The sequence below is a fragment of the Pagrus major genome, chromosome 21 (genome assembly GCF_040436345.1).
Source record: "Pagrus major chromosome 21, Pma_NU_1.0".
NCBI classification, from domain to species: Eukaryota; Metazoa; Chordata; class Actinopteri; order Spariformes; family Sparidae; genus Pagrus; species Pagrus major.
Genome location: NC_133235.1, coordinates 19366556 through 19509477, shown reverse-complemented (window position 1 = coordinate 19509477; position 142922 = coordinate 19366556). Strand labels below are relative to the sequence as shown.

The 142922-nt window shown below is 44.6% G+C and overlaps 3 protein-coding genes across 4 annotated transcripts; 2 read left to right on the top strand and 1 right to left on the bottom strand.

Moving 5' to 3' along the window:
- Window positions 1-1449: 1449 nt before the first annotated feature.
- mmp16b (matrix metallopeptidase 16b (membrane-inserted)) lies at window positions 1450-25231 on the top strand. Of its 2 annotated transcripts, XM_073492133.1 has the most exons (10): window positions 1450-1578; window positions 4002-4150; window positions 4817-4933; window positions 6009-6313; window positions 20628-20789; window positions 20872-21089; window positions 21210-21348; window positions 22464-22614; window positions 24457-24572; window positions 24870-25231. In XM_073492133.1, exons 1-10 carry the CDS (start codon window positions 1450-1452, stop codon window positions 25229-25231), a joined length of 1848 nt encoding a protein of 615 aa, XP_073348234.1. The 2 variants fall into 2 exon arrangements, with proteins under 2 accessions (XP_073348234.1, XP_073348235.1); XM_073492134.1 differs by lacking the exon at window positions 1450-1578 and having other exon boundaries at window positions 3999-4150; window positions 20628-20811; window positions 20975-21089.
- Window positions 25232-68866: 43635 nt separating this feature from the next.
- pter (phosphotriesterase related) lies at window positions 68867-140565 on the top strand. Its single transcript, XM_073490910.1, has 5 exons — window positions 68867-68927; window positions 134431-134888; window positions 135285-135550; window positions 138726-138866; window positions 139343-140565. Exons 2-5 carry the CDS (start codon window positions 134457-134459, stop codon window positions 139551-139553), a joined length of 1050 nt encoding a protein of 349 aa, XP_073347011.1. The 5' UTR covers window positions 68867-68927; window positions 134431-134456; the 3' UTR covers window positions 139554-140565.
- Window positions 140566-140831: 266 nt separating this feature from the next.
- On the bottom strand, window positions 140832-142150 carry c1ql3b (complement component 1, q subcomponent-like 3b). Its single transcript, XM_073490911.1, has 2 exons — window positions 141530-142150; window positions 140832-141188 (listed from the first exon to the last, which is right to left on the bottom strand). The coding sequence occupies exons 1-2, from the start codon at window positions 142148-142150 to the stop codon at window positions 141009-141011; spliced, it is 801 nt and encodes a 266-aa protein (XP_073347012.1). The 3' UTR covers window positions 140832-141008.
- Between the last annotated feature and the right edge of the window lie 772 nt (window positions 142151-142922).

Sequence of the window (142922 nt, the reverse complement as noted above, 5' to 3'; positions counted from 1 at the left end):
ATGAATTAGAGCTGTCACAATATCAGATTTGTACTGGTTAAGTAGTTATGGTTTAAAAGTTAGAGTGATACAGGGTGTCGAGTTTGAAATTGGACCAGGCTTGATTGAATTAAAGGGGACTATTGGGTCTTGGCGGAGGTATGCACTCTACTGAGCCATTCTGAAATATTGGCACAATATCAATATCGAGGTATTTGATCAAAACTATTGTGATATTTGTTTCTGTTGCCCAGTCTGAGTCTGTCAAACTATCAGTTATATATAGTTTAAAGTTTCTTTATCATTTTAAGGCCTGATAATTCCTGTTTCTTTTGGCATTAATGCCCCAAATTACCCACTCAAATAAATCACCCAGTCTCCTCAATGCAAACATAAAAATAACCCACAGCTAATCTTAAATGTGACAAAGATTCAGTCTTCCTCTTCCTCACTCCTCTCCATATGTCCTTTTCTGCCCGTCATACAAAATCAATGTCAGATCAATTTTTCGCCTCATTAGTTCATGTGGGGTGGATTCAGGTTCCAGTCTGTCCTCGGAGGGTTTGGAGGGAAAACAGCTGGCGGACACGTTGCTCAATGAAACACCGCCATCATGTGGCGTGTTTGCTTGTTGTTGTCGGAGCTTATCTGGGCTATCGAGGGCTGTAGGTGCTATAAATGTCTTGGGAAGATGTCAGGTCGAGATCATCACAGGGGTGGTGAACACACATTATTTAAAGATAAAGTGAGGAAAAGTGGGCTAATGAGCAGCTTCTGTCCTGATGTTTAATGTGCATATGCAGGTTGATGATGATGAAGATCAGGTGATTTATTCATTTACCCTTTATTGGTAAGGTGCAGGCTACATTTAGTTTATTACAGGATGCACATACATATAATTTTGTTTAGGATTATCCAGGCATGACCAGAGGAATGTAGGCTGCATCCTTAATGTGGACCAAGGCCTTTGTTTACTCTGAGGAATTTAACATCAAACCATGCATGTGCTCTTCAAATCACACAGTTAAGTGGCCTTTGCGATGTGAAAGCCAAAGGCACAGGCAGTTCAGAGGAATGGTGTTTCATTGCTGTGCACTCTGTAGGGCAGCTCTCATGATGCTGCCAAGCAGCGCTGCGCTGTGTGAGAAATCAAAGCGCAGGCGTCGAGTCGGGAGGGAGCCTATCTTGCGCAGACTGGGTACTGTACATGGCCATTGATGCTGCTGGATAGATGTAGCCCCTGATGTAAATAAGAATGGCGAGGCCAGCGGGTGTAACATGCCGCGTTATCTCTGCTTGACATCGGAGCATTTTTACGCCACCATCGGGATTTTACAACACGCGTGGCCCTTTTCTCTCGTCTTCATCCGAGTTCTGCCTTGACAGCTCGCCCGATGATTTCCATTTGACACGAGAGCCACAGCAGACGGGCGGCTTCTTCTAATAAACACTCGGGAAAAACAGGTCATTATGACCTTAGTATCCTCCAGTAAAAGAAAACCATCGGATTGCTTTTACGCGGCAGCATTCTGCTTGCATTTTTTGCTTTGGATTTCGTGTGCCGTGTCCGGAGAGAAGTATCATCATTTCAACGTTGAGGTAAGATGAATGGCCTTCTTCCCATCCCCTGCTTATCACAAATGACCGTGTGTCTCTCCTCCACATCATCTGCCCCGGCGTGAAAAACAAACATATATAGAGAGAGGCTCCCCACGCTATCCGTGGGCACAATTACCATAACGCATAACATGGATACATTGTAAGCCTATCAGGGCAGCTCACGCACTTTAACGGGGAAAATATCGAGCATTCCTCATTTGTGGAGTGCAATGAAACAGAGGGATGCTCATTTTTATTACACTGCGGTCCGTGAGCTGAGCCGATACAGCCCACTGATGCCAAATGTGCAGCCTAGATATGATTGCAGTCACATAGAGGGGTCTATTTTAACAGAGATGCCCTCCAGCATCACGTTTTTCCATCGCTGGGTATAGTTTTGTGACAGGCCAGCGTGCAGGCAGACATGCTTTGGCAGCATCACAGTGTTGGAGGAGATGAAACGTTTACAGACACAAGTTGCATAAAAAAGGATTTGCTTTTTTGTACCCAATTAATTGATGTCACTTTCATCCTCATCTCAGGCTCCCCTCCCACCTCTCTGAAGAAATAAAATGCTGAGGCTGACAGTCACACACACACACAGAAAGAGAGAGACACTCATACATCATTATTCAATTTTATGGCTTGCTGAAATCTGCCCGATATCTCTCTGAAAATCTGTGCCTTTCAACAAACACAACACACACAGGAAACACACCCACAGGAGAGAGGAGGGAAAAAAAGGGATAAACAAGGCGTTTAGCTCAGCAGAAAGAGGGATAGAGGCAGAAGGGGGAGGGATGGACAGAGGAGACAGCTAGTCAGATTAGCTAGCTGGAGCATATCTCATAGGCTGTGTATGTGGTGATGGGGAGGCAGCTGGATGGCGTGTGGACAGCTGTGGATAGCGTGGGCGACCCCGTGGACCTCTGCAACAGGATTGAGTGTGGCAGTGACCCCTGGATGGTGCTCGGCCTCACCTCACTCCCCTCTGTATCAAGCCGCACTCTCGCTTTGTAGGGCAAGAGGAGGCAGGGCCACAGTCCTGCACATGTACACTGACCGGCAGCCGCAAGACACAAACACTGACTAAGGTCACTGGAAGGGATTCAAATGCAAACAGTTGCACTGATGTCCAGAGAGCCCCTGAGCAAATATACACAGGCAAATTTAAGCCTGAACCAGCGACTTACATTCAAACTCCACCTCATTAAAGCTTCTGAACATTTCATTCACACTGTTATGCTGGATTTAAATGTTAACACGGCAGCTCTTTCTCAGCACAGTTTGTTTTCTTGCAGTAATAGAAAAGCATTGTAGCCACGGTTAGTCACCTTGCAGCCTTTTGTAAGATGCAGAATGAATGACGCACAGCCATATTCGTATTGATTTTTATGATGGGATTGGCCACTTACTGGGAAGAACTGGGTGAGGTAACTGAACAAACAACACTTTGTTCCCATTAAACAGCTGCTGTTGTGGTGCCCTTGAGCAAGGTACCCCCAACCACTGCGGTGGAGGAATGTGTGTGTTTGCACTAGACGGCCTCCCGGCATTAAAGGTGCACTATGTAAGAATTGGCCACCTGTCAAATTCATTATCAAAACAAATAGGGGGACAGCTTATCACCTGAGAAACAGCTAACTTTTGCTAATAGTAGCTGCCGTTAGGTATATAGCTCAGTCAGCTGTGCAGCTAGCAGTTTGGACTGAGATCTTGGGGACCAGCTTAGTACGCCGCTATAAAAACTGCTATTTCTTCACATTTTATTGATGATTTAAGTTCTTTTTTTAAAAAAACAAAAAACATTTTCAACTAAAATACGTTGTTTTCTAGTTTAAAGCATTAAAAAAAATTATCATGTCAAAGATGTCTTGTACTACTAAAATTAGCATGCTAACCAGCTAGCCCTGGGCCTGAAAAAAACCTCTTACTCACAGCGGTCCACAGCTCCTGTGCCAGCGGTGTAAACACCAACACCGCCCTGGTAGTCTGGCTATCTGCACGGCTAACTGAGCTAACATGGCAACAGTAGCTACAGTCATGGATTAAAAGAATACAGTTAGCAGCAGTTAGCAGTACCTGTGGTGATATGCTGCCCCTATTTGTTGGGGTTAATTCAAGGTGGCCAGTTCTTACTCCAGTTCAGAGCTGCAGCCACTGAGAAACAAAGAGAATGGATTCTCTTTCAATGTATTTCTTGCTTGGTTAATACACGTACATTGTAGTAGATGATACTCATTTATAATGGGAACAAACTTGCAAAATGTGTATACACAACATCCTGGATCCTTTCAATCTCCTACTCCATCCCCGTGTTTTGTCTCTTCTCTGAGTTTTCTAACAAAAGCACAGAGTGTGAAACAAGTCTTAAAATATCCACAACATGAAGGCCCAAGTCTTTCTCCCTCTTCCTCTCACAGGGATGGCTACAGAGGTATGGATACCTTCCCCGCACAGAACCGGGAATGTCTGTCCTGCGCTCGGCCCGTACCATGCACTCAGCCATCGCTGCCATGCAGCACGTCTATGGTCTCAATGTCACAGGGACACTGGATGAGAAAACCAAGGAGTGAGTATGCACACATGCCGTTGACGTGCTCATGCTGAGGTGCACATGCACTTTCACCGAGATCGCTTGATGTGACATTAATGCAAAATGCTCCGCTCATTCATTTAAAATGCAGAGGGAACTGCTTTCAATATTTCAATGAATTAGTGAAGGACAGAAATAGACGTGTTCATTTCACCCTCCCCTCCCCCCGCTTCACCTCGCCTGAAACAACCCTCAGGTGAAGGTTTTAACACTTCTCCTTCTTCTCATTTTGCATGATGGTGCAGTGATATCACGCTGAGGTGAGAATTAATGTTTTGTTTCTGTATCATGTTTGTTCTGTACTTGTGATAATCTGATGTGGTATGAATGAGTAAAGATGAAAGTCTTGATTTCCTCTCAGCCCTCATTGAGATTTTGATCTGACACTTGTATAAATGGCTGTAGTTTGGAGTAGTTTAGTCGTATTTTTGCACCTTTGTTTTTGCTGCTGTGATTATTTGGCACCTGTCAGGAAGAGAACTACTGAGTTCACTTCAAGCTTCATGTTGTCTCGTGATGCTGTTTACCTCCCAATTTCTGTTTAGAAACCTTGAGTCACCTTTTTCTCTTCTCTTCTCTTCTCTTCTCTTCTCTTCTCTTCTCTTCTCTTCACCTCTCCGCTCCTCTCTTCTCTTCTCTTAGTTGGATGCAAAAGCCTCGCTGTGGTGTTCCGGACAAGATTAAAAGTGCTTCGAGGTCACGGAAGCGGAGATACGCGCTGACGGGACAGAAGTGGCAGCGTCCACACATCACCTACAGGTGAGAGATAGTGGAGGCAGTTGTCATGGCCACCATTGACTTCAGCAGAGCTTATTCTAGGGTTCAGATGTGCCACTGTTAATTTTCGCAGCTCTCCTCCGTCTCTCGTCTTCTCCTCCCTAACCACCTGGAATCACATGCTCTGTGTTGTCATAGAGACTGCGCAAATACGTCACATATGTGGGAGCACATGCTCAAAAATATAGTCATCATCACACATCCAGATCAACACATACATTTGCCCATGTGTGCTGTGAGTATGTTTACTTTCCAGTTTATAAATAGCTCGCTGGCGAAATGAAAAACTGGATTTCTTTTTTTTTCCTTTTCATAAAACAAAACAAACAATATTAACTGAGTAGCATGGAAATTGAATGCTTCCTCATACAGAAATGTTTGGAAATCTCTCAGTGTAAATTGTCCGTAATCTCAGCAAAAATATTCAAACTCTCATCTTATCTTGCCTGATTAAGCTCCGGCTTTTAATAGGTTCTGAGGAGGACTGATAAACGGGTCTCTGGCGCAACTGCAAATTGACAGGTTACAGCAGTAATAGACGATAACACTGTCAATTTATTCAAATCCTTCCTTCCTCCACGAATTTGAATTGATGAGCCACCTCTCCTAATGGAATGTCAATCAGTGCTGAGCCAGTGCTGCTGCCGACTGCACTTTATTCATGAAAATGAGTGGAGAGAGAGGGAGAAGATTTCCCATTCCTCTCTGCCTGCCAGGGACTGATAACGACTGCTGTGTTAAAAGTTCAGTAAAAGCTGCTGGGCTTGAAAGAGTTGTGTCAAGTGCAACTTTTCTTTTTAGTGTCTCCTCATTTTGAAAAGTAAAAATGTTCACTCGAAATTAATGGGATAACGAGGCACGGGGTTGATGCAGTATGTATTTTATTTCCACACTTGTACTCAGTGTTTAGTGCCTGTAGTTTCAAATGACGTATGCTGCACCATTTACTATGACCACAGTATGTGTACGACAACCTACAGAGCCTTTTCTCAGCCTTGTAGCCTTTATCTCTCAGCAGCCTTTTTAATCAGTTTGCTTTTTCCCCTCCTTTCCACAGCATTAAAAATGTCACGCCAAAGGTGGGCGCCAGGGAGACTCATGATGCTATCCGGCGGGCGTTTGATGTCTGGCAGGGTGTGACTCCTCTCCGCTTTGAGGCCGTTCCATACAGCGCCCTGGAGACTGGCAGGCGTGACGTGGACATCACCATCATCTTCGCTTCGGGTTTTCACGGCGACAGTTCACCCTTTGACGGGGAGGGAGGATTCCTCGCCCACGCCTATTTCCCGGGCCCTGGCATAGGAGGGGACACTCACTTTGACTCAGACGAACCCTGGACCCTAGGGAACCCCAACCATGATGGTGAGTAAAAGACAGAGTGGGTATAAATCTGGAGAAAGAGAAAGTGGTGGTCGTAAGGAGTGAGACAAGATTACAAAGAGCACTAATAAAGGGTTGAGGGAGGCAAAAGCAAAAGGAGGTTACAGCAGCAGAGCGGAAAGGAAATTATTAAAGGAAGATTAGGGAAGAAACAAAATAAAGGTTGTTAAATGCGGAATGTTGGTAGGTAAGTAAACAAGTAAGGTGTGTGGGACGAGAGAGGAAAGCAGTGAGAAAAAGAAAATAGAGCAGTCATCAGGAGATACAGATAAGGACTGATGGAAAGCAAATAACTGGAAATACAGATGGCTAGGCAGGAGGGCAATATGACAGAGATGTTATCACAGGGCAGGGTATGAGGAATGCTTAAACAAAAACAAAGAATGCAGCGATGTCTTTGATCGGGCTCTGCTCTGTAAAGACGCATCACCCCATCTGTCAGGATTTTGATGTTTTTTTCTGCATAATAAGCTCTTCAGATGATAGGATAGAAAACTCTGCTATTTTAAGACATTCGTTGCTGGCACATGATTATGGCTATTCTGTTTTCAGTGAATTTGATGTAGCTCAGTGGAATGCTTCAAGAGAGGTAAAACAGAAAACAGAAGAGCGCTAGCAATATATGTGATGTCCCATTGTGTAGTTTTATGCTTTATTGTTATGTTATGTCATGTTATGTCATGTTATATTATGTCATGTTGTATTGTCTTTTGTTATGTAATGTTTTGTTGTATTACGTTATGTTATGTTATGTTATGTTATGTTATGTTATAGCATGTTGCGTTATGCTTTACTGTGTTGTCATGTTATATAATGTTATGATTTTATGGGTATATTAGTTTAAGTTAGGTTATAGTAGTGTTTTCCGGGTTATATTGTATTCTGCTCTGTTATGTTATGTTATGTTATGTTATGTTATGTTATGTTATGTTATGTTATCTTGTGTTATGTTATGTTATGTTATGTTGTGTTATCTTGTGTTATGTTATGTTATGTTATGTTATGTTATCTTGTGTTATGTTGTTATGTTGTGTTATCTTGTGTTATGTTATGTTATATTGTGTTATGTTATGTTATGTTATGTTATGTCATGTTATGTCATGTTATATTATGTCATGTTGTATTGTCTTTCGTTATGTTATGTTTTGTTGTATTACGTTATGTTATGTTATCTTGTGTTATGTTATGTTATGTCATGTTATGTCATGTTATATTATGTCATGTTGTATTGTCTCTTGTTATGTTATGTTTTGTTGTATTACGTTATGTTATGTTATGTTATATCATGTTGCGTTATGCTTTACTGTGTTGTCATGTTATATAATGTTATGATTTTATGGGTATATTAGTTTAAGTTAGGTTATAGTAGTGTTTTCCGGGTTATATTGTATTCTGCTCTGTTATGTTATGTTATGTTATGTTATCTTGTGTTATGTTATGTTATGTTATCTTATGTTATGTTATGTTATGTTATCTTGTGTTATGTTATGTTATGTTGTGTTATCTTGTGTTATGTTATGTCATGTTGTATTGTCTTTTGTTATGTTATGTTTTTTTGTATTACGTTATGTTATGTTATCTTGTGTTATGTTATGTTATGTTATCTTGTGTTATGTTATGTTATGTCATGTTATGTCATGTTATATTATGTCATGTTGTATTGTCTTTTGTTATGTTATGTTTTGTTGTATTACGTTATGTTATGTTATGTTATGTTATATCATGTTGCGTTATGCTTTACTGTGTTGTCATGTTATATAATGTTATGATTTTATGGGTATATTAGTTTAAGTTAGGTTATAGTAGTGTTTTCCAGGTTATATTGTATTCTGCTCTGTTATGTTATGTTATGTTATGTTATCTTGTGTTATGTTATGTTATGTTATGTTGTGTTATCTTGTGTTATGTTATGTTATGTTATGTTATCTTGTGTTATGTTATGTTATGTTATCTTGTGTTATGTTATGTTACGTTATGTTGTGTTATCTTGTGTTATGTTATGTTATGTTATATTGTGTTATGTTATGTTATGTTATGTTATGTCATGTTATGTCATGTTATATTATGTCATGTTGTATTGTCTTTTGTTATGTTGTGTTTTGTTGTATTACGTTATGTTATGTTATGTTATCTTGTGTTATGTTATGTTATGTTATCTTGTGTTATGTTATGTTATGTCATGTTATGTCATGTTATATTATGTCATGTTGTATTGTCTTTTGTTATGTAATGTTTTGTTGTATTACGTTATGTTATGTTATGTTATGTTATAGCATGTTGCGTTATGCTTTACTGTGTTGTCATGTTATATAATGTTATGATTTTATGGGTATATTAGTTTAAGTTAGGTTATAGTAGTGTTTTCCGGGTTATATTGTATTCTGCTCTGTTATGTTATGTTATGTTATGTTATGTTATGTTATGTTATGTTATCTTGTGTTATGTTATGTTATGTTATGTTGTGTTATCTTGTGTTATGTTATGTTATGTTATGTTATGTTATCTTGTGTTATGTTGTTATGTTGTGTTATCTTGTGTTATGTTATGTTATATTGTGTTATGTTATGTTATGTTATGTCATGTTATGTCATGTTATATTATGTCATGTTGTATTGTCTTTCGTTATGTTATGTTTTGTTGTATTACGTTATGTTATGTTATCTTGTGTTATGTTATGTTATGTCATGTTATGTCATGTTATATTATGTCATGTTGTATTGTCTCTTGTTATGTTATGTTTTGTTGTATTACGTTATGTTATGTTATGTTATATCATGTTGCGTTATGCTTTACTGTGTTGTCATGTTATATAATGTTATGATTTTATGGGTATATTAGTTTAAGTTAGGTTATAGTAGTGTTTTCCGGGTTATATTGTATTCTGCTCTGTTATGTTATGTTATGTTATGTTATCTTGTGTTATGTTATGTTATGTTATCTTATGTTATGTTATGTTATGTTATCTTGTGTTATGTTATGTTATGTTATGTTGTGTTATCTTGTGTTATGTTATGTCATGTTGTATTGTCTTTTGTTATGTTATGTTTTTTTGTATTACGTTATGTTATGTTATCTTGTGTTATGTTATGTTATGTTATCTTGTGTTATGTTATGTTATGTCATGTTATGTCATGTTATATTATGTCATGTTGTATTGTCTTTTGTTATGTTATGTTTTGTTGTATTACGTTATGTTATGTTATGTTATATCATGTTGCGTTATGCTTTACTGTGTTGTCATGTTATATAATGTTATGATTTTATGGGTATATTAGTTTAAGTTAGGTTATAGTAGTGTTTTCCAGGTTATATTGTATTCTGCTCTGTTATGTTATGTTATGTTATCTTGTGTTATGTTATGTTATGTTATGTTGTGTTATCTTGTGTTATGTTATGTTATGTTATGTTATCTTGTGTTATGTTATGTTATGTTATCTTGTGTTATGTTATGTTACGTTATGTTGTGTTATCTTGTGTTATGTTATGTTATGTTATATTGTGTTATGTTATGTTATGTTATGTTATGTCATGTTATGTCATGTTATATTATGTCATGTTGTATTGTCTTTTGTTATGTTGTGTTTTGTTGTATTACGTTATGTTATGTTATGTTATCTTGTGTTATGTTATGTTATGTTATCTTGTGTTATGTTATGTTATGTCATGTTATGTCATGTTATATTATGTCATGTTGTATTGTCTTTTGTTATGTTATGTTTTGTTGTATTACGTTATGTTATTGTGGTGACTATTCAAAAAGCAAAACTTGTCACCTGTGGTGGTTTGGGATGGTTCGTTCTTGACTCGACTCCAGAGCGAATAAAAAAGAAAAGTTGTAAAAGTAATATCTTTGGGTGAGGTTCCCGTTTATTTGAACAAAAAGGATAAGGTAAATTGACAGAACAAAAAGAGATTCTACTGTTTTTCTGGCTGCCGTGTAAAAACTGTGTGTGTCTTCCACCACCACTCCACTCAAACTAATCAGCACTTCTAATCAACAACAGCTGGGGCAAGGTTTGGGGTAAAAGAAAGTAACTGAAATATACTTCCCCTAGTGGAAAAACAAATACCTGCACAACATAAAAAATGGCTCCTACACACCGGCCCCATAATTGTGTTGGTGTGCACTTACAATTATATAAACATATTTCAAAAAGGAGCCAAAAAGGATGTGTATGTGTGTGCAAATCTTCTTCTTCTTTCTTTAGAAGTAAATGTCCATAAATCAAATCTTCTTTCTTTAGAAGTCAATCCATATTTCAGTCTTTAATAACAATCTTTATGTCTCCAACAGCATGCAGAGTTTTGTGACAGGTCTCTCCAGAAAGCCTGTCTTGGTCTTCAGCTGAACTGACCGGACAACACCTCTCCTGTCTGGAAAGGTTTTGGTCACTTTACCCATTAGCCATGAACTTCTTGGAGCAGAAGGGTCCATGATAATAACAATGTCGTCCACAGAAAAATTCCTTCGTGGCTTTGTCCACTTTTGTCTTTCTTGGAGCAGTGGAAGGTACTCTCTTACCCACCGCTTCCAAAAGAAGTCTGACAGGTACTGTACCTGTCTCCATCTTCGTTTGATGTATACATCACTATCATCAAACAGTCCAGGAGGAAGAAGAGGTTTGGCCTTCAGCAGAAGAATGTGGTTGGGTGTAAGTGTTTCCAGGTCATTAGGGTCATCGGATAGTTTGGTTATTGGGCGACTGTTGAGAATGGCTTCAATTTCACAAAGGATAGTGCAAAAGCTTTCATCATCCATAGTTTGCTGTTTGACAATGGAATACAGCACCTTTCTTATGAGGCGAATAATCCGCTCCCATGTTCCGCCATAGTGAGATGCAGCAGGAGGGTTGAATGTCCATGCTATTCCTCTTTTTGCCAAAGCACTTTGAATTTTGTTGTGATCCAGGGCTTTAAGAGCTTCCCTTAACTCTCTTTCAGCTCCAACAAAATTGGTGCCGTTGTCTGACCTGAGGTTGTAGACTTGCCCACGTCGACACATGAACCGTCGGATGGCATTTATGCATGAATCTGTTGTTAGTGAGTGGGCTGCTTCAAGGTGTACTGCCCGACTAGTCATGCATGTGAAGATTACACCATACCTTTTGACCATGCTGCGACCTCTTTTGATGTCAATAGGGCCGAAATAATCCACACCTGCATTAGTAAATGGTGGTAAATCTGGCAGGAGTCTTTCAGCTGGAAGGTCAGACATTTTTTGTTCTCCAACTCTGCCTTGAAGACGACGACAGGTAACACAATCAGCAATGATTTTTCTGCAGGCTGAGTTTGCATTTGTTATCCAGTAGGTTTTTCGAAGTGTAGATATCATGTGATTGCGTCCAGCGTGACCCACTTGCTTGTGAATGTGTTGTAAGATAAGTTTGGATATGTGTTGATCTTTAGACAGAATTATTGGATGTTTTACTGTCTCAGGCATGGATGCTTTTCTCAGACGACCTCCTACTCTCAACAGCCCATCTTGGAGTATGGGATCCAACCTGTAGATGTCATTGTTGGTTGGCACAGATGATGCGCCTTTCTCCAAGAGAGAGATTTCCCTGTGAAATCTTTGCTGTTGGCAGAGGCGTGCAATTTCCAGTTCTGCAGTATGTAAGTCATCCCGTGTCAATGATTGAACATTCATATTTGCTTTGTGTTGCTGATGTCCTTTATTGCATGCTTTACCGTTTTTCCTTAGCTGTTGAAGCAGATCTTTAAACTTCAAAAACCAGGCGACTGAAGTTTTGAGTTTTTCCCAGTCTGAAAAGTAGGTCAGAAGCTTGTTCATGGTATTGGATGCATCATCAACAACACAAGCATTAACTGTGAGGTCTTGTTTAACCTCAGGGTCATCCAAGGTGACGGCAGGTTTGTTTACCTCCTGTTTTGGCCATGTTCTTTCCTCAGTCAGCAGAAACTCTGGTCCTTTGAGCCATCGTTCACATTTCAGAAAATCATCAGCTGACAGTCCTCTTGAAGCCTCATCAGCGGGGTTCTGCTTAGAGCCAATGTACCTCCACTGGGCCACCTCTGTGGCTTCTCTTATGACAGCCACTCTGTTCGCCACAAATGTGTGGAATCTCTTTGTTTCACTTGAAATGTAATTAAGCACAGTCGTGCTATCGGTCCAGAACACTGACTGGTCCAATTCCAGTTGCAGCTCCTTTGTAATCATCTTATCCAGTCTGACAGCTAATACAGCAGCAGTGAGTTCAAGCCTTGGTATTGTGGTTTGTTTCATGGGAGTGACTCTGGATTTTCCAATCATGAAAGCAGTGTTAACTTCATCAGAGATGCCTTTCAATCTCAGATAAGAAACAGCGCCATATCCGTGTTCACTAGCATCTGAGAAGTGATGCAGCTGTGCATTGCTTACCTTTCCAAAGTTCTTTGGCTTGATGCACCGTTCCACCTTTAACAGTGACAATTTGTGCAGATTTATCAGCCACTGTGTCCACTTCTGCAGAAAGGTTGGTGGTATTGTGTCATCCCAACCAATTTTTCTTTTGCACAGCTCTTGCAGCATCAGCTTGGGAGGCAGTGTGAACGGTGACAAGAAACCAAGAGGGTCATAGATAGAATTAACCACTGACAAGATTCCACGGCGGGTACATGGACGACTTTCCAGTGCAATCTTGAACATGAACATGTCTGATTCCGCACACCAGTGCAATCCAAGAGCTCTTTCAACAGGTAAATTGTCTTTATCCAAATTGAGTTCTTTGGTTGCTTTGGAACGATTTTCTTCAGGGATGCTTGCAATAACTGCTCGACTGTTGCTCATCCACTTTGAGAGCCGAAAGCCTCCTTTGGCACATGCAGCAGTGAGATCTTGTACCATTTGCAAAGCTTCCTCTTCTGATGACACAGACTTTAAACAATCGTCCACGTAAAAGTTTTGCTTGATGGTCTTTAATACTTCGTCACTGTACTGAGCCGTGTTGTCATCAGCAACTCTTTTCAAGGCATAATTGGCGCAGCTCGGTGATGAAGTTGCTCCAAAAATATGAACCTTCATTCTGAAGTCCACCACAGGTTGTGTCACATCTCCATTATGCCACCACAAAAATCGAAGGAAATCAACGTGTTTCTGAGACACATGAACCTGGTGAAACATAGCCTGCACATCGGTCATGATGGCAACTGCTTCTTGTCTAAATCTGAGAAGAACGCCAAAAAGGGAATTTGTGAGATCAGGACCTTGCAACAGCTGGCTGTTCAAAGATGTGCCCTTGAAACTTGCTCCACAGTCAAATACAACTCTCAATGTTTTCTTTTTGGGATGATAAACCCCATGATGTGGTATGTACCAGATTTTACCTTCAGTTCCATTCAGTTGCTGTTGAGGCACCTGCTCCGCATAACCATTTTTGATGACATCATTTAGGAAGTGCACATACTCCTGATGATATTCTGTGTTCCTCTGAAACTTTCTTTTCAAACTCATGACTCGCTGTTCAGCAATGCATCGATTGTTTGGCATTATGACATTATCAACTTTAAAGGGTAAATCAACACAATAGTGGTTGTTTTCAAGGCGAATTGTTTTTTCCATTATGTGAAGAAATCTCATGTCTTCTCTTGATATTAAAGTGTCATCACATGACCTTTCATTGAAGTCCTGGTTGTATTGCGTGATTAACAACTGTTCCACTTTATCAATGGAGATCTTATTGACAGTGACAGTAGGGCAGCCATTCTTCCCTGCATCACTTCCACTTCCTTTAAGTGGGCCGTTCACCACCCACCCCAATAGGGTCCGAACAGCATAGGGTCCGTCATTACAGCTGTTAATAATTTCCCACGGTTCCAAAAGCTTTGAGGCATTTGTGCCAATCAACAAATCCACTCCAACTTCAAGCTCGGGAACTTTAATCTTTTCCAGGTAAGGCCATTTTCTCAGATCCTTTTCTGTTACAATATTGTGTCTTGTAACCGGCATGGTTTGCTGAGTGTAAACCTCAGGTAGGTCTAGAAACCTGTTCTCATCATAACCAGCTACTTCCAGTCCAGTCAGAACATGAGTCTTTACAGTATGTGCTTGTCCCATTGTTCGCAGGAAGATGTGTGTTTGGATGCTGTCCATGTTCAGCTGTCTCATCAGGCGTTCTGTACAAAAGGTAGCTGAGCTTCCTGGGTCAAGAAAAGCGTAAGTGGTCAAAATTTTGTCTCCATTCTTAGCCTTTACTTGTACAGGTACAATTGAGAGAACACATTTCTGCGTACCGGCCCCAGTGCGAGCACAGGTCTGCTGAGGGACAACCGTGTTGCTTGATTGCTCAAATGCTCTGAATTTAGCTGGGTTGTGAAGCATTGTGGGATGTCTGAAGTTACATACATCACACGTTAGACGTTTCTTGCAGCTTTTGCTGATATGACCTGGTTTTAGACAACCAAAACAAACACCACTTTGCCTTAAAAGATCAAGTTTCTCACGATGCACTTTGTTCTTAAGATGTACACAATCTTCTATTGCGTGATCCTCTTTACATATGCAACATGATGTGGTCTTGCTTTTTGATAGAGACAAGGCATGGATGAGCGGTGTTTGTGCAGACTTTATACCTGCTGAAGTGCTTACAGCTGCCACAGTTGCTGGATTTTTATTCCTGGGTGAAAATCTTGTGGGAGCTTTTCCTTTAAATGTAGCAGTTTGTGTGTCTTGCAAGTTACCAAAGACAGGATCAGAGAGAATTTTGATCTGATGTTCCAGAAAGTTGACCAAATCAGAGAACAAAACTCTACTTCCACGTCTCTCCTGTAGGTCACAAACAGCTGCTCTCCATCTTTCTCTTAATTTGTAGGGCAGTTTCATCACAAGCTGTTTCAGGTTTGATGGTACATTCATTTCTGCCATATACTGTAGACTTTCCATCATGTTACAACATCCTCTCAAAAACAACATGTATGTTTGAAGAGAACCAACATCTTCAGCTTTTATTGGTGGCCAACTTAAAGCCTTTTCCATGTAAGCAGCCCCAATCTTCATTTCATTGCCAAAGTGTTCCTTTAACAAGTATTTGGCTCTGTGATAGCCTTGATCATTTGACATGTGATAGCAGCTTCTGATCAATTCTCTAGGTTGCCCCCTGGTGTGTTGTTCCAGGTAGTACAAGCAGTCCTGGAGATTATTGACTTTTCTTTCAACTCCCTGTTCAAATGCCATGATAAAAGATCCATACTGTAGAGGGTCACCATCAAATATGGGTATTGCTCGAGGTGGAAGAGATGCTGAGTGTTGTTGTTGAACCAGCTGAGCAGTGATTTCTGTTTGTCGCTGCATAATGTTGCCAATGTCCTGTATTTTATTTTCATTTGTGTTCATTTGTGGCGTGGTACAAACATTGCTTGACCTGTGACCTTGCAGTGAGTTGAAGACAGTTGTGTTGCCTCCTGGTGCTCTTGGTAGGAATTGCATAGGTTGTATTGAAGTGAAGGTTTCTGTAGGCTGTGTTTGTACATACTTTCTTTCTTTAGGGCGTGCATCCTGAAGGTGTGAAGGTGGTTGCTGTGAGAGTGGTTGTTGCACTGTTTCAAACTTTGACCTCTGTGACATTTCCATTTTTGATTTTGTGGCTTTATCGAAATATGAATTCATTCCATCAGATGGTGTAGAGCCACTTCCCACCATACTGCTTTCCAGTATGGCTATTTTAGCTGTAGCAGCAGCTAGTTGGGTTTCCATTTCCAGTTGTTCCTTTTGTCTTTTTAATCGTTCCTGTTCTGCATGCAGTTTCTCCTCCTGAGCCTCCAGTGCATGTTTTTTCTCCAAAGCAGCCATGTGTTGGATCAATGCTGCCTTTTCAGCCTTTGCTCGTAAGCATGCAGAACTTGTGATGGAAGATTTGGATGAAGATTTAGACTTAGATGAGACCCGTGTTTTTCCAGGGGGGAGAACATTTGAAATACTGTCATTGGGTTGAATCTCATCCTCCTGGTCAGCATTTAATTGAATCTCATCCTCCTGTATTACAGACTGTTTGTCACAATGTTCTGGTGCATCCTTCAACCATTTATACACATCACACATGAATTTCTCATTTGCTTTAAACTTCTGTTCAAACCATGTTTGCTGCCTTTTGTATTCTTCTTCAGGCAGTGGCATTTCCATCAATGCACCATGAGTTTCAGCAGCAGCTTCACACAGTTTGTTAAACTCATTTAAAAGGGTTTCAACACTGCACAAAGTATCACTTGTTATTTTGTCACATAACAGATTATTGATCTGCAACTTGATTTTGGATGCTTGATTCAAGGTTAACTTCCGGTTCCTTTGCAGGTTTTCAATTAGCAGTGAAACACCTTTTGCAGTTAATTTTCTTTCTCTTTTTTCAACATCACTTTTTACAGCACGCTCCTCAATTTTTGCAACATCACCTTTAGCAGTTGGAACATCACCTTTTGCAACACGCTCCTCAAGAACATTTTCAACATCAGCATTTTCATCCATTTCCACACTGTAAATATGTCAACTTGTGACGTCCAGCAGAACAATTGCAGTCATTCACAGGTGCTGATTATTTCCTCCTTTTTCCAATTAACTTTCATTTCATCAACATCCATGACATCCAGTTCCACAATCCAATGCATCAAGACTGTCCAGTTCCATTAAATCACTCAAACAGGCTCAGTTTCTTCAATCATGCAGTTTTATTGTCTGCTGCGTCCTTTACCTTTCTCCTCTGGCTCTGTCTGATGAACAGGAGGGAGGGGTTGCAAGCTCCATGGCCTCCTCTTGATCCAAGCAGCAGCAGCCTCTTTCCAACAATGCTGTTTCCTTCATCCAGGGCAAAGCTCTTTACTTGTCCTCCATCCAGGGCAAACAGTTTTTACTTGTGTGGTGACTATTCAAAAAGCAAAACTTGTCACCTGTGGTGGTTTGGGATGGTTCGTTCTTGACTCGACTCCAGAGCGAATAAAAAAGAAAAGTTGTAAAAGTAATATCTTTGGGTGAGGTTCCCGTTTATTTGAACAAAAAGGATAAGGTAAATTGACAGAACAAAAAGAGATTCTACTGTTTTTCTGGCTGCCGTGTAAAAACTGTGTGTGTCTTCCACCACCACTCCACTCAAACTAATCAGCACTTCTAATCAACAACAGCTGGGGCAAGGTTTGGGGTAAAAGAAAGTAACTGAAATATACTTCCCCTAGTGGAAAAACAAATACCTGCACAACATAAAAAATGGCTCCTACAGTTATGTTATGTTATATCATGTGGCGTTATGCTTTACTGTGTTGTCATGTTATATAATGTTATGATTTTATGGGTATATTAGTTTAAGTTAGGTTATAGTAGTGTTTTCCGGGTTATATTGTATTCTGCTCTGTTATGTTATGTTATGTTATGTTATGTTATCTTGTGTTATGTTATGTTATGTTATGTTATCTTGTGTTATGTTATGTTATGTTATGTTATGTTATCTTGTGTTATGTTATGTTATGTTATGTTATGTTATGTTATGTTATCTTGTGTTATGTTGTTCTGTGATGTGTAGTATTGTCTTGTGTTATTACGGGTATAATAGGTTATGTGAAGTTTTTATGAGTTATGTCATGTCATTATGTTGTGTTATTTCATGCTATATTAGGTTATGTTAGCTTATCATTAGTTACGTCATGTCAAGTTGTGTTATGTCATGTTTTGTTATTATGGCTATATTAGGTTCAGTCAGGTTATGTTGTTACGTTATGTTATGCTATAATAGATATTAGGGGAAGTCAGAGTATGTATGCGTTATGTCGCTATGTGATTTTATATCGTGTGTTGTGTCACTGATTTGTGCTTCGCTGCATAGTGTTGTCTTGTATTGTGTTAGTATGGGTATATTAGGTTATGTGAGGTTATGAGTTATGTTATGTCATGTCATGTAATGTTATGTCTTGTTATGTTATTGGGTAATGTTATATGGGTATATTAGGTTGAGTTAGGTTAGGTTATTATGAGGTATGTCATGTGATATTGTTTAATCCAATGGTATATTATGTTATGCTATGAGGGGTGTAGTTAGGGAAGTAAGATTAGTTGTTACAATGTTTTATCATGTTATATTATGTTATGTATTAAGTTAAGGCTGTATTAAGTTAAGCATGGTTATGACATAACATGTCATGTTATGTCCTGTTGAGTTGTGTTGTGTTGTGTCATGTTATGTTATTATGGGCGTATTAGGTTAAGTAATGATCTAATAGGAACAACACATGTTAGGTTACGTTAGTTTGTGTTATCATTGGTTATGTCATGTCATGTTATCTCAACCCAACTTAAAATATGTTTATGATGTTTATGATATTTATATATATATTATTATAGAAATATTAGGTGAAGTTAGGTTATTTTGAGTTATGTTATGTGATAATGTTTTATCTTATGTGACTGATGTTATGTTACGGCATGTCAGGTCATGTTCTGTTGTGTTCTATCATATTATGGGTGTCTTAGGTTATGTTTTGCTGTTATAGGTACAATGTATATTGGGTTTCATTAGGTTGGGTGATTTCATGTTTTGAATGTTGAAATGACATATAATGTTTATTATAGGATAAGATACGTTTTTATGTTTTTATGGGTTATGTGCAAACAAATAACAATGATCCAAATAACATGGTGGCCACTCTGTCAAGGTGGAGATAGTGGCAAGGCCCAGCAGCCCAGAGAGGGAGATAAAATGCCCTTCTTAGCCATGTATCCACACAGAATTTAATTACCCTACCTACATGGCGCCAGGCTTGTCAGCACTCTACCAGGCTACTTTGCTAATACCCCTATTTGCCATACACTTTTATTCTCCCATTAGTGGAAGAGGAGGGTAACAGCTCACGCGTGTTTGCTCTCGGAAACTGCTTGCCACCCATCAGCTCCCCTCCCTCTTTCTCTTTTGTTCTCATACTCCATAATTGTCTCAGATTCCCAAGTCAAATTCATGTTCACCCTTGCGCTGTGTCCTATGGTTATCTACATGGAGTGCTGGGGCTGATTCTGAAAAGCTCCTGTCTTAGCTTGTATGTCTGGAAAGCTGTGCAACCTTTAATGGGCTTTCACAGCAGTGTAATTGTAAATGTTGCATGTTGACATGTGCGCTAATGGTAGCTCTGGCCTGTCTCCTGGGAGTCCTTGTGAGACATTTTTGGTTCGGTGGAAGAGGCTGGTTGTGTCAGATAAATGGGGGATGGGGAGGTGTAACCTTTTAGCTGCTGGCTGAGGGTCAGTGGTTGTTCTGTGCAGAGCTGTTGGCAGCAGTGGATATCATGTTTTAAAGGGCGACAATCTCCTGGGGACAGCTTCAGTCGCAAGCTGTACATAAATGGTGTACTTCTTTCTAAATCAGGTTGACACTGTGAGCTGAGTGCTGACCATAGACACTGAGCATGACATTTTTCATTTTACATTTATCTGTGTGTATGAACGTGATATGATCTAGACCCGCAGAGTTTACTTGTGCTACGCCGACATTTGTATGTGTTCAGGTGCATTATACGAACATGTATTTTCACTGTTCTCTGCTGCCCTGGGCAGCAACGTGAGCCTGTGTGTCTCTGCTCTCTGTGAGCTGCGGCTCACATGTGGCTTATCTTCTCTTATGGAGTAAAAGAGGAAAAGTGCTCATGCTTTGCAATTTACCTCCAGTAATCTTCCCTTGCACTACATTGCACCGCATTAGCTCAGTGGAAGATGCGTCTGGACCACAGGGCTGCAAGTAATGATTATTTCCTTTGTTGAGTATCTAAACGGTTATTTGCCAATTATGTGTTTAATGGTTTGTCTATAAAATGTAAAAAAATAATTACAACACAAGTTCGGACAGCGCAGTGTCTTAAAATTGCTCAAAAACCAGAAGGTGGGCCATTCGAAATGACATAAAACTGAGAAAAGATGCAAATTCTCATATGTAAGACCCTAGATCAAGCATATATTTGGTGTCCTCTTCTTGAAAAAATCCCAAGATCTAAAAGAAGGTTGATTGTAATGTGCCTACATATGATCCCACGTGACTTAGTGTTTAATCCCTCCGTGAAGTGTTCATGTAATAAGTTTTAACCATGAGCGTAGCTTCCCTGGCAACTTACTATGCTGAACACTAGCTGCTTGTAGGAAGCTATATGATTGTACTGCCTATATTATTAATCTTTCTTGGTGTTTATTTCAATGTGTTTCTGTGCTCATCACTGTCTTGTCTCTAGTGTTAATCAGTGTGTCTGTGCATGGGTTTTTGTTGTCTTCTTCTGTAGCATCATGGCACACATGTAGTCACATTCATTCCTCTTTTATAAGTACTTTGTACTATTGCCTCTCCAGGTAACGACCTGTTCCTGGTTGCGGTGCACGAGCTGGGCCACGCCCTCGGTCTGGAACACTCCAACGACCCCACTGCTATCATGGCTCCTTTCTACCAGTACATGGACACAGAGAACTTCAAACTACCTCACGACGACCTACAGGGCATCCAGAAAATCTATGGTAACGCTCTACTTCATACTCTGTCTTGCCTGTATAACAGAGATGATGCAGAAGGAGGATGTAATATTCTTTGTCTTTTTAGGTCCACCAGATAGAGCACCGCAGCCGACCCGGCCCCCACCGACGGTCCCTCCCCCTCGCTTTCACCCTCCCTCAGACCCCCGTAAGCATGACCGCCACGCCAGACCCCATCGCCCTCCACAGGGGGCCAAGCCCTCCAATCCCAACTCCAAGCCCAACATCTGTGATGGAGGCTTCAACACCCTGGCCATCCTCCGACAGGAGCTTTTTGTGTTCAAGGTAGAGTAGATCATCAGCCTGAGTGAACATGGCTGCTGTTTTAAAGCGCTTTGGGAAGATGATGCTCATGATGATGATGATGATGATGATTCTACCTTATCACCCTATTCATTCTTATAGGACCAGTGGTTTTGGAGGGTACGGGACAACTCTGTAGTCCCTGGCTACCCCATGCAGATCAACTACTTCTGGAAAGGCTTGCCTGCCAAAATTGATGCCGTGTATGAAAACAGCGAGGGGAAGTTCGTCTTTTTCAAAGGTAATGAAAGAGAGATTATTTTTCAGTTCTCTAAATTCGTAAAGGTAACCTTTGGAGTTTTTGACCACTGGTGGGTCCCAATTATGTTAGGATTGTGCAAGAGCATTAGGTGGCACATGCACACATGAGAATGCATGGAGAACATGTTACATTTAATGAATTATACATTTGAAAAAAAAAAAGATTGTTGGTGAAAACACTAAATGTAAACAAATCTTTTGTTTGTTTCATGAAAATGTTACAGCGCAGCTTTAATTTGTTTACATTAAATTATTCTTCCCAGATCCACAACAATGACAATATGTCTCTGAAAAACTAAAAGTAGATTACACAAATGTACCTTTAACCTATTACCTTAGTTATATTATATACCATAAATGATATTGTTCCACTAAACCACAATAAACTAATAAATGGCAGAAAAAACAAACTTTTGAAAATGCAGTAATCTTCTCTTTATCAATTTAAAGTAATATTTTATTGCATACCAGTTCATGTGTATGTGTGAGCTGTCTGAACACACAGTAATCTTCCATTATTATCAACCGATCGGGTGACTTTGAGGTTGTTTTGCGTTCTGTACGGTAACAGAACGGGTGCAGGTCCAGTACAGCCGTCTCTCCATCAGGCAGATTAACATGACATCTGTCACCCAGTGGGATCAGAGTGCCTCATGCTTTATTTATTCTCTCAGGGGGACTTAACTGCATGTGTGTGTATGTGAGCGTCTAGCTACTTACTGCTAGCACACCACCACAGCAGCTCTCCTCACTCTGCCTCAGGCACTTATGATCAAACTGAATTAAATGCAACAATAGCTTCAATAACACTGAAAACAATGAGTCTCGGTGGAGCTGCCTTCAGAGCATCATCTTGCTGTTTATTGTATCACAGATAACACTGCATAGATTTTCTGCTGTGCAGATATTTTGTAAATGAGGTTATTCATCTGACCTTTGAAATCACGTTAAGAGAAATAAATAGACTCACTGGAAAAACGCAGAAGGCTTGAATGAGCCGAGAGCCGGCAGTGTTTTGTGTAGCGGGATTTTTGAGGTCATCTTTATGATAATGTCTTTGTCCCAGAGGCTCCTAACTTTGTGTTTGTATTTTAGGAAACCGTTACTGGGTCTTCAAGGACACAACTCTCCAGCCTTCGTACCCTAAGGACATCTCGCTGTTCGGAAGCGGCATGCCCACTCAGAGCATCGAGACAGCTGTCTGGTGGGAAGATGTCGCCAAAACCTACTTCTTCAAAGGAGACAGGTCTGTGTGGAACTATTTTCATACTGTTATGAAGTTAAGCAGTCGGACAGAACTGGAATCTCTCAGTACTGTGAGGACCATCGATGGCTGAAATCTCTATTAACATCTTCTGTTCATGTCAATAAATTGACTGTGTGTTATCAAAGGGTATTAACAATCATTACATTAAGTTGTATAAGTATACTCTCTGAGGAGTGGATCCTACCATATTTGTCAGCTCCTTCCACTCTGTTCCCCTCATCAGTGCAGTTTGTCCGTGTTTGGAACATTAATGATTTTTGGGACTTTTCCCTCCTGAGATAGTTAATAATTTTGCAGGTTTGTTGATCATTGCCTCTTCAGTTTTGGCATAGATTAGCTGGCATCCTTGAAGCTCTGTCAGCTGTCACATGTTGCTTTGAAAACACTGATTGCCTATTTAACAGCTGACAAATGCTGCTCATTGGCTTTCAACTGATTATCACCCAGTGTCAGAGGATTTGTAATGGTGATTACGTAACTCCAGAGTTTAAAGGTGCAATATGTAATATCTCTGGAAGAATGTTAGTTGAAAACATTCACAAAAATAACTAAAACTATCAGCAGAATGTGAAGAAATGTCAATTTAGACGTGTATTTAATGTGCTGCAGAGATGCCTTCTCGAGGCTTGAGCTAACGACAGCTAGTAGCTTCAGCCATAGATAGCTAGCAAAAAGCACAGTTAGCGGTTTCTCTTCTGATATTCTGCAACTTATTTTTGTTTGGAAGTGGCCAATTCTTACATATTACACCTTATATTGACCCATATTGTTTGTCAACTTGCACACATACATTATTTGATTGATTCATGGTTGTAGTTATTTACCTGTTGGTGGATGTGAGTTTTTCCACAACAACCAAATCAGAGAATCTGTTGTTGATCTGTGCGCTTTGCAAGCATCTTAAAGTCTTAGAGTATGCCAGCGTGACTCACATGTTTGTTCAGCTGTTATGATACAAGAGGTCAGTGGACCTCGTGGTAAAAGCTGACAAAATGCTTTGTCATGATACTGTCATCCCTCAACCTGCTGCTGTATATCATGACAAACAGGATGCTCTGTCCATCCTCACACACATGATTCTCTCTCTCTCTCTCTGTGACAAGATGGTGTTTGTTCTAATTTAAAGAAATGACACTGGATAGCGTGATTAATGTGTGTGAGCGCTGGTGTATGAGAAGCAGATCAATCACAACAACCCCAAAAAACAAATTTGCCTGGCCAACAAACACAGTATGGATGAGTGATCGAATGCTTTCTCCGGTCATGTGAAGTAAGTCAGTTGGTGAGCGTTAAAAATAGTCTGCTCTGAAGACTGTTTTTTAGGTCTGTGTGCAAGCTAAAGACAGCAGACTGTCACTGTAAACACCGAGTGCAGAAGTCTAGCACTGTGCCAAGATACAACTGTGATATTTTATTCTTCCTCATTGCAAAAGTTGTAATATAAGTCTGAATTCAGTACTGTCGCTAAAATATCATTATGTTGTCCTTGTCTATGTAATGGTTGGTAATATGTGATACTTTATTTTGATTTTGGGTGAAAGCCTATTTAAGGGACAAGCTGCACACGTTATAAATGTGTCCTTTTTGCATCTGAAGAGACTTTTCTGCTTTTTTTGTCAGTGTTTTTCCTTTGCGATAGGACTGATTATCTGGATTCAAGAGCGCAAAATCCTTTTAACTTTGCTTGTCTTGACTTTATTTGATTTTGTCCTTTTTGAGGATTTCGATGATGGTGATGTCTAACAGGCGTATAGGTCACTGACGGATTGTGTTCATAAACATCTGTTTTGACTGGAGTGTTTTCTGTCTGTCCTGTTGTAGATACTGGAGGTACAATGAGGAAATGAGGACCATGGATCCAGGCTATCCCAAACCCATCAACATCTGGAAGGGCATCCCTGACTCTCCACAGGGGGCTTTTGTGGATAAAGCCAACGGTATGCCAGCTGTATGGACGTTTATAAGATGCCAAGTGCAACGCCTTCAGATGTTGTAGAGAGACCTTGTTTGATTATGAGACAAATTATGTGTTTTTTGAACATTAACGCATGTAAACATTTTCTAGTAGACAGCAAAAATAAATATATGAGCCTTAAAATGAGCATAAATTAGGACCTTTAACACGTACTGTAAACACTGATGTAATCCTCTACTGCAGGAATGCACAATATGCAGCCTTTGTATAGTTAATGTATAAAAGTTAATATGTTGTGTCCTACAATCCCTCCCTGCAGGCTTTACCTACTTTTACAAGGGTAAAGAGTACTGGAAGTTCAACAACCAGCTGCTTCGCGTGGAGCCTGGCTACCCGAGGTCCATCCTGCGGGACTTCATGGGCTGCGACGGTCTACCTGCAGACCCCGACTGGGACTGGAGCCCCGCGGTGGCGGAGGAACGGCACTACGACAACGGCGATGTGGACGTTGTTATCAAACTGGACAGCGCAGGGGGGACTGAGAAAGCAGTTGCCATCGCTATCCCCTGCGTCCTGGCGCTGTGCATGATGGTCCTCCTCTACACCGTTTTCCAGTTCAGGAGGAAGAGCACACAGCGCCACATACTGTACTGCAAGCGCTCCATGCAGGAGTGGGTCTGAGGGACTGTTACTGTATAGAGAGGGGTGTGAAGCTCTGATAAAGGTCTAGTTATTACTTGAAGCCCTGAGTACAGTAATTGGGAGCACTGTAAAGGGTACAGTACATAAGGATTGCCATGTTGGCAGATTTAAAAAACTGCTTCTCTTAACGTGCAAGCTGCAAGGAAGCGTAATGATCAGCAGAACTCGACTGAAGACAGTGTGGGAGCCACATCTCCTATGTCCAACTAATATGTATGTATCTGCTTCGACTTTTTTCTGTATCTTGGAATGAACTCAATTAAGTGAGACAGAGTTAAGCTACTGTAAGTGGGACCTTTGTCTATCCTCGTCTCTGCACGCCGCTTAAAAAGCCCCTAGCACCAACTTCAGTGGACAAATTAGATATAGGCTTCAACTTTACTTTCATTTCTTAATTAAATCGCTCTGAGCTGTGCTTTTTTTATTTATTTATTTTTTTTATTTAGGGTCCCTGTAAAAGATTATTCATTGTGTGGAGGACTGATACACAAACCAAATATGACCTTTTCTTCCAAAGAGGATTACTGCTCGATGTTGTTTTTGATGGGATATTTTTCCTCCATGGATCGAACATTGTGGCATCATATTCCGATTTTCTTTTTCCGCCATTGGTATTCACAACCACCCGTCTGCTCTGTAATCGGTGGGGATGGGAAGCAGCCGTTAGTAGAAGTTGGGAACTCAAGACTGTGGTGGCAGTCTATCTCCAAAACAGGGGCCAAAAACCTCTCTGCAATATTTATGAGACTGCCTTAATCACAGATTGCTTAAACTCCCTTCTCTTTCTCTCTGTTTCTCTGGTGTGGAAGCTGGATAGTGAGTGACACAGTATGAATATAAACAACGTGCGAAAGCATTAATTACTGCCCATAATGCAATTTCAAAACCAGTAATTAAGGACAGTTTGATCCACAAAAGGGTTCACTGCTCTTGGAAATGTGCTAAGTTGTGCTAAATACCTGATGGCAAGCAGGCTATCAGCTTTCATTTACTGCCTCACCGGAGGGTATGAGAGAGAAAGGGAAGGTAAGTTGTGTATGCATGAAAGAGACAGTAATTACCCACACTATATATGTGCTGTACTGTACTGTAGTGTCAGTTATTGAACAGCTAACATCCTGCTTCCCTTTGTTTTCCTGCCAAGTTTGGACACTAATACTCCAAACAGTGTCAGTCCATACATTTTAAGCAGCTTTACTAATCCATATTTTGTTTTTTTGGAACTTTTCTACAAGGTTTGTAAGTTTACATAATATCTCACGTAGCACAGAGAAGGAGGGGAGAAAAGAGAGAGGAGGAAAAACAAACTGCATTTTTTTTTTTTTTTTAATGAGACACATGCAGTGTTTCTAAAAGAAAAAAAGTCATCACTGCATCTCAAGCTACCACAGGCACACCGACCTTGTATCAGATGCCAGTGCTTTTGCCCAGATGGCTCCATCTTCTCACTAAGTTAATGCAAATAGTTTTCAAGTAAATGCAAAGTGACTCCTTTGTTTCAAAGAAGAAAAACATGTCTAATCAATAATAGAAATTAAGTCTGAATTCTGGATTTTAGAAAAAAATGTTAAACCTGTGTGTCCAATAATGGAGCAAGGTTGTTTTACGCACTGTAATTGTAATTATCCATTATTCTAAAAATACTTACACAATATTAACAAATTACTAATACATGTTTATAGATCTACTCTAACGTTTTTCAAATTAACAGGCATATCGGGAAACCAGAACCAGCTAAACTAAGTCTGGTGACAAATATTTCGATTACACTTTCTATGAAGCCCACGTCTATAATGCATTATAGCACATTATGAACACCTGATTATGAAATACCTTTAATGTGTCATAATGCACCTGTAGCACTGAATAATCACATTTATAAGCACTCTTGAAAAATCACAGAACTTTATAACAACAATTAAAACAATCGACAAAACAAGAATGTTTTATAACAATAATCACATCACATTACTAAGTGTTTTTTAATTACTTATAAGGTCACATGTCAGTAATAATTATATAATTATACAAATATAATTGCTGGTCACTCGCTATTTTTGGATCATAGTGTATTAAAATGATCATAGTTGTAGTACAGCATAATCAATTTAAACACGTTATATATATAACCATTATAATGCATCATAATGTCATTAGTTTTCTTTTTATAATGTATTTTAAATATAATGATAGAATTTTTTGATAAAATTGATACATGCAAGAACAAATAAACACATGATGAAATGATGAAATACAATATATCCTTACAAAAGGACAAGAAAGCAGTCGGACAGGAAAAAAGTAAGGAAACAATTACATTTAAAACCATTAATTACCATTGAATAAAACATTTTGTTAGATCCCTTCAGTAGACAGTAGTAATAGGACAATTGTGAAACAAATTACATTTTTTGTCCAGTCCCGCTCTTCACTAGAGAATACTTCCTCCCATTTGATGTTGTGTTGTGCTACTTTGGAAAGGTCTGTAACATTATCTCTTCTAAAAGAAATTGGCTTTCAGTAGGGAGGGAAACAGATCTGGGAATACAGGTGAACAGGAAGTATAAAGTGACAACAAGACACAAGAGGATATATAACTAAAAAATAAAACAGAAAATCAACAAAACTAAAAACTGACACCATGACAGTCAGTGCTTTAACATACGATTATGTGGCGCTACATGTTCATGGGCTTCATAGAAAGTGTTACCAGTGATCTACTGTATGATGTTACATATATATGACATCATATATAAAGCATAATATGTTTCAATCAGTTTAATCAGCTAATTATGAGAAACAATTAAAAGATATAAAGCATAAAAAAGGTGATTCTCTCCGAGGTGAGATGGAGCCAAATTGAGCAGGAGCTTTTTTTTCTATCCCCCATGTATTGCATTATATATGTGATACACACAGCCTGGACCCTAATGAAATATATCTCGTCGCAATTGCCTTTGGCTGCTGCCATACATGTAACCGTGTGGTTGTGTGGTGTGGCGTTTCTCAGAGTTTGCCAGATGACCTGTCTGTGAGCGTTCATGATGTTATTTTTTTTTTTTTTATATATATATAGATATTTGTGCTCCTTGATTTTGTTACTCTTACTCTTACTTGAAAAATGCTCATCAACATCAACTTGTACAGGATATCTATCATAATCTTCTGTTTATATCAAGGCAATGCCTTTTTTTAACATACCGCAGAGGGAATTAGAGATTTTAAAATGTAAACTTCTTCTCAAATCTATGAACTATCTAAAGAGGAGTGAGTGGGTTTACGAGGGGTAATAACTTAAAACCTACATGAGGGCAATGCATGTTTAGCTAAGATGTCTCATTCTGCTGGATCATTCGGACGCTCTTGTACCATTCAGTTGTATACATTGACAAATCAACTCTCTCGTGTGAAATTACTAGCTTCCAGTCTGTCCTCCTTGTTCCAATCTCCAGGCGATTGTCAGAATGATGAAAGAAAATGTTTTCAAGAAGGAAACATCTGTGCTGAATTGCACATCTGTCCATGTTGATCCACTGTAATATAAGGTGGAAGCAAAAACCTTTGGCTCAGTGTCGTGTGTGCTGTCTATCTCGGTTTGTGTGTTCGTGGTGAGGGTCCAGCGAGCGTGAATTAAAGACAGTCAGCGAGGCGAGTCGGTTCTATATTTATTGCCGTATTAATTCCTCTGTGCCCAGCGCCTCAGCTCGTGCGTTGCACTGTACTGAGGGCAAGAAGCTGTCAATAAAGTGGGTTTGAAATGCAATGTTTGTTTTCGAGGTAATCCTCCCCCTTCTGTTGCTGCCTCAGCAGCAAACCAATCATCTGGTGTGAATGTTTTTCCATCCTTGAGAGGTAAACTTGGAAACGTCACATAATTACACTGGCTGTTTTGACTCTTAAATCATCTGACAAATGACCTGACATTTTAGATGTGGAGTGAGAGCAGGAAGTCTCAATGCCCTGACCTGTCCCTGTTTATCTCTCTCAGTGCTTTTATTGTCTGCCTTGCAACACGCTGCTAAGCATTAGTCATTAAAAGGAAGTAGATGGGGCAGATTAGGCAGCAGTCGATACACCAGAGAGGCAAGGGTGCGGAAGAGACGAGGAGCATTTGCAATAATTGCAATCGAGATCTTATACACAGATACATGCAGTATGTGCTCGAAGGCTTCGTGTATGAGACGTAAACATATTGCGTAATATGTACATAAAGACAGAGTGTATACTGTCTGCTTGGGAGGATTTTGTTTTTAATCCATCCATTCCGTGGGTAAAGAAAATGTGTGTTGTAAATAAACATGTGCATAAAGAGTGTCTCCTTGTATCATGCTCTCACACACAAACACTAAAATCAGGCACTGGACAAAATGCAACATATGTATGGAGGAAGGAAAGAACAATGGAGAACACCACACTGTTATGTTAAAGTTTTGTCGCCGCTGTCCCAAATTCAGAATTAGCTCAGCGTATATTTTCTAAAATCAATGAAGTTGATGTGGTGAAACATTGATGGTTCGATATGTAAGAATTTCAGTTTAAAACACTTAAAAAATGAACTAAAATTACTAACAAAAACAGTTTTTACCACATGTCAAAGATATTTACATGTTGCAGAGATATCTATTGAAGTTAGCATGCTAACCAGCTAGCCCACTAGCCACTCTGTACCTGAAGAGGTGACAGTCCGATAGTAAACAAAACAGTCTCCTGGTGCTCCAAGATCCAAGTTTGGGCAAAGACAGCTCACAGGAGCGCCAGCTGCACAGCTAGCTGCACTAATTAGCTATTGGCAGCTATAGTTAGCAGCAGTTAGTGGTTACTCTGGTGATATGCTTACATTTACATTCACATTTACGTTTACATTTAGATTTACATTTAGGGCATTTAGCAGACGCTTTTGTCCAAAGCAACTTACAATAACCACCACATATCACCATCGATAAAGTAAGAATGAAAAAAATAGAAACAATTTTCAAGCCCTTGTCTGAGCATATTAGCTGCTATTTTTTTGGAATATTAATTCAATTCATACATATTACGCCTTTAAGTATATTGTCTTTGTACTGTTTTTAATAGAGTGTGTGTCCAAAAAACATTCTGTTTATGCATTCATTTATGTTTTACTCAACATCCAAACTTTTTTGACTCTGGGTTTTACATTAGAGAGAGACAAATTTCTGTGAGCATTGGCATGCAAACGAAACAGCACAAACAATGAAGTTCAGTATTTTTTTTTTAAGACAGGACACATCACATGATGTGTGTGAAGTGAGGAAACATGCTGTATGCATACACTTGTTGTTTTGCTGCAATCTGGAACACAGTTTTTGGTGGTCCTGCCCCAACAGTAATAAGTCAAAGAAAAACCTTTATGATGCAATAACATTTATTTTTGGAAACACAAAGTTATACAAGTTAATTTACACAATTCACACACATATTTGGCTAGATCTTCTCTTCACAAGGAAAAACATATTCTTTTAAGTTTCTGACATTTCTTTATTTAAATTTCTTTATGCACGACATGACATTGGGCGGTGAGATATGATATTCTAGCAGCTCAGAAGTCATAAAGCCGAAAAGACGATTGGACTTCTTGCATAAAACAAAACAAAATGAGTAAAAACACATACATTTAAATGACAATGTTATAATTAACATTTCCATTCGCCTGCAGTTAATATGGGTCGTCAAAATGAGAACCAGGAGCTGTTTTTCAGGGTGGTAAGTGGTGTATGTTTTAAAGTTACACATTGCACAATAAAGAACAGCTACTATACATTTAAATTCAGCACTGTGCCAGTAATCTCATGAGTAGTCTCACAAAAATCAAGCGACACAGAAGAGTTAATATTTGTAGGGTTTTATCTCAGTGAACAGGAAATACAGCATCTCATGTGTTCATACAGTGAGAACATCAGAGATATGTCTTTTTAATTAAGATGAATAAACAACACGATTCAGTGTGAGGGACTCATCCCTCAGTGTTGCATGGTGCTGCTTCCTTTGCGGGGCACATTACGTCATTGCAGATCTCCTTGTAGCCTTGTGCTTCAGTCAGTCCGCTTCCTGTTTGTTTACACATGCAAATTAAAAATCTGTAGAATTACTTCTGAAACACTGCAGTGAGTACGTAACAGAAATTACTCTCTTACCATCGATCAGATTGTAGAGCAGGCAGTAGTCGTTTGGACCGGTGGCATTCTTAGACTTTGAGGTGGAAAAGCCCTGCCCAGATTATACAACAGTGATGTTAAAAGAATTTTAAAGGAATATCTGAATGTAAGATGCAACAAAAATTTAATTAAATAATAAAAAAAAAAAAATACAAACCTACCCTTATTTTGCAGAAGCTGGGGACTGCAGGAGGGTTTAAGTAAAAAGTGATGTCAGTGGTTTTGTGGGTGCTGGGGGATGTATGCTTGATTTCAAGGGATGTGGGAGACTCCTTAATCACCTAAAGAAAACAAAAGAAAAACAAGCTGTTCTCAGAGGAAACAGAACACTGTTTGAAGCTAGAAAGGTGACAGGGTCCGCCACATATAAACAAAGTTCAACAGTATGAAATTGTGTTCTCCTTTAAGGTCGGTTTGTTTATTCAGGTTATTCAGTCATGTTCTTCAAAAACATCTAAAAAGCAAATCTTCTAATACTTTTACTTGACAGAAAAAGTTGTAGATAGTACTGAAGGACATAGATTTAAAGGTACACATTTTTAGTACCATTTTAGCTGGTTACAGAAAAAAGATGTAAAGATGTTGCAGTTACCTCATACATACACTTCTCTTGGCTGTCAGAACAATTCTTTTGGCTCCAAGCCTTCACCTGGTTGACAATAGCACCAGCAGGTTCAGTGCAGGGCAACCTAAAAAGCCTACGAGGAAGGAGAAAATATTTAAAAAACATATTCTCACTATTATTTTACCAAAACCAACATTTAAAAAACATCAAAAACATATCATATCTGTATGATATGTATTATTTACCATATGACTTTGCATCCCGACTGGTCCACAGGTGACGAGGTGGCAGCTGGCAGAAGCTGCAGCAGTAAAGCTGCGGTGTTGAGCAGAGCACTGGCCTTCATCCTGGTTGTCTTCCGGAGCGTTCAGGCCCTCGCTGTAAAGCCTTTTAAAGATCCCATGACAAGAAACAAGCATCTTTAGCGGTTACTTCGTACCTCACTAGTGGGTGTAACTAAGAACTGTAACCAATAAAGGCTTTGTGTCTTTTCAGCACGGGAGAGTCCGCCCTGGGGCACCCTGGTGGACTGACGGTGACGACCATGTCAATGCATCTCCCCCACTGGTTTGTAACTGTTGATATTTGTTGGATTTTATTTCTCATCTCTGATGTTGCCCTAAAATATTTCATAAGAGAAGTTATAATATCTTTACATGTAGTTAAACCTGTAGTTTTACCACATTTGTCAGTATTTAATTTAAGTATATTTTCAGTACTCAATATTTTCATAGCGAATTAAGAGTTACATTACTTTTTTTGCCTTTTTTGTTTTGTCTACTGAAACTACAAACCATTTTAGCCAATTACAGAAAATAAATTATTTTTTGTTATTTTTATTTCAACATTGCTTCTCTCCGTGTATTTTAACCCCCTTCGACCAGCCCCACCATTTATAATTTCTTATGTACATTGTCAATTTGGTTATGTCTGGCAATAAATGTACTTATGTATAAAAACTACAGTAGATTATAGTTATATTTACATGTATATAAATACTGTATGCTGCTGTATGGTTGAAATGATTGTCTTCCTGGCCAATTATCTGATCAGACATTCAGCATTTTCCTGATTATCGGAATCAGTGTTTTTTTTTTATTTTTATTTGATTGCTGATAAAAATGAATTAATTTTTTTAAAAAACGGCCCCTTGGCTCGAATGTTCAAATGTAGTCTTCAAAGTAACTAAGTAATTAAATAAAAGTAGTTGAGATAAAGTACAATATTTGCCTCCAATATGTAGCAGAGTGGAAGTATAAAGTAGCAGGAAATGGAAATACTCAAGTCAGGTACAAATACATCTAAATTATACCTAACTACAGTACTTGACAGAGTGTACTTAGTTACATTCAGTCACTGTTTGCAAAGTAGCTCCCCAGCACAGGGAGAGGTCACCTGAGTGAAAATGAACAGGCTGTGGTGCTGAAAAACACTGATTTGATTTAATGACAATCACAACAAAAGGAGAAAAGCTGAATGTGAGTAGCACAATGAGATAGCCTACAGCAAGAGATGCATTCATGGGGTCTTCATGAGATCTCCCAGCAAAAAACATAGATAAGCCTGAAGAATTGACTGCCAGAAAACAAGGGCATGCAAGACATGTGAAATTGATTATTCATTTTCTTTGGGTTAACCTGACTGACGGCTCACATTTTAAACAGCCATGAAGAGACATGATGGAGGCATGATCTCACTGATGAGCCACCATGTCGTTGTTTTTCCTTCTCTCGCTTCCTCCACCTTCTGCACAGCTGAACTATATGATATATGATCGTTCCACCTACAGTACCAGCTGATAACACTTTCAAAAACCAATTAAAAATACAGATAAATCAGCCAGTGGCTCCTCTTTCATCTGCCATCTGGCTATCTCTTCTTCAGACTCACTTTGATCTAATTGCATTTTCTTAACTGATGGTATTTGTTGTGATTATCTAAATTACTTTATCTTGTTTTGTATTTTATTTATTATAATATATTTCGTATTATTTGCAATACGCTTTGAAACTTGGTTTTGAAAGGTGTATTATTATTATTTTTATGAATTGCCCCTAACAACACACAGCTCCGAGAGTTCATTCTCTTATTCTCTTATTTTCTGTATGTCATTGTTAGAGCAGACATGACAATTGCAGAGTCTCTTTAAGGTGGGGAATGTTGTAAATGTTTAACGTGTAATGTTTTTTTCATATGATTAACTGTGTCTGTGTATCACTAATGTCCCTGCTGCTGCTGATGATATTGCGTCTGCCCCAAAAGATACAGAGCTGATGTCTTTGTGTGCAATCTCTTACATGTGTGTCTGTCCATGTGAGGGTGTCTCTCTGTGTGTGTGCTTGTTGTTCCAGTGACCATGTCTGATTACAACTGTCCTGATCAAATCACATGACTCTTCAATTACACAGTAATCTTTCAGAAATCATCGTCCTTTTGTTGGCTTCACATTGTACAGTATTCACAGTGACCACATGAAGAACAAATGACGATGTGCATGAAATCATCTAATTCTTCTTTTACATTTTGAGTGCCTGATGGTCATCCACTGACCTACTAAGCTTTGTTTTTTTCAGCTCAGGTTTACAGATATATTTTCTGTGGACACCCCAATATAATCTTGATAAATGCAGATTTAATTAAAAGATATCAACAACCATGTTTCTTTCTTTTCAGACACGGCATCCTGTTACTTTGAGTAATCCTGTGTACAGTTTTAATTTGAATTACTCTCTACCAAATAAAATACACATTGTTAACAATGCTCTTCTGGATTAACCAGCACTGCTCCCAGTAGACTGTTTTAAATGCTCTCTATCTTTGCTATCCCCTTTGCTGCTGTTATAATGCAAATTTCCCCATTGTGGGACTAATAAAGGATTATCTTATCTAAAAAATTCTGAAAATATTGACCAATATCGTCTCAATTACCGAGTGACACCTTCGCAGTGCTTTTGTTGTCCAACCAACAGTCCAAACCTCAGAATTGTTGAAGAAACATTAGAATGATTAAATAAGGGGCCTTTAGGTCAGGGGACCAAGCAGAGCTCAAGCGTGTTCAGAGAGAACTCCAACACAGCATCAGGGAGAGCAAGGACAACAACAGGAGAAAACTGGAGTACAAACTGGAGAACAACAACACCAGGGACGTATGGAGTGGGATGAGAGAGATAACCGGCTTCCAGAGGAAAGGTGGAGGAGCAGCTGAGGGAAATGAACAACAAGCAAATGAGTTCAACCACTTTTTCAACAGGTTTGACTCCAGCTCCCCCACACCCAGCAGCCCCCCTGCTGCTCCTCTGAACAACGACTCCAGGACACAATCCACACAGCCCCCACAGCCCAACACCAACCCCTGCAGCAGACACCAGCTATCACCAACCTGAACCTCCACCTTCAGAGAGTGCCAGTGCTTTGGAAAACATCCTGCCTCGTTCCAGTGCCAAAAAAAGGACATCCTGTGGCACTGGTTGACTACAGGCCGATTGCACTGACCTCTCACATTATGAAGGTCATGGAGAGACTAGATCTAGCACACCTCAGACCCCTAGTGTGCCCATCACAAGACCCCCTACAGTTTGCATATCAGCCCCATGTTGGGGTCGACGATGCAATCATCTACCTGCTGCAGGAAGCCTACTCCTCCCTGGATAGACCCAACACCACTGTCCGTGTCATCTTCTTCAACACCATCCAGCCCAGGCTGCTGAAGGCCAAACTAGAGAACATGCAGGTGGATTCTCACCTTGTCACATGGGTCGATGGCTATCTGACGGGCAGACTGCAGTTTGTGAGATTACAGAACTGTGTGTCTGACCGTCTGATCAGCAACATTGGCGCCCCCCAGGGAACCATGCCTTCCTCTTCACCACCTACACTGCAGAGTTGTGTCATCTGCAGAAATTCTCTGAAGACACAGCCATTGTGGGGCGTGTAGAGGGCGGGAGGGAGGACGAGTACAGGGATCTGTTGTTGGCTCTAAGCTTATCACCCTGGAGGAGGTGGCGGAGGACAGGATGCTGGCAAAACTGCTGGCAGTCATGGACAATGCCTCTCACCCCCCTCGACAAAACTCTGGACAAGCTTAAGAGCACATTCAATACACACAAAGCGTCTCTGTGACAGTGGATGATCCAGAGCACACTGAAAATACTGTGGATTTCTTTGGTAGAGAGTTGATCCAATGAAAACTGTTCATGGGATTATTCAGAGTAACCAGAATATTGTGTTTGAAAAGAACGAAATAAAGTTGTTGATATTTTTTTATCTCATTTTTTTTTAATCCTTTGAGCACAACTTTACCTCTGTTATATTGGGGCGGCCACAGACAAGATGGAGAATGACATCTTTAAACTTGAGCAGAAAAAAAACAACAACGATCAGCATAGCTTCATGTGCTGTAGCCTGATATGAAGAGTAAATTTAGAGTGTAAATGTTCACTTGCCTCTAGTCAAACCAGATACTTATGTATTAGCAGTGTGTGTGGCGTGAAAACCCTGCGATATTACAGCTGTAGATGTACATGTCCTCCGGATCAAAATAGGTCACAAGTGATTACCACATTGTGGTGAAAATGAAAGCACACATGCAGAGAGTGTGATAAAATTGCAACTTTTTATTAGTATTTTTCTCAAGCACACATAAATTAGTTACCAAAGTTGAAAAAAACTACATTTCCAATTTAAATGTAACAAATTCATGACATTATTTGATCAAGTTCAGCAGCTTTGGCTTTAATAATTCAAGCATCTCTAAGGAATGACGCTGTTTCTACAAAATCATGACTTGACTTGGTGAAGAAATTTCCATCTTCAAGCTTTTTAGGCTTTACAGGTGGCGAGTCCGTAGCCCAGGCAAGCCCACTCATTGGTCAGCTCCATGTAGCCTGGTGCTGAGGTGAGTCCGCTGGCTAGAATCAAAACAAAAACAAACAGTTAATGCTCAGTACTCCTTGTCTTGCATAAATTCATGTTGTCAGGTGATCCCGGCTCCTGAACTCACCTGACAGCAGGTTGAAGAGGTTGCAGTAGTTGAGGCCGCCATCAAGAAGGGTGGTGAATCCAACAGAAGAGGACAGGCCCTGGTGAGGAAGCAAGAAGATCCATTTAAACTGGGGTTTGTACACTGACACCAATGACTTTACTGGTGGTTTTCAACACAGTTACAAAGTAATACTGATAATAAATAGATGCCAACTTGTGAGTCCATATTTAATTGAAGGTTTTCTTTGGTTATTACCGCCGCCGAGGACATTATGTTTTCACCAGCATCCATTTGTTGGTTAGTTGGTTTGTCAGCAGGATTACACAAAAACATACAGAACATCCACAAAGCTTGGATGGAGGATGGGTCTCGGCCCAGAATAGACCTCATTAAGGGTCGAATCCAAATAAGGGGACCTATCAAGGAATTTTTTCTCATTAGGGTCTTTTATGACATTATTGTAAATTTTCAGGGAATAAAATTGGATCTTGATGAAAATAATCAGCCATGTTTAGGTGGCTGTATCTATGGGTGACTACAATTTGATGTGGATAAAGGGACTGTCACGACGGAGGTATGCACATGTATTATAATATCCTCTGTCAACCTGTTTCTTTGGCAGCAGTTCATCGCTGGAAAAAAGCCACTTCAAAATGAAGTAGAGAACAATGAATAAAAGTTGTTTCTTTCTTGTAACAAGTTAAATAAAATCTGCCTATGGTGAAGTGAATTTTTTCCTGAAAAACAGGTCTATCTCACTGAAATGTTATTTTCTTCTGACTAGAAAAAAGACAAATATACTTGGTGAGATTTTGAGTTTTTGCTGTAGAAACTTGGCTGTGAGCCCAGAGAAGTGGACTTTAAAATAAGCCATCAAGCCTGCAGTCATTTTAAACTCAGAAAACAGAACATATCTGTAAGTATTTATAAATGAGAAGGAAAGTGAATGACAATGGCTGTTTTGTTTCAATTTTAAAACAGTTCATCTTCTTATAAAGCTATGACTTCAATTTTATAAAAGCATCTGACTGCTGTATCACTTTGCTTTCTATACAGTGGAAGTCGCTGTTAAAGAAGAAGCATCATTTATACTTACAGACACACGGCAGCCACCGGCCAGTATGGTGGGTCTGAATTTGAAGACGATGGTCTCCGTCTGAAGGCCATCAGGAGAAGTGTGGTTGGCTAAGATAGATAGAGGGAGGGCTGCCACAAGCTGGAACAGAAAACCACACATCATCTCACTAAATATAATAAATTCTCTGACATTTAAATCTAAAACATCATTAAGTGTTTCTTACCGTGTACTGACATTCAGCACAGCCAACCAGAGGGTCGAAGGCTGTAATCTGTTGCATTAACGTGGTGCTGATTTCAGCACAAGGTGTTGCAAAGAGCCTAGAAAAAGTAAAGAAACACAGTTTGGACACATTCATGCTTGAAACAGAAGGAGCAGCAACAATTCAGAGTTGTGTCAAGCTCTCATTGAAGATTCCTGAGACAGAGACATGAAACAACTCCATCAGAGCCAGATCAGCAATACTCACCACAGGGACCTGCAGAAGGCATGGTAAGGAGCAGGGGCAGGAGCAGGAGCAGGGGCGGCAGCTAAAGAGCCAAACAGTCCTGCGAAGAGAGCGGAGGCCAGCAGCAGAGTCATCATGGTTGAATAATGAAGCAGGTTTCTTTCTCCTGTAGAGCAGAGCTGGAGTGTGAGAGAGTGCTGAGAGGATTGGTTGACTGACTGCTTCTCCAGCGAGCCAATTTATACTAAATATCAGGCTCGTCATGAGGCCCAGGAATGATCCCTGTAATTGATTTGGTGAAGGATGTGACTTGTGTGTCTTGTGGCCATTGTCTGACCTGGTTGTCTTGTGCTGATTGTCTTTCATTACACAAAAAAACACCTCTACAAGTACTCAAGCACATCACATGTTTATTATTTTATAATGCCTCTAAAATGACAATTTAAGATGACTTGATAAAATCAGGATGTCAGAGGAACACGGAAACAAACATCAATGTTTAGAAGTCAGTTTTTTGATTAGACAATCTCTTTAATATTAAGGGGTCAATTACTAGCTTCCAGTCCGTCCTCCTTGTTCCAATCTCCAGGCGATTGTCAGAATGATGAAAGAAAATGTTTTCAAGAAGGAAACATCTGTGCTGAATTGCACATCTGTCCATGTTGATCCACTGTAATATAAGGTGGAAGCAAAAACCTTTGGCTCAGTGTCGTGTGTGCTGTCTATCTCGGTTTGTGTGTTCGTGGTGAGGGTCCAGCGAGCGTGAATTAAAGACAGTCAGCGAGGCGAGTCGGTTCTATATTTATTGCCGTATTAATTCCTCTGTGCCCAGCGCCTCAGCTCGTGCGTTGCACTGTACTGAGGGCAAGAAGCTGTCAATAAAGTGGGTTTGAAATGCAATGTTTGTTTTCGAGGTAATCCTCCCCCTTCTGTTGCTGCCTCAGCAGCAAACCAATCATCTGGTGTGAATGTTTTTCCATCCTTGAGAGGTAAACTTGGAAACGTCACATAATTACACTGGCTGTTTTGACTCTTAAATCATCTGACGAATGACCTGACATTTTAGATGTGGAGTGAGAGCAGGAAGTCTCAATGCCCTGACCTGTCCCTGTTTATCTCTCTCAGTGCTTTTATTGTCTGCCTTGCAACACGCTGCTAAGCATTAGTCATTAAAAGGAAGTAGATGGGGCAGATTAGGCAGCAGTCGATACACCAGAGAGGCAAGGGTGCGGAAGAGACGAGGAGCATTTGCAATAATTGCAATCGAGATCTTATACACAGATACATGCAGTATGTGCTCGAAGGCTTCGTGTATGAGACGTAAACATATTGCGTAATATGTACATAAAGACAGAGTGTATACTGTCTGCTTGGGAGGATTTTGTTTTTAATCCATCCATTCCGTGGGTAAAGAAAATGTGTGTTGTAAATAAACATGTGCATAAAGAGTGTCTCCTTGTATCATGCTCTCACACACAAACACTAAAATCAGGCACTGGTAAAGAAAGATTTTTGTTCGTCACAGATGAAAAAGCTTGTTAAGATGCAACATATGTATGGAGGAAGGAAAGAACAATGGAGAACACCACACTGTTATGTTAAAGTTTTGTCGCCGCTGTCCCAAATTCAGAGCTCAGCTTATATTTTCTAAAATCAATGAAGTTGATGTGGTGAAACATTGAAGGATCGATATGTAAGAATTTCAGTTTAAAACACTTAAAAAATGAACTAAAATTACTAACAAAAACAGTTTTGACCACATGTCAAAGATATTTATATGTTGCAGAGATATCTATTGAAGTTAGCATGCTAACCAGCTAGCCCACTAGCCACTCTGTACCTGAAGAGGTGACAGTCCGATAGTGAACAAAACAGTATCCTGGTGCTCCAAGATCCAAGCTTGGGCAAAGACAGCTCACAGGAGCGCCAGCTGCACAGCTAGCTGAGCTAACTAGCTATTGGCAGCTATAGTTAGCAGCAGTTAGTAGTTACTCTGGTGATATGCTTACATTTACATTCACATTCACATTTACATTTAGATTTACATTTAGGGCATTTAGCAGACGCTTTTGTCCAAAGCAACTTACAATAACCACAACATATCACCATCGATAAAGTAAGAATGAAAAAAATAGAAACAATTTTCAAGCCCTTGTCTGAGCATATTAGCTGCTATTTTTTTGGAATATTAATTCAATACGCAGCCAATTCTTACATATTACGCCTTTAAGTATATCGTCTTTGTACTGTTTTTAATAGAGTGTGTGTCCAAAAAACATTCTGTTTTGTTTATGCATTCATTTATGTTTTACTCAACATCCAAACTTTTTTGACTCTGGGTTTTACATTAGAGAGAGACAAATTTCTGTGAGCATTGGCATGCAAACGAAACAGCACAAACAATGAAGTTCAGTATTTTTTTTTTAAGACAGGACACATCACATGATGTGTGTGAAGTGAGGAAACATGCTGTATGCATACACTTGTTGTTTTGCTGCAATCTGGAACACAGTTTTTGGTGGTCCTGCCCCAACAGTAATAAGTCAAAGAAAAACCTTTATGATGCAATAACATTTATTTTTGGAAACACAAAGTTATACAAGTTAATTTACACAATTCACACACATATTTGGCTAGATCTTCTCTTCACAAGGAAAAACATATTCTTTTAAGTTTCTGACATTTCTTTATTTAAATTTCTTTATGCACGACATGACATTGGGCGGTGAGATATGATATTCTAGCAGCTCAGAAGTCATAAAGCCGAAAAGACGATTGGACTTCTTGCATAAAACAAAACAAAATGAGTAAAAACACATACATTTAAATGACAATGTTATAATTAACATTTCCATTCGCCTGCAGTTAATATGGGTCGTCAAAATGAGAACCAGGAGCTGTTTTTCAGGGTGGTAAGTGGTGTATGTTTTAAAGTTACACATTGCACAATAAAGAACAGCTACTATACATTTAAATTCAGCACTGTGCCAGTAATCTCATGAGTAGTCTCACAAAAATCAAGCGACACAGAAGAGTTAATATTTGTAGGGTTTTATCTCAGTGAACAGGAAATACAGCATCTCATGTGTTCATACAGTGAGAACATCAGAGATATGTCTTTTTAATTAAGATGAATAAACAACACGATTCAGTGTGAGGGACTCATCCCTCAGTGTTGCATGGTGCTGCTTCCTTTGCGGGGCACATTACGTCATTGCAGATCTCCTTGTAGCCTTGTGCTTCAGTCAGTCCGCTTCCTGTTTGTTTACACATGCAAATTAAAAATCTGTAGAATTACTTCTGAAACACTGCAGTGAGTACGTAACAGAAATTACTCTCTTACCATCGATCAGATTGTAGAGCAGGCAGTAGTCGTTTGGACCGGTGGCATTCTTAGACTTTGAGGTGGAAAAGCCCTGCGCAGATTATACAACAGTGATGTTAAAAGAATTTTAAAGGAATATCTGAATGTAAGATGCAACAAAAATGTAATTAAATAAAAAAAAAATAAAAATACAAACCTACCCTTATTTTGCAGAAGCTGGGGACTGCAGGAGGGTTTAAGTAAAAAGTGATGTCAGTGGTTTTGTGGGTGCTGGGGGATGTATGCTTGATTTCAAGGGATGTGGGAGACTCCTTAATCACCTAAAGAAAACAAAAGAAAAACAAGCTGTTCTCAGAGGAAACAGAACACTGTTTGAAGCTAGAAAGGTGACAGGGTCCGCCACATATAAACAAAGTTCAACAGTATGAAATTGTGTTCTCCTTTAAGGTCGGTTTGTTTATTCAGGTTATTCAGTCATGTTCTTCAAAAACATCTAAAAAGCAAATCTTCTAATACTTTTACTTGACAGAAAAAGTTGTAGATAGTACTGAAGGACATAGATTTAAAGGTACACATTTTTAGTACCATTTTAGCTGGTTACAGAAAAAAGATGTAAAGATGTTGCAGTTACCTCATACATACACTTCTCTTGGCTGTCAGAACAATTCTTTTGGCTCCAAGCCTTCACCTGGTTGACAATAGCACCAGCAGGTTCAGTGCAGGGCAACCTAAAAAGCCTACGAGGAAGGAGAAAATATTTAAAAAACATATTCTCACTATTATTTTACCAAAACCAACATTTAAAAAACATCAAAAACATATCATATCTGTATGATATGTATTATTTACCATATGACTTTGCATCCCGACTGGTCCACAGGTGACGAGGTGGCAGCTGGCAGAAGCTGCAGCAGTAAAGCTGCGGTGTTGAGCAGAGCACTGGCCTTCATCCTGGTTGTCTTCCGGAGCGTTCAGGCCCTCGCTGTAAAGCCTTTTAAAGATCCCATGACAAGAAACAAGCATCTTTAGCGGTTACTTCGTACCTCACTAGTGGGTGTAACTAAGAACTGTAACCAATAAAGGCTTTGTGTCTTTTCAGCACGGGAGAGTCCGCCCTGGGGCACCCTGGTGGACTGACGGTGACGACCATGTCAATGCATCTCCCCCACTGGTTTGTAACTGTTGATATTTGTTGGATTTTATTTCTCATCTCTGATGTTGCCCTAAAATATTTCATAAGAGAAGTTATAATATCTTTACATGTAGTTAAACCTGTAGTTTTACCACATTTGTCAGTATTTAATTTAAGTATATTTTCAGTACTCAATATTTTCATAGCGAATTAAGAGTTACATTACTTTTTTTGCCTTTTTTGTTTTGTCTACTGAAACTACAAACCATTTTAGCCAATTACAGAAAATAAATTATTTTTTGTTATTTTTATTTCAACATTGCTTCTCTCCGTGTATTTTAACCCCCTTCGACCAGCCCCACCATTTATAATTTCTTATGTACATTGTCAATTTGGTTATGTCTGGCAATAAATGTACTTATGTATAAAAACTACAGTAGATTATAGTTATATTTACATGTATATAAATACTGTATGCTGCTGTATGGTTGAAATGATTGTCTTCCTGGCCAATTATCTGATCAGACATTCAGCATTTTCCTGATTATCGGAATCAGTGTTTTTTTTATTTTTATTTGATTGCTGATAAAAATGAATTAATTTTTAAAAAAAACGGCCCCTTGGCTCGAATGTTCAAATGTAGTCTTCAAAGTAACTAAGTAATTAAATAAAAGTAGTTGAGATAAAGTACAATATTTGCCTCCAATATGTAGCAGAGTGGAAGTATAAAGTAGCAGGAAATGGAAATACTCAAGTCAGGTACAAATACATCTAAATTATACCTAACTACAGTACTTGACAGAGTGTACTTAGTTACATTCAGTCACTGTTTGCAAAGTAGCTCCCCAGCACAGGGAGAGGTCACCTGAGTGAAAATGAACAGGCTGTGGTGCTGAAAAACACTGATTTGATTTAATGACAATCACAACAAAAGGAGAAAAGCTGAATGTGAGTAGCACAATGAGATAGCCTACAGCAAGAGATGCATTCATGGGGTCTTCATGAGATCTCCCAGCAAAAAACATAGATAAGCCTGAAGAATTGACTGCCAGAAAACAAGGGCATGCAAGACATGTGAAATTGATTATTCATTTTCTTTGGGTTAACCTGACTGACGGATCAAATTTTAAACAGCCATGAAGAGACATGATGGAGGCATGATCTCACTGATGAGCCACCATGTCGTTGTTTTTCCTTCTCTCGCTTCCTCCACCTTCTGCACAGCTGAACTATATGATATATGATCGTTCCACCTACAGTACCAGCTGATAACACTTTCAAAAACCAATTAAAAATACAGATAAATCAGCCAGTGGCTCCTCTTTCATCTGCCATCTGGCTATCTCTTCTTCAGACTCACTTTGATCTAATTGCATTTTCTTAACTGATGGTATTAGTTGTGATTATCTAAATTACTTTATCTTGTTTTGTATTTTATTTACTATGATATATTTTGTATTATTTGCAATACGCTTTGAAACTTGGTATTGAAAGGTGTATTATTATTATTTTTATTAATTGCCCCTAACAACACAGAGCTCTGAGAGTTCATTCTCTTATTCTCTTATTTTCTGTATGTCATTGTTAGAGCAGACATGACAATTGCAGAGTCTCTTTAAGGTGGGGAATGTTGTAAATGTTTAACATGTAATGTTTTTTTTATATGATTAACTGTGTCTGTGTATCACTAATGTCCCTGCTGCTGCTGATGATGTTGCCCCTGCTCCAAAAGATACTCCTACAGAGCTGATGTCTTTGTGTGCAATCTCTTACGTGTGTGTCTGTCCATGTGAGGGTGTCTCTCTGTGTGTGTGTGCTTGTTGTTTCAATGACCATGTCTGATTACAACTGTCCTGATCAAATCACATGACTCTTCAATTACACAGTAATCTTTCACAAATCATCGTCCTTTTGTTGGCTTCACATTGTACAGTATTCATGGTGACCACATGAAGAACAAATGACGTTGTGCATGAAATCATCTAATTCTTCTTTTACATTTTGAGTGCCTGATGGTCATCCACTGCCCTACTAAGCTTTGTTTTTTTCAGCTCAGGTTTACAGATATATTTTCTGTGGACACCCCAATATAATCTTGATAAATGCAGATTTAATTATAAGATATCAACAACCATGTTTTTTTCTTTTCAGACACGGCATCCTGTTACTTTGAGTAATCCTGTGTACAGTTTTAATTTGAATTACTCTCTACCAAATAAAATACACATTGTTAACAATGCTCTTCTGGATTAACCAGCACAGCTCCCAGTAGACACGCACACACACACACACACACACACACACACACACACACACACACACACACACACACACACACACATCAAAACTGACTTCTAACAGCAATCTCAATATCCCGAAGAATATCCCGATCTCAATGTGCAATGGAGTTTTGTTTCTTATTTATGTTGTCTGTATTGTCCTTACTGCTTGTTTACTTATATTTTTTACTTGTTTATTATTACTGTTTTAAATGCTCTCTATCTTTGCTATCCCCTTTGCTGCTGTTATAATGCAAATTTCCCCATTGTGGGACTAATAAAGGATTATCTTATCTCAAAAATTCTGAAAATATTGACCAATATTGTCTCAATTACCGAGTGACACCTTCGCAGTGCTTTTTTTGTCCAACCAACAGTCCAAACCTCAGAATTGTTGAAGGAACATTAGAATGATTAAATAAGGGGCCTTCAGGTCAGGGGACCAAGCAGAGCTCAAGCATGTTCAGAGAGAACTCCAACACAGCATCAGGGAGAGCAAGGACAACAACAGGAGAAAACTGGAGAACAAACTGGAGAACAACAACACCAGGGACGTATGGAGTGGGATGAGAGAGATAACCGGCTTCCAGAGGAAAGGTGGAGGAGCAGCTGAGGGAAATGAACAACAAGCAAATGAGTTCAACCACTTTCTCAACAGGTTTGACTCCAGCTCCCCCACACCCAGCAGCCCCCCTGCTGCTCCTCTGAACAACGACTCCAGGACACCCACACAGCCCCCACAGCCCAACACCAACCCCTGCAGCAGAAACCAGCTATCACCAACCTGAACCTCCACCTTCAGAGAGTGACAGTGCTTTGGAAAACATCCTGCCTCGTTCCAGTGCCAAAAAAAGGACATCCTGTGGCACTGGTTGACTACAGGCCGATTGCACTGACCTCTCACATCATGAAGGTCATGGAGAGACTAGTTCTAGCACATCTCAGACCCCTAGTGTGCCCATCACAAGACCCCCTTCAGTTTGCATATCAGCCCCATGTTGGGGTCGACAATACAATCATCTACCTGCTGCAGGAAGCCTACTCCTCCCTGGATAGACCCAAAGCCACTGTCCACGTCATCTTCTTCAACACCATCCAGCCCAGGCTGCTGAAGGCCAAACTGGAGAACATGCAGGTGGATTCTCACCTTGTCACATGGGTCAATGACTATCTGACGGGCAGACTGCAGTTTGTGAGATTACAGATTTGTGTGTCTGACCGTCTGATCAGCAACATTGGCGCCCCCCAGGGAACCGTGCCTTCCTCTTCACCACCTACACTGCAGAGTCGTGTCATCTGCAGAAATTCTCTGAAGACACAGCCATTGTGGGGCGTGTAGAGGGCGGGAGGGAGGACGAGTACAGGGATCTGTTGTTGGCTCTAAGCTTATCACCCTGGAGGAGGTGGCGGAGGACAGGATGCTGGCAAAACTGCTGGCAATCATGGACAATGCCTCTCACCCCCCTCCACAAAACTCTGGACAAGCTTAAGAGCACATTCAATACACACAAAGCGTCTCTGTGACAGTGGATGATCCAGAGCACACTGAAAATACTGTGGATTTCTTTGGTAGAGAGTTGATCCAATGAAAACTGTTCATGGGATTATTCAGAGTAACCAGAATATTGTGTTTGAAAAGAACGAAATAAAGTTGTTGATATTTTTTTATCTCATTTTTTTTTAATCCTTTGAGCACAACTTTACCTCTGTTATATTGGGGCGGCCACAGACAAGATGGAGAATGACATCTTTAAACTTGAGCAGAAAAAAAACAACAACGATCAGCATAGCTTCATGTGCTGTAGCCTGATATGAAGAGTAAATTTAGAGTGTAAATGTTCACTTGCCTCTAGTCAAACCAGATACTTATGTATTAGCAGTGTGTGTGGCATGAAAACCCTGCGATATTACAGCTGTAGATGTACATGTCCTCCGGATCAAAATAGGTCACAAGTGATTACCACATTGTGGTGAAAATGAAAGCACACATGCAGAGAGTGTGATAAAATTGCAACTTTTTATTAGTATTTTTCTCAAGCACACATAAATTAGTTACCAAAGTTGAAAAAAACTACATTTCCAATTTAAATGTAACAAATTCATGACATTATTTGATCAAGTTCAGCAGCTTTGGCTTTAATAATTCAAGCATCTCTAAGGAATGACGCTGTTTCTACAAAATCATGACTTGACTTGGTGAAGAAATTTCCATCTTCAAGCTTTTTAGGCTTTACAGGTGGCGAGTCCGTAGCCCAGGCAAGCCCACTCATTGGTCAGCTCCATGTAGCCTGGTGCTGAGGTGAGTCCGCTGGCTAGAATCAAAACAAAAACAAACAGTTAATGCTCAGTAATCCTTGTCTTGCATAAATTCATGTTGTCAGGTGATCCCGGCTCCTGAACTCACCTGACAGCAGGTTGAAGAGGTTGCAGTAGTTGAGGCCACCATCAAGAAGGGTGGTGAATCCAACAGAAGAGGACAGGCCCTGGTGAGGAAGCAAGAAGATCCATTTAAACTGGGGTTTGTACACTGACACCAATGACTTTACTGGTGGTTTTCAACACAGTTACAAAGTAATACTGATAATAAATAGATGCCAACTTGTGAGTCCATATTTAATTGAAGGTTTTCTTTGGTTATTACCGCCGCCGAGGACATTATGTTTTCACCAGCATCCATTTGTTGGTTAGTTGGTTTGTCAGCAGGATTACACAAAAACATACAGAACATCCACAAAGCTTGGATGGAGGATGGGTCTCGGCCCAGAATAGACCTCATTAAGGGTCGAATCCAAATAAGGGGACCTATCAAGGAATTTTTTCTCATTAGGGTCTTTTATGACATTATTGTAAATTTTCAGGGAATAAAATTGGATCTTGATGAAAATAATCAGCCATGTTTAGGTGGCTGTATCTATGGGTGACTACAATTTGATGTGGATAAAGGGACTGTCACGACGGAGGTATGCACATGTATTATAATATCCTCTGTCAACCTGTTTCTTTGGCAGCAGTTCATCGCTGGAAAAAAGCCACTTCAAAATGAAGTAGAGAACAATGAATAAAAGTTGTTTCTTTCTTGTAACAAGTTAAATAAAATCTGCCTATGGTGAAGTGAATTTTTTCCTGAAAAACAGGTCTATCTCACTGAAATGTTATTTTCTTCTGACTAGAAAAAAGACAAATATACTTGGTGAGATTTTGAGTTTTTGCTGTAGAAACTTGGCTGTGAGCCCAGAGAAGTGGACTTTAAAATAAGCCATCAAGCCTGCAGTCATTTTAAACTCAGAAAACAGAACATATCTGTAAGTATTTATAAATGAGAAGGAAAGTGAATGACAATGGCTGTTTTGTTTCAATTTTAAAACAGTTCATCTTCTTATAAAGCTATGACTTCAATTTTATAAAAGCATCTGACTGCTGTATCACTTTGCTTTCTATACAGTGGAAGTCGCTGTTAAAGAATGAGCATCATTTAGACTTACAGACACACGGCAGCCACCGGTCAGTATGGTGGGTCTGAATTTGAAGACGATGGTCTCAGTCTGAAGGCCATCAGGAGAAGTGTGGTTGGCTAAGATAGATAGAGGGAGGGCTGCCACAAGCTGGAACAGAAAACCACACATCGTCTCACTAAATATAATAAATTCTCTAACATTTAAATCTAAAATATCATCAAGTGTTTCTTACCTTGTACTGACATTCAGCGCAGCCAACCAGAGGGTCAAAAGCTTGAATCTGTTGCATTAACGTGGTGCTGATTTCAGCACAAGGTGTTGCAAAGAGCCTAGAAAAAGTAAAGAAACACAGTTTGGACACATTCATGCTTGAAACAGAAGGAGCAGCAACAATTCAGAGTTGTGTCAAGCTCTCATTGAAGATTCCTGAGACAGAGACATGAAACAACTCCATCAGAGCCAGATCAGCAATACTCACCACAGGGACCTGCAGAAGGCATGGTAAGGAGCAGGGGCAGGAGCAGGAGCAGGGGCGGCAGCTAAAGAGCCAAACAGTCCTGCGAAGAGAGCGGAGGCCAGCAGCAGAGTCATCATGGTTGAATAATGAAGCAGGTTTCTTTCTCCTGTAGAGCAGAGCTGGAGTGTGAGAGAGTGCTGAGAGGATTGGTTGACTGACTGCTTCTCCAGCGAGCCAATTTATACTAAATATCAGGCTCGTCATGAGGCCCAGGAATGATCCCTGTAATTGATTTGGTGAAGGATGTGACTTGTGTGTCTTGTGGCCATTGTCTGACCTGGTTGTCTTGTGCTGATTGTCTTTCATTACACAAAAAAACACCTCTACAAGTACTCAAGCACATCACATGTTTATTATTTTATGTGTGTAAGTATGATAAGGAAAATGTACTAAAAGTAAAAGTACCCGTTGCAGAAACATGTCTTCTGTGACTGTTGTACGATCATATATTAAATCATTCGATTGTTAGTACTCATATGTGAATGTAAAAGCCCATTTTGTAAAGGACTCCAACCAATGATTGGTGTGAGTGTTTTTTTTTTTTTTTTTGTCAAACTGTAGTTTGTACAAACCTCAGAATTGTTGAAAATACATTCAAATTGTTAGAACGATTAATAGGAAAAGCAACAATTTACATCTGTGAAGTTAGAGCTATAGTAATTAATTTTCTGTCAGTTTCTTAACTAATCGTTTCCTGTACCTGTATAAACTGTAAAGTTGAATCTTTAACAAGACATCATATTTTGAAAACTCTTCACATGTCATTTGTGAAGTAGTAATTACGAACACAAATAACCAAGCGCAGTTTGTCTTAACCACAAGTCAAGGACACAACAGATCATAGCAGTACATGTCACCAACATTATTAAACAGGCTACAACAATCAGGATTTGGTGCAAACAAAATCAAAATAAATAAAGAAAAAACCTGATCCATATAAAAATACAACTGGAGTCCAAATGTTGCCACAAGGGACCTCAGGATTCTTCACATTTATGTTGACATTTTAAATGATTAAATGATTTTAAATGATTAAATAACTGAAATAAGTTTGTGTAACCATTTTCGAACACACGGTGGAGTTTGTGTCTTCCAGTCTTTGAGAATATGTTTTCTTGCCAGTACAATGCCCATCATTAAATGTGTGTGAATGTGTGAAGGGAGAATCAAAGACTCCTCCAAGCATCCAGAGAGAGCCAAGTCTCTGTCTGGAATTAATATTAGTACTTTTACTTAAGGAAGGAATATGAATATCCCCTGCTTAAAGGTCACAATTATTTACATGGCTTGATGAGAAAATATATTTTTTATTTTTGTTTCATTTAATTTTCTTTTAAATTTGGATTAACTGACCCCTTAATATTAAAGAGATTATCCAATCAAAAAACTGACTTCTAAACATGGATGTTTGTTTCCGTGTTCCTCTGACATCCTGATTTTATCAAGTCATCTTAAATTGTCATTTTAGAGGCATTATAAAATAATAAACATGTGATGTGCTTGAGTACTTGTAGAGGTGTTTTTTTGTGTAATGAAAGACAATCAGCACAAGACAACCAGGTCAGACAATGGCCACAAGACACAAGAGTCACATCCTTCACCAAATCAATTACAGGGATCATTACTTGGCCTCATGACGAGCCTGATATTTAGTATAAATTGGCTCGCTGGAGAAGCAGTCAGTCAACCAATCCTCTCAGCACTCTCTCACACTCCAGCTCTGCTCTACAGGAGAAAGAAACCTGCTTCATTATTCAACCATGATGACTCTGCTGCTGGCCTCCGCTCTCTTCGCAGGACTGTTTGGCTCTTTAGCTGCCGCCCCTGCTCCTGCTCCTGCCCCTGCTCCTTACCATGCCTTCTGCAGGTCCCTGTGGTGAGTATTGCTGATCTGGCTCTGATGGAGTTGTTTCATGTCTCTGTCTCAGGAATCTTCAATGAGAGCTTGACACAACTCTGAATTGTTGCTGCTCCTTCTGTTTCAAGCATGAATGTGTCCAAACTGTGTTTCTTTACTTTTTCTAGGCTCTTTGCAACACCTTGTGCTGAAATCAGCACCACGTTAATGCAACAGATTCAAGCTTTTGACCCTCTGGTTGGCTGCGCTGAATGTCAGTACAAGGTAAGAAACACTTGATGATATTTTAGATTTAAATGTTAGAGAATTTATTATATTTAGTGAGACGATGTGTGGTTTTCTGTTCCAGCTTGTGGCAGCCCTCCCTCTATCTATCTTAGCCAACCACACTTCTCCTGATGGCCTTCAGACGGAGACCATCGTCTTCAAATTCAGACCCACCATACTGGCCGGTGGCTGCCGTGTGTCTGTAAGTATAAATGATGCTCATTCTTTAACAGCGACTTCCACTGTATAGAAAGCAAAGTTATAGCTTTAGAACAAGATATACTTAAATTTGTATCACTTTTGTTCAGTAATGATTTTAAAAATCTGTGATAAACTACTTTAAAATGCAAAAGTTGGTCTGTATTCTCTGCCATTGTCATTTTACCTTCCTTCTGTTGGGAAGAGAGTAAAAATACTAACACATATGTACTGTTCTCTAATGTTTAACATAACTGCAGCCTTGATGGCTTACTTTAGCATTCCCTTTCGTGTGCTCACAGCTAAGTTTCTTTTTATTTATGCTACTACAAAAACTCAACATCTTTATCAAGTATATATAACTCATTTATTTTCGCTAAATATAACACACAATCACCCAGAAAGTAACATTTTAGTGAAATATAGGGACATGTTTTGAGGCAAATTTCACTTCATCACTGGCAGACTTTTGTTTAAAACTTATGACAAACAAGAAACACATTGTATTAATTAATTTATTTTTTTTACTTAATATTGAAGTTGCACTTTTTTCCAGTGATGATCTTCGGATCCAGCAGCAAAAAAGACAAAGAAATAGTCTGACAGAGGATTTATAATACAATAACTAAAGAAATCTTAAAGTAATGTTGAGATTGATTTGTTACTGTGACAAACACCACCAATAAAGTCATTGGTATCAGCGTACAAACCCCAGTTTAAAGGGCTCTTCTTGCTTCCTCACCAGGGCCTGTCCTCTTCTCTTGGATTCACCACCCTTCTTGATGGCGGCCTCAACTACTGCAACCTCTTTAACCTGCTGTCAGGTGAGTTAAAGGGGCCGGGATCACCTGACAGCATGAATTTATGAATGACTTATTAAGGATTACTGAGCACGAACTGTCTCTCATGACTGACCACATTTCCATTTGTTTTTGTTTTGATTCTAGCCAGCGGACTCACCTCAGCACCAGGCTTCATGGAGCTGACCAATGAGTGGGCTTGCCTGGGCTACGGACTCGCCACCTGTAAAGCCTAAAAAGCTTGAAGATGGATCATGAATAGTTACATTTGTATTAGAAATGTAGTATTTTTTTCTGTGTGCTTTAGAAAAATATCAATAAAAAGCCACAATTTTATTACGTTCTCTGCATGTGTGCTTTTTAATTTTTACCACAATGTCGCTGCACTGTGCCACACACTGCTAATATCTAAGCACCTGGTTTGACTTGAGGCAAGTGAACATCTCCAGTGTAAAATTCACTGATACTGGTTGTTAAGGACAGGAAGTGTCAGTGGTAATATGACATCGACAGCGTGTCATCCAGTTAAAGCGGGGCGATGCAGATGAGGCTCTGACACCTCCTGACGGGAAGTCTGACAAAGACAAGCTGTAACATTTGATTGTAAGAAATTAAGCCGTCAGTTGATTGACTGGCAAACAATTTGTCATTATATGAGTTGTTTACAGGGTTGTATATGGGTCAGTGGCCACTTTAGGAGACAAGACTACACTAAGTGAATGAGCAGAAATATCTAAATGAATTTTTTGTTGGTAAGTGATGTCTCTTTTTGTGTTTTTAATGGTGTTTTTCATACTGTGCAGGTTTCTGTCTGAAAATGTTGTTTACTTTAAATTGTTAATGGCACAGCCAGTGAAGAACTGTGAAAAAGATAGGAGACCAAACAAACAGCCGACTAAGAAAGACGTTTTATTAACAAAAAATGGAAGCACAACAAGATCAAAACAAAACAACCCACAAGTTGGTCACTTATTAATGTTTAAGATCAAATACTGTATAAAATTCACATAACAGGAAAATAAATTAATCGATAACATTCCAAGTACACACAAAAACACAATATATATAGTTAAAGACATTCAATCAAAGCAGTTTCTCTGGAATAGCAGCGAACACCAATGTGAACAAAAAGGTCCCCAAGTTTTACTAAATTTGGCAGGTGAACCATGTTGAGTACACCTAATTTTCTCTAGATTAACGAAGCAAATAAAGTCCTTGATCCATTAAGAGTGAAGAGAGAGGGAATTTGCCTCAGAGAGAGACAGGCTGCAGAAGAAGGGTGATAAAAAGGCTTATCAAACCAGGCCCACGTATAGCTCATCGCTGATGACCTTCCTTTAGCGCCTGCAACACATGAACAATCAGAGCAGCAAGGAGTGACAGAGACACCTATGTGCCTCGTGGAGTGGTCGTCACAACGTCATCAATTTATATAAATAAGGATGTTTTTCCAACTTTAGCTTTTTGGTTATTAAAGCCGCTACAAGGAACTTTCATTTTGTGGATTCTGGCGGCCCCTGTGGACAAGAGTGGTATGAGCACCACCGCCTCGTGCTGTAAAGATTTCGCTAGCTTTTGTGCATTTGTTTGGAAGCAAAGAAGAAACATATTTTTAAATACTTTCTTTCTTCTTTAAACACAGCTGTTTGCAGGATGCGATAAGGTAATGTATATATTTATGGCTCTGTAAGATTAATAACTGTGATATGACGATGGTGAAACAAAGTAAACTTTGTTGAACAGATAACTCGGTAATAGTAATTTTGTTGAGAAAGCTGAAGTTATTAACATTCCCTTGCAATGTTATAATTTCCTGGGGAATCCGACACGGTCACAGGTATTAAGAGTAACTACCACACATTAGAAACAGCCAATCTTCTCACTGAGGGTCTCATTTGCTTATGTAGAGGCCTCATTATTAAACTGAGACTGTTTCATAACCAGTTAAATCCGTCCTAGTAGTACGTTTAAGTCATTACGTTTAATCATTTAGAGAAAATATTTGAGACTGTGTAAACATTCGCAAACAAACATATGCACATAACTTGACATGAGCTCTAACAGCTGTGACTTATGGCATGAGGGGAGTCTAATCGCTACATGATGACTGCCTCTCATCCTTCATCTGATCAATTTTGATCTTGCCCTCGTGATGAGCCTTTGTGATTTGATGCTTCCTTGGAAATTGTAGCCACTTGCTCAGTCACAAGCTCAGATACTTTACCCTCTGCAGAGCGAGCAGCCAGCACACTCTCAATTTCTCCACGTTGAGGACACCTTCTTCACTGCCACCATGAGGCCTCTGCTGCTGGTCCCTGCCCTCATCTCAGGCCTGTTGGTCTCTTTAGCCGCCTCACCTATACCTGTTCCCTACCATGCTTTCTGCAGGACGCTCTGGTAAGACTCACTTATCTGCCTGCATCTCCTGTTTCTTTGTGTCGTGGTATTCAAGCCTAGAAAGAAAATGCTGTCAGCCAGGAATACCAAATATTAGACATTATAAAAAGAAAAAACATCAGTTGGAAGCAAATTGTTGCTGTCTGCTGTCATTTCAAGAATAATGTGTCCATGCTGTGATAATTGCTGCAGGCTGTTTGGGCTGCCATGTGCTGACGTCGGTACCAAACTGGTGCAGCAGATTCGAGCCTTCAGTCCTTCGAAAGCCTGCGAAAAATGTCACTATATAGTAAGTTCTGCTGTTTGATTACTTCTCTGGTGGCTGACATGTAATTACATTTGATTACCCTACATATAAAGGTAAAACATTGATTTTTCTGTTTCACTGGTGATTAAAATACAAGCCTTTGTTTTCAAACATCATTGAATGAAACATCTAAGAATATCAGAAAGCATTAATGGAAGTCTTACAGTGCAAAGCTCTCTCTGATTGCCATGATTTGTTGTGTTAGATTTGGAAATATGACAATAATCATCACGTTTTATACGCTGTTCTTTCAGCAGTACCATCTTTTCATGGTATAATTTTAAACTGAATGTGCGTTTTATGCCTCCATGGGTCTGGATATCTTGAAACTCAGTAATTTAGAGATTAGATACAATGTGAAGCCAGATGACATTCTCAGCATTGGTTACAATAAATTATCAAATATTAAGTCATTCTCCTTTTCATTTGAGAAGGCGTGTGCTAAAATTTAGAAATGCAAAAAGGAATTATTTGCCGATATTCAGTGTATTTCACTCATTACTGCTCTGTAGCACGTCTGATCTCATCTCACGTCTAAAGTAATTTGACCTAAAAAAAACAGCATTTTCCACTTATTTGCCCACTGTCAGAGCTGCTTACTTCTAGACTGAATTACAACTTACTTTGATATTTCTTGTCAAGTAAAATTATCTTGCTGCCTTGACAGATAATTTCACCAGCACTTATTCATTTTTATTCTCACATTCAATGTTCTAGCTTTCCTTTTTTGCTGTGCAGTATTTATATAGCAAATCACAAAACAGTCTGAAACAGGTTCATACAGCACATGATGCCCAGTGTCATTAGACCATTAATTCAAACTAGAATAAACTATCATTATAACAGTTCTGAGTGACATCAGTGTTTAATAGTTTGTGTTTTAAAAGTTGGTTATTTTTTTTCAGGGGATAGCCTTTGAAAAGCATGTCTGCAAGTCTGCATTTTGATTTAAGCCTCAATTTGTTGTTATATGGCGTTTTTCTTAAATAAAATACTCTAATTTCAAATTATAGTCAAAGGCCAAAGGTATGTGGACACACCCTTGAAGGCTGCAGTTGTTTTTCACAGTTTGGCCTCTGCCTCTTAATTCAAAACTTGGAAAAATGTAATGCTACAGCATATTTTACAAAGTCCTGACCCCCACTAGGGGTCGCCAAAGCTTCACAGGGGGTCGGGAAGCCTTCCATATTCAATGGGTGTATGAAAACTTTTTTTCTTTTTAATATACAGTAAGCCTACATCTCAATATTTCATTCATCTTTGTTAGTATTTGTTGAGTTTACATTATTATTTAAGATACAAACACAAGCTGTATTCACAGAGCCTAGACTCTGCTGACTGGCCTCGTCCTACATTAGAAAAGTACATAGTTAAATAAATGAAAGAGCTAATAGTACAATGGCTGAGAAGAAAACACTAAATATGTCCAAATGGAAGCTGATTAAATATGTTAACATAATACAGATAGAGAATTGAATGAAATGTTCCCAAAAAACTCATCTGTGAAGCAATATCAACTGGATTAATCTGCTCAGTACCATCCAGATCACTTGTTTTAAACAAATCTCCTGCGGTTATTGTGTTCACAATTTGGGTAAGATGTAGAGTTTATCAATCGTTCTGTATTATTATTGTTATTCTTTGAATGTAATAGGATATAGTATCCATAAAACATGACCTGTCAGAGGTTGTCAGCTTACTCAAAGGGGTTCCTGAGGGAAAAATGTTAGGAACCACTGTTTTTGCAAGCCTTGATTTTTCAAGCACTTACCTGACCCCAACCTCATTAAACAGCTTTGGGATTAATTTAACATCAAGCCAAGAGTCATTTATTCACTTCTCTTGTGGCCGAATGGGAGCAAATCCCTGCAGCCTCCCCTAAAATCTTGTGGAAAGCCTTCAAAAAAGATTGATTGTGATGTTTATTTTATTACCGTGGAATGAGATGCAACACATACTCCAGGCCAGTTAGTTTTCAGTATGTTTACACAGTGCAAAATGACTCTTGTTATCATATATTAGTTTGTGTATAATCAACTGTATTGTCCTTCGTTCCAGCTTGTTTCAGCCACCAAAGAATCGATCCAGGCCCACCACACCTCCACAGACAAGATGCAGGTTGAGAGCTTAGAGTTCGACCTCCATACCACCGTCCTGACCAAAAGCTGCCGCGTGTCTGTGAGTCACACTAATGTTCACTTCTTCACGTGAATTAGTCACAGAATATAAACTCATATTTTTGTTTGCTTGCGTCAGGCTCAGTCCACCTCTCTCGCCTTCACCAGCCTTTTCGACGATGGCCTCAACTACTGCAACGTGTACGACCTGCTGACAGGTGAGTGAGCTTTAACTTGAACCAACACGATTGTTTTTTCTGTTCGTAAACACACTTTCTTTCCTCTTTGTGGATGCATTGTGTGTTCAAATAAACCAATAAATGTGACATGATTTTATTTTCAATCTTTTGTTTTTTAGCGAGTGGCCTCAACTTAGCACCAGGCTTCGAGGAGATGACCAGTGAATGGGCTTGCCTCGGCTACGGATTCGCCACCTGTAGGACCAACATAACTTTCACCTAAACAACTGAATAGGTCGATAGCCAGTGACCTGCAAAACGACATACAGTTATACAATTATAGCTATGTTTTGCTGCTTTTGTTGTATCGTTGTAACGCTTGTAACGCTTTTGAAAATGTATGCAAACATGTTAATCCATGTTGATTTGGGTCATGTTTTTGTACCTGAAACATGTCAAATGTAAGAGATCTTATCAAATATAGATAAATGTCATTAACTCACACCCAGACTTTATTATATACAAGATATAAATTCAAGAAAAATGTTATTCAAAGTGCCTTAAAGCTAAATAAGATATAATACAATGATCAATTGTGCTGTTTTGTGCCGTCATCATGACATAAAAATAAATTGACTGAATTTTTCCACCTACTGTTATATATTCTGTGGAATCATTGCATTTGTGATTTACAAGGTAACATTTGTGATGGTCACCCACAAGTCAGATGACTTTTATTAGCTGGCAGGACATTTTCAAAGTGGAACATCGAGGCTTGACAGTCAGCCGAAGACGTCAGTGGATGTGGTCATGTTATTTAACATTTGTTGTGTAGCATTCAATCATTTCTTTATTCCTCTTGGAGCACATTAGGATCAGACAAGCATGAAGCCTGTGTAGCTGGACAAAATGACTAAAATATTGTTTACCAGCCTAATGTGATAAGAACAAAAAAAGAGAGGCCACAGGGGAAAAACTACTGCTGCTAAGCATAACTAATGCTGCAATCACACAAACACACAGCCGGCAGAATCAGATCTAATGTGTGATTTTCTGCATTGCAAAACAACAACAACACATGACCATTAGTAAAAATGCAGAGAATGTGTGTTTCTAATTAAATAAATTAGTAGATGAGAATAGTTTGCAAAAAAAAACCCACATTAAAATGACGAATAAAAATGACAACATACTTGTACTGTATAACTTTACCATGATTGTACGATTTAGTGTTCACAGCATTCCCTATATTGTCCAGAACTATAATGTGTGATTTGGCAGAGTTGTACTGGAACTGTTGAACGGTGGCAAAAAATCAAAACTGACATTCAAAATCGTTCATCACCCAACAAAATGTTAATAGTGACTGTCAGTTTGTGAGTTTGTGGTTTCGTTGTTTCCTGTTTCATTTTGAAGTCATATCTTCCTGTCTCATGTCTCACTTTCTACTCCCTCCCTTTGTCCGTTTTCCACCTTCGTTATTGTCTGCTCCTACCTGATGAAGGCTAACCTTGTGTGTTTTTTTACAATCATCCCTGGTTTGTACTTTTTGCTTTTGTTACTTGGATTTCTCTGGTTTTCTTATCTGCCTTTTGCCTGCCTTGTGTTGTTGCTTCTTTAGATTCTGGATTTATTAGACGTTGCTTTTCAGCTTCATTTATTGTTTATTAAAGCTCGCTTTTTGTTCCATTACCTGCCTGCGTGTGTGCCTTGCGTTTGGGTCCCTTTTTGTGTAATCTGACAGTGAGATCCTTTGGCCTGGGATCTTTATTTTTCTATGTGTTACAGCTAAACATATGATTTCTCTGGTCCAATCACTGATATACAGCATGTCTGAAAGTTAAAAACACAATGATTATCATATTTCTGTTGTCAATGATGTGACATAACATTATATGATACTCAGAAGGAAGACAATGAAAATGGAGCATCAATAATTGTTTTAGTGTTCAAGAGTCTTGTGGGTAGTTTGACCAAAGCATTATGCAACTGTGTTAATAATCCCTTTACAGTCATTCTCAAGGCGAGCTCATGTGTGACCCAGTTATGACCCGTTTCTGAAGAGAGAAATAAACACACCAGATGATGTAAAGACCAATAACAGAGTTTCTAACCTTGACCTTACATGCAAATTGAATTACTTGAGAGGTTTTTGGACGAATGATTTATTCATTTTATAAAACATGTAGGCTATCTTTTAAAATGTAACTTGTATGAAATCAATGTGGAGGTATCTCTGTTCTTTCGAGAAACCTGTACAAAAGTTTTAAGTTGCATGTTGTTACTTTAACCCAGTGTTTTTCAATCCAAATCTATTCTGCATGAAGAAACAACCTGTCATTCATCAGAAACTGTGTGAATATCAGCGTTTTCCCTTTTTACAGTGCCGAAAGACTGCATTCATTCAGTGGACACCACTTGTTTTTATTTCAACACAGCTGTCATATATGTTTTCTTTACTAAAGTAGATTTTTATTATTATTATTATTATTTCTTAAGATGGTAAACAATATTTTTTTATCAAGAGATAGTACTTGTATAGCCTAAGAAAGTATCACAAATGCACAGAAAGTAGTTTTGAATGCAATTTACTGAAGGCACTTCCAATAATGGTCAAATGTGAACAACATAAACCAACAAGGCAATCTGAGAGGGCAACCACAAGCAGCCGCTTCACCCACTTGTCTCACACCTCTCTTATGGCAGCTAGTCACACGTCTTGCAGGTCTTGACTCACGGTTATCAAACCGTATCATGGTGTGATGTGTATCATGGTGTGATGAACAGGTTAAATGTTGAGGTGATGTCCTCAACATGGGAAACAGCATATCTTGTGGGACCTGGAGTCATCCTTATGACATTTTGTGCTGCCATCCTGCCCTGGTTGTCATATGGTGATGAGGACCATGTTATCTTGCCATTTTTTGACAAAAAAGCTTCTCATTCAGCTTGAGACGTTCCTTCATCTGAAGATGATGCATCATGCTCTGGGTTGTATTCCTCCCCATCTTCTTCTTCAGATACCTCCTCATCTTCCAAATCAAGTGGGCCTTACTGGAGATCTGAAAACATCAGCCCTACGGCCTGTTCAGCGGTGAAACGTGCACTCATGGCTTCAGCACAAAGAGAACTGAAGGTACTTTCATCTGCAGCACATTTAGAGACTCTGAATGTAGAAGTATTAGTAGACAACACCTTGATGGTTGTGTCTGAAATTGTTTGAACTTTGATCTTTGAAAGTTGTGTATGGGGTCGTGGAAAGGTGATGGTACACCTGCACGAGAAAGTTTTAGTTCTGTCTAAGATCAATGAGCCGTGTGTGTGTACAGCTTCCATGGAAATATGAATAAAGGCAATATTTCCCTTTTTCTAATGTTGGGTTCACTTTAGGAAAAGTCATAAAATTTCAAGTTGAAAAAAGAACATTTAAGGGGTTTTCTCTGCTGTTAAACACAGTTTAGGGTCATTTTTGACCCAAAGACAACAGGGGGGTTAAATGATGGCAGCTGTGTGAGTCACTTTATTTAGGAGCCAAATTTTAACTACTATGTCTTCATTGATTAATTCAAATCCCTTGTGTTGACTGCTGTGTTGTAAATTAAGATATGCGATTATTTTCCACAGAAAAACATCTGTAAAATGTGTAAATTCTAATTTTGCAGGCCATATTTAATTTTGCAACATTTATTCACGATAGATCAGCTCCACATGTTCATATCATTATATCCCATCTGCTCCACAAGCAAACTGATCATTTAAAAACAGAAATAATAATTCAGAACAGACTGGTAAGTGCCCTCAAAACGTTTTCAGCTTTTACTTAGCAAATCAATTCTCTTTATCTTTAGAACAGCACAGAAATTTAAATCATGACAAAACACACTTCAGACATCGTAATTATTTGCAGGCAGAAAGTCCGTATCCGAGGCAGAGCCACTCGTTGGTGAACTCCACGAAGCCTGGAGCGCTGGTGAGTCCACTTCCTGTACAGACAGGAAACAGAATCACAGAATCAGAACAGACGGTAATTAACAATCCTCAGACAGTGAGGGAGTATCGCTGAAATTTGACTAAAATGAAGTTTTATGAAACCAGCAGAGTACCTACCTTGTATTACGTTGCGGAGGTTACAGTAGTTGGTGCCGTTATCAAACAGGCTGTACCAGAATGCAGACATGGATTCTCCCTGAACAGCAACCAAATAAGACAAGTTAATTACATTTTAGGTCATCTGAAAATAATCCTTTTTTTTTATTCCTGTTAAATTAAAGGATTAGTTCACCCAAAAATTATCTATTCACCTTCATACTAATGGAAAGTCAGCTGAAGTTTTGTAGTCCACAAAACATTTCTGGAGCTTCACAGCAAAACAGCGTTGCAGCATTTTCCAAGACAACTGAAGTAGCAGGGGACTTGTTTTAAAATGAAAAAAAAACCAAGAGATCCAAAATTGATTTGCAAAGATGTTATTTACACTCTTTTTAAAGCCGAAAAGCGTTCGCACACACCCAAACAAACAAGTCTTTTCAAATCAATTTGGGATCATCGGCCTTCCGTATACTTGGATTATTCCGTTTTTCAGTTATTTTTTCACAATTTAAAACAAGTCCCCATCTACTTCAGTTGTTTAGGAGAATGCTGCAACTCTGTTTTGCTGTAAAGCTCCAGAAATGTTTTGTGGACCACAAAACTTCACCTGACTTTCCATCAGCATGACGGTAAATAGATAATGATTGAATGTTCATTTTTGGGTGAATTAATCCTTTAACATAAATTCTCTGATGTAATGGATGTGAATATGTGACTCACCTCTATGTGGCAGCCCAGGGACATGGATGTGTCGATCATGGTGAAGTTAACAGCTTCGATCTGGCCGATGGCTGAAGTGTGATTAGCCTGAATAACTCCTGAAACCGCTGAAACGAGCTGGATTACAGCCACAAAACAATCAGGATTAAATCTAGCGACATGACAGCCACCAAAATAAATTCACGTGATACAAAATTTTCTCTTGAAGTTTCTCACCTTGTATGAGCCCATGGCTTTAATCTGGGTCAAGATGGCCATTTTAACTTGATCACACGGCACTCCAACCAACCTGGGAGCAGAAAGAGTAAAATATATCACTGACTCGATCTATCAGTCATGCATTTGTATTTATAGGCACTTTTTCAGCTTTTGGTTTATTATATCATGTATCTCCTCCTAATTCACACTGGCTGAAGGAACAAATCTAACAAACACTCAAAGAAAAATAGATGAGGTCTTACCAGACAACCTTACAGAAGGCGTGTGTTGTGTCGGTCGGTTTCCCACTCGTGATGATGCACATCCCCACAAAGAGAGCGCAGGCCACAACCAAAGTCCTCACAGCCATGATGAAGTCTGTCTGTCTCAGTCCAGAGTTCTCACAGGAATGTGTGGACGGTTCTGCTGTTGTGGTTTATATGAACCCTGCATGACAAGGGGCAAACCTTGAAGACCATTGGCTTGTCATGTGGACCCGTGGAGAAGTGATTTGCATGACACTTTGCATGAAGTACTTGGCATCTTTCACACAAGCAGGGATGGATTCCCAGCAGATGTCTCTGGGAATTTAGGAAGAATCCTATATATGTCTGTACTTTCAGACACGAATACTACTATAAACTTTTATTCTGTTATTCTAAAGCATCTCATTGTTTGTGAAATAAAGTGAAAAAACTATTAACTAAAGTTTAATCAACTATACATTTACCATTTACCAATAATTGCAATTAACATTATTAGTTTTGTAAGACATTTTGATATATATAATTTTAGATAGGTTGATCTTCCTTTTTACAAAATGAAAAATGGCCCTCAGATATTGTGATGTACAAATACGGCATTGCCAAAGTAAACATCATGAAGAGCTCATTATCTTTTCGTTGTGTGCTTCTTTATATAATTGTTTGTTGAGTCTTCCTTGATTATGTTCGCTTAGTTTTGTATTCATTTATTTATTTTTGTTAGGCTACTGTTTGTTTTTCTCCTTGATGGAGCCGAGGTCTCTTCTATAGGCCTGTGGCTTCTTGGCCTCTGTGACTCATCTCTTATTTTCTCATTATCCAGATTTTTTTGCAGTCTTATTTGAGTGCATTGGGAGCCCTTAGGTCCAATTATGAGATTTCTTAAATAATATTGCATGCTATTCATTTCAGACAATAAGGAGCCTCCAGCTTTGTGGCGGCAGTCTATTTCAGACAGTTTCTGTTTCACCATGGAATACCTCAGGCGTGCAGACAAAGTGAGGTCTGTATAGAAATCCATGAAGTATTTGGCAGTGAACAAGTTAACCTGGCCCGCACAGAGATCTGACTTCAACCATATCAAATACCTTGGGAAAGAAGTAGAAATTCAGGCATCAAGCAGGACTTTATCACTCAACATCAGTAATGCTCTTGTGGTTTAGTTGGAGCAAATCGTTGCAGCCAGATTCCAAAATCTGCCAGAAAAACAATTGAATGCCCTCATTTTTGGAATGATATCGTCAACAATTCAGTTGTTGTTTTGATTTTGCTTTTCCTTTACGTGAACCTGTCTATGCTGCTGTATTCGCCAGGACTTCATGCAAAAGATTATCTGAATCTCAATGGGAATATTCCTGGCAACATAAAAAATAAATTAAAAAGACACAATCACATGAGTGTGGTGCTCAGGGGTCCACATACTTTACACACATACATACGAAGGGACATGACGGGTGTATGTTAATTTGTCTGAATTTCAGTTGAAGTCAATACAGACGCTATTTTCTTCAAAACACAGCTGATCTGTTGTTTCTGTGTCTTTGTACTTTGATTCAATTGAATTTCTGTGTTTTTTTGTTGTTGACAGTGATTTTGTTTTGGGCTTTTTGTTAAGTTACAGTACAGTGACTTTAAATGCTCCCACACTGTCTATGACCTTATTAATCAGGAATTGAAGCGTAGTGTTTATTTCCTGTCTGTTTATCATCCTCGGAAACATGTGCCTCTGTTTAAATGAAACATTATTAAGGGCGAGGCTTGCAATTCATCATGGTTTCATTGTCCTCATAATTCATCATCTCACTGTTATTTCTTGAAACAAACAGGCCTATTGATTTTACGAATGCTTGAGGCTCTGGACTGGACAGCCTAACCAGTGTGACAATTAGATAAAAGACCAGAAAACAACAAACAGAGCACCATTCAACAACTGGCTGTTATTCTCATTCATGTCATATAAAGTGACTGAAAACATTGCACTTGACCCTGAGACAAGAAGAGTAGTATGATACATCTGTATTTGTGCTTTTAGTGACATTCTGGGAAACAGAATGTCAATTGACAAATCTGATGTTTTACCACATAAAACTACAAAATATGTTCCTCGTCTCTGTCTGCAGAGGGCACCAGACCACAACACTTGACCGAACCTCGAAATCCTGACAGGATTCCAGACTCTTGTCTCTAAGGGTTGCAACAATTATCTGCCACGATGAAGATGTTTATTGTAGAAAAATGTTAGAATACGTAAATGCAGAGAGGAAGAAAGAAAACACAGTGTTTAAAGTGAGTTTAATGGTAACTTTAGAGCATAGAGGCCATTCTTTCAGTACATTTCCAAATCAAATCTGATGGTACCACAGCAAACAAACCTAGCAACCAATCATAACAAGGTTTCATTATATACAGACTCTGACTCAAATTCTTATTATATCTGAGCTGCGTCTCAGGAGGTCTGTCCACATGGGAGAGGTTGTTTTAGTCATCCCTCTCCATGAGAATCTCCCTGTGGTCCAGTCCGTCTGAAACATGTCAGCCATACAGATGAATGGGAGTGACAGTCTTCTCTTTTCTCTAATGAGGAACCCTGCAGTGGGATGGTGCTCGGGGCTTATGAGTAACAGGACTCAAACAGTCATTAACCATGAGAGCTTTGTATCATTTTTGAGTTGGTAAAATTAATTTTGCATCTCTGTTACCTTGTTTGCTTTTTTCTTCCTTTTGCTGTCACAATGGCTAACTGTATTGATTTTGTCTTTCAGTTTATTATCAGCAGAGTTGCTTGACTTTCTTTTATATATCAGTGGTGCTTCACTTTTGAGTTGACCAGTTTTTATTCAGAGATCTTCATGATGTGTGTTTTTTTTTTTCATTTCAAGTTGGAGCTGCATTCTCTATTTGGTTTACGCTGGGGATATGTTTGATTGCATGTCATATTTGTAAGAAAAGCTGACTTTTTGAGACCCACTTTGAGATGGCGGCCGACCAAACCGACAGCCCCAGAGCGTCAGTATTTGACAAGTTGGGAATGAGACAACAGAAAAAAGACTTTTCTTACAAATACAACCTTTAATGATTTACTGATAACCGATTCAAAATGTGTGAACTGATGATCAGAAATGGGCCAAATACATTTGTAGATACAAGTATCTTGTTACAAATTACAAATACTTTCTCACCAAATATGTCTATATAAAATACAAAATACTGATTTGAGATAATGTATTCGATTGAAATTGAAGAAATACAAAAAAAACATTCTATACAAACTTATTCTATTACATTTTTGCCAGTGAGTCGCCTAAGTTAGTCAATGAAGATATTTCTCTTCTGATTAAAATGTCTGCCCCAAAACTACATTGTGCACCTTTAAACAGTTTTTTTCTAACGGAAAAACATCCAACATATTTAAAATATTATTAATGATTAACCGATAATTGGTTAGTAAAAGAAAGTTTATTTGTATTTTGTACATATTATGATAAAACTTGTTTATTTCATTTTCGTATATTTAAATGTTTTATTTTTTTTGTTTGCCTGTTTGTTTGTTTTTCTCTGTTTCTCTTTTTAACCTATTGTTAGGATTAATTAAAAAATTTAAAAAAGTTATTGTTTATGGAGCACTTTGTCCAGATCAAACATCACAAAGTGCTTTACAATAAAGGACAAAAGCAAGGCATAAAATACAGACACAATATGAGGGTAATAAATTAATTTAAGGAAATACAAGTTACAACATCTAAACTGGTGGTGCACAAGTTGTCCTCAGTGTTCACAGTCAAAAGACATATCTGCGTTAGTTTTAAGCCTGCAAGCCCTGATAAGAATTTCAAACAGATAGTGAAGTGATCAGAAGAGTCCTGAGTTGGATTTTGACACCAGACACACATGAAATCTCTCACTGCATGTGACCCTGACCTCATCTTTCTCTTCTCAGCAAATAAAGACAATTTATCCTGCCTTGAGCATGAAAACTGAACATGTTTGCTCTAAATCAATGCTGCTGGTCTGATCTACAGAGTACAGTCATCTCTCTGACAGGCTCCACAGTATGTGGATGGTCATTTTGTCTGCCATTTGCAGGGACGGTCAGTGTGATGGTGACTGTGACAAATGCTGCTGTGGAGACCATCTGCTGAGTGAGGAGCACAGAAACATGAAGAGTCACAGTCTGTCTCTCGAAGTCTGTATCATCTTCACATGTTCTCCAAAAACAGCTCATTTTCACAGTTACAGTATATGTCGCCAGTTTACTTGAATTTAGTTATACTATAATTTATGCAATAATACTTGATTTGTGTCTAATTTAGTTTAAGCCTTTCTTTATGAAGTTGTTATTAGTTTCATTAGCTCCATGAATAGCTGAGTAGGCATTTATTTTTCATTATGCCAGGTTATTGATCAGATGTCTTCTAAAACTTCTTGACTCTTGAGTTGCGGCAACAAGTGAATTTTGCTGGTGAGGGATCAATAAAGTCTTACGATATCCTGTCTTATCTTATCTTATCCTATCTATCTAAGTTTAGGAGATACATTGATAGATATCATTTTTAAATGTATTTTAAAAACCTGACTTAAACCAATAGTAACATTTTCTCATTTCCTACAAGGGTCATTTTTGATACACCCATTTATGAGTGGGCTCTGTAGATCTGCTGGCATATCACCAGTTCCATGTATCAGGTAAGACCTAATTATCCGTCCAAGCCCACACCAATATAAAATACCAGATAACTTCTGATACTCTGTCCTGTCATGCTTCAAGATGACTTATCTCATTTGTGTTTTTTAGACTGCACTCATGATGGAGTTGTTCAGACTTCAGCAGGAACACCAGATCCAATCTCTGGTGACTGCTGAGGACATGATTGACTTGATGGTGGAGAAGAGCAAAGGCTCGCTGAGAGAATGGTAAGTTGCTGAGACACATACAATATAGACGGTTCACCACTACACCATAAACCCTGCTCATGTCACACTAATAAATACCAGTAACTATAGAGTTTCTGTTTTGTTTCTGTTTGAAGCCTTTGGGATATTGAACTGGAGGGCTATGACGAGGATGTCCAGCCTCTTCTGATGCTGGTAAGACTACAATACTGAGAAGACTTATTTACCCTCTAGATAAGACAAAACTGTACTTCATATCTAATTTCTTGCTCCAGGTGTGGGCAGTGAATGTCTGCAACAAAATGAGGGATGTTGAGATTGAAGCCAGGAGTCTCATTCCCAACTTACGCTTTGGGATTGTTGGTCGGGTTGGCCGCCATCCCAAAGCGTCAGTAGTTGTCGAGTTGCGAATGAAACTCAAAACTTAACTTCCTTACAAGTGGACCTTTAAATTACAGTGGTTTTACATATGTCCATGATATTCTGAAGGTTTTTCTAAAATTAACTTTCATAACTCAAACCTACAGAGATCCTAAACTCCTCAGCCTTGCGCAGAAATATGGCGAGATCGTATAGCATGAGGACTTTTCTTGCTCCAAAGCACTCTCTCCATGAGAGGTGGTGATCAAGGTTGTCCCCCGAGTCCTTCAAGACTTCTGGGTGCTTCCTCAACGCCCCCTCTTGAACATGCCATCAAGGAGACTGTCTGTTAGGGTTACAATGGCCACTTTGGACCGGGTATCCTCTGCTCTCTCAACAGTGGAACATCAGGCCACTCTCTCCCACTCCACCAGGTCTGACATGGTCCAGTCTATCTTGACAAAGGTCAGACAGACGCACCCGCTCCATGTTCTTCTGGACAGAATTGACACCTTCGCTCCAGAGCTGCTGAGCGAGATTGCTGATGAGATTTGTGAGCTGTTTCAGCCCCAGAGCCTCAAAGCGTCACCAGGCTCATCTGTCACCAGCTGTTGAACCTACTGTCACCACTAGGATGGCTTGAGCTGAGTTCTCACAACCAGAAATGTGCATTCAGTGTCAGCTGCAAATTGAATATGAAATGTATTGTGTGTTAGGCCTATTTGTTGTCATATGTTAGATCACATGTATTAAATAAAAATAAAATTTTAATAATAAAAAGTAACGGTTCCTGGTCCATACCTCTTCAGACAATTATTATTTTGCCTGCCAAAATAACTATTAATTACTCAAAAACATATATACGTTCCTAAACACATAATAAAATAACAATAATTGCTGTATTTCATCGATAAACATGTTGTCAGAGCTCGTGCTATTGGGAATCTGTCAGTAGAACTGTAGTCTCGTGATCTCTCGCGATGGTTCATGTGTTCACGCTGCTGAGCTAATCTATCACGGAGCAGCTGTCTGAGTCCGGCTGGTGGTGGAAGTGGAGCCCAGTGAACAGAAACAAGGTCAGGAAACTGTCTGTCAGCACTTTAGACATATTTTAGCATTAAAGTCGATCACTTTAAGTTTCCGTCCACCTCTTGCTGCAGCTCTGAGCTCACTGCACGTTGTTTTCAGTAGATTTTCAACGTGTTGCTCTGGTTCTGTACATAATGTGTCTCTTTGTAAGTTAGCGACAACCATGTTGCGGCAAATACTGATGTTTGCACACCGAGCAAGTAGAAAACTTAGCTGCACAACAGGTACTGTTTGTTTTAAAATGGATCGGGTTTGTGCAGTCCAAAGGTCCCTCTATCCTGACTGAACCGTAAAGTCAAACTTGTATGGAGTCATAGAAGTGCCATAAAAAATAAAATAAATGAATAAGTAAATAAATGTTAGAATAATATTAGAAAATGTGAAACAACAAATACAAGAATAAATAAATATGGAAATGTTAAAAAAATCAACTTGTGAGGAATTTAGTTTATTTTCATATTTATTTGTTTATCTATGTCAAGTATTTTTTTGCATATTAAGTATTAATTTCTTTTCAGATTTTGTGCTTCAAATAAATATAAATAAATTAAATGAATGAATACAATTATATTTTTTCGTGTCCACATTTATTTATTATTTTATTTATTTGTCTTTATATGTCCACGTTTTTTATTTGCTTATTTATTTTTCTTATTTATTTATGGCACTCCTTTTTCATTAAAATGTTCATGAAATATCGAAATTCCACTAAAATCCAATAGAAAACAGGTGTGTCTCATTCTACCAATATAACAAGACGTTTCGGGCCATTTGGAGTCGGTTGGTACCTATTTGTATTGACATTTTTTTGGATCTGCGGTCAGGGTTTAGTTAGAGGCAGGCCTGCACAGTGAATGGGATGGATGAAGTGTGAGGGGCAAACATTTTCAGTTGTTCCTATAGGGGGTGTTTAGGAGCGTGTTTCAGGCCGTTTGCAGCATGCTGGAACCCCTCTGTACGGACACTTTTTCGGATCTGGGGTCAGGGTTGGAGGTGGGTCTGCAAAGTGAAACGGATGGATCAGAGGTGAAATTTGACTAGGTGTGAGGGGCAAACATTTTCAACTGTTCCTCCAGGGGGTGTTTAGGAGCGTGTTTCAGGCCGTTTGGAGCGTGCTGGCACCCCTTTGTACGGACACTTTTTCGGATCTGGGGTCAGTGTTTGGTTGGAGGCAGGTCTGCACAGTGAATGGGATGGATCAGAGGTGAAATTTGACTAGGTGTGAGGGGCAAACATTTTCAACTGTTCCTCCAGGGGGTGTTTAGGAGCGTGTTTCAGGCCGTTTGGAGCGTGCTGGCACCCCTTTGTACGGACACTTTTTCGGATCTGGGGTCAGGGTTGGAGGTGGGTCAGGGTTGGAGGTGGGTCTTCACAGTGAATGGGATGGATTAGAGGTCAAATTTGACTAAGTGTGAGGGGCAAAAATTTTCAATTGTTCCTCCAGGGGGTGTTTAGGAGCGTGTTTCAGGCCGTTTGGAGCGTGCTGGCACCCCTTTGTACGGACACTTTTTCGGATCTGGGGTCAGGGTTGGAGGCAGGTCTGCACAGTGAATGTGATGGATTAGAGGTGAAATTTGACTAAGTGTCAGGGGCAAAAATGTTCAATTGTTCCTCCAGGGGGTGTTTAGGAGCGTGTTTCAGGCCGTTTGGAGCGTGCTGGCACCCCTTTGTACGGACACTTTTTCGGATCTGGGGTCAGTGTTTGGTTGGAGGCAGGTCTGCACAGTGAATGGGATGGATCAGAGGTGAAATTTGACTAAGTGTGAGGGGCAAAAATTTTCAATTGTTCTTCCAGGGGGTGTTTAGGAGCGTGTTTCAGGCCGTTTGGAGCGTGCTGGCACCCCTCTGGACGGACACTTTTTCGGATCTGGGGTCAGGGTTGGAGGTGGGTCTGCACAGTGAATGGGATGGATTAGAGGTAAAATTTGACTAAGTGTGAGGGGCAAAAATTTTCAATTGTTCCTCCAGGGGGTGTTTAGGAGCGTGTTTCAGGCCGTTTGGAGCGTGCTGGCACCCCTTTGTACGGACACTTTTTCGGATCTGGGGTCAGTGTTTGGTTGGAGGCAGGTCTGCACAGTGAATGGGATGGATCAGAGGTGAAATTTGACTAAGTGTCAGGGGCAAAAATTTTCAATTGTTCCTCCAGGGGGTGTTTAGGAGCGTGTTTCAGGCCGTTTGGAGCATGCTGGCACCCCTTTGTACGGACACTTTTTCGGATCTGGGGTCAGTGTTTGGTTGGAGGCAGGTCTGCACAGTGAATGTGATGGATCAGAGGTGAAATTTGACTAAGTGTGAGGGGCAAAAATTTTCAACTGTTCCTCCAGGGGGTGTTTAGGAGCGTGTTTCAGGCCGTTTGGAGCGTGCTGGCACCCCTCTGTACGGACACTTTTTCGGATCTGGGGTCAGGGTTGGAGGTGGGTCTGCACAGTGAATGGGATGGATCAGAGGTAAAATTTGACTAAGTGTGAGGGGCAAAAATGTTCAATTGTTCTTCCAGGGGGTGTTTAGGAGCGTGTTTCAGGCCGTTTGGAGCGTGCTGGCACCCCTTTGTACGGACACTTTTTCGGATCTGGGGTCAGGGTTGGAGGCAGGTCTGCACAGTGAATGTGATGGATTAGAGGTGAAATTTGACTAAGTGTCAGGGGCAAAAATTTTCAACTGTTCCTCCAGGGGGTGTTTAGGAGCGTGTTTCAGGCCGTTTGGAGCGTGCTGGCACCCCTTTGTACGGACACTTTTTCGGATCTGGGGTCAGTGTTTGGTTGGAGGCAGGTCTGCACAGTGAATGGGATGGATCAGAGGTGAAATTTGACTAAGTGTGAGGGGCAAAAATTTTCAACTGTTCCTCCAGGGGGTGTTTAGGAGCGTGTTTCAGGCCGTTTGGAGCGTGCTGGCACCCCTCTGTACGGACACTTTTTCGGATCTGGGGTCAGTGTTTGGTTGGAGGCAGGTCTGCACAGTGAATGGGATGGATCAGAGGTGAAATTTGACTAAGTGTGAGGGGCAAAAATTTTCAATTGTTCCTCCAGGGGGTGTTTAGGAGCGTGTTTCAGGCCGTTTGGAGCGTGCTGGCACCCCTTTGTACGGACACTTTTTCGGATCTGGGGTCAGGGTTGGAGGTGGGTCTGCACAGTGAATGGGATGGATCAGAGGTGAAATTTGACTAAGTGTGAGGGGCAAAAATTTTCAACTGTTCCTCCAGGGGGTGTTTAGGAGCGTGTTTCAGGCCGTTTGGAGCGTGCTGGCACCCCTTTGTACGGACACTTTTTCGGATCTGGGGTCAGTGTTTGGTTGGAGGCAGGTCTGCACAGTGAATGGGATGGATCAGAGGTGAAATTTGACTAAGTGTGAGGGGCAAAAATTTTCAACTGTTCCTCCAGGGGGTGTTTAGGAGCGTGTTTCAGGCCGTTTGGAGCGTGCTGGCACCCCTCTGTACGGACACTTTTTCGGATCTGGGGTCAGTGTTTGGTTGGAGGCAGGTCTGCACAGTGAATGGGATGGATCAGAGGTGAAATTTGACTAAGTGTGAGGGGCAAAAATTTTCAACTGTTCCTCCAGGGGGTGTTTAGGAGCGTGTTTCAGGCCGTTTGGAGCGTGCTGGCACCCCTTTGTACGGACACTTTTTCGGATCTGGGGTCAGTGTTTGGTTGGAGGCAGGTCTGCACAGTGAATGGGATGGATCAGAGGTGAAATTTGACTAAGTGTGAGGGGCAAAAATTTTCAACTGTTCCTCCAGGGGGTGTTTAGGAGCGTGTTTCAGGCCGTTTGGAGCGTGCTGGCACCCCTCTGTACGGACACTTTTTCGGATCTGGGGTCAGTGTTTGGTTGGAGGCAGGTCTGCACAGTGAATGGGATGGATCAGAGGTGAAATTTGACTAAGTGTGAGGGGCAAAAATTTTCAATTGTTCCTCCAGGGGGTGTTTAGGAGCGTGTTTCAGGCCGTTTGGAGCGTGCTGGCACCCCTCTGTACGGACACTTTTTCGGATCTGGGGTCAGGGTTGGAGGCAGGTCTGCACAGTGAATGTGATGGATTAGAGGTGAAATTTGACTAAGTGTGAGGGGCAAAAATTTTCAACTGTTCCTCCAGGGGGTGTTTAGGAGCGTGTTTCAGGCCGTTTGGAGCGTGCTGGCACCCCTTTGTACGGACACTTTTTCGGATCTGGGGTCAGGGTTGGAGGCAGGTCTGCACAGTGAATGTGATGGATTAGAGGTGAAATTTGACTGTCAGGGGCAAAAATTTTCAATTGTTCCTCCAGGGGGTGTTTAGGAGCGTGTTTCAGGCCGTTTGGAGCGTGCTGGCACCCCTCTGTACGGACACTTTTTCGGATCTGGGGTCAGGGTTGGAGGCAGGTCTGCACAGTGAATGTGATGGATTAGAGGTGAAATTTGACTAAGTGTCAGGGGCAAAAATGTTCAATTGTTCCTCCAGGGGGTGTTTAGGAGCGTGTTTCAGGCCGTTTGGAGCGTGCTGGCACCCCTTTGTACGGACACTTTTTCGGATCTGGGGTCAGTGTTTGGTTGGAGGCAGGTCTGCACAGTGAATGTGATGGATCAGAGGTGAAATTTGACTAAGTGTGAGGGGCAAAAATTTTCAATTGCTCTTCCAGGGGGTGTTTAGGAGCGTGTTTCAGGCCGTTTGGAGCGTGCTGGCACCCCTTTGTACGGACACTTTTTCGGATCTGGGGTCAGGGTTGGAGGCAGGTCTGCACAGTGAATGTGATGGATTAGAGGTGAAATTTGACTAAGTGTCAGGGGCAAAAATTTTCAATTGTTCCTCCAGGGGGTGTTTAGGAGCGTGTTTCAGGCCGTTTGGAGCGTGCTGGCACCCCTTTGTACGGACACTTTTTCGGATCTGGGGTCAGTGTTTGGTTGGAGGCAGGTCTGCACAGTGAATGGGATGGATCAGAGGTGAAATTTGACTAAGTGTGAGGGGCAAAAATTTTCAACTGTTCCTCCAGGGGGTGTTTAGGAGCGTGTTTCAGGCCGTTTGGAGCGTGCTGGCACCCCTCTGTACGGACACTTTTTCGGATCTGGGGTCAGTGTTTGGTTGGAGGCAGGTCTGCACAGTGAATGGGATGGATCAGAGGTGAAATTTGACTAAGTGTGAGGGGCAAAAATTTTCAATTGTTCCTCCAGGGGGTGTTTAGGAGCGTGTTTCAGGCCGTTTGGAGCGTGCTGGCACCCCTCTGTACGGACACTTTTTCGGATCTGGGGTCAGGGTTGGAGGCAGGTCTGCACAGTGAATGTGATGGATCAGAGGTGAAATTTGACTAAGTGTCAGGGGCAAAAATGTTCAATTGTTCCTCCAGGGGGTGTTTAGGAGCGTGTTTCAGGCCGTTTGGAGCGTGCTGGCACCCCTTTGTACGGACACTTTTTCGGATCTGGGGTCAGGGTTGGAGGCAGGTCTGCACAGTGAATGTGATGGATTAGAGGTGAAATTTGACTAAGTGTCAGGGGCAAAAATTTTCAATTGTTCCTCCAGGGGGTGTTTAGGAGCGTGTTTCAGGCCGTTTGGAGCGTGCTGGCACCCCTTTGTACGGACACTTTTTCGGATCTGGGGTCAGTGTTTGGTTGGAGGCAGGTCTGCACAGTGAATGGGATGGATCAGAGGTGAAATTTGACTAAGTGTGAGGGGCAAAAATTTTCAACTGTTCCTCCAGGGGGTGTTTAGGAGCGTGTTTCAGGCCGTTTGGAGCGTGCTGGCACCCCTTTGTACGGACACTTTTTCGGATCTGGGGTCAGTGTTTGGTTGGAGGCAGGTCTGCACAGTGAATGGGATGGATCAGAGGTGAAATTTGACTAAGTGTGAGGGGCAAAAATTTTCAACTGTTCCTCCAGGGGGTGTTTAGGAGCGTGTTTCATGCCATTTGGAGCGTGCTGGCACCCCTTTGTACGGACACTTTTTCGGATCTGGGGTCAGTGTTTGGTTGGAGGCAGGTCTGCACAGTGAATGGGATGGATCAGAGGTGAAATTTGACTAAGTGTGAGGGGCAAAAATTTTCAACTGTTCCTCCAGGGGGTGTTTAGGAGCGTGTTTCAGGCCGTTTGGAGCGTGCTGGCACCCCTCTGTACGGACACTTTTTCGGATCTGGGGTCAGTGTTTGGTTGGAGGCAGGTCTGCACAGTGAATGGGATGGATCAGAGGTGAAATTTGACTAAGTGTGAGGGGCAAAAATTTTCAATTGTTCCTCCAGGGGGTGTTTAGGAGCGTGTTTCAGGCCGTTTGGAGCGTGCTGGCACCCCTCTGTACGGACACTTTTTCGGATCTGGGGTCAGGGTTGGAGGCAGGTCTGCACAGTGAATGTGATGGATTAGAGGTGAAATTTGACTAAGTGTCAGGGGCAAAAATGTTCAATTGTTCCTCCAGGGGGTGTTTAGGAGCGTGTTTCAGGCCGTTTGGAGCGTGCTGGCACCCCTTTGTACGGACACTTTTTCGGATCTGGGGTCAGTGTTTGGTTGGAGGCAGGTCTGCACAGTGAATGTGATGGATCAGAGGTGAAATTTGACTAAGTGTGAGGGGCAAAAATTTTCAATTGCTCTTCCAGGGGGTGTTTAGGAGCGTGTTTCAGGCCGTTTGGAGCGTGCTGGCACCCCTTTGTACGGACACTTTTTCGGATCTGGGGTCAGGGTTGGAGGCAGGTCTGCACAGTGAATGTGATGGATTAGAGGTGAAATTTGACTGTCAGGGGCAAAAATTTTCAATTGTTCCTCCAGGGGGTGTTTAGGAGCGTGTTTCAGGCCGTTTGGAGCGTGCTGGCACCCCTTTGTACGGACACTTTTTCGGATCTGGGGTCAGTGTTTGGTTGGAGGCAGGTCTGCACAGTGAATGGGATGGATCAGAGGTGAAATTTGACTAAGTGTGAGGGGCAAAAATTTTCAACTGTTCCTCCAGGGGGTGTTTAGGAGCGTGTTTCAGGCCGTTTGGAGCGTGCTGGCACCCCTTTGTACGGACACTTTTTCGGATCTGGGGTCAGGGTTGGAGGTGGGTCTGCACAGTGAATGGGATGGATCAGAGGTGAAATTTGACTAAGTGTGAGGGGCAAAAATTTTCAACTGTTCCTCCAGGGGGTGTTTAGGAGCGTGTTTCAGGCCGTTTGGAGCGTGCTGGCACCCCTTTGTACGGACACTTTTTCGGATCTGGGGTCAGTGTTTGGTTGGAGGCAGGTCTGCACAGTGAATGGGATGGATCAGAGGTGAAATTTGACTAAGTGTGAGGGGCAAAAATTTTCAACTGTTCCTCCAGGGGGTGTTTAGGAGCGTGTTTCAGGCCGTTTGGAGCGTGCTGGCACCCCTCTGTACGGACACTTTTTCGGATCTGGGGTCAGTGTTTGGTTGGAGGCAGGTCTGCACAGTGAATGGGATGGATCAGAGGTGAAATTTGACTAAGTGTGAGGGGCAAAAATTTTCAATTGTTCCTCCAGGGGGTGTTTAGGAGCGTGTTTCAGGCCGTTTGGAGCGTGCTGGCACCCCTCTGTACGGACACTTTTTCGGATCTGGGGTCAGGGTTGGAGGCAGGTCTGCACAGTGAATGTGATAGATTAGAGGTGAAATTTGACTAAGTGTCAGGGGCAAAAATGTTCAATTGTTCCTCCAGGGGGTGTTTAGGAGCGTGTTTCAGGCCGTTTGGAGCGTGCTGGCACCCCTTTGTACGGACACTTTTTCGGATCTGGGGTCAGTGTTTGGTTGGAGGCAGGTCTGCACAGTGAATGTGATGGATCAGAGGTGAAATTTGACTAAGTGTGAGGGGCAAAAATTTTCAATTGCTCTTCCAGGGGGTGTTTAGGAGCGTGTTTCAGGCCGTTTGGAGCGTGCTGGCACCCCTTTGTACGGACACTTTTTCGGATCTGGGGTCAGGGTTGGAGGCAGGTCTGCACAGTGAATGTGATGGATTAGAGGTGAAATTTGACTAAGTGTCAGGGGCAAAAATTTTCAATTGTTCCTCCAGGGGGTGTTTAGGAGCGTGTTTCAGGCCGTTTGGAGCGTGCTGGCACCCCTTTGTACGGACACTTTTTCGGATCTGGGGTCAGTGTTTGGTTGGAGGCAGGTCTGCACAGTGAATGGGATGGATCAGAGGTGAAATTTGACTAAGTGTGAGGGGCAAAAATTTTCAACTGTTCCTCCAGGGGGTGTTTAGGAGCGTGTTTCAGGCCGTTTGGAGCGTGCTGGCACCCCTTTGTACGGACACTTTTTCGGATCTGGGGTCAGTGTTTGGTTGGAGGCAGGTCTGCACAGTGAATGGGATGGATCAGAGGTGAAATTTGACTAAGTGTGAGGGGCAAAAATTTTCAACTGTTCCTCCAGGGGGTGTTTAGGAGCGTGTTTCAGGCCGTTTGGAGCGTGCTGGCACCCCTTTGTACGGACACTTTTTCGGATCTGGGGTCAGTGTTTGGTTGGAGGCAGGTCTGCACAGTGAATGGGATGGATCAGAGGTGAAATTTGACTAAGTGTGAGGGGCAAAAATTTTCAACTGTTCCTCCAGGGGGTGTTTAGGAGCGTGTTTCAGGCCGTTTGGAGCGTGCTGGCACCCCTCTGTACGGACACTTTTTCGGATCTGGGGTCAGTGTTTGGTTGGAGGCAGGTCTGCACAGTGAATGGGATGGATCAGAGGTGAAATTTGACTAAGTGTGAGGGGCAAAAATTTTCAATTGTTCCTCCAGGGGGTGTTTAGGAGCGTGTTTCAGGCCGTTTGGAGCGTGCTGGCACCCCTCTGTACGGACACTTTTTCGGATCTGGGGTCAGGGTTGGAGGCAGGTCTGCACAGTGAATGTGATGGATTAGAGGTGAAATTTGACTAAGTGTCAGGGGCAAAAATGTTCAATTGTTCCTCCAGGGGGTGTTTAGGAGCGTGTTTCAGGCCGTTTGGAGCGTGCTGGCACCCCTTTGTACGGACACTTTTTCGGATCTGGGGTCAGTGTTTGGTTGGAGGCAGGTCTGCACAGTGAATGTGATGGATCAGAGGTGAAATTTGACTAAGTGTGAGGGGCAAAAATTTTCAATTGCTCTTCCAGGGGGTGTTTAGGAGCGTGTTTCAGGCCGTTTGGAGCGTGCTGGCACCCCTTTGTACGGACACTTTTTCGGATCTGGGGTCAGGGTTGGAGGCAGGTCTGCACAGTGAATGTGATGGATTAGAGGTGAAATTTGACTAAGTGTCAGGGGCAAAAATTTTCAATTGTTCCTCCAGGGGGTGTTTAGGAGCGTGTTTCAGGCCGTTTGGAGCGTGCTGGCACCCCTTTGTACGGACACTTTTTCGGATCTGGGGTCAGTGTTTGGTTGGAGGCAGGTCTGCACAGTGAATGGGATGGATCAGAGGTGAAATTTGACTAAGTGTGAGGGGCAAAAATTTTCAACTGTTCCTCCAGGGGGTGTTTAGGAGCGTGTTTCAGGCCGTTTGGAGCGTGCTGGCACCCCTTTGTACGGACACTTTTTCGGATCTGGGGTCAGTGTTTGGTTGGAGGCAGGTCTGCACAGTGAATGGGATGGATCAGAGGTGAAATTTGACTAAGTGTGAGGGGCAAAAATTTTCAACTGTTCCTCCAGGGGGTGTTTAGGAGCGTGTTTCAGGCCGTTTGGAGCGTGCTGGCACCCCTTTGTACGGACACTTTTTCGGATCTGGGGTCAGTGTTTGGTTGGAGGCAGGTCTGCACAGTGAATGGGATGGATCAGAGGTGAAATTTGACTAAGTGTGAGGGGCAAAAATTTTCAACTGTTCCTCCAGGGGGTGTTTAGGAGCGTGTTTCAGGCCGTTTGGAGCGTGCTGGCACCCCTCTGTACGGACACTTTTTCGGATCTGGGGTCAGTGTTTGGTTGGAGGCAGGTCTGCACAGTGAATGGGATGGATCAGAGGTGAAATTTGACTAAGTGTGAGGGGCAAAAATTTTCAATTGTTCCTCCAGGGGGTGTTTAGGAGCGTGTTTCAGGCCGTTTGGAGCGTGCTGGCACCCCTCTGTACGGACACTTTTTCGGATCTGGGGTCAGGGTTGGAGGCAGGTCTGCACAGTGAATGTGATGGATTAGAGGTGAAATTTGACTAAGTGTCAGGGGCAAAAATGTTCAATTGTTCCTCCAGGGGGTGTTTAGGAGCGTGTTTCAGGCCGTTTGGAGCGTGCTGGCACCCCTTTGTACGGACACTTTTTCGGATCTGGGGTCAGTGTTTGGTTGGAGGCAGGTCTGCACAGTGAATGTGATGGATCAGAGGTGAAATTTGACTAAGTGTGAGGGGCAAAAATTTTCAATTGCTCTTCCAGGGGGTGTTTAGGAGCGTGTTTCAGGCCGTTTGGAGCGTGCTGGCACCCCTTTGTACGGACACTTTTTCGGATCTGGGGTCAGGGTTGGAGGCAGGTCTGCACAGTGAATGTGATGGATTAGAGGTGAAATTTGACTGTCAGGGGCAAAAATTTTCAATTGTTCCTCCAGGGGGTGTTTAGGAGCGTGTTTCAGGCCGTTTGGAGCGTGCTGGCACCCCTTTGTACGGACACTTTTTCGGATCTGGGGTCAGTGTTTGGTTGGAGGCAGGTCTGCACAGTGAATGGGATGGATCAGAGGTGAAATTTGACTAAGTGTGAGGGGCAAAAATTTTCAACTGTTCCTCCAGGGGGTGTTTAGGAGCGTGTTTCAGGCCGTTTGGAGCGTGCTGGCACCCCTTTGTACGGACACTTTTTCGGATCTGGGGTCAGTGTTTGGTTGGAGGCAGGTCTGCACAGTGAATGGGATGGATCAGAGGTGAAATTTGACTAAGTGTGAGGGGCAAAAATTTTCAACTGTTCCTCCAGGGGGTGTTTAGGAGCGTGTTTCAGGCCGTTTGGAGCGTGCTGGCACCCCTCTGTACGGACACTTTTTCGGATCTGGGGTCAGTGTTTGGTTGGAGGCAGGTCTGCACAGTGAATGGGATGGATCAGAGGTGAAATTTGACTAAGTGTCAGGGGCAAAAATTTTCAATTGTTCCTCCAGGGGGTGTTTAGGAGCGTGTTTCAGGCCGTTTGGAGCGTGCTGGCACCCCTCTGTACGGACACTTTTTCGGATCTGGGGTCAGGGTTGGAGGCAGGTCTGCACAGTGAATGTGATGGATCAGAGGTGAAATTTGACTAAGTGTCAGGGGCAAAAATGTTCAATTGTTCCTCCAGGGGGTGTTTAGGAGCGTGTTTCAGGCCGTTTGGAGCGTGCTGGCACCCCTTTGTACGGACACTTTTTCGGATCTGGGGTCAGTGTTTGGTTGGAGGCAGGTCTGCACAGTGAATGTGATGGATCAGAGGTGAAATTTGACTAAGTGTGAGGGGCAAAAATTTTCAATTGCTCTTCCAGGGGGTGTTTAGGAGCGTGTTTCAGGCCGTTTGGAGCGTGCTGGCACCCCTTTGTACGGACACTTTTTCGGATCTGGGGTCAGGGTTGGAGGCAGGTCTGCACAGTGAATGTGATGGATTAGAGGTGAAATTTGACTAAGTGTCAGGGGCAAAAATTTTCAATTGTTCCTCCAGGGGGTGTTTAGGAGCGTGTTTCAGGCCGTTTGGAGCGTGCTGGCACCCCTTTGTACGGACACTTTTTTGGATCTGGGGTCAGTGTTTGGTTGGAGGCAGGTCTGCACAGTGAATGGGATGGATCAGAGGTGAAATTTGACTAAGTGTGAGGGGCAAAAATTTTCAACTGTTCCTCCAGGGGGTGTTTAGGAGCGTGTTTCAGGCCGTTTGGAGCGTGCTGGCACCCCTTTGTACGGACACTTTTTCGGATCTGGGGTCAGTGTTTGGTTGGAGGCAGGTCTGCACAGTGAATGGGATGGATCAGAGGTGAAATTTGACTAAGTGTGAGGGGCAAAAATTTTCAACTGTTCCTCCAGGGGGTGTTTAGGAGCGTGTTTCAGGCCGTTTGGAGCGTGCTGGCACCCCTTTGTACGGACACTTTTTCGGATCTGGGGTCAGTGTTTGGTTGGAGGCAGGTCTGCACAGTGAATGGGATGGATCAGAGGTGAAATTTGACTAAGTGTGAGGGGCAAAAATTTTCAACTGTTCCTCCAGGGGGTGTTTAGGAGCGTGTTTCAGGCCGTTTGGAGCGTGCTGGCACCCCTCTGTACGGACACTTTTTCGGATCTGGGGTCAGTGTTTGGTTGGAGGCAGGTCTGCACAGTGAATGGGATGGATCAGAGGTGAAATTTGACTAAGTGTGAGGGGCAAAAATTTTCAATTTTTCCTCCAGGGGGTGTTTAGGAGCGTGTTTCAGGCCGTTTGGAGCGTGCTGGCACCCCTCTGTACGGACACTTTTTCGGATCTGGGGTCAGGGTTGGAGGCAGGTCTGCACAGTGAATGTGATGGATTAGAGGTGAAATTTGACTAAGTGTCAGGGGCAAAAATGTTCAATTGTTCCTCCAGGGGGTGTTTAGGAGCGTGTTTCAGGCCGTTTGGAGCGTGCTGGCACCCCTTTGTACGGACACTTTTTCGGATCTGGGGTCAGTGTTTGGTTGGAGGCAGGTCTGCACAGTGAATGTGATGGATCAGAGGTGAAATTTGACTAAGTGTGAGGGGCAAAAATTTTCAATTGCTCTTCCAGGGGGTGTTTAGGAGCGTGTTTCAGGCCGTTTGGAGCGTGCTGGCACCCCTTTGTACGGACACTTTTTCGGATCTGGGGTCAGGGTTGGAGGCAGGTCTGCACAGTGAATGTGATGGATTAGAGGTGAAATTTGACTAAGTGTCAGGGGCAAAAATTTTCAATTGTTCCTCCAGGGGGTGTTTAGGAGCGTGTTTCAGGCCGTTTGGAGCGTGCTGGCACCCCTTTGTACGGACACTTTTTCGGATCTGGGGTCAGTGTTTGGTTGGAGGCAGGTCTGCACAGTGAATGGGATGGATCAGAGGTGAAATTTGACTAAGTGTGAGGGGCAAAAATTTTCAACTGTTCCTCCAGGGGGTGTTTAGGAGCGTGTTTCAGGCCGTTTGGAGTGTGCTGGCACCCCTTTGTACGGACACTTTTTCGGATCTGGGGTCAGTGTTTGGTTGGAGGCAGGTCTGCACAGTGAATGGGATGGATCAGAGGTGAAATTTGACTAAGTGTGAGGGGCAAAAATTTTCAACTGTTCCTCCAGGGGGTGTTTAGGAGCGTGTTTCAGGCCGTTTGGAGCGTGCTGGCACCCCTTTGTACGGACACTTTTTCGGATCTGGGGTCAGTGTTTGGTTGGAGGCAGGTCTGCACAGTGAATGGGATGGATCAGAGGTGAAATTTGACTAAGTGTGAGGGGCAAAAATTTTCAACTGTTCCTCCAGGGGGTGTTTAGGAGCGTGTTTCAGGCCGTTTGGAGCGTGCTGGCACCCCTCTGTACGGACACTTTTTCGGATCTGGGGTCAGTGTTTGGTTGGAGGCAGGTCTGCACAGTGAATGGGATGGATCAGAGGTGAAATTTGACTAAGTGTGAGGGGCAAAAATTTTCAATTGTTCCTCCAGGGGGTGTTTAGGAGCGTGTTTCAGGCCGTTTGGAGCGTGCTGGCACCCCTCTGTACGGACACTTTTTCGGATCTGGGGTCAGGGTTGGAGGCAGGTCTGCACAGTGAATGTGATGGATTAGAGGTGAAATTTGACTAAGTGTCAGGGGCAAAAATGTTCAATTGTTCCTCCAGGGGGTGTTTAGGAGCGTGTTTCAGGCCGTTTGGAGCGTGCTGGCACCCCTTTGTACGGACACTTTTTCGGATCTGGGGTCAGTGTTTGGTTGGAGGCAGGTCTGCACAGTGAATGTGATGGATCAGAGGTGAAATTTGACTAAGTGTGAGGGGCAAAAATTTTCAATTGCTCTTCCAGGGGGTGTTTAGGAGCGTGTTTCAGGCCGTTTGGAGCGTGCTGGCACCCCTTTGTACGGACACTTTTTCGGATCTGGGGTCAGGGTTGGAGGCAGGTCTGCACAGTGAATGTGATGGATTAGAGGTGAAATTTGACTGTCAGGGGCAAAAATTTTCAATTGTTCCTCCAGGGGGTGTTTAGGAGCGTGTTTCAGGCCGTTTGGAGCGTGCTGGCACCCCTTTGTACGGACACTTTTTCGGATCTGGGGTCAGTGTTTGGTTGGAGGCAGGTCTGCACAGTGAATGGGATGGATCAGAGGTGAAATTTGACTAAGTGTGAGGGGCAAAAATTTTCAACTGTTCCTCCAGGGGGTGTTTAGGAGCGTGTTTCAGGCCGTTTGGAGCGTGCTGGCACCCCTTTGTACGGACACTTTTTCGGATCTGGGGTCAGTGTTTGGTTGGAGGCAGGTCTGCACAGTGAATGGGATGGATCAGAGGTGAAATTTGACTAAGTGTGAGGGGCAAAAATTTTCAACTGTTCCTCCAGGGGGTGTTTAGGAGCGTGTTTCAGGCCGTTTGGAGCGTGCTGGCACCCCTTTGTACGGACACTTTTTCGGATCTGGGGTCAGGGTTGGAGGCAGGTCTGCACAGTGAATGTGATGGATTAGAGGTGAAATTTGACTAAGTGTCAGGGGCAAAAATTTTCAATTGTTCCTCCAGGGGGTGTTTAGGAGCGTGTTTCAGGCCGTTTGGAGCGTGCTGGCACCCCTCTGTACGGACACTTTTTCGGATCTGGGGTCAGGGTTGGAGGCAGGTCTGCACAGTGAATGTGATGGATTAGAGGTGAAATTTGACTAAGTGTCAGGGGCAAAAATGTTCAATTGTTCCTCCAGGGGGTGTTTAGGAGCGTGTTTCAGGCCGTTTGGAGCGTGCTGGCACCCCTTTGTACGGACACTTTTTCGGATCTGGGGTCAGTGTTTGGTTGGAGGCAGGTCTGCACAGTGAATGTGATGGATCAGAGGTGAAATTTGACTAAGTGTGAGGGGCAAAAATTTTCAATTGCTCTTCCAGGGGGTGTTTAGGAGCGTGTTTCAGGCCGTTTGGAGCGTGCTGGCACCCCTTTGTACGGACACTTTTTCGGATCTGGGGTCAGGGTTGGAGGCAGGTCTGCACAGTGAATGTGATGGATTAGAGGTGAAATTTGACTAAGTGTCAGGGGCAAAAATTTTCAATTGTTCCTCCAGGGGGTGTTTAGGAGCGTGTTTCAGGCCGTTTGGAGCGTGCTGGCACCCCTTTGTACGGACACTTTTTCGGATCTGGGGTCAGTGTTTGGTTGGAGGCAGGTCTGCACAGTGAATGGGATGGATCAGAGGTGAAATTTGACTAAGTGTGAGGGGCAAAAATTTTCAACTGTTCCTCCAGGGGGTGTTTAGGAGCGTGTTTCAGGCCGTTTGGAGCGTGCTGGCACCCCTTTGTACGGACACTTTTTCGGATCTGGGGTCAGTGTTTGGTTGGAGGCAGGTCTGCACAGTGAATGGGATGGATCAGAGGTGAAATTTGACTAAGTGTGAGGGGCAAAAATTTTCAACTGTTCCTCCAGGGGGTGTTTAGGAGCGTGTTTCAGGCCGTTTGGAGCGTGCTGGCACCCCTTTGTACGGACACTTTTTCGGATCTGGGGTCAGTGTTTGGTTGGAGGCAGGTCTGCACAGTGAATGGGATGGATCAGAGGTGAAATTTGACTAAGTGTGAGGGGCAAAAATTTTCAACTGTTCCTCCAGGGGGTGTTTAGGAGCGTGTTTCAGGCCGTTTGGAGCGTGCTGGCACCCCTCTGTACGGACACTTTTTCGGATCTGGGGTCAGTGTTTGGTTGGAGGCAGGTCTGCACAGTGAATGGGATGGATCAGAGGTGAAATTTGACTAAGTGTGAGGGGCAAAAATTTTCAATTGTTCCTCCAGGGGGTGTTTAGGAGCGTGTTTCAGGCCGTTTGGAGCGTGCTGGCACCCCTCTGTACGGACACTTTTTCGGATCTGGGGTCAGGGTTGGAGGCAGGTCTGCACAGTGAATGTGATGGATTAGAGGTGAAATTTGACTAAGTGTCAGGGGCAAAAATGTTCAATTGTTCCTCCAGGGGGTGTTTAGGAGCGTGTTTCAGGCCGTTTGGAGCGTGCTGGCACCCCTTTGTACGGACACTTTTTCGGATCTGGGGTCAGTGTTTGGTTGGAGGCAGGTCTGCACAGTGAATGTGATGGATCAGAGGTGAAATTTGACTAAGTGTGAGGGGCAAAAATTTTCAATTGCTCTTCCAGGGGGTGTTTAGGAGCGTGTTTCAGGCCGTTTGGAGCGTGCTGGCACCCCTTTGTACGGACACTTTTTCGGATCTGGGGTCAGGGTTGGAGGCAGGTCTGCACAGTGAATGTGATGGATTAGAGGTGAAATTTGACTGTCAGGGGCAAAAATTTTCAATTGTTCCTCCAGGGGGTGTTTAGGAGCGTGTTTCAGGCCGTTTGGAGCGTGCTGGCACCCCTTTGTACGGACACTTTTTCGGATCTGGGGTCAGTGTTTGGTTGGAGGCAGGTCTGCACAGTGAATGGGATGGATCAGAGGTGAAATTTGACTAAGTGTGAGGGGCAAAAATTTTCAACTGTTCCTCCAGGGGGTGTTTAGGAGCGTGTTTCAGGCCGTTTGGAGCGTGCTGGCACCCCTTTGTACGGACACTTTTTCGGATCTGGGGTCAGTGTTTGGTTGGAGGCAGGTCTGCACAGTGAATGGGATGGATCAGAGGTGAAATTTGACTAAGTGTGAGGGGCAAAAATTTTCAACTGTTCCTCCAGGGGGTGTTTAGGAGCGTGTTTCAGGCCGTTTGGAGCGTGCTGGCACCCCTCTGTACGGACACTTTTTCGGATCTGGGGTCAGTGTTTGGTTGGAGGCAGGTCTGCACAGTGAATGGGATGGATCAGAGGTGAAATTTGACTAAGTGTCAGGGGCAAAAATTTTCAATTGTTCCTCCAGGGGGTGTTTAGGAGCGTGTTTCAGGCCGTTTGGAGCGTGCTGGCACCCCTCTGTACGGACACTTTTTCGGATCTGGGGTCAGGGTTGGAGGCAGGTCTGCACAGTGAATGTGATGGATCAGAGGTGAAATTTGACTAAGTGTCAGGGGCAAAAATGTTCAATTGTTCCTCCAGGGGGTGTTTAGGAGCGTGTTTCAGGCCGTTTGGAGCGTGCTGGCACCCCTTTGTACGGACACTTTTTCGGATCTGGGGTCAGTGTTTGGTTGGAGGCAGGTCTGCACAGTGAATGTGATGGATCAGAGGTGAAATTTGACTAAGTGTGAGGGGCAAAAATTTTCAATTGCTCTTCCAGGGGGTGTTTAGGAGCGTGTTTCAGGCCGTTTGGAGCGTGCTGGCACCCCTTTGTACGGACACTTTTTCGGATCTGGGGTCAGGGTTGGAGGCAGGTCTGCACAGTGAATGTGATGGATTAGAGGTGAAATTTGACTAAGTGTCAGGGGCAAAAATTTTCAATTGTTCCTCCAGGGGGTGTTTAGGAGCGTGTTTCAGGCCGTTTGGAGCGTGCTGGCACCCCTTTGTACGGACACTTTTTTGGATCTGGGGTCAGTGTTTGGTTGGAGGCAGGTCTGCACAGTGAATGGGATGGATCAGAGGTGAAATTTGACTAAGTGTGAGGGGCAAAAATTTTCAACTGTTCCTCCAGGGGGTGTTTAGGAGCGTGTTTCAGGCCGTTTGGAGCGTGCTGGCACCCCTTTGTACGGACACTTTTTCGGATCTGGGGTCAGTGTTTGGTTGGAGGCAGGTCTGCACAGTGAATGGGATGGATCAGAGGTGAAATTTGACTAAGTGTGAGGGGCAAAAATTTTCAACTGTTCCTCCAGGGGGTGTTTAGGAGCGTGTTTCAGGCCGTTTGGAGCGTGCTGGCACCCCTTTGTACGGACACTTTTTCGGATCTGGGGTCAGTGTTTGGTTGGAGGCAGGTCTGCACAGTGAATGGGATGGATCAGAGGTGAAATTTGACTAAGTGTGAGGGGCAAAAATTTTCAACTGTTCCTCCAGGGGGTGTTTAGGAGCGTGTTTCAGGCCGTTTGGAGCGTGCTGGCACCCCTCTGTACGGACACTTTTTCGGATCTGGGGTCAGTGTTTGGTTGGAGGCAGGTCTGCACAGTGAATGGGATGGATCAGAGGTGAAATTTGACTAAGTGTGAGGGGCAAAAATTTTCAATTTTTCCTCCAGGGGGTGTTTAGGAGCGTGTTTCAGGCCGTTTGGAGCGTGCTGGCACCCCTCTGTACGGACACTTTTTCGGATCTGGGGTCAGGGTTGGAGGCAGGTCTGCACAGTGAATGTGATGGATTAGAGGTGAAATTTGACTAAGTGTCAGGGGCAAAAATGTTCAATTGTTCCTCCAGGGGGTGTTTAGGAGCGTGTTTCAGGCCGTTTGGAGCGTGCTGGCACCCCTTTGTACGGACACTTTTTCGGATCTGGGGTCAGTGTTTGGTTGGAGGCAGGTCTGCACAGTGAATGTGATGGATCAGAGGTGAAATTTGACTAAGTGTGAGGGGCAAAAATTTTCAATTGCTCTTCCAGGGGGTGTTTAGGAGCGTGTTTCAGGCCGTTTGGAGCGTGCTGGCACCCCTTTGTACGGACACTTTTTCGGATCTGGGGTCAGGGTTGGAGGCAGGTCTGCACAGTGAATGTGATGGATTAGAGGTGAAATTTGACTAAGTGTCAGGGGCAAAAATTTTCAATTGTTCCTCCAGGGGGTGTTTAGGAGCGTGTTTCAGGCCGTTTGGAGCGTGCTGGCACCCCTTTGTACGGACACTTTTTCGGATCTGGGGTCAGTGTTTGGTTGGAGGCAGGTCTGCACAGTGAATGGGATGGATCAGAGGTGAAATTTGACTAAGTGTGAGGGGCAAAAATTTTCAACTGTTCCTCCAGGGGGTGTTTAGGAGCGTGTTTCAGGCCGTTTGGAGTGTGCTGGCACCCCTTTGTACGGACACTTTTTCGGATCTGGGGTCAGTGTTTGGTTGGAGGCAGGTCTGCACAGTGAATGGGATGGATCAGAGGTGAAATTTGACTAAGTGTGAGGGGCAAAAATTTTCAACTGTTCCTCCAGGGGGTGTTTAGGAGCGTGTTTCAGGCCGTTTGGAGCGTGCTGGCACCCCTTTGTACGGACACTTTTTCGGATCTGGGGTCAGTGTTTGGTTGGAGGCAGGTCTGCACAGTGAATGGGATGGATCAGAGGTGAAATTTGACTAAGTGTGAGGGGCAAAAATTTTCAACTGTTCCTCCAGGGGGTGTTTAGGAGCGTGTTTCAGGCCGTTTGGAGCGTGCTGGCACCCCTCTGTACGGACACTTTTTCGGATCTGGGGTCAGTGTTTGGTTGGAGGCAGGTCTGCACAGTGAATGGGATGGATCAGAGGTGAAATTTGACTAAGTGTGAGGGGCAAAAATTTTCAATTGTTCCTCCAGGGGGTGTTTAGGAGCGTGTTTCAGGCCGTTTGGAGCGTGCTGGCACCCCTCTGTACGGACACTTTTTCGGATCTGGGGTCAGGGTTGGAGGCAGGTCTGCACAGTGAATGTGATGGATTAGAGGTGAAATTTGACTAAGTGTGAGGGGCAAAAATTTTCAATTGCTCTTCCAGGGGGTGTTTAGGAGCGTGTTTCAGGCCGTTTGGAGCGTGCTGGCACCCCTTTGTACGGACACTTTTTCGGATCTGGGGTCAGGGTTGGAGGCAGGTCTGCACAGTGAATGTGATGGATTAGAGGTGAAATTTGACTGTCAGGGGCAAAAATTTTCAATTGTTCCTCCAGGGGGTGTTTAGGAGCGTGTTTCAGGCCGTTTGGAGCGTGCTGGCACCCCTTTGTACGGACACTTTTTCGGATCTGGGGTCAGTGTTTGGTTGGAGGCAGGTCTGCACAGTGAATGGGATGGATCAGAGGTGAAATTTGACTAAGTGTGAGGGGCAAAAATTTTCAACTGTTCCTCCAGGGGGTGTTTAGGAGCGTGTTTCAGGCCGTTTGGAGCGTGCTGGCACCCCTTTGTACGGACACTTTTTCGGATCTGGGGTCAGTGTTTGGTTGGAGGCAGGTCTGCACAGTGAATGGGATGGATCAGAGGTGAAATTTGACTAAGTGTGAGGGGCAAAAATTTTCAACTGTTCCTCCAGGGGGTGTTTAGGAGCGTGTTTCAGGCCGTTTGGAGCGTGCTGGCACCCCTTTGTACGGACACTTTTTCGGATCTGGGGTCAGGGTTGGAGGCAGGTCTGCACAGTGAATGTGATGGATTAGAGGTGAAATTTGACTAAGTGTCAGGGGCAAAAATTTTCAATTGTTCCTCCAGGGGGTGTTTAGGAGCGTGTTTCAGGCCGTTTGGAGCGTGCTGGCACCCCTTTGTACGGACACTTTTTCGGATCTGGGGTCAGTGTTTGGTTGGAGGCAGGTCTGCACAGTGAATGGGATGGATCAGAGGTGAAATTTGACTAAGTGTGAGGGGCAAAAATTTTCAACTGTTCCTCCAGGGGGTGTTTAGGAGCGTGTTTCAGGCCGTTTGGAGCGTGCTGGCACCCCTTTGTACGGACACTTTTTCGGATCTGGGGTCAGTGTTTGGTTGGAGGCAGGTCTGCACAGTGAATGGGATGGATCAGAGGTGAAATTTGACTAAGTGTGAGGGGCAAAAATTTTCAACTGTTCCTCCAGGGGGTGTTTAGGAGCGTGTTTCAGGCCGTTTGGAGCGTGCTGGCACCCCTCTGTACGGACACTTTTTCGGATCTGGGGTCAGTGTTTGGTTGGAGGCAGGTCTGCACAGTGAATGGGATGGATCAGAGGTGAAATTTGACTAAGTGTGAGGGGCAAAAATTTTCAATTGTTCCTCCAGGGGGTGTTTAGGAGCGTGTTTCAGGCCGTTTGGAGCGTGCTGGCACCCCTCTGTACGGACACTTTTTCGGATCTGGGGTCAGGGTTGGAGGCAGGTCTGCACAGTGAATGTGATGGATTAGAGGTGAAATTTGACTAAGTGTCAGGGGCAAAAATGTTCAATTGTTCCTCCAGGGGGTGTTTAGGAGCGTGTTTCAGGCCGTTTGGAGCGTGCTGGCACCCCTTTGTACGGACACTTTTTCGGATCTGGGGTCAGTGTTTGGTTGGAGGCAGGTCTGCACAGTGAATGTGATGGATCAGAGGTGAAATTTGACTAAGTGTGAGGGGCAAAAATTTTCAATTGCTCTTCCAGGGGGTGTTTAGGAGCGTGTTTCAGGCCGTTTGGAGCGTGCTGGCACCCCTTTGTACGGACACTTTTTCGGATCTGGGGTCAGGGTTGGAGGCAGGTCTGCACAGTGAATGTGATGGATTAGAGGTGAAATTTGACTAAGTGTCAGGGGCAAAAATTTTCAATTGTTCCTCCAGGGGGTGTTTAGGAGCGTGTTTCAGGCCGTTTGGAGCGTGCTGGCACCCCTTTGTACGGACACTTTTTCGGATCTGGGGTCAGTGTTTGGTTGGAGGCAGGTCTGCACAGTGAATGGGATGGATCAGAGGTGAAATTTGACTAAGTGTGAGGGGCAAAAATTTTCAACTGTTCCTCCAGGGGGTGTTTAGGAGCGTGTTTCAGGCCGTTTGGAGTGTGCTGGCACCCCTTTGTACGGACACTTTTTCGGATCTGGGGTCAGTGTTTGGTTGGAGGCAGGTCTGCACAGTGAATGGGATGGATCAGAGGTGAAATTTGACTAAGTGTGAGGGGCAAAAATTTTCAACTGTTCCTCCAGGGGGTGTTTAGGAGCGTGTTTCAGGCCGTTTGGAGCGTGCTGGCACCCCTTTGTACGGACACTTTTTCGGATCTGGGGTCAGTGTTTGGTTGGAGGCAGGTCTGCACAGTGAATGGGATGGATCAGAGGTGAAATTTGACTAAGTGTGAGGGGCAAAAATTTTCAACTGTTCCTCCAGGGGGTGTTTAGGAGCGTGTTTCAGGCCGTTTGGAGCGTGCTGGCACCCCTCTGTACGGACACTTTTTCGGATCTGGGGTCAGTGTTTGGTTGGAGGCAGGTCTGCACAGTGAATGGGATGGATCAGAGGTGAAATTTGACTAAGTGTGAGGGGCAAAAATTTTCAATTGTTCCTCCAGGGGGTGTTTAGGAGCGTGTTTCAGGCCGTTTGGAGCGTGCTGGCACCCCTCTGTACGGACACTTTTTCGGATCTGGGGTCAGGGTTGGAGGCAGGTCTGCACAGTGAATGTGATGGATTAGAGGTGAAATTTGACTAAGTGTCAGGGGCAAAAATGTTCAATTGTTCCTCCAGGGGGTGTTTAGGAGCGTGTTTCAGGCCGTTTGGAGCGTGCTGGCACCCCTTTGTACGGACACTTTTTCGGATCTGGGGTCAGTGTTTGGTTGGAGGCAGGTCTGCACAGTGAATGTGATGGATCAGAGGTGAAATTTGACTAAGTGTGAGGGGCAAAAATTTTCAATTGCTCTTCCAGGGGGTGTTTAGGAGCGTGTTTCAGGCCGTTTGGAGCGTGCTGGCACCCCTTTGTACGGACACTTTTTCGGATCTGGGGTCAGGGTTGGAGGCAGGTCTGCACAGTGAATGTGATGGATTAGAGGTGAAATTTGACTAAGTGTGAGGGGCAAAAATTTTCAATTGCTCTTCCAGGGGGTGTTTAGGAGCGTGTTTCAGGCCGTTTGGAGCGTGCTGGCACCCCTTTGTACGGACACTTTTTCGGATCTGGGGTCAGGGTTGGAGGCAGGTCTGCACAGTGAATGTGATGGATTAGAGGTGAAATTTGACTAAGTGTCAGGGGCAAAAATTTTCAATTGTTCCTCCAGGGGGTGTTTAGGAGCGTGTTTCAGGCCGTTTGGAGCGTGCTGGCACCCCTTTGTACGGACACTTTTTCGGATCTGGGGTCAGTGTTTGGTTGGAGGCAGGTCTGCACAGTGAATGGGATGGATCAGAGGTGAAATTTGACTAAGTGTGAGGGGCAAAAATTTTCAACTGTTCCTCCAGGGGGTGTTTAGGAGCGTGTTTCAGGCCGTTTGGAGTGTGCTGGCACCCCTTTGTACGGACACTTTTTCGGATCTGGGGTCAGTGTTTGGTTGGAGGCAGGTCTGCACAGTGAATGGGATGGATCAGAGGTGAAATTTGACTAAGTGTGAGGGGCAAAAATTTTCAACTGTTCCTCCAGGGGGTGTTTAGGAGCGTGTTTCAGGCCGTTTGGAGCGTGCTGGCACCCCTTTGTACGGACACTTTTTCGGATCTGGGGTCAGTGTTTGGTTGGAGGCAGGTCTGCACAGTGAATGGGATGGATCAGAGGTGAAATTTGACTAAGTGTGAGGGGCAAAAATTTTCAACTGTTCCTCCAGGGGGTGTTTAGGAGCGTGTTTCAGGCCGTTTGGAGCGTGCTGGCACCCCTCTGTACGGACACTTTTTCGGATCTGGGGTCAGTGTTTGGTTGGAGGCAGGTCTGCACAGTGAATGGGATGGATCAGAGGTGAAATTTGACTAAGTGTGAGGGGCAAAAATTTTCAATTGTTCCTCCAGGGGGTGTTTAGGAGCGTGTTTCAGGCCGTTTGGAGCGTGCTGGCACCCCTCTGTACGGACACTTTTTCGGATCTGGGGTCAGGGTTGGAGGCAGGTCTGCACAGTGAATGTGATGGATTAGAGGTGAAATTTGACTAAGTGTCAGGGGCAAAAATGTTCAATTGTTCCTCCAGGGGGTGTTTAGGAGCGTGTTTCAGGCCGTTTGGAGCGTGCTGGCACCCCTTTGTACGGACACTTTTTCGGATCTGGGGTCAGTGTTTGGTTGGAGGCAGGTCTGCACAGTGAATGTGATGGATCAGAGGTGAAATTTGACTAAGTGTGAGGGGCAAAAATTTTCAATTGCTCTTCCAGGGGGTGTTTAGGAGCGTGTTTCAGGCCGTTTGGAGCGTGCTGGCACCCCTTTGTACGGACACTTTTTCGGATCTGGGGTCAGGGTTGGAGGCAGGTCTGCACAGTGAATGTGATGGATTAGAGGTGAAATTTGACTGTCAGGGGCAAAAATTTTCAATTGTTCCTCCAGGGGGTGTTTAGGAGCGTGTTTCAGGCCGTTTGGAGCGTGCTGGCACCCCTTTGTACGGACACTTTTTCGGATCTGGGGTCAGTGTTTGGTTGGAGGCAGGTCTGCACAGTGAATGGGATGGATCAGAGGTGAAATTTGACTAAGTGTGAGGGGCAAAAATTTTCAACTGTTCCTCCAGGGGGTGTTTAGGAGCGTGTTTCAGGCCGTTTGGAGCGTGCTGGCACCCCTCTGTACGGACACTTTTTCGGATCTGGGGTCAGTGTTTGGTTGGAGGCAGGTCTGCACAGTGAATGGGATGGATCAGAGGTGAAATTTGACTAAGTGTGAGGGGCAAAAATTTTCAATTGTTCCTCCAGGGGGTGTTTAGGAGCGTGTTTCAGGCCGTTTGGAGCGTGCTGGCACCCCTCTGTACGGACACTTTTTCGGATCTGGGGTCAGGGTTGGAGGCAGGTCTGCACAGTGAATGTGATGGATTAGAGGTGAAATTTGACTAAGTGTCAGGGGCAAAAATGTTCAATTGTTCCTCCAGGGGGTGTTTAGGAGCGTGTTTCAGGCCGTTTGGAGCGTGCTGGCACCCCTTTGTACGGACACTTTTTCGGATCTGGGGTCAGTGTTTGGTTGGAGGCAGGTCTGCACAGTGAATGGGATGGATCAGAGGTGAAATTTGACTAAGTGTGAGGGGCAAAAATTTTCAATTGTTCCTCCAGGGGGTGTTTAGGAGCGTGTTTCAGGCCGTTTGGAGCGTGCTGGCACCCCTCTGTACGGACACTTTTTCGGATCTGGGGTCAGGGTTGGAGGCAGGTCTGCACAGTGAATGTGATGGATTAGAGGTGAAATTTGACTAAGTGTCAGGGGCAAAAATGTTCAATTGTTCCTCCAGGGGGTGTTTAGGAGCGTGTTTCAGGCCGTTTGGAGCGTGCTGGCACCCCTTTGTACGGACACTTTTTCGGATCTGGGGTCAGTGTTTGGTTGGAGGCAGGTCTGCACAGTGAATGTGATGGATCAGAGGTGAAATTTGACTAAGTGTGAGGGGCAAAAATTTTCAATTGCTCTTCCAGGGGGTGTTTAGGAGCGTGTTTCAGGCCGTTTGGAGCGTGCTGGCACCCCTTTGTACGGACACTTTTTCGGATCTGGGGTCAGGGTTGGAGGCAGGTCTGCACAGTGAATGTGATGGATTAGAGGTGAAATTTGACTAAGTGTCAGGGGCAAAAATTTTCAATTGTTCCTCCAGGGGGTGTTTAGGAGCGTGTTTCAGGCCGTTTGGAGCGTGCTGGCACCCCTTTGTACGGACACTTTTTCGGATCTGGGGTCAGTGTTTGGTTGGAGGCAGGTCTGCACAGTGAATGGGATGGATCAGAGGTGAAATTTGACTAAGTGTGAGGGGCAAAAATTTTCAACTGTTCCTCCAGGGGGTGTTTAGGAGCGTGTTTCAGGCCGTTTGGAGTGTGCTGGCACCCCTTTGTACGGACACTTTTTCGGATCTGGGGTCAGTGTTTGGTTGGAGGCAGGTCTGCACAGTGAATGGGATGGATCAGAGGTGAAATTTGACTAAGTGTGAGGGGCAAAAATTTTCAACTGTTCCTCCAGGGGGTGTTTAGGAGCGTGTTTCAGGCCGTTTGGAGCGTGCTGGCACCCCTTTGTACGGACACTTTTTCGGATCTGGGGTCAGTGTTTGGTTGGAGGCAGGTCTGCACAGTGAATGGGATGGATCAGAGGTGAAATTTGACTAAGTGTGAGGGGCAAAAATTTTCAACTGTTCCTCCAGGGGGTGTTTAGGAGCGTGTTTCAGGTCGTTTGGAGCGTGCTGGCACCCCTCTGTACGGACACTTTTTCGGATCTGGGGTCAGTGTTTGGTTGGAGGCAGGTCTGCACAGTGAATGGGATGGATCAGAGGTGAAATTTGACTAAGTGTGAGGGGCAAAAATTTTCAATTGTTCCTCCAGGGGGTGTTTAGGAGCGTGTTTCAGGCCGTTTGGAGCGTGCTGGCACCCCTCTGTACGGACACTTTTTCGGATCTGGGGTCAGGGTTGGAGGCAGGTCTGCACAGTGAATGTGATGGATTAGAGGTGAAATTTGACTAAGTGTCAGGGGCAAAAATGTTCAATTGTTCCTCCAGGGGGTGTTTAGGAGCGTGTTTCAGGCCGTTTGGAGCGTGCTGGCACCCCTTTGTACGGACACTTTTTCGGATCTGGGGTCAGTGTTTGGTTGGAGGCAGGTCTGCACAGTGAATGTGATGGATCAGAGGTGAAATTTGACTAAGTGTGAGGGGCAAAAATTTTCAATTGCTCTTCCAGGGGGTGTTTAGGAGCGTGTTTCAGGCCGTTTGGAGCGTGCTGGCACCCCTTTGTACGGACACTTTTTCGGATCTGGGGTCAGGGTTGGAGGCAGGTCTGCACAGTGAATGTGATGGATTAGAGGTGAAATTTGACTGTCAGGGGCAAAAATTTTCAATTGTTCCTCCAGGGGGTGTTTAGGAGCGTGTTTCAGGCCGTTTGGAGCGTGCTGGCACCCCTTTGTACGGACACTTTTTCGGATCTGGGGTCAGTGTTTGGTTGGAGGCAGGTCTGCACAGTGAATGGGATGGATCAGAGGTGAAATTTGACTAAGTGTGAGGGGCAAAAATTTTCAACTGTTCCTCCAGGGGGTGTTTAGGAGCGTGTTTCAGGCCGTTTGGAGCGTGCTGGCACCCCTCTGTACGGACACTTTTTCGGATCTGGGGTCAGTGTTTGGTTGGAGGCAGGTCTGCACAGTGAATGGGATGGATCAGAGGTGAAATTTGACTAAGTGTGAGGGGCAAAAATTTTCAATTGTTCCTCCAGGGGGTGTTTAGGAGCGTGTTTCAGGCCGTTTGGAGCGTGCTGGCACCCCTCTGTACGGACACTTTTTCGGATCTGGGGTCAGGGTTGGAGGCAGGTCTGCACAGTGAATGTGATGGATTAGAGGTGAAATTTGACTAAGTGTCAGGGGCAAAAATGTTCAATTGTTCCTCCAGGGGGTGTTTAGGAGCGTGTTTCAGGCCGTTTGGAGCGTGCTGGCACCCCTTTGTATGGACACTTTTTCGGATCTGGGGTCAGTGTTTGGTTGGAGGCAGGTCTGCACAGTGAATGGGATGGATCAGAGGTGAAATTTGACTAAGTGTGAGGGGCAAAAATTTTCAATTGTTCCTCCAGGGGGTGTTTAGGAGCGTGTTTCAGGCCGTTTGGAGCGTGCTGGCACCCCTCTGTACGGACACTTTTTCGGATCTGGGGTCAGGGTTGGAGGCAGGTCTGCACAGTGAATGTGATGGATTAGAGGTGAAATTTGACTAAGTGTCAGGGGCAAAAATGTTCAATTGTTCCTCCAGGGGGTGTTTAGGAGCGTGTTTCAGGCCGTTTGGAGCGTGCTGGCACCCCTTTGTACGGACACTTTTTCGGATCTGGGGTCAGTGTTTGGTTGGAGGCAGGTCTGCACAGTGAATGTGATGGATCAGAGGTGAAATTTGACTAAGTGTGAGGGGCAAAAATTTTCAATTGCTCTTCCAGGGGGTGTTTAGGAGCGTGTTTCAGGCCGTTTGGAGCGTGCTGGCACCCCTTTGTACGGACACTTTTTCGGATCTGGGGTCAGGGTTGGAGGCAGGTCTGCACAGTGAATGTGATGGATTAGAGGTGAAATTTGACTAAGTGTCAGGGGCAAAAATTTTCAATTGTTCCTCCAGGGGGTGTTTAGGAGCGTGTTTCAGGCCGTTTGGAGCGTGCTGGCACCCCTTTGTACGGATACTTTTTCGGATCTGGGGTCAGTGTTTGGTTGGAGGCAGGTCTGCACAGTGAATGGGATGGATCAGAGGTGAAATTTGACTAAGTGTGAGGGGCAAAAATTTTCAACTGTTCCTCCAGGGGGTGTTTAGGAGCGTGTTTCAGGCCGTTTGGAGTGTGCTGGCACCCCTTTGTACGGACACTTTTTCGGATCTGGGGTCAGTGTTTGGTTGGAGGCAGGTCTGCACAGTGAATGGGATGGATCAGAGGTGAAATTTGACTAAGTGTGAGGGGCAAAAATTTTCAACTGTTCCTCCAGGGGGTGTTTAGGAGCGTGTTTCAGGCCGTTTGGAGCGTGCTGGCACCCCTTTGTACGGACACTTTTTCGGATCTGGGGTCAGTGTTTGGTTGGAGGCAGGTCTGCACAGTGAATGGGATGGATCAGAGGTGAAATTTGACTAAGTGTGAGGGGCAAAAATTTTCAACTGTTCCTCCAGGGGGTGTTTAGGAGCGTGTTTCAGGTCGTTTGGAGCGTGCTGGCACCCCTCTGTACGGACACTTTTTCGGATCTGGGGTCAGTGTTTGGTTGGAGGCAGGTCTGCACAGTGAATGGGATGGATCAGAGGTGAAATTTGACTAAGTGTGAGGGGCAAAAATTTTCAATTGTTCCTCCAGGGGGTGTTTAGGAGCGTGTTTCAGGCCGTTTGGAGCGTGCTGGCACCCCTCTGTACGGACACTTTTTCGGATCTGGGGTCAGGGTTGGAGGCAGGTCTGCACAGTGAATGTGATGGATTAGAGGTGAAATTTGACTAAGTGTCAGGGGCAAAAATGTTCAATTGTTCCTCCAGGGGGTGTTTAGGAGCGTGTTTCAGGCCGTTTGGAGCGTGCTGGCACCCCTTTGTACGGACACTTTTTCGGATCTGGGGTCAGTGTTTGGTTGGAGGCAGGTCTGCACAGTGAATGTGATGGATCAGAGGTGAAATTTGACTAAGTGTGAGGGGCAAAAATTTTCAATTGCTCTTCCAGGGGGTGTTTAGGAGCGTGTTTCAGGCCGTTTGGAGCGTGCTGGCACCCCTTTGTACGGACACTTTTTCGGATCTGGGGTCAGGGTTGGAGGCAGGTCTGCACAGTGAATGTGATGGATTAGAGGTGAAATTTGACTGTCAGGGGCAAAAATTTTCAATTGTTCCTCCAGGGGGTGTTTAGGAGCGTGTTTCAGGCCGTTTGGAGCGTGCTGGCACCCCTTTGTACGGACACTTTTTCGGATCTGGGGTCAGTGTTTGGTTGGAGGCAGGTCTGCACAGTGAATGGGATGGATCAGAGGTGAAATTTGACTAAGTGTGAGGGGCAAAAATTTTCAACTGTTCCTCCAGGGGGTGTTTAGGAGCGTGTTTCAGGCCGTTTGGAGCGTGCTGGCACCCCTCTGTACGGACACTTTTTCGGATCTGGGGTCAGTGTTTGGTTGGAGGCAGGTCTGCACAGTGAATGGGATGGATCAGAGGTGAAATTTGACTAAGTGTGAGGGGCAAAAATTTTCAATTGTTCCTCCAGGGGGTGTTTAGGAGCGTGTTTCAGGCCGTTTGGAGCGTGCTGGCACCCCTCTGTACGGACACTTTTTCGGATCTGGGGTCAGGGTTGGAGGCAGGTCTGCACAGTGAATGTGATGGATTAGAGGTGAAATTTGACTAAGTGTCAGGGGCAAAAATGTTCAATTGTTCCTCCAGGGGGTGTTTAGGAGCGTGTTTCAGGCCGTTTGGAGCGTGCTGGCACCCCTTTGTACGGACACTTTTTCGGATCTGGGGTCAGTGTTTGGTTGGAGGCAGGTCTGCACAGTGAATGGGATGGATCAGAGGTGAAATTTGACTAAGTGTGAGGGGCAAAAATTTTCAATTGTTCCTCCAGGGGGTGTTTAGGAGCGTGTTTCAGGCCGTTTGGAGCGTGCTGGCACCCCTCTGTACGGACACTTTTTCGGATCTGGGGTCAGGGTTGGAGGCAGGTCTGCACAGTGAATGTGATGGATTAGAGGTGAAATTTGACTAAGTGTCAGGGGCAAAAATGTTCAATTGTTCCTCCAGGGGGTGTTTAGGAGCGTGTTTCAGGCCGTTTGGAGCGTGCTGGCACCCCTTTGTACGGACACTTTTTCGGATCTGGGGTCAGTGTTTGGTTGGAGGCAGGTCTGCACAGTGAATGTGATGGATCAGAGGTGAAATTTGACTAAGTTTGAGGGGCAAAAATTTTCAATTGCTCTTCCAGGGGGTGTTTAGGAGCGTGTTTCAGGCCGTTTGGAGCGTGCTGGCACCCCTTTGTACGGACACTTTTTCGGATCTGGGGTCAGGGTTGGAGGCAGGTCTGCACAGTGAATGTGATGGATTAGAGGTGAAATTTGACTAAGTGTGAGGGGCAAAAATTTTCAACTGTTCCTCCAGGGGGTGTTTAGGAGCGTGTTTCAGGCCGTTTGGAGCGTGCTGGCACCCCTTTGTACGGACACTTTTTCGGATCTGGGGTCAGGGTTGGAGGCAGGTCTGCACAGTGAATGTGATGGATTAGAGGTGAAATTTGACTAAGTGTCAGGGGCAAAAATGTTCAATTGTTCCTCCAGGGGGTGTTTAGGAGCGTGTTTCAGGCCGTTTGGAGCGTGCTGGCACCCCTTTGTACGGACACTTTTTCGGATCTGGGGTCAGTGTTTGGTTGGAGGCAGGTCTGCACAGTGAATGTGATGGATCAGAGGTGAAATTTGACTAAGTGTGAGGGGCAAAAATTTTCAATTGCTCTTCCAGGGGGTGTTTAGGAGCGTGTTTCAGGCCGTTTGGAGCGTGCTGGCACCCCTTTGTACGGACACTTTTTCGGATCTGGGGTCAGGGTTGGAGGCAGGTCTGCACAGTGAATGTGATGGATTAGAGGTGAAATTTGACTGTCAGGGGCAAAAATTTTCAATTGTTCCTCCAGGGGGTGTTTAGGAGCGTGTTTCAGGCCGTTTGGAGCGTGCTGGCACCCCTTTGTACGGACACTTTTTCGGATCTGGGGTCAGTGTTTGGTTGGAGGCAGGTCTGCACAGTGAATGGGATGGATCAGAGGTGAAATTTGACTAAGTGTGAGGGGCAAAAATTTTCAACTGTTCCTCCAGGGGGTGTTTAGGAGCGTGTTTCAGGCCGTTTGGAGCGTGCTGGCACCCCTTTGTACGGACACTTTTTCGGATCTGGGGTCAGTGTTTGGTTGGAGGCAGGTCTGCACAGTGAATGGGATGGATCAGAGGTGAAATTTGACTAAGTGTGAGGGGCAAAAATTTTCAACTGTTCCTCCAGGGGGTGTTTAGGAGCGTGTTTCAGGCCGTTTGGAGCGTGCTGGCACCCCTTTGTACGGACACTTTTTCGGATCTGGGGTCAGGGTTGGAGGTGGGTCTGCACAGTGAATGGGATGGATCAGAGGTGAAATTTGACTAAGTGTGAGGGGCAAAATTTTCAACTGTTCCTCCAGGGGGTGTTTAGGAGCGTGTTTCAGGCCGTTTGGAGCGTGCTGGCACCCCTTTGTACGGACACTTTTTCGGATCTGGGGTCAGTGTTTGGTTGGAGGCAGGTCTGCACAGTGAATGGGATGGATCAGAGGTGAAATTTGACTAAGTGTGAGGGGCAAAAATTTTCAACTGTTCCTCCAGGGGGTGTTTAGGAGCGTGTTTCAGGCCGTTTGGAGCGTGCTGGCACCCCTCTGTACGGACACTTTTTCGGATCTGGGGTCAGTGTTTGGTTGGAGGCAGGTCTGCACAGTGAATGGGATGGATCAGAGGTGAAATTTGACTAAGTGTGAGGGGCAAAAATTTTCAATTGTTCCTCCAGGGGGTGTTTAGGAGCGTGTTTCAGGCCGTTTGGAGCGTGCTGGCACCCCTCTGTACGGACACTTTTTCGGATCTGGGGTCAGGGTTGGAGGCAGGTCTGCACAGTGAATGTGATGGATTAGAGGTGAAATTTGACTAAGTGTCAGGGGCAAAAATGTTCAATTGTTCCTCCAGGGGGTGTTTAGGAGCGTGTTTCAGGCCGTTTGGAGCGTGCTGGCACCCCTTTGTACGGACACTTTTTCGGATCTGGGGTCAGTGTTTGGTTGGAGGCAGGTCTGCACAGTGAATGTGATGGATCAGAGGTGAAATTTGACTAAGTGTGAGGGGCAAAAATTTTCAACTGTTCCTCCAGGGGGTGTTTAGGAGCGTGTTTCAGGCCGTTTGGAGCGTGCTGGCACCCCTTTGTACGGACACTTTTTCGGATCTGGGGTCAGTGTTTGGTTGGAGGCAGGTCTGCACAGTGAATGGGATGGATCAGAGGTGAAATTTGACTAAGTGTGAGGGGCAAAAATTTTCAACTGTTCCTCCAGGGGGTGTTTAGGAGCGTGTTTCAGGCCGTTTGGAGCGTGCTGGCACCCCTTTGTACGGACACTTTTTCGGATCTGGGGTCAGGGTTGGAGGTGGGTCTGCACAGTGAATGGGATGGATCAGAGGTGAAATTTGACTAAGTGTGAGGGGCAAAAATTTTCAATTGCTCTTCCAGGGGGTGTTTAGGAGCGTGTTTCAGGCCGTTTGGAGCGTGCTGGCACCCCTTTGTACGGACACTTTTTCGGATCTGGGGTCAGGGTTGGAGGCAGGTCTGCACAGTGAATGTGATGGATTAGAGGTGAAATTTGACTAAGTGTGAGGGGCAAAAATTTTCAACTGTTCCTCCAGGGGGTGTTTAGGAGCGTGTTTCAGGTCGTTTGGAGCGTGCTGGCACCCCTCTGTACGGACACTTTTTCGGATCTGGGGTCAGGGTTGGAGGCAGGTCTGCACAGTGAATGTGATGGATTAGAGGTGAAATTTGACTAAGTGTCAGGGGCAAAAATGTTCAATTGTTCCTCCAGGGGGTGTTTAGGAGCGTGTTTCAGGCCGTTTGGAGCGTGCTGGCACCCCTTTGTACGGACACTTTTTCGGATCTGGGGTCAGTGTTTGGTTGGAGGCAGGTCTGCACAGTGAATGTGATGGATCAGAGGTGAAATTTGACTAAGTGTGAGGGGCAAAAATTTTCAATTGCTCTTCCAGGGGGTGTTTAGGAGCGTGTTTCAGGCCGTTTGGAGCGTGCTGGCACCCCTTTGTACGGACACTTTTTCGGATCTGGGGTCAGGGTTGGAGGCAGGTCTGCACAGTGAATGTGATGGATTAGAGGTGAAATTTGACTAAGTGTCAGGGGCAAAAATTTTCAATTGTTCCTCCAGGGGGTGTTTAGGAGCGTGTTTCAGGCCGTTTGGAGCGTGCTGGCACCCCTTTGTACGGACACTTTTTCGGATCTGGGGTCAGTGTTTGGTTGGAGGCAGGTCTGCACAGTGAATGGGATGGATCAGAGGTGAAATTTGACTAAGTGTGAGGGGCAAAAATTTTCAACTGTTCCTCCAGGGGGTGTTTAGGAGCGTGTTTCAGGCCGTTTGGAGCGTGCTGGCACCCCTTTGTACGGACACTTTTTCGGATCTGGGGTCAGTGTTTGGTTGGAGGCAGGTCTGCACAGTGAATGGGATGGATCAGAGGTGAAATTTGACTAAGTGTGAGGGGCAAAAATTTTCAACTGTTCCTCCAGGGGGTGTTTAGGAGCGTGTTTCAGGCCGTTTGGAGCGTGCTGGCACCCCTTTGTACGGACACTTTTTCGGATCTGGGGTCAGGGTTGGAGGTGGGTCTGCACAGTGAATGGGATGGATCAGAGGTGAAATTTGACTAAGTGTGAGGGGCAAAAATTTTCAATTGCTCTTCCAGGGGGTGTTTAGGAGCGTGTTTCAGGCCGTTTGGAGCGTGCTGGCACCCCTTTGTACGGACACTTTTTCGGATCTGGGGTCAGGGTTGGAGGCAGGTCTGCACAGTGAATGTGATGGATTAGAGGTGAAATTTGACTAAGTGTGAGGGGCAAAAATTTTCAACTGTTCCTCCAGGGGGTGTTTAGGAGCGTGTTTCAGGTCGTTTGGAGCGTGCTGGCACCCCTCTGTACGGACACTTTTTCGGATCTGGGGTCAGGGTTGGAGGCAGGTCTGCACAGTGAATGTGATGGATTAGAGGTGAAATTTGACTTAAGTGTGAGGGGCAAAAATTTTCAATTGTTCCTCCAGGGGGTGTTTAGGAGCGTGTTTCAGGCCGTTTGGAGCGTGCTGGCACCCCTTTGTACGGACACTTTTTCGGATCTGGGGTCAGTGTTTGGTTGGAGGCAGGTCTGCACAGTGAATGGGATGGATCAGAGGTGAAATTTGACAAAGTGTGAGGGGCAAAAATCTTCAACTGTTCCTCCAGGGGGTGTTTAGGAGCGTGTTTCAGGCCGCTTGGAGCGTGCTGGCACCCCTTTATACGGACACTTTTTCGGATCTGGGGTCAGGGTTTGGTTGGAGGCAGGTCTGCACAGTGAATGGGATGGATCAGAGGTGAAATTTGACTAAGTGTGAGGGGCAAAAATTTTCAATTGTTCCTCCAGGGGGTGTTTAAGAGCGTGTTTCAGGCCGTTTGGAGTGTGCTGGTACCCCTCTGTACGGACACTTTTTCGGATCTGGGGTCAGGGTTGGAGGCAGGTCTGCACAGTGAATGTGATGGATTAGAGGTGAAATTTGACTAAGTGTCAGGGGCAAAAATTTTCAATTGTTCCTCCAGGGGGTGTTTAGGAGCGTGTTTCAGGCCGTTTGGAGCATGCTGGCACCCCTTTGTACGGACACTTTTTCGGATCTGGGGTCAGTGTTTGGTTGGAGGCAGGTCTGCACAGTGAATGTGATGGATCAGAGGTGAAATTTGACTAAGTGTGAGGGGCAAAAATTTTCAATTGTTCTTCCAGGGGGTGTTTAGGAGCGTGTTTCAGGCCGTTTGGAGCGTGCTGGCACCCCTTTGTACGGACACTTTTTCGGATCTGGGGTCAGGGTTGGAGGCAGGTCTGCACAGTGAATGTGATGGATTAGAGGTGAAATTTGACTAAGTGTCAGGGGCAAACAATTTCAATTGTTCCTCCAGGGGGTGTTTAGGAGCGTGTTTCAGGCCGTTTGGAGCGTGCTGGCACCCCTTTGTACGGACACTTTTTCGGATCTGGGGTCAGTGTTTGGTTGGAGGCAGGTCTGCACAGTGAATGGGATGGATCAGAGGTGAAATTTGACTAAGTGTGAGGGGCAAAAATTTTCAATTGTTCCTCCAGGGGGTGTTTAGGAGCGTGTTTCAGGCCGTTTGGAGCGTGCTGGCACCCCTTTGTACGGACACTTTTTCGGATCTGGGGTCAGGGTTGGAGGTGGGTCTGCACAGTGAATGGGATGGATCAGAGGTGAAATTTGACTAAGTGTGAGGGGCAAAAATTTTCAATTGCTCTTCCAGGGGGTGTTTAGGAGCGTGTTTCAGGCCGTTTGGAGCGTGCTGGCACCCCTTTGTACGGACACTTTTTCGGATCTGGGGTCAGGGTTGGAGGCAGGTCTGCACAGTGAATGTGATGGATTAGAGGTGAAATTTGACTGTCAGGGGCAAAAATTTTCAATTGTTCCTCCAGGGGGTGTTTAGGAGCGTGTTTCAGGCCGTTTGGAGCGTGCTGGCACCCCTTTGTACGGACACTTTTTCGGATCTGGGGTCAGGGTTGGAGGTGGGTCTGCACAGTGAATGGGATGGATCAGAGGTGAAATTTGACTAAGTGTGAGGGGCAAAAATTTTCAATTGCTCTTCCAGGGGGTGTTTAGGAGCGTGTTTCAGGCCGTTTGGAGCGTGCTGGCACCCCTTTGTACGGACACTTTTTCGGATCTGGGGTCAGGGTTGGAGGCAGGTCTGCACAGTGAATGTGATGGATTAGAGGTGAAATTTGACTAAGTGTGAGGGGCAAAAATTTTCAACTGTTCCTCCAGGGGGTGTTTAGGAGCGTGTTTCAGGTCGTTTGGAGCGTGCTGGCACCCCTCTGTACGGACACTTTTTCGGATCTGGGGTCAGGGTTGGAGGCAGGTCTGCACAGTGAATGTGATGGATTAGAGGTGAAATTTGACTAAGTGTCAGGGGCAAAAATGTTCAATTGTTCCTCCAGGGGGTGTTTAGGAGCGTGTTTCAGGCCGTTTGGAGCGTGCTGGCACCCCTTTGTACGGACACTTTTTCGGATCTGGGGTCAGTGTTTGGTTGGAGGCAGGTCTGCACAGTGAATGTGATGGATCAGAGGTGAAATTTGACTAAGTGTGAGGGGCAAAAATTTTCAATTGCTCTTCCAGGGGGTGTTTAGGAGCGTGTTTCAGGCCGTTTGGAGCGTGCTGGCACCCCTTTGTACGGACACTTTTTCGGATCTGGGGTCAGGGTTGGAGGCAGGTCTGCACAGTGAATGTGATGGATTAGAGGTGAAATTTGACTAAGTGTCAGGGGCAAAAATTTTCAATTGTTCCTCCAGGGGGTGTTTAGGAGCGTGTTTCAGGCCGTTTGGAGCGTGCTGGCACCCCTTTGTACGGACACTTTTTCGGATCTGGGGTCAGTGTTTGGTTGGAGGCAGGTCTGCACAGTGAATGGGATGGATCAGAGGTGAAATTTGACTAAGTGTGAGGGGCAAAAATTTTCAACTGTTCCTCCAGGGGGTGTTTAGGAGCGTGTTTCAGGCCGTTTGGAGCGTGCTGGCACCCCTTTGTACGGACACTTTTTCGGATCTGGGGTCAGTGTTTGGTTGGAGGCAGGTCTGCACAGTGAATGGGATGGATCAGAGGTGAAATTTGACTAAGTGTGAGGGGCAAAAATTTTCAACTGTTCCTCCAGGGGGTGTTTAGGAGCGTGTTTCAGGCCGTTTGGAGCGTGCTGGCACCCCTTTGTACGGACACTTTTTCGGATCTGGGGTCAGGGTTGGAGGTGGGTCTGCACAGTGAATGGGATGGATCAGAGGTGAAATTTGACTAAGTGTGAGGGGCAAAAATTTTCAATTGCTCTTCCAGGGGGTGTTTAGGAGCGTGTTTCAGGCCGTTTGGAGCGTGCTGGCACCCCTTTGTACGGACACTTTTTCGGATCTGGGGTCAGGGTTGGAGGCAGGTCTGCACAGTGAATGTGATGGATTAGAGGTGAAATTTGACTAAGTGTGAGGGGCAAAAATTTTCAACTGTTCCTCCAGGGGGTGTTTAGGAGCGTGTTTCAGGTCGTTTGGAGCGTGCTGGCACCCCTCTGTACGGACACTTTTTCGGATCTGGGGTCAGGGTTGGAGGCAGGTCTGCACAGTGAATGTGATGGATTAGAGGTGAAATTTGACTTAAGTGTGAGGGGCAAAAATTTTCAATTGTTCCTCCAGGGGGTGTTTAGGAGCGTGTTTCAGGCCGTTTGGAGCGTGCTGGCACCCCTTTGTACGGACACTTTTTCGGATCTGGGGTCAGTGTTTGGTTGGAGGCAGGTCTGCACAGTGAATGGGATGGATCAGAGGTGAAATTTGACAAAGTGTGAGGGGCAAAAATCTTCAACTGTTCCTCCAGGGGGTGTTTAGGAGCGTGTTTCAGGCCGCTTGGAGCGTGCTGGCACCCCTTTATACGGACACTTTTTCGGATCTGGGGTCAGGGTTTGGTTGGAGGCAGGTCTGCACAGTGAATGGGATGGATCAGAGGTGAAATTTGACTAAGTGTGAGGGGCAAAAATTTTCAATTGTTCCTCCAGGGGGTGTTTAAGAGCGTGTTTCAGGCCGTTTGGAGTGTGCTGGTACCCCTCTGTACGGACACTTTTTCGGATCTGGGGTCAGGGTTGGAGGCAGGTCTGCACAGTGAATGTGATGGATTAGAGGTGAAATTTGACTAAGTGTCAGGGGCAAAAATTTTCAATTGTTCCTCCAGGGGGTGTTTAGGAGCGTGTTTCAGGCCGTTTGGAGCATGCTGGCACCCCTTTGTACGGACACTTTTTCGGATCTGGGGTCAGTGTTTGGTTGGAGGCAGGTCTGCACAGTGAATGTGATGGATCAGAGGTGAAATTTGACTAAGTGTGAGGGGCAAAAATTTTCAATTGTTCTTCCAGGGGGTGTTTAGGAGCGTGTTTCAGGCCGTTTGGAGCGTGCTGGCACCCCTTTGTACGGACACTTTTTCGGATCTGGGGTCAGGGTTGGAGGCAGGTCTGCACAGTGAATGTGATGGATTAGAGGTGAAATTTGACTAAGTGTCAGGGGCAAACAATTTCAATTGTTCCTCCAGGGGGTGTTTAGGAGCGTGTTTCAGGCCGTTTGGAGCGTGCTGGCACCCCTTTGTACGGACACTTTTTCGGATCTGGGGTCAGTGTTTGGTTGGAGGCAGGTCTGCACAGTGAATGGGATGGATCAGAGGTGAAATTTGACTAAGTGTGAGGGGCAAAAATTTTCAACTGTTCCTCCAGGGGGTGTTTAGGAGCGTGTTTCAGGCCGTTTGGAGCGTGCTGGCACCCCTTTGTACGGACACTTTTTCGGATCTGGGGTCAGTGTTTGGTTGGAGGCAGGTCTGCACAGTGAATGGGATGGATCAGAGGTGAAATTTGACTAAGTGTGAGGTTCAAAAATTTTCAACTGTTCCTCCAGGGGGTGTTTAGGAGCGTGTTTCAGGCCGTTTGGAGCGTGCTGGCACCCCTCTGTACGGACACTTTTTCGGATCTGGGGTCAGGGTTGGAGGCAGGTCTGCACAGTGAATGTGATGGATTAGAGGTGAAATTTGACTAAGTGTCAGGGGCAAAAATGTTCAATTGTTCCTCCAGGGGGTGTTTAGGAGCGTGTTTCAGGCCGTTTGGAGCGTGCTGGCACCCCTTTGTACGGACACTTTTTCGGATCTGGGGTCAGTGTTTGGTTGGAGGCAGGTCTGCACAGTGAATGGGATGGATCAGAGGTGAAATTTGACTAAGTGTGAGGGGCAAAAATTTTCAACTGTTCCTCCAGGGGGTGTTTAGGAGCGTGTTTCAGGCCGTTTGGAGCGTGCTGGCACCCCTTTGTACGGACACTTTTTCGGATCTGGGGTCAGTGTTTGGTTGGAGGCAGGTCTGCACAGTGAATGGGATGGATCAGAGGTGAAATTTGACTAAGTGTGAGGTTCAAAAATTTTCAACTGTTCCTCCAGGGGGTGTTTAGGAGCGTGTTTCAGGCCGTTTGGAGCGTGCTGGCACCCCTCTGTACGGACACTTTTTCGGATCTGGGGTCAGGGTTGGAGGCAGGTCTGCACAGTGAATGTGATGGATTAGAGGTGAAATTTGACTAAGTGTCAGGGGCAAAAATGTTCAATTGTTCCTCCAGGGGGTGTTTAGGAGCGTGTTTCAGGCCGTTTGGAGCGTGCTGGCACCCCTTTGTACGGACACTTTTTCGGATCTGGGGTCAGTGTTTGGTTGGAGGCAGGTCTGCACAGTGAATGGGATGGATCAGAGGTGAAATTTGACTAAGTGTGAGGGGCAAAAATTTTCAACTGTTCCTCCAGGGGGTGTTTAGGAGCGTGTTTCAGGCCGTTTGGAGCGTGCTGGCACCCCTTTGTACGGACACTTTTTCGGATCTGGGGTCAGGGTTGGAGGTGGGTCTGCACAGTGAATGGGATGGATCAGAGGTGAAATTTGACTAAGTGTGAGGGGCAAAAATTTTCAACTGTTCCTCCAGGGGGTGTTTAGGAGCGTGTTTCAGGCCGTTTGGAGCGTGCTGGCACCCCTTTGTACGGACACTTTTTCGGATCTGGGGTCAGGGTTGGAGGCAGGTCTGCACAGTGAATGTGATGGATTAGAGGTGAAATTTGACTAAGTGTCAGGGGCAAAAATTTTCAATTGTTCCTCCAGGGGGTGTTTAGGAGCGTGTTTCAGGCCGTTTGGAGCGTGCTGGCACCCCTTTGTACGGACACTTTTTCGGATCTGGGGTCAGTGTTTGGTTGGAGGCAGGTCTGCACAGTGAATGGGATGGATCAGAGGTGAAATTTGACTAAGTGTGAGGGGCAAAAATTTTCAACTGTTCCTCCAGGGGGTGTTTAGGAGCGTGTTTCAGGCCGTTTGGAGCGTGCTGGCACCCCTTTGTACGGACACTTTTTCGGATCTGGGGTCAGTGTTTGGTTGGAGGCAGGTCTGCACAGTGAATGGGATGGATCAGAGGTGAAATTTGACTAAGTGTGAGGGGCAAAAATTTTCAACTGTTCCTCCAGGGGGTGTTTAGTAGCGTGTTTCAGGCCGTTTGGAGCGTGCTGGCACCCCTCTGTACGGACACTTTTTCGGATCTGGGGTCAGGGTTGGAGGCAGGTCTGCACAGTGAATGTGATGGATTAGAGGTGAAATTTGACTAAGTGTGAGGGGCAAAAATTTTCAACTGTTCCTCCAGGGGGTGTTTAGGAGCGTGTTTCAGGCCGTTTGGAGCGTGCTGGCACCCCTCTGTACGGACACTTTTTCGGATCTGGGGTCAGGGTTGGAGGCAGGTCTGCACAGTGAATGTGATGGATTAGAGGTGAAATTTGACTAAGTGTGAGGGGCAAAAATTTTCAATTGTTCCTCCAGGGGGTGTTTAGGAGCGTGTTTCAGGCCGTTTGGAGCGTGCTGGCACCCCTTTGTACGGACACTTTTTCGGATCTGGGGTCAGTGTTTGGTTGGAGGCAGGTCTGCACAGTGAATGGGATGGATCAGAGGTGAAATTTGACAAAGTGTGAGGGGCAAAAATTTTCAACTGTTCCTCCAGGGGGTGTTTAGGAGCGTGTTTCAGGCCGCTTGGAGCGTGCTGGCACCCCTTTATACGGACACTTTTTCGGATCTGGGGTCAGGGTTTGGTTGGAGGCAGGTCTGCACAGTGAATGGGATGGATCAGAGGTGAAATTTGACTAAGTGTGAGGGGCAACATTTTCAATTGTTCCTCCAGGGGGTGTTTAAGAGCGTGTTTCAGGCCGTTTGGAGTGTGCTGGTACCCCTCTGTACGGACACTTTTTCGGATCTGGGGTCAGGGTTGGAGGCAGGTCTGCACAGTGAATGTGATGGATTAGAGGTGAAATTTGACTAAGTGTCAGGGGCAAAAATTTTCAATTGTTCCTCCAGGGGGTGTTTAGGAGCGTGTTTCAGGCCGATTGGAGCATGCTGGCACCCCTTTGTACGGACACTTTTTCGGATCTGGGGTCAGTGTTTGGTTGGAGGCAGGTCTGCACAGTGAATGTGATGGATCAGAGGTGAAATTTGACTAAGTGTGAGGGGCAAAAATTTTCAATTGTTCTTCCAGGGGGTGTTTAGGAGCGTGTTTCAGGCCGTTTGGAGCGTGCTGGCACCCCTTTGTACGGACACTTTTTCGGATCTGGGGTCAGTGTTTGGTTGGAGGCAGGTCTGCACAGTGAATGGGATGGATCAGAGGTGAAATTTGACTAAGTGTGAGGGGCAAAAATTTTCAACTGTTCCTCCAGGGGGTGTTTAGGAGCGTGTTTCAGGCCGTTTGGAGCGTGCTGGCACCCCTTTGTACGGACACTTTTTCGGATCTGGGGTCAGGGTTGGAGGTGGGTCTGCACAGTGAATGGGATGGATCAGAGGTGAAATTTGACTAAGTGTGAGGGGCAAAAATTTTCAACTGTTCCTCCATGGGGTGTTTAGGAGCGTGTTTCAGGCCGTTTGGAGCGTGCTGGCACCCCTTTGTACGGACACTTTTTCGGATCTGGGGTCAGGGTTGGAGGCAGGTCTGCACAGTGAATGTGATGGATTAGAGGTGAAATTTGACTAAGTGTCAGGGGCAAAAATTTTCAATTGTTCCTCCAGGGGGTGTTTAGGAGCGTGTTTCAGGCCGTTTGGAGCGTGCTGGCACCCCTTTGTACGGACACTTTTTCGGATCTGGGGTCAGTGTTTGGTTGGAGGCAGGTCTGCACAGTGAATGGGATGGATCAGAGGTGAAATTTGACTAAGTGTGAGGGGCAAAAATTTTCAACTGTTCCTCCAGGGGGTGTTTAGGAGCGTGTTTCAGGCCGTTTGGAGCGTGCTGGCACCCCTTTGTACGGACACTTTTTCGGATCTGGGGTCAGTGTTTGGTTGGAGGCAGGTCTGCACAGTGAATGGGATGGATCAGAGGTGAAATTTGACTAAGTGTGAGGGGCAAAAATTTTCAACTGTTCCTCCAGGGGGTGTTTAGTAGCGTGTTTCAGGCCGTTTGGAGCGTGCTGGCACCCCTCTGTACGGACACTTTTTCGGATCTGGGGTCAGGGTTGGAGGCAGGTCTGCACAGTGAATGTGATGGATTAGAGGTGAAATTTGACTAAGTGTGAGGGGCAAAAATTTTCAACTGTTCCTCCAGGGGGTGTTTAGGAGCGTGTTTCAGGCCGTTTGGAGCGTGCTGGCACCCCTCTGTACGGACACTTTTTCGGATCTGGGGTCAGGGTTGGAGGCAGGTCTGCACAGTGAATGTGATGGATTAGAGGTGAAATTTGACTAAGTGTGAGGGGCAAAAATTTTCAATTGTTCCTCCAGGGGGTGTTTAGGAGCGTGTTTCAGGCCGTTTGGAGCGTGCCGGCACCCCTTTGTACGGACACTTTTTCGGATCTGGGGTCAGTGTTTGGTTGGAGGCAGGTCTGCACAGTGAATGGGATGGATCAGAGGTGAAATTTGACAAAGTGTGAGGGGCAAAAATTTTCAACTGTTCCTCCAGGGGGTGTTTAGGAGCGTGTTTCAGGCCGCTTGGAGCGTGCTGGCACCCCTTTATACGGACACTTTTTCGGATCTGGGGTCAGGGTTTGGTTGGAGGCAGGTCTGCACAGTGAATGGGATGGATCAGAGGTGAAATTTGACTAAGTGTGAGGGGCAAACATTTTCAATTGTTCCTCCAGGGGGTGTTTAAGAGCGTGTTTCAGGCCGTTTGGAGTGTGCTGGTACCCCTCTGTACGGACACTTTTTCGGATCTGGGGTCAGGGTTGGAGGCAGGTCTGCACAGTGAATGTGATGGATTAGAGGTGAAATTTGACTAAGTGTCAGGGGCAAAAATTTTCAACTGTTCCTCCAGGGGGTGTTTAGGAGCGTGTTTCAGGCCGTTTGGAGCGTGCTGGCACCCCTTTGTACGGACACTTTTTCGGATCTGGGGTCAGTGTTTGGTTGGAGGCAGGTCTGCACAGTGAATGTGATGGATCAGAGGTGAAATTTGACTAAGTGTGAGGGGCAAAAATTTTCAATTGTTCTTCCAGGGGGTGTTTAGGAGCGTGTTTCAGGCCGTTTGGAGCGTGCTGGCACCCCTTTGTACGGACACTTTTTCGGATCTGGGGTCAGTGTTTGGTTGGAGGCAGGTCTGCACAGTGAATGTGATGGATCAGAGGTGAAATTTGACTAAGTGTCAGGGGCAAAAATTTTCAATTGTTCCTCCAGGGGGTGTTTAGGAGCGTGTTTCAGGCCGTTTGGAGCGTGCTGGCACCCCTTTGTACGGACACTTTTTCGGATCTGGGGTCAGTGTTTGGTTGGAGGCAGGTCTGCACAGTGAATGGGATGGATCAGAGGTGAAATTTGACTAAGTGTGAGGGGCAAAAATTTTCAACTGTTCCTCCAGGGGGTGTTTAGGAGCGTGTTTCAGGCCGTTTGGAGCGTGCTGGCACCCCTTTGTACGGACACTTTTTCGGATCTGGGGTCAGTGTTTGGTTGGAGGCAGGTCTGCACAGTGAATGGGATGGATCAGAGGTGAAATTTGACTAAGTGTGAGGGGCAAAAATTTTCAATTGTTCCTCCAGGGGGTGTTTAAGAGCGTGTTTCAGGCCGTTTGGAGTGTGCTGGTACCCCTCTGTACGGACACTTTTTCGGATCTGGGGTCAGGGTTGGAGGCAGGTCTGCACAGTGAATGTGATGGATTAGAGGTGAAATTTGACTAAGTGTCAGGGGCAAAAATTTTCAATTGTTCCTCCAGGGGGTGTTTAGGAGCGTGTTTCAGGCCGTTTGGAGCATGCTGGCACCCCTTTGTACGGACACTTTTTCGGATCTGGGGTCAGTGTTTGGTTGGAGGCAGGTCTGCACAGTGAATGTGATGGATCAGAGGTGAAATTTGACTAAGTGTGAGGGGCAAAAATTTTCAATTGTTCTTCCAGGGGGTGTTTAGGAGCGTGTTTCAGGCCGTTTGGAGCGTGCTGGCACCCCTTTGTACGGACACTTTTTCGGATCTGGGGTCAGGGTTGGAGGCAGGTCTGCACAGTGAATGTGATGGATTAGAGGTGAAATTTGACTAAGTGTCAGGGGCAAAAATTTTCAATTGTTCCTCCAGGGGGTGTTTAGGAGCGTGTTTCAGGCCGTTTGGAGCGTGCTGGCACCCCTTTGTACGGACACTTTTTCGGATCTGGGGTCAGTGTTTGGTTGGAGGCAGGTCTGCACAGTGAATGGGATGGATCAGAGGTGAAATTTGACTAAGTGTGAGGGGCAAAAATTTTCAACTGTTCCTCCAGGGGGTGTTTAGGAGCGTGTTTCAGGCCGTTTGGAGCGTGCTGGCACCCCTTTGTACGGACACTTTTTCGGATCTGGGGTCAGTGTTTGGTTGGAGGCAGGTCTGCACAGTGAATGGGATGGATCAGAGGTGAAATTTGACTAAGTGTGAGGGGCAAAAATTTTCAACTGTTCCTCCAGGGGGTGTTTAGGAGCGTGTTTCAGGCCGTTTGGAGCGTGCTGGCACCCCTCTGTACGGACACTTTTTCGGATCTGGGGTCAGGGTTGGAGGTGGGTCAGGGTTGGAGGTGGGTCTGCACAGTGAATGGGATGGATTAGAGGTGAAATTTGACTAAGTGTCAGGGGCAAAAATTTTCAATTGTTCCTCCAGGGGGTGTTTAGGAGCGTGTTTCAGGCCATTTGGAGCGTGCTGGCACCCCTTTGTACGGACACTTTTTCGGATCTGGGGTCAGGGTTGGAGGTGGGTCTGCACAGTGAATGGGATGGATTAGAGGTGAAATTTGACTAAGTGTCAGGGGCAAAAATTTTCAATTGTTCCTGCAGGGGGTGTTTAGGAGCGTGTTTCAGGCCATTTGGAGCGTGCTGGCACCCCTTTGTATGGACACTTTTTCGGATCTGGGGTCAGGGTTTGGTTGGAGGCAGGTCTGCACAGTGAATGGGATGGATCAGAGGTGAAATTTGACTAAGTGTGAGGGGCAAAAATTTTCAATTGTTCCTCCAGGGGGTGTTTAAGAGCGTGTTTCAGGCCGTTTGGAGCGTGCTGGTACCCCTCTGTACGTACACTTTTTCGGATCTGGGGTCAGGGTTGGAGGCAGGTCTGCACAGTGAATGTGATGGATTAGAGGTGAAATTTGACTAAGTGTCAGGGGCAAAAATTTTCAATTGTTCCTCCAGGGGGTGTTTAGGAGCGTGTTTCAGGCCGTTTGGAGCGTGCTGGCACCCCTTTGTACAGACACTTTTTCGGATCTGGGGTCAGTGTTTGGTTGGAGGCAGGTCTGCACAGTGAATGGGATGGATCAGAGGTGAAATTTGACTAAGTGTGAGGGGCAAAAATTTTCAACTGTTCCTCCAGGGGGTGTTTAGGAGCGTGTTTCAGGCCATTTGGAGCGTGCTGGCACCCCTTTGTATGGACACTTTTTCGGATCTGGGGTCAGGGTTTGGTTGGAGGCAGGTCTGCACAGTGAATGGGATGGATCAGAGGTGAAATTTGACTAAGTGTGAGGGGCAAAAATTTTCAATTGTTCCTCCAGGGGGTGTTTAAGAGCGTGTTTCAGGCCGTTTGGAGCGTGCTGGTACCCCTCTGTACGTACACTTTTTCGGATCTGGGGTCAGGGTTGGAGGCAGGTCTGCACAGTGAATGTGATGGATTAGAGGTGAAATTTGACTGTCAGGGGCAAAAATTTTCAATTGTTCCTCCAGGGGGTGTTTAGGAGCGTGTTTCAGGCCGTTTGGAGCATGCTGGCACCCCTTTGTACGGACACTTTTTCGGATCTGGGGTCAGTGTTTGGTTGGAGGCAGGTCTGCACAGTGAATGTGATGGATCAGAGGTGAAATTTGACTAAGTGTGAGGGGCAAAAATTTTCAATTGTTCTTCCAGGGGGTGTTTAGGAGCGTGTTTCAGGCCGTTTGGAGCGTGCTGGCACCCCTTTGTACGGACACTTTTTCGGATCTGGGGTCAGGGTTGGAGGCAGGTCTGCACAGTGAATGTGATGGATTAGAGGTGAAATTTGACTAAGTGTCAGGGGCAAAAATTTTCAATTGTTCCTCCAGGGGGTGTTTAGGAGCGTGTTTCAGGCCGTTTGGAGCGTGCTGGCACCCCTTTGTACGGACACTTTTTCGGATCTGGGGTCAGGGTTGGAGGTGGGTCTGCACAGTGAATGGGATGGATTAGAGGTAAAATTTGACTAAGTGTGAGGGGCAAAAATTTTCAATTGTTCCTCCAGGGGGTGTTTAGGAGCGTGTTTCAGGCCGTTTGGAGCGTGCTGGCACCCCTTTTGTACGGACACTTTTTCGGATCTGGGGTCAGGGTTGGAGGTGGGTCTGCACAGTGAATGGGATGGATCAGAGGTGAAATTTGACTAAGTGTGAGGGGCAAAAATTTTCAACTGTTCCTCCAGGGGGTGTTTAGGAGCGTGTTTCAGGCCGTTTGGAGCGTGCTGGCACCCCTTTGTACGGACACTTTTTCGGATCTGGGGTCAGTGTTTGGTTGGAGGCAGGTCTGCACAGTGAATGGGATGGATCAGAGGTGAAATTTGACTAAGTGTGAGGGGCAAAAATTTTCAACTGTTCCTCCAGGGGGTGTTTAGGAGCGTGTTTCAGGCCATTTGGAGCGTGCTGGCACCCCTTTGTATGGACACTTTTTCGGATCTGGGGTCAGGGTTGGAGGTGGGTCAGGGTTGGAGGTGGGTCTGCACAGTGAATGGGATGGATTAGAGGTGAAATTTGACTAAGTGTCAGGGGCAAAAATTTTCAATTGTTCCTGCAGGGGGTGTTTAGGAGCGTGTTTCAGGCCATTTGGAGCGTGCTGGCACCCCTTTGTATGGACACTTTTTCGGATCTGGGGTCAGGGTTTGGTTGGAGGCAGGTCTGCACAGTGAATGGGATGGATCAGAGGTGAAATTTGACTAAGTGTGAGGGGCAAAAATTTTCAATTGTTCCTCCAGGGGGTGTTTAAGAGCGTGTTTCAGGCCGTTTGGAGCGTGCTGGTACCCCTCTGTACGTACACTTTTTCGGATCTGGGGTCAGGGTTGGAGGCAGGTCTGCACAGTGAATGTGATGGATTAGAGGTGAAATTTGACTAAGTGTCAGGGGCAAAAATTTTCAATTGTTCCTCCAGGGGGTGTTTAGGAGCGTGTTTCAGGCCGTTTGGAGCGTGCTGGCACCCCTTTGTACGGACACTTTTTCGGATCTGGGGTCAGTGTTTGGTTGGAGGCAGGTCTGCACAGTGAATGGGATGGATCAGAGGTGAAATTTGACTAAGTGTGAGGGGCAAAAATTTTCAACTGTTCCTCCAGGGGGTGTTTAGGAGCGTGTTTCAGGCCATTTGGAGCGTGCTGGCACCCCTTTGTATGGACACTTTTTCGGATCTGGGGTCAGTGTTTGGTTGGAGGCAGGTCTGCACAGTGAATGTGATGGATCAGAGGTGAAATTTGACTAAGTGTGAGGGGCAAAAATTTTCAATTGTTCTTCCAGGGGGTGTTTAGGAGCGTGTTTCAGGCCGTTTGGAGCGTGCTGGCACCCCTTTGTACGGACACTTTTTCGGATCTGGGGTCAGGGTTGGAGGCAGGTCTGCACAGTGAATGTGATGGATTAGAGGTGAAATTTGACTAAGTGTCAGGGGCAAAAATTTTCAATTGTTCCTCCAGGGGGTGTTTAGGAGCGTGTTTCAGGCCGTTTGGAGCGTGCTGGCACCCCTTTGTACGGACACTTTTTCGGATCTGGGGTCAGTGTTTGGTTGGAGGCAGGTCTGCACAGTGAATGGGATGGATCAGAGGTGAAATTTGACTAAGTGTGAGGGGCAAAAATTTTCAACTGTTCCTCCAGGGGGTGTTTAGGAGCGTGTTTCAGGCCGTTTGGAGCGTGCTGGCACCCCTTTGTACGGACACTTTTTCGGATCTGGGGTCAGGGTTGGAGGCAGGTCTGCACAGTGAATGTGATGGATTAGAGGTGAAATTTGACTAAGTGTCAGGGGCAAAAATTTTCAATTGTTCCTCCAGGGGGTGTTTAGGAGCGTGTTTCAGGCCGATTGGAGCATGCTGGCACCCCTTTGTACGGACACTTTTTCGGATCTGGGGTCAGTGTTTGGTTGGAGGCAGGTCTGCACAGTGAATGTGATGGATCAGAGGTGAAATTTGACTAAGTGTGAGGGGCAAAAATTTTCAATTGTTCTTCCAGGGGGTGTTTAGGAGCGTGTTTCAGGCCGTTTGGAGCGTGCTGGCACCCCTTTGTACGGACACTTTTTCGGATCTGGGGTCAGTGTTTGGTTGGAGGCAGGTCTGCACAGTGAATGGGATGGATCAGAGGTGAAATTTGACTAAGTGTGAGGGGCAAAAATTTTCAACTGTTCCTCCAGGGGGTGTTTAGGAGCGTGTTTCAGGCCGTTTGGAGCGTGCTGGCACCCCTTTGTACGGACACTTTTTCGGATCTGGGGTCAGGGTTGGAGGTGGGTCTGCACAGTGAATGGGATGGATCAGAGGTGAAATTTGACTAAGTGTGAGGGGCAAAAATTTTCAATTGTTCTTCCAGGGGGTGTTTAGGAGCGTGTTTCAGGCCGTTTGGAGCGTGCTGGCACCCCTTTGTACGGACACTTTTTCGGATCTGGGGTCAGGGTTGGAGGCAGGTCTGCACAGTGAATGTGATGGATTAGAGGTGAAATTTGACTAAGTGTCAGGGGCAAACAATTTCAATTGTTCCTCCAGGGGGTGTTTAGGAGCGTGTTTCAGGCCGTTTGGAGCGTGCTGGCACCCCTTTGTACGGACACTTTTTCGGATCTGGGGTCAGTGTTTGGTTGGAGGCAGGTCTGCACAGTGAATGGGATGGATCAGAGGTGAAATTTGACTAAGTGTGAGGGGCAAAAATTTTCAACTGTTCCTCCAGGGGGTGTTTAGGAGCGTGTTTCAGGCCGTTTGGAGCGTGCTGGCACCCCTTTGTACGGACACTTTTTCGGATCTGGGGTCAGTGTTTGGTTGGAGGCAGGTCTGCACAGTGAATGGGATGGATCAGAGGTGAAATTTGACTAAGTGTGAGGTTCAAAAATTTTCAACTGTTCCTCCAGGGGGTGTTTAGGAGCGTGTTTCAGGCCGTTTGGAGCGTGCTGGCACCCCTCTGTACGGACACTTTTTCGGATCTGGGGTCAGGGTTGGAGGCAGGTCTGCACAGTGAATGTGATGGATTAGAGGTGAAATTTGACTAAGTGTCAGGGGCAAAAATGTTCAATTGTTCCTCCAGGGGGTGTTTAGGAGCGTGTTTCAGGCCGTTTGGAGCGTGCTGGCACCCCTTTGTACGGACACTTTTTCGGATCTGGGGTCAGTGTTTGGTTGGAGGCAGGTCTGCACAGTGAATGGGATGGATCAGAGGTGAAATTTGACTAAGTGTGAGGGGCAAAAATTTTCAACTGTTCCTCCAGGGGGTGTTTAGGAGCGTGTTTCAGGCCGTTTGGAGCGTGCTGGCACCCCTTTGTACGGACACTTTTTCGGATCTGGGGTCAGTGTTTGGTTGGAGGCAGGTCTGCACAGTGAATGGGATGGATCAGAGGTGAAATTTGACTAAGTGTGAGGTTCAAAAATTTTCAACTGTTCCTCCAGGGGGTGTTTAGGAGCGTGTTTCAGGCCGTTTGGAGCGTGCTGGCACCCCTCTGTACGGACACTTTTTCGGATCTGGGGTCAGGGTTGGAGGCAGGTCTGCACAGTGAATGTGATGGATTAGAGGTGAAATTTGACTAAGTGTCAGGGGCAAAAATGTTCAATTGTTCCTCCAGGGGGTGTTTAGGAGCGTGTTTCAGGCCGTTTGGAGCGTGCTGGCACCCCTTTGTACGGACACTTTTTCGGATCTGGGGTCAGTGTTTGGTTGGAGGCAGGTCTGCACAGTGAATGGGATGGATCAGAGGTGAAATTTGACTAAGTGTGAGGGGCAAAAATTTTCAACTGTTCCTCCAGGGGGTGTTTAGGAGCGTGTTTCAGGCCGTTTGGAGCGTGCTGGCACCCCTTTGTACGGACACTTTTTCGGATCTGGGGTCAGGGTTGGAGGTGGGTCTGCACAGTGAATGGGATGGATCAGAGGTGAAATTTGACTAAGTGTGAGGGGCAAAAATTTTCAACTGTTCCTCCAGGGGGTGTTTAGGAGCGTGTTTCAGGCCGTTTGGAGCGTGCTGGCACCCCTTTGTACGGACACTTTTTCGGATCTGGGGTCAGGGTTGGAGGCAGGTCTGCACAGTGAATGTGATGGATTAGAGGTGAAATTTGACTAAGTGTCAGGGGCAAAAATTTTCAATTGTTCCTCCAGGGGGTGTTTAGGAGCGTGTTTCAGGCCGTTTGGAGCGTGCTGGCACCCCTTTGTACGGACACTTTTTCGGATCTGGGGTCAGTGTTTGGTTGGAGGCAGGTCTGCACAGTGAATGGGATGGATCAGAGGTGAAATTTGACTAAGTGTGAGGGGCAAAAATTTTCAACTGTTCCTCCAGGGGGTGTTTAGGAGCGTGTTTCAGGCCGTTTGGAGCGTGCTGGCACCCCTTTGTACGGACACTTTTTCGGATCTGGGGTCAGTGTTTGGTTGGAGGCAGGTCTGCACAGTGAATGGGATGGATCAGAGGTGAAATTTGACTAAGTGTGAGGGGCAAAAATTTTCAACTGTTCCTCCAGGGGGTGTTTAGTAGCGTGTTTCAGGCCGTTTGGAGCGTGCTGGCACCCCTCTGTACGGACACTTTTTCGGATCTGGGGTCAGGGTTGGAGGCAGGTCTGCACAGTGAATGTGATGGATTAGAGGTGAAATTTGACTAAGTGTGAGGGGCAAAAATTTTCAACTGTTCCTCCAGGGGGTGTTTAGGAGCGTGTTTCAGGCCGTTTGGAGCGTGCTGGCACCCCTCTGTACGGACACTTTTTCGGATCTGGGGTCAGGGTTGGAGGCAGGTCTGCACAGTGAATGTGATGGATTAGAGGTGAAATTTGACTAAGTGTGAGGGGCAAAAATTTTCAATTGTTCCTCCAGGGGGTGTTTAGGAGCGTGTTTCAGGCCGTTTGGAGCGTGCTGGCACCCCTTTGTACGGACACTTTTTCGGATCTGGGGTCAGTGTTTGGTTGGAGGCAGGTCTGCACAGTGAATGGGATGGATCAGAGGTGAAATTTGACAAAGTGTGAGGGGCAAAAATTTTCAACTGTTCCTCCAGGGGGTGTTTAGGAGCGTGTTTCAGGCCGCTTGGAGCGTGCTGGCACCCCTTTATACGGACACTTTTTCGGATCTGGGGTCAGGGTTTGGTTGGAGGCAGGTCTGCACAGTGAATGGGATGGATCAGAGGTGAAATTTGACTAAGTGTGAGGGGCAAACATTTTCAATTGTTCCTCCAGGGGGTGTTTAAGAGCGTGTTTCAGGCCGTTTGGAGTGTGCTGGTACCCCTCTGTACGGACACTTTTTCGGATCTGGGGTCAGGGTTGGAGGCAGGTCTGCACAGTGAATGTGATGGATTAGAGGTGAAATTTGACTAAGTGTCAGGGGCAAAAATTTTCAATTGTTCCTCCAGGGGGTGTTTAGGAGCGTGTTTCAGGCCGATTGGAGCATGCTGGCACCCCTTTGTACGGACACTTTTTCGGATCTGGGGTCAGTGTTTGGTTGGAGGCAGGTCTGCACAGTGAATGTGATGGATCAGAGGTGAAATTTGACTAAGTGTGAGGGGCAAAAATTTTCAATTGTTCTTCCAGGGGGTGTTTAGGAGCGTGTTTCAGGCCGTTTGGAGCGTGCTGGCACCCCTTTGTACGGACACTTTTTCGGATCTGGGGTCAGTGTTTGGTTGGAGGCAGGTCTGCACAGTGAATGGGATGGATCAGAGGTGAAATTTGACTAAGTGTGAGGGGCAAAAATTTTCAACTGTTCCTCCAGGGGGTGTTTAGGAGCGTGTTTCAGGCCGTTTGGAGCGTGCTGGCACCCCTTTGTACGGACACTTTTTCGGATCTGGGGTCAGGGTTGGAGGTGGGTCTGCACAGTGAATGGGATGGATCAGAGGTGAAATTTGACTAAGTGTGAGGGGCAAAAATTTTCAACTGTTCCTCCATGGGGTGTTTAGGAGCGTGTTTCAGGCCGTTTGGAGCGTGCTGGCACCCCTTTGTACGGACACTTTTTCGGATCTGGGGTCAGGGTTGGAGGCAGGTCTGCACAGTGAATGTGATGGATTAGAGGTGAAATTTGACTAAGTGTCAGGGGCAAAAATTTTCAATTGTTCCTCCAGGGGGTGTTTAGGAGCGTGTTTCAGGCCGTTTGGAGCGTGCTGGCACCCCTTTGTACGGACACTTTTTCGGATCTGGGGTCAGTGTTTGGTTGGAGGCAGGTCTGCACAGTGAATGGGATGGATCAGAGGTGAAATTTGACTAAGTGTGAGGGGCAAAAATTTTCAACTGTTCCTCCAGGGGGTGTTTAGGAGCGTGTTTCAGGCCGTTTGGAGCGTGCTGGCACCCCTTTGTACGGACACTTTTTCGGATCTGGGGTCAGTGTTTGGTTGGAGGCAGGTCTGCACAGTGAATGGGATGGATCAGAGGTGAAATTTGACTAAGTGTGAGGGGCAAAAATTTTCAACTGTTCCTCCAGGGGGTGTTTAGTAGCGTGTTTCAGGCCGTTTGGAGCGTGCTGGCACCCCTCTGTACGGACACTTTTTCGGATCTGGGGTCAGGGTTGGAGGCAGGTCTGCACAGTGAATGTGATGGATTAGAGGTGAAATTTGACTAAGTGTGAGGGGCAAAAATTTTCAACTGTTCCTCCAGGGGGTGTTTAGGAGCGTGTTTCAGGCCGTTTGGAGCGTGCTGGCACCCCTCTGTACGGACACTTTTTCGGATCTGGGGTCAGGGTTGGAGGCAGGTCTGCACAGTGAATGTGATGGATTAGAGGTGAAATTTGACTAAGTGTGAGGGGCAAAAATTTTCAATTGTTCCTCCAGGGGGTGTTTAGGAGCGTGTTTCAGGCCGTTTGGAGCGTGCCGGCACCCCTTTGTACGGACACTTTTTCGGATCTGGGGTCAGTGTTTGGTTGGAGGCAGGTCTGCACAGTGAATGGGATGGATCAGAGGTGAAATTTGACAAAGTGTGAGGGGCAAAAATTTTCAACTGTTCCTCCAGGGGGTGTTTAGGAGCGTGTTTCAGGCCGCTTGGAGCGTGCTGGCACCCCTTTATACGGACACTTTTTCGGATCTGGGGTCAGGGTTTGGTTGGAGGCAGGTCTGCACAGTGAATGGGATGGATCAGAGGTGAAATTTGACTAAGTGTGAGGGGCAAACATTTTCAATTGTTCCTCCAGGGGGTGTTTAAGAGCGTGTTTCAGGCCGTTTGGAGTGTGCTGGTACCCCTCTGTACGGACACTTTTTCGGATCTGGGGTCAGGGTTGGAGGCAGGTCTGCACAGTGAATGTGATGGATTAGAGGTGAAATTTGACTAAGTGTCAGGGGCAAAAATTTTCAATTGTTCCTCCAGGGGGTGTTTAGGAGCGTGTTTCAGGCCGATTGGAGCATGCTGGCACCCCTTTGTACGGACACTTTTTCGGATCTGGGGTCAGTGTTTGGTTGGAGGCAGGTCTGCACAGTGAATGTGATGGATCAGAGGTGAAATTTGACTAAGTGTCAGGGGCAAAAATTTTCAATTGTTCCTCCAGGGGGTGTTTAGGAGCGTGTTTCAGGCCGTTTGGAGCGTGCTGGCACCCCTTTGTACGGACACTTTTTCGGATCTGGGGTCAGTGTTTGGTTGGAGGCAGGTCTGCACAGTGAATGGGATGGATCAGAGGTGAAATTTGACTAAGTGTGAGGGGCAAAAATTTTCAACTGTTCCTCCAGGGGGTGTTTAGGAGCGTGTTTCAGGCCGTTTGGAGCGTGCTGGCACCCCTTTGTACGGACACTTTTTCGGATCTGGGGTCAGTGTTTGGTTGGAGGCAGGTCTGCACAGTGAATGGGATGGATCAGAGGTGAAATTTGACTAAGTGTGAGGGGCAAAAATTTTCAATTGTTCCTCCAGGGGGTGTTTAAGAGCGTGTTTCAGGCCGTTTGGAGTGTGCTGGTACCCCTCTGTACGGACACTTTTTCGGATCTGGGGTCAGGGTTGGAGGCAGGTCTGCACAGTGAATGTGATGGATTAGAGGTGAAATTTGACTAAGTGTCAGGGGCAAAAATTTTCAATTGTTCCTCCAGGGGGTGTTTAGGAGCGTGTTTCAGGCCGTTTGGAGCATGCTGGCACCCCTTTGTACGGACACTTTTTCGGATCTGGGGTCAGTGTTTGGTTGGAGGCAGGTCTGCACAGTGAATGTGATGGATCAGAGGTGAAATTTGACTAAGTGTGAGGGGCAAAAATTTTCAATTGTTCTTCCAGGGGGTGTTTAGGAGCGTGTTTCAGGCCGTTTGGAGCGTGCTGGCACCCCTTTGTACGGACACTTTTTCGGATCTGGGGTCAGGGTTGGAGGCAGGTCTGCACAGTGAATGTGATGGATTAGAGGTGAAATTTGACTAAGTGTCAGGGGCAAAAATTTTCAATTGTTCCTCCAGGGGGTGTTTAGGAGCGTGTTTCAGGCCGTTTGGAGCGTGCTGGCACCCCTTTGTACGGACACTTTTTCGGATCTGGGGTCAGTGTTTGGTTGGAGGCAGGTCTGCACAGTGAATGGGATGGATCAGAGGTGAAATTTGACTAAGTGTGAGGGGCAAAAATTTTCAACTGTTCCTCCAGGGGGTGTTTAGGAGCGTGTTTCAGGCCGTTTGGAGCGTGCTGGCACCCCTTTGTACGGACACTTTTTCGGATCTGGGGTCAGTGTTTGGTTGGAGGCAGGTCTGCACAGTGAATGGGATGGATCAGAGGTGAAATTTGACTAAGTGTGAGGGGCAAAAATTTTCAACTGTTCCTCCAGGGGGTGTTTAGGAGCGTGTTTCAGGCCGTTTGGAGCGTGCTGGCACCCCTCTGTACGGACACTTTTTCGGATCTGGGGTCAGGGTTGGAGGTGGGTCAGGGTTGGAGGTGGGTCTGCACAGTGAATGGGATGGATTAGAGGTGAAATTTGACTAAGTGTCAGGGGCAAAAATTTTCAATTGTTCCTCCAGGGGGTGTTTAGGAGCGTGTTTCAGGCCATTTGGAGCGTGCTGGCACCCCTTTGTACGGACACTTTTTCGGATCTGGGGTCAGGGTTGGAGGTGGGTCTGCACAGTGAATGGGATGGATTAGAGGTGAAATTTGACTAAGTGTCAGGGGCAAAAATTTTCAATTGTTCCTGCAGGGGGTGTTTAGGAGCGTGTTTCAGGCCATTTGGAGCGTGCTGGCACCCCTTTGTATGGACACTTTTTCGGATCTGGGGTCAGGGTTTGGTTGGAGGCAGGTCTGCACAGTGAATGGGATGGATCAGAGGTGAAATTTGACTAAGTGTGAGGGGCAAAAATTTTCAATTGTTCCTCCAGGGGGTGTTTAAGAGCGTGTTTCAGGCCGTTTGGAGCGTGCTGGTACCCCTCTGTACGTACACTTTTTCGGATCTGGGGTCAGGGTTGGAGGCAGGTCTGCACAGTGAATGTGATGGATTAGAGGTGAAATTTGACTAAGTGTCAGGGGCAAAAATTTTCAATTGTTCCTCCAGGGGGTGTTTAGGAGCGTGTTTCAGGCCGTTTGGAGCGTGCTGGCACCCCTTTGTACAGACACTTTTTCGGATCTGGGGTCAGTGTTTGGTTGGAGGCAGGTCTGCACAGTGAATGGGATGGATCAGAGGTGAAATTTGACTAAGTGTGAGGGGCAAAAATTTTCAACTGTTCCTCCAGGGGGTGTTTAGGAGCGTGTTTCAGGCCATTTGGAGCGTGCTGGCACCCCTTTGTATGGACACTTTTTCGGATCTGGGGTCAGGGTTTGGTTGGAGGCAGGTCTGCACAGTGAATGGGATGGATCAGAGGTGAAATTTGACTAAGTGTGAGGGGCAAAAATTTTCAATTGTTCCTCCAGGGGGTGTTTAAGAGCGTGTTTCAGGCCGTTTGGAGCGTGCTGGTACCCCTCTGTACGTACACTTTTTCGGATCTGGGGTCAGGGTTGGAGGCAGGTCTGCACAGTGAATGTGATGGATTAGAGGTGAAATTTGACTGTCAGGGGCAAACATTTTCAATTGTTCCTCCAGGGGGTGTTTAGGAGCGTGTTTCAGGCCGTTTGGAGCATGCTGGCACCCCTTTGTACGGACACTTTTTCGGATCTGGGGTCAGTGTTTGGTTGGAGGCAGGTCTGCACAGTGAATGTGATGGATCAGAGGTGAAATTTGACTAAGTGTGAGGGGCAAAAATTTTCAATTGTTCTTCCAGGGGGTGTTTAGGAGCGTGTTTCAGGCCGTTTGGAGCGTGCTGGCACCCCTTTGTACGGACACTTTTTCGGATCTGGGGTCAGGGTTGGAGGCAGGTCTGCACAGTGAATGTGATGGATTAGAGGTGAAATTTGACTAAGTGTCAGGGGCAAAAATTTTCAATTGTTCCTCCAGGGGGTGTTTAGGAGCGTGTTTCAGGCCGTTTGGAGCGTGCTGGCACCCCTTTGTACGGACACTTTTTCGGATCTGGGGTCAGGGTTGGAGGTGGGTCTGCACAGTGAATGGGATGGATTAGAGGTAAAATTTGACTAAGTGTGAGGGGCAAAAATTTTCAATTGTTCCTCCAGGGGGTGTTTAGGAGCGTGTTTCAGGCCGTTTGGAGCGTGCTGGCACCCCTTTTGTACGGACACTTTTTCGGATCTGGGGTCAGGGTTGGAGGTGGGTCTGCACAGTGAATGGGATGGATCAGAGGTGAAATTTGACTAAGTGTGAGGGGCAAAAATTTTCAACTGTTCCTCCAGGGGGTGTTTAGGAGCGTGTTTCAGGCCGTTTGGAGCGTGCTGGCACCCCTTTGTACGGACACTTTTTCGGATCTGGGGTCAGTGTTTGGTTGGAGGCAGGTCTGCACAGTGAATGGGATGGATCAGAGGTGAAATTTGACTAAGTGTGAGGGGCAAAAATTTTCAACTGTTCCTCCAGGGGGTGTTTAGGAGCGTGTTTCAGGCCATTTGGAGCGTGCTGGCACCCCTTTGTATGGACACTTTTTCGGATCTGGGGTCAGGGTTGGAGGTGGGTCAGGGTTGGAGGTGGGTCTGCACAGTGAATGGGATGGATTAGAGGTGAAATTTGACTAAGTGTCAGGGGCAAAAATTTTCAATTGTTCCTGCAGGGGGTGTTTAGGAGCGTGTTTCAGGCCATTTGGAGCGTGCTGGCACCCCTTTGTATGGACACTTTTTCGGATCTGGGGTCAGGGTTTGGTTGGAGGCAGGTCTGCACAGTGAATGGGATGGATCAGAGGTGAAATTTGACTAAGTGTGAGGGGCAAAAATTTTCAATTGTTCCTCCAGGGGGTGTTTAAGAGCGTGTTTCAGGCCGTTTGGAGCGTGCTGGTACCCCTCTGTACGTACACTTTTTCGGATCTGGGGTCAGGGTTGGAGGCAGGTCTGCACAGTGAATGTGATGGATTAGAGGTGAAATTTGACTAAGTGTCAGGGGCAAAAATTTTCAATTGTTCCTCCAGGGGGTGTTTAGGAGCGTGTTTCAGGCCGTTTGGAGCGTGCTGGCACCCCTTTGTACGGACACTTTTTCGGATCTGGGGTCAGTGTTTGGTTGGAGGCAGGTCTGCACAGTGAATGGGATGGATCAGAGGTGAAATTTGACTAAGTGTGAGGGGCAAAAATTTTCAACTGTTCCTCCAGGGGGTGTTTAGGAGCGTGTTTCAGGCCATTTGGAGCGTGCTGGCACCCCTTTGTATGGACACTTTTTCGGATCTGGGGTCAGTGTTTGGTTGGAGGCAGGTCTGCACAGTGAATGTGATGGATCAGAGGTGAAATTTGACTAAGTGTGAGGGGCAAAAATTTTCAATTGTTCTTCCAGGGGGTGTTTAGGAGCGTGTTTCAGGCCGTTTGGAGCGTGCTGGCACCCCTTTGTACGGACACTTTTTCGGATCTGGGGTCAGGGTTGGAGGCAGGTCTGCACAGTGAATGTGATGGATTAGAGGTGAAATTTGACTAAGTGTCAGGGGCAAAAATTTTCAATTGTTCCTCCAGGGGGTGTTTAGGAGCGTGTTTCAGGCCGTTTGGAGCGTGCTGGCACCCCTTTGTACGGACACTTTTTCGGATCTGGGGTCAGTGTTTGGTTGGAGGCAGGTCTGCACAGTGAATGGGATGGATCAGAGGTGAAATTTGACTAAGTGTGAGGGGCAAAAATTTTCAACTGTTCCTCCAGGGGGTGTTTAGGAGCGTGTTTCAGGCCGTTTGGAGCGTGCTGGCACCCCTTTGTACGGACACTTTTTCGGATCTGGGGTCAGGGTTGGAGGCAGGTCTGCACAGTGAATGTGATGGATTAGAGGTGAAATTTGACTAAGTGTCAGGGGCAAAAATTTTCAATTGTTCCTCCAGGGGGTGTTTAGGAGCGTGTTTCAGGCCGATTGGAGCATGCTGGCACCCCTTTGTACGGACACTTTTTCGGATCTGGGGTCAGTGTTTGGTTGGAGGCAGGTCTGCACAGTGAATGTGATGGATCAGAGGTGAAATTTGACTAAGTGTGAGGGGCAAAAATTTTCAATTGTTCTTCCAGGGGGTGTTTAGGAGCGTGTTTCAGGCCGTTTGGAGCGTGCTGGCACCCCTTTGTACGGACACTTTTTCGGATCTGGGGTCAGTGTTTGGTTGGAGGCAGGTCTGCACAGTGAATGGGATGGATCAGAGGTGAAATTTGACTAAGTGTGAGGGGCAAAAATTTTCAACTGTTCCTCCAGGGGGTGTTTAGGAGCGTGTTTCAGGCCGTTTGGAGCGTGCTGGCACCCCTTTGTACGGACACTTTTTCGGATCTGGGGTCAGGGTTGGAGGTGGGTCTGCACAGTGAATGGGATGGATCAGAGGTGAAATTTGACTAAGTGTGAGGGGCAAAAATTTTCAACTGTTCCTCCATGGGGTGTTTAGGAGCGTGTTTCAGGCCGTTTGGAGCGTGCTGGCACCCCTTTGTACGGACACTTTTTCGGATCTGGGGTCAGGGTTGGAGGCAGGTCTGCACAGTGAATGTGATGGATTAGAGGTGAAATTTGACTAAGTGTCAGGGGCAAAAATTTTCAATTGTTCCTCCAGGGGGTGTTTAGGAGCGTGTTTCAGGCCGTTTGGAGCGTGCTGGCACCCCTTTGTACGGACACTTTTTCGGATCTGGGGTCAGTGTTTGGTTGGAGGCAGGTCTGCACAGTGAATGGGATGGATCAGAGGTGAAATTTGACTAAGTGTGAGGGGCAAAAATTTTCAACTGTTCCTCCAGGGGGTGTTTAGGAGCGTGTTTCAGGCCGTTTGGAGCGTGCTGGCACCCCTTTGTACGGACACTTTTTCGGATCTGGGGTCAGTGTTTGGTTGGAGGCAGGTCTGCACAGTGAATGGGATGGATCAGAGGTGAAATTTGACTAAGTGTGAGGGGCAAAAATTTTCAACTGTTCCTCCAGGGGGTGTTTAGTAGCGTGTTTCAGGCCGTTTGGAGCGTGCTGGCACCCCTCTGTACGGACACTTTTTCGGATCTGGGGTCAGGGTTGGAGGCAGGTCTGCACAGTGAATGTGATGGATTAGAGGTGAAATTTGACTAAGTGTGAGGGGCAAAAATTTTCAACTGTTCCTCCAGGGGGTGTTTAGGAGCGTGTTTCAGGCCGTTTGGAGCGTGCTGGCACCCCTCTGTACGGACACTTTTTCGGATCTGGGGTCAGGGTTGGAGGCAGGTCTGCACAGTGAATGTGATGGATTAGAGGTGAAATTTGACTAAGTGTGAGGGGCAAAAATTTTCAATTGTTCCTCCAGGGGGTGTTTAGGAGCGTGTTTCAGGCCGTTTGGAGCGTGCTGGCACCCCTTTGTACGGACACTTTTTCGGATCTGGGGTCAGTGTTTGGTTGGAGGCAGGTCTGCACAGTGAATGGGATGGATCAGAGGTGAAATTTGACAAAGTGTGAGGGGCAAAAATTTTCAACTGTTCCTCCAGGGGGTGTTTAGGAGCGTGTTTCAGGCCGCTTGGAGCGTGCTGGCACCCCTTTATACGGACACTTTTTCGGATCTGGGGTCAGGGTTTGGTTGGAGGCAGGTCTGCACAGTGAATGGGATGGATCAGAGGTGAAATTTGACTAAGTGTGAGGGGCAAACATTTTCAATTGTTCCTCCAGGGGGTGTTTAAGAGCGTGTTTCAGGCCGTTTGGAGTGTGCTGGTACCCCTCTGTACGGACACTTTTTCGGATCTGGGGTCAGGGTTGGAGGCAGGTCTGCACAGTGAATGTGATGGATTAGAGGTGAAATTTGACTAAGTGTCAGGGGCAAAAATTTTCAATTGTTCCTCCAGGGGGTGTTTAGGAGCGTGTTTCAGGCCGATTGGAGCATGCTGGCACCCCTTTGTACGGACACTTTTTCGGATCTGGGGTCAGTGTTTGGTTGGAGGCAGGTCTGCACAGTGAATGTGATGGATCAGAGGTGAAATTTGACTAAGTGTGAGGGGCAAAAATTTTCAATTGTTCTTCCAGGGGGTGTTTAGGAGCGTGTTTCAGGCCGTTTGGAGCGTGCTGGCACCCCTTTGTACGGACACTTTTTCGGATCTGGGGTCAGTGTTTGGTTGGAGGCAGGTCTGCACAGTGAATGTGATGGATCAGAGGTGAAATTTGACTAAGTGTCAGGGGCAAAAATTTTCAATTGTTCCTCCAGGGGGTGTTTAGGAGCGTGTTTCAGGCCGTTTGGAGCGTGCTGGCACCCCTTTGTACGGACACTTTTTCGGATCTGGGGTCAGTGTTTGGTTGGAGGCAGGTCTGCACAGTGAATGGGATGGATCAGAGGTGAAATTTGACTAAGTGTGAGGGGCAAAAATTTTCAACTGTTCCTCCAGGGGGTGTTTAGGAGCGTGTTTCAGGCCGTTTGGAGCGTGCTGGCACCCCTTTGTACGGACACTTTTTCGGATCTGGGGTCAGTGTTTGGTTGGAGGCAGGTCTGCACAGTGAATGGGATGGATCAGAGGTGAAATTTGACTAAGTGTGAGGGGCAAAAATTTTCAATTGTTCCTCCAGGGGGTGTTTAAGAGCGTGTTTCAGGCCGTTTGGAGTGTGCTGGTACCCCTCTGTACGGACACTTTTTCGGATCTGGGGTCAGGGTTGGAGGTGGGTCAGGGTTGGAGGTGGGTCTGCACAGTGAATGGGATGGATTAGAGGTGAAATTTGACTAAGTGTCAGGGGCAAAAATTTTCAATTGTTCCTCCAGGGGGTGTTTAGGAGCGTGTTTCAGGCCATTTGGAGCGTGCTGGCACCCCTTTGTACGGACACTTTTTCGGATCTGGGGTCAGGGTTGGAGGTGGGTCTGCACAGTGAATGGGATGGATTAGAGGTGAAATTTGACTAAGTGTCAGGGGCAAAAATTTTCAATTGTTCCTGCAGGGGGTGTTTAGGAGCGTGTTTCAGGCCATTTGGAGCGTGCTGGCACCCCTTTGTATGGACACTTTTTCGGATCTGGGGTCAGGGTTTGGTTGGAGGCAGGTCTGCACAGTGAATGGGATGGATCAGAGGTGAAATTTGACTAAGTGTGAGGGGCAAAAATTTTCAATTGTTCCTCCAGGGGGTGTTTAAGAGCGTGTTTCAGGCCGTTTGGAGCGTGCTGGTACCCCTCTGTACGTACACTTTTTCGGATCTGGGGTCAGGGTTGGAGGCAGGTCTGCACAGTGAATGTGATGGATTAGAGGTGAAATTTGACTAAGTGTCAGGGGCAAAAATTTTCAATTGTTCCTCCAGGGGGTGTTTAGGAGCGTGTTTCAGGCCGTTTGGAGCGTGCTGGCACCCCTTTGTACAGACACTTTTTCGGATCTGGGGTCAGTGTTTGGTTGGAGGCAGGTCTGCACAGTGAATGGGATGGATCAGAGGTGAAATTTGACTAAGTGTGAGGGGCAAAAATTTTCAACTGTTCCTCCAGGGGGTGTTTAGGAGCGTGTTTCAGGCCATTTGGAGCGTGCTGGCACCCCTTTGTATGGACACTTTTTCGGATCTGGGGTCAGGGTTTGGTTGGAGGCAGGTCTGCACAGTGAATGGGATGGATCAGAGGTGAAATTTGACTAAGTGTGAGGGGCAAAAATTTTCAATTGTTCCTCCAGGGGGTGTTTAAGAGCGTGTTTCAGGCCGTTTGGAGCGTGCTGGTACCCCTCTGTACGTACACTTTTTCGGATCTGGGGTCAGGGTTGGAGGCAGGTCTGCACAGTGAATGTGATGGATTAGAGGTGAAATTTGACTGTCAGGGGCAAAAATTTTCAATTGTTCCTCCAGGGGGTGTTTAGGAGCGTGTTTCAGGCCGTTTGGAGCGTGCTGGCACCCCTTTTGTACGGACACTTTTTCGGATCTGGGGTCAGGGTTGGAGGTGGGTCTGCACAGTGAATGGGATGGATCAGAGGTGAAATTTGACTAAGTGTGAGGGGCAAAAATTTTCAACTGTTCCTCCAGGGGGTGTTTAGGAGCGTGTTTCAGGCCGTTTGGAGCGTGCTGGCACCCCTTTGTACGGACACTTTTTCGGATCTGGGGTCAGTGTTTGGTTGGAGGCAGGTCTGCACAGTGAATGGGATGGATCAGAGGTGAAATTTGACTAAGTGTGAGGGGCAAAAATTTTCAACTGTTCCTCCAGGGGGTGTTTAGGAGCGTGTTTCAGGCCATTTGGAGCGTGCTGGCACCCCTTTGTATGGACACTTTTTCGGATCTGGGGTCAGGGTTGGAGGTGGGTCAGGGTTGGAGGTGGGTCTGCACAGTGAATGGGATGGATTAGAGGTGAAATTTGACTAAGTGTCAGGGGCAAAAATTTTCAATTGTTCCTGCAGGGGGTGTTTAGGAGCGTGTTTCAGGCCATTTGGAGCGTGCTGGCACCCCTTTGTATGGACACTTTTTCGGATCTGGGGTCAGGGTTTGGTTGGAGGCAGGTCTGCACAGTGAATGGGATGGATCAGAGGTGAAATTTGACTAAGTGTGAGGGGCAAAAATTTTCAATTGTTCCTCCAGGGGGTGTTTAAGAGCGTGTTTCAGGCCGTTTGGAGCGTGCTGGTACCCCTCTGTACGTACACTTTTTCGGATCTGGGGTCAGGGTTGGAGGCAGGTCTGCACAGTGAATGTGATGGATTAGAGGTGAAATTTGACTAAGTGTCAGGGGCAAAAATTTTCAATTGTTCCTCCAGGGGGTGTTTAGGAGCGTGTTTCAGGCCGTTTGGAGCGTGCTGGCACCCCTTTGTACGGACACTTTTTCGGATCTGGGGTCAGTGTTTGGTTGGAGGCAGGTCTGCACAGTGAATGGGATGGATCAGAGGTGAAATTTGACTAAGTGTGAGGGGCAAAAATTTTCAACTGTTCCTCCAGGGGGTGTTTAGGAGCGTGTTTCAGGCCATTTGGAGCGTGCTGGCACCCCTTTGTATGGACACTTTTTCGGATCTGGGGTCAGTGTTTGGTTGGAGGCAGGTCTGCACAGTGAATGTGATGGATCAGAGGTGAAATTTGACTAAGTGTGAGGGGCAAAAATTTTCAACTGTTCCTCCACGGGGTGTTTAGGAGCGTGTTTCAGGCCGTTTGGAGCGTGCTGGCACCCCTCTGTACGGACACTTTTTCGGATCTGGGGTCAGGGTTGGAGGTGGGTCTGCACAGTGAATGGGATGGATTAGAGGTAAAATTTGACTGTGAGGGGCAAAAATTTTCAATTGTTCCTCCAGGGGGTGTTTAGGAGCGTGTTTCAGGCCGTTTGGAGCGTGCTGGCACCCCTTTGTACGGACACTTTTTCGGATCTGGGGTCAGGGTTTGGTTGGAGGCAGGTCTGCACAGTGAATGGGATGGATCAGAGGTGAAATTTGACTAAGTGTGAGGGGCAAAAATTTTCAATTGTTCCTCCAGGGGGTGTTTAAGAGCGTGTTTCAGGCCGTTTGGAGCGTGCTGGTACCCCTCTGTACGTACACTTTTTCGGATCTGGGGTCAGGGTTGGAGGCAGGTCTGCACAGTGAATGTGATGGATTAGAGGTGAAATTTGACTAAGTGTCAGGGGCAAAAATTTTCAATTGTTCCTGCAGGGGGTGTTTAGGAGCGTGTTTCAGGCCATTTGGAGCGTGCTGGCACCCCTTTGTATGGACACTTTTTCGGATCTGGGGTCAGGGTTTGGTTGGAGGCAGGTCTGCACAGTGAATGGGATGGATCAGAGGTGAAATTTGACTAAGTGTGAGGGGCAAAAATTTTCAATTGTTCCTCCAGGGGGTGTTTAAGAGCGTGTTTCAGGCCGTTTGGAGCGTGCTGGTACCCCTCTGTACGTACACTTTTTCGGATCTGGGGTCAGGGTTGGAGGCAGGTCTGCACAGTGAATGTGATGGATTAGAGGTGAAATTTGACTAAGTGTCAGGGGCAAAAATTTTCAATTGTTCCTCCAGGGGGTGTTTAGGAGCGTGTTTCAGGCCGTTTGGAGCGTGCTGGCACCCCTTTGTACGGACACTTTTTCGGATCTGGGGTCAGTGTTTGGTTGGAGGCAGGTCTGCACAGTGAATGGGATGGATCAGAGGTGAAATTTGACTAAGTGTGAGGGGCAAAAATTTTCAATTGTTCCTCCAGGGGGTGTTTAGGAGCGTGTTTCAGGCCGTTTGGAGCGTGCTGGCACCCCTTTGTACGGACACTTTTTCGGATCTGGGGTCAGGGTTTGGTTGGAGGCAGGTCTGCACAGTGAATGGGATGGATCAGAGGTGAAATTTGACTAAGTGTGAGGGGCAAAAATTTTCAATTGTTCCTCCAGGGGGTGTTTAAGAGCGTGTTTCAGGCCGTTTGGAGCGTGCTGGTACCCCTCTGTACGTACACTTTTTCGGATCTGGGGTCAGGGTTGGAGGCAGGTCTGCACAGTGAATGTGATGGATTAGAGGTGAAATTTGACTAAGTGTCAGGGGCAAAAATTTTCAATTGTTCCTCCAGGGGGTGTTTAGGAGCGTGTTTCAGGCCGTTTGGAGCGTGCTGGCACCCCTTTGTACGGACACTTTTTCGGATCTGGGGTCAGTGTTTGGTTGGAGGCAGGTCTGCACAGTGAATGGGATGGATCAGAGGTGAAATTTGACTAAGTGTGAGGGGCAAAAATTTTCAACTGTTCCTCCAGGGGGTGTTTAGGAGCGTGTTTCAGGCCATTTGGAGCGTGCTGGCACCCCTTTGTACGGACACTTTTTCGGATCTGGGGTCAGGGTTTGGTTGGAGGCAGGTCTGCACAGTGAATGGGATGGATCAGAGGTGAAATTTGACTAAGTGTGAGGGGCAAAAATTTTCAATTGTTCCTCCAGGGGGTGTTTAAGAGCGTGTTTCAGGCCGTTTGGAGCGTGCTGGCACCCCTTTGTACGGACACTTTTTCGGATCTGGGGTCAGGGTTTGGTTGGAGGCAGGTCTGCACAGTGAATGGCATGGATCAGAGGTGAAACTTGACTGTGAGGGGCAAAAATTTTCAATTGTTCCTCCAGGGGGTGTTTAGGAGCGTGTTTCAGGCCGTTTGGAGCGTGCTGTTACCTATTTGTATTGACACTTTTTTGGATCACATAGTTAGATCTAGGGTTAGTGTTAGGTTAGAGACAGGCTTTAAAATATTTTTAAAAAATAGAGATTCCAGCAAAATCGAATAAAAACAGTTGTGTCTCAATCAACCAGTATCAGAAGATGTTTTGGCATTGATTTTGAGTCGATGGCTCAAATGACCTAGACGCTATTTTAAAAAAATGTCTGGTGTATTCACTAAAAATGGTGATTTTTCTTTAAAATATTCATGAAAAATAGAGATTCCACTTAAATCCAATATGGCACTTTATGACTCCATAAACCTGGTCAATGAGTTGTCAGAGCGTCTTTTACCAAACACGACCTCCTGTTTGATCTGTAACGTCTGTTGCACAAACCTGCCAAACATTTACCACATCTGATATGTGTCTGGTTTATAAATAAATGATAATCTGTGTCCTTTCAGATTGTTGGAAGCCCTGAACACCAATAATGTCACAGTTGAGCGGGAAGGTCCAGACCGTCCTGGGTCTCGTGGATCCGGACCAGCTTGGTCGGACCATGACTCATGAGCACCTGACCATGAGCTTCGAGTGCTGCTATTTTCCTCCTCCCACGGGCGACGAGGCGGTGGCGGAGGACCCGTTCCACATGCAGCACATGCACTGGCTGAGACAGAACCCCTACGCCTGCCACGAGAACCTACTGCTGCAGCAGGAGACCGCCGCCGTGCGGGAAGAGCTGCTACTCTACAGGAAGGCGGGCGGGGGAACCATAGTGGAGAACACCACCAAAGGCATCGACCGGGACCTGCCCACCCTCAGGCAGATGGCCAAGGACACCGGGGTCCATATCGTGGCAGGAGCCGGGTACTATGTGGACTGCACCCACACTGAGGCCACCAAGAGGATGAGTGTGGAGAAGGTGTGGCCCAGTCTGAGAGCGAGTGTGGCCAGTTTGAGCTGAATCGGAAAGTTTTAAACAATAAATTGTAGATGTATCCAATTGTGTTTGGAATTGTACAACTCAGTCATAAGACAGGAAGAGCGTCCTGCATCAATTGGTTGTGCTGACGTGTTATTATCATCCATTCTCTCAGCATGTTCTTAGTTTATGTGTGAGGATTTCTTCTGTATCTTTAGATTGAGTTGAGAGGGTTTCTAGCTGCTCTGTCAAGTCCTTTAGCAGTGATGCACAGAGAATGTGCATGTAATCTTTAGATATTATCATCCAAATGTAGCATGCGCTTTAAAGTGACAGGACTAAGAAATCACTTTAATGCACTAATAAATCACTAACCCCTCATTTTGTGCCTCTCAGCTCACCGACATCATCGTCAGCGAGGTGCTTCACGGTGCCGACGGCACAGACATCCGCTGCGGCGTGATCGGAGAGATCGGCACCAGCTGGCCAATCACAGAGAGCGAGACAAAGGTGCTGAAGGCCACGGCTCACGCTCAGGCCCAGCTTGGCTGCCCCGTCATCATCCATCCCGGGAGGAACCCTGCCGCTCCGGCTGAAATCGTCCGGATTCTTCAGGAGGCCGGTGGTGACATCAGCAAAACTGTCATGTCACACCTGGACAGGTGAGAATTTCCTAGAAACAGTTTGTCGAAGGATTACAGAATTTCTTGACAGATTAGATAAAACCTCGCTACTTCCTGTCTCACATTCACTCCCTGACATTTATTTTTCTCTTTACTAAAAATAAATGCATAAAAAATGATTGTTGATTCATTTCACCATCCTCCACGCTTGATGAACAATACGCCTCTTCCTGTTTGGAGTCATGAGACGATCCAGCAGATTTCCTTGAATAGCACACAGTGTGAGATGAGATAATTTCATTGATGACTATAATTAGACTAATGTTTCACAGTTAATGTGTTATAATGTTATGATAAAATATTCTTCTACAGTCACAGTAACAGCAAAAATGAAGCTGGTGTTTCCTGCATGGTAGATGAATACCATTTATGACATAAACCATCATCGACGATATCAAAACTGCGGAGATGTGTCGTGAAATGTATATGTATCAGCGTGTAATCAGATTTATCAATAACTGTGAAAATTAGGGGCAAAAAAAAAAAATTATACAGAAGGTGGAAGTCTTATTTATATCATTTTGATTTTCTTTCTCTTTGGTGCATAATTAGATCATTTTCAATTCCTCTTCATTTGTCTCGTCACTTTCTCTTACTGGAGACTTTTTCCGAGCTGTGCTTGTTGCAAGGAAATCTTGTTTACTGTCAACAGCAGTGATCAGTGTTACCGAGCAGCAGGAAACATAATTTCATTGGACATAAAATCCGTGTGGAAATCTGTTTAAACTGATCGGCTCTCTGGAAAAAGATCTGTGGAAATAAATGAAAACTGAAAAGATTACTCTTATTTGTTGAGCAGTTTTATGAGTCAAATGTTTAAACGAGTGTAAAGGTTTATGATAAACATTCAGTGTGTGAAGGAAAAGCAAAACTGATTGGCCCAGTCACTTTGGGAATTGTTGTTGTTTTTATATGACTGCCAACAACATGAATCAATTTAAAAATGTTCTGCTTTGGCTCTGATGCAGTTGCCTCTCTCTGTAGTCCTGCCAGATGTCCCACCCACAACACTATCTGATTGGTTACACGTCACAAGAAATAGCCAATCAATAGTGAAAGCGACTGTGCCATAGACAGGCAGACTAGAACTGAGCTGTTTTTCCAATATAGGGCAGCAGAAATTGCTGAAGTTGCAGTAAACATCACAGTGTTAAGATCTATTTCTATGACGATGAGCATGCCCAGTCTCCCAGTCACACTAATGAAAATGACACAAAGTTGCAGCCGACGGGATTTTATGAGAATCAGAAACCGTCTCACAACCTGCTGCTGCTGAACTGGGACTAACTGAGGACAGGAAGTTTGAGAAAAGGACTCAAACTTGAATATAAATATAAGTTTTAGTTTTATTTACTTCACAAAACTATTTTGTTTGTTTCATTTTCAGTTAAAGATACAATATGTAAGATTTCTGGATTGAAATGTCTAAAAGTTGAATTGTGGACTTTCCATCAATGTAACCAAATGTTTTATTTGGTCGCCTGTCACTTTAACTTCCCGAAGAGAGTCAGCGAGTGAGGAAGGAAGTCGGCGAACATACTAAACGTAACATGAATAAAACTTAAAACATATCTGCCAGAGTCATGTCAGATAGATTTTTATCGACAATAGTGGCTGTGACAATGAAGACAATAACTCCCATAATCCCGCCTATGTACATCGTTTGTTTTGTTTTGAATGATAGACCTCTAGTGGCAGAAATATCATACTGTGCATTATAAGAAATGCTGCTGAGAGCTGCCTGCATGCACTTGTTTTTCACAATAATGTCAGAAAGGGTTTGTTTTTTTTGCAGCTTTTAACTAAACACATGCTTAAAGGTCCCAAAGGCCAAATTGAGCACCGCTAGTGGTCGCAGTTCAGCACCAGCATGTTAGACCAAAACTAACCGGCGTATCGACCACATCTCCCCTCGCTCCCCTACTGCCCCGCCCTCTGTGCCTCCGCCGCTCTCAACGGCACAGAGAAATCTTTTATTTTTATCTTTTATCTTTATCTTTATCTTTATCATTTATCTTCAGCAGACTCGACTACTGTGACGGTGTTTTTACAGGACAGCTGCAGCTGATTCAGAACGCTGCTGCTCGAGTCCCAACAAGACACTGGCTTCCTGTCAGTCAAAGATTAGATTTCAAAATCCTGCTGTTGGTTTATAAGGCACTGAATGGTTTCGGGCCAAAATACATTTCTGATCTGCTGCTACGTTATGAACCATCCAGACCTCTGAGGTCGTCAGGTACAGGTCTGCTTTCAGTCCCTAGAGTCAAAACTAAACATGGAGAAGCAGTGTTCAGTTATTATGCGCCACACATCTGGAACAAACTCCCAGAAAACTGCAGGTCCGCTCCAACTCTCACCTCTTTTAAATCAAGGCTGAAGACCTTTCTGTTTGCCACTGAAGCAATTTCAAGGCTTTGAACTGCACTGTGACTTTTATTTTCTAGTCTTGTCTATTTTAAACCTATTCTATTTTAGCTTATTTTCCTATTTCATAACTTGTTTTAATGTTTTGTTTCTTGATGTCTTCCTGCTTGTTTTTTTATGTATTTTAAATGCAATTTTGAATTTCTGTTAATGTAATTTTTATGCCCCTGTAAAGCACTTTGAGTTGCCTTGTGTCTGAATTGTGCTATACAAATAAACTTGCCTTGCCTTTGCCGCCGGCAGGCAGATTAAAAACACGTCAAGTGTGTGTTTTCCCGCTGAAGTCTGCAGTTTTTCCACGGTTCACATGCACTAACATCCACACGCGGCCAGACTGGCTCCAAAACAAAAAACACAGAAGCTCAATAATAATGATAATAATAATAACAACACAGACTTTATATTGGACCTTTTAAAGACATTAAAGCTAAGTTTTATATTCAAGTTTTATATTTTGACTCTCAAACTTTCAGTTTTACTGCAAATGCACTATATATAGGTTTCAAATATCGATTGTCGATCTCCTCGTTCACTAACAATCATTGTCGGCCCTGAAGAACCACATTACTCGATCCCTGTTAGTCGCTGCTATGTTGGTTTTCTCCACTCTTAGTGAAGCTACGCACATTTAAAAAATGTATTCCACTTTGTGAAAACATCTGGAAAATGGGATAAATGTTCTCTTTTAAAATGCAGTATGTTTCATGTTCATCCTGTTTTCTTCCTGCAGGACTATATTTGATGATGGCGAGCTGCTTGAGTTTGCAAAGCTGGGGAGTTACCTGGAGTACGATCTGTTTGGAACTGAAATGCTGAATTACCCATATAACCTGGAGGTGGACATGCCCAGTGACAGCCAGAGAGTGAAGGCGTGAGTAACTCTGCTCAGGGTTAAACTTGTCTTTTAAGAGCGTTTTTTGTGATTAGACGTGACAGGAGTGAAAACGTGTGTGACCACGTCGTCCACACTTGACATTTTAATATAACCTCAGTGTTCAAAGTTGAAATCAGATCCATCTGTGCTCTTCTTTGAGAGAACGCCTTCGTGTATTCATTCATGTTCACGTCTCAGGGGTGCATCATTTTGGCTGCTTTTTGTGTTTTCCTCCCCGCGGAGAGAAGAGCGTGTCCTCAGGTTTTTTCACAGAAAACTGTGAGACGCTAATCTCCCTCTGCAACAGGGGGAGGAGTGTGTGTCAACAGGAGGAGTGATGAGTGAGTGATGCCGCTCGCAGTATTCACAAAAGACAGGTTTAACAACACGTGAAGGCAGACTGACAATTACAGCATGTTCTCTAACTAAGCTTGTCAGTCAAAGTTTTCACGTTTCTCTCTCTTGGCACTCAGCTTGGCGTTCCTTGTGAAGGAGGGCTACGAGGACAAGATCGTGATCGCCCACGACATCCACACCAAGAACCGTCTCACCAAGTACGGCGGCCACGGCTACTCTCACATCCTGAAGAACATTGTGCCGAAGATGCTGATGCGAGGCTTCTCGCAGCACCAGGTGGACAAGATCCTCATCGACAACCCGAAACGCTGGCTGACCTTCAAGTAAAGCAAAAATAAAGAGAGAGACCCAGAGAAGGTGGTTTGATGTAGTGACTTTATCTTCAGAGTACGACTGAACACCCCTTTGCAATAATCGGTCTTAAGTCTTTTATTAAACCAATGATTTTTCAGCATCACCAAATGTTTTTCTAGAGGCCCTTGTTGATTAAATCTTGATTTTATATTTGTAATTACACGTCATTCACTTTGTTAGCAAATCATTTGAAGGATGATGCAGTGTCTCCTGATAGCAGTCTTGTTTTTGTCCAGTTTCTATCTGCAGAAATGCGAATCTGTGCTCTGTAATATGGTGCTAATTGATTTTTGTCACTGCCAATATGCATAAGTGATATCTCTGCAAACACGTTTCTATGGGATGAAAATAAGCAGCCTGTAAGTAATCAGTATGCTGCTCCGCTCTCGACACAATGCGGCTGTGTTAGATGAGTTGTCCTGTTGCCCCTCAGTGGGTGTCTGGGTGTCTATGGGAGGCTGACGATGAAGGACATGCTCTCCTCTCATCTGGGAACAGGTGGCCTCGCAGGGTGACTTCCCCCGCATGATCAATGGCATGATCGCCACAGCTGACTGTGCATCGCGAAACAACTCTATAACTTTGATTCATCTTTCCGAGAGGATTAGAGAGCGAAGGCTTTGGGGAGGATTTAATTGTACGTCGCAGTCGCTGACAGTCTGTCTGGACAGATCGATGGAGGAAACATTTGTGTCAGTGTGAATGTCCAGTTTTGTGACGGTGACTAACCAGCAGACCACCCTGCTACCCCCCCACCACCACCACCACCCCAAACCAGCTGTCATATTGAGACAAGAAAAATGAGTTACTCTGATCATTTTTGGTGACAGTGCTTCAATGTGAACATCAGAACGGCCCTTTACACATTCAGTGCCATTTTTTTTATAATCATACATGCATCACTACGGCTTTTACATTTCCACTCAAAAAATGCAACAAATGCCTGATATTCTTTTGAAAAATAAAGCACACACATGACCAACAACACTGTGAACAGAGTGGTGATTAGTGAGTATAACTTTAGCATCGATAATTGGGGGATGAAGGTCAATACATTGACTCACCGAGTATGTGTTTAACCACAGCAGCTACAGTATGTTTGACATGTCAGCAGACTTAATTTGTAAAGCTAAACAGTTCATTGAGGGTACAACAGCGACACTAATCAATCTGACAAGGGGACACTTGAGTGCTGTACACGTTAAAATTCATTATGAGCGTTATTACTCCGTAATTACACGGTAAGCTCTTCATTGCAAAGTGCAGTTTTTCGCATGACGTCCTCCACATCTCCCTGGACTCTTTTGCACAATGGGGGGGTGGTGGTGGTGGGGGGGGGGAATGGTGAGCTCTGTCTCTAATAATCCAACTGACATTGAATCGAGCATGAGCAGTGAAGCAAGCGGTATGTAGAGCGGATCCTGTGGTTCAATCAGCGTACAGCATGAAGCCGGAGAAGGTGCTGTACTTGTTGTTGTTGCCCCCGTGCGCCTTCCCGCCGTCAAGCTTGATGTAAATCTCGTCCCCGGGCTCGAGGTGGAGGACGACACTGTTGCTGGCATAGTCGTAGTTCTGGTCGGCGTCTTGGGCGATGGCGCTGGCTCTCACCTGGAAGGCAAGAGAGACATTTCTGCTCATGAAGCGTGTCTGCGACAGCTCCAGCGGTGATTGCACACATCTGTCAATTTCATTTCAAACTCAAAACAACCCTCACACAACTTCACTGTCAGCATTTTTTTTTTCATTATTCAAATTTAATGTAGCCTATTTGTAGTGTCTTTCAAGGTACAACTGTGCGTAAAAGTTGTGCGTAAAAATGCAAAAAAGTAAACATTTGCTCACCAAATGATGATTTTTCACTGTGTTTTGTAAAGAAATACTAAAGAGTAAAGCTGAGACATGTAATACATTAAAAGATTGTTACTTAATTATATCATGGAGCGTCATACCTGGTTGTTTTTACAGAGATCAGCCCACATGCTTGTTCCATCTCCGCCTCGCATCAGCACATGGTAAACAAAGAAGTAAATCCCGGGTATCGAGCAGGTGAATTTCCCTGTGGAGGGGTCATAGTGGTTACCAAGATTTGTGACCACGTCGTCGAATTTCAGCACTTCATATCCTTCGTGCTGCTTCTTCAGTCCTGCATAGAACGCAATCTTTGGCACGGTGTTGTAAGTGGCAGCGCTGATTGCACCGTTGGGCCCATTTACTCCGGGTGCTCCCGGGAGACCCGGAGGGCCCGGCGCCCCTCTCTCTCCGGGCGGGCCAGCAGGTCCAGGTGGCCCTGGCTCTCCACCTGGACCCCTCGGACCCATCCTCCCGACGCGCCCCGGCTCTCCCTGAGGACCTTGGATGAACGTCGGAAGCGACTGAACGAGGCGGTTGTCTTTGATCGGGTTGGTCACCTTGGCTGTGGCCGTGGCTGCCGTCCCGTGCGAGTCGCACACCATTTGACATGATCCGAGCATCTCATAACGCGCGGGTGTCCCGGCGGTGTTCACCATGACCGGGATCAGAACCACCAACACCAGCACCAGCGCAACGCCACAAACACCAGTTGCGATCATCTGCGCTCTGCGGAATCGCGGTGTTCTCCGGAGTTGATGGTCTTCCAGCCTGCTTGTGGGCGATATTTTTGCAGAGGGAAGAATTTCACCTTCTCTCGTGTTCTGCTGCAACTTTTGGAGACAAAATAGTCTTTCAAATGCTGATGCGCAAAAGTAAGCATCCACAACTTTTACGCGCTGCAGTATCCGTTCAACTGATTCATCTCCACCTTCTCACTGCGAGAAACGACGACAACAAAATACTTTCTGAGAGGAAAAAAAACAAACAAGCTGCGTTATGTGATTGTGAAGCACCGAGTCAGCAGCACAAGTTTCTGTCCACCACGGTGCCACAGGAGAGAGTGGGCTAGAAATGAACCGTTACCCGCTCCTCTGTTTGGAGAGTGAGGGGAGGGGTGGAGGTGATGGATGGGATAGAATCCATGCATTTCTTCAATCAAAAGAGAGAAAGTGGAAAACATACAAACACTGATGCAACTTTGAAGCCCTGAAACGTGACTATTATTCCATGCATTTGTTTTTACCACGTGACCAGCCTTTAAACACATCACTTTTTGTATTGATGGCTGTAACGTTACACCCCAAAACACCTAATCAGAACTTAACCAACAGCTCTAAAGGTCTTAAGCATAATTAGGCCCATTAAAGAAAAAAAAGCTATACTCCTTTGGCACCTGGTCACACCTCAGCGGCTCTCAGTGTCCAATTTATCATTTGGACAAAATCTATAGAGCCACTGAAAGAAAGGGGGGAGTCACTAGGAGCTGGCAGT

What these genes read in the sequence shown, in the direction of transcription:
- mmp16b (XM_073492133.1), top strand. Translation starts at nt 1,450, where the DNA reads ATGACCTTAGTATCCTCCAGTAAAAGAAAACCATCGGATTGCTTTTAC. An exon ending in CGTCCACACATCACCTACAG is followed by an intron (nt 4,934 to 6,008) that starts GTGAGAGATAGT and finishes TCCTTTCCACAG; the next exon opens with CATTAAAAATGTCACGCCAA. An exon ending in GAAGTTCGTCTTTTTCAAAG is followed by an intron (nt 21,349 to 22,463) that starts GTAATGAAAGAG and finishes TTTGTATTTTAG; the next exon opens with GAAACCGTTACTGGGTCTTC.
- pter (XM_073490910.1), top strand. Translation starts at nt 134,457, where the DNA reads ATGTCACAGTTGAGCGGGAAGGTCCAGACCGTCCTGGGTCTCGTGGAT. An exon ending in AGAGGATGAGTGTGGAGAAG is followed by an intron (nt 134,889 to 135,284) that starts GTGTGGCCCAGT and finishes TGTGCCTCTCAG; the next exon opens with CTCACCGACATCATCGTCAG. An exon ending in GTCATGTCACACCTGGACAG is followed by an intron (nt 135,551 to 138,725) that starts GTGAGAATTTCC and finishes TTCTTCCTGCAG; the next exon opens with GACTATATTTGATGATGGCG.
- c1ql3b (XM_073490911.1), bottom strand. Translation starts at nt 142,150, where the DNA reads ATGATCGCAACTGGTGTTTGTGGCGTTGCGCTGGTGCTGGTGTTGGTG. An exon ending in ATCTCTGTAAAAACAACCAG is followed by an intron (nt 141,189 to 141,529) that starts GTATGACGCTCC and finishes CTTGCCTTCCAG; the next exon opens with GTGAGAGCCAGCGCCATCGC.